The following is a 144179-nucleotide window of genomic DNA, read 5'->3' as shown; positions in this document are numbered from 1 at the left end:
TTTCACTTGATTTGATTTCCTAGCCAAGATAATGCAGGCATATATATATATTTATATATATACATATATATATATAGTGTACATCAAACTGGAGGCCTGTTGCTTTTCCAGTTATGGGTATTGTGGTCCCCTTTTACTCTGCAGTAACCTACAAAGAATTTGGAAAGGTGTTTCAAAATCCCTGTGCTGTGATTACCTTCCACAAGCAATGACACAGCCACCATGCTGACAATAATTCTTCTCAGAAACAGTGTAGAAGATGGATCAGCCCACGTGATGCATATTGAAATTTGTATACAGCAAAACCTTCTGAGCTCAGGATTATTCTGTACACTCCTCTAATATCCTTCTATTGCCCCTCCTGTAGAGAGCTGCCTCCTTCTCTTGGGATTGTTTCCTGGTTGATACACCTGTAGAAGCCTTTCTTGTTCTTCTTTGCACCCCTTTTCAAGTCCAGCTCCAGCTGACCACATTCTGCACAGCCTGGCAGCACCCCTTTACTACCTCCAGGACAGCTGTCCCTGCTTCCACTGCTTGTGCATTTCCTTCTTGCTCTCTGCTTAGCCCAGCAGGTCCCAGTTCAGCCATGCCTGACTCTGACCTTCCTTTCCTGACTTCCTGCACCTGGAGACGGAGAGCTCTTGTGCACTAAGGAAGGCTTCCTCAGACATCTGCCTGCCCTGCTCTGCTCCCTTGTCTTTGAGGGCAATTTCCCAGGTGGGTTTGTTGACTAGCTCCCCAAGGAGCTGGAAGTTGGCTTTCCTAAGCTTCAGTGTTCTCTTAGATCTTACAAAGATTTCACCCTCTGTCTGTCCCGTGTCTCTCAAGATGGAACTCCAGCATTACATGGAGTGTAGATGTCACTACAGCCCAGGCAGCCTCTATAACTACATAATCTGGGGAAGGAGGAGGACTTGGGCAGTTGAGGGTTGTTATTTCCCTTTGTATCCTGTCATTAGTGTGACTTTGCCTCCACAGAAGCCTTGTTTTTAAGACATTTTCAAGACTTTTAAGACACTCTAATGACACTTCTGATACAGTTTTAAAGTCGTATTAACTATAAGAAAAAAAAACAACAGCAACAAAAAACCCAACAACCAACACTGAATGTCAGAATATCATATCAGAATATCAAAGTAGCACAAAAAAGTGACAGAAGCAGGATACTAAGCAAACTAATGGAGAACAAACAGGTTTCTGAAGAAGCTGAAAAAAGTGTCTCTAGATTTTACAGAAATGCTCTTAAATTTCTTTACCACTTAACTGTCCTTTTTTATCCTGACATTCACCTGGGCTTTTAGTAGTATGAAATATCAGACTTGCAGACTGCTACTTACTCCAGCATGAAGGCAGCTTTTCACAAGGAAAAATCATTCATTTTCATATCAATTATGCTGAATCCCAAGGGGCAGTGATTTGCCTGAGGCTACAGTGCCTTTCTTCCTATCAGCTGTGAGTTATTGCTACTTCATAATAAGAAATCTGGAAACACTGGATTGCGGAACTTCCTGCATCTCTCCTTGACGTACACTGAAGGAGGGCTGGGAATAAATTGAAGTTCAATCTTTCTGATGTCTGTCACTTTTCAGTCCTCCCAGTGAGGCTGTTTAAGCGGACTTGAAACAGAAGTGGTTTAACTGTGCTGAAGGCAAGCCATATATGGTGTTCTGTAGAGTGAGAAGACAGTTTGATCCTTCTGAGCTATCACTGATTTAATGTTAAAATGAGTATTCCTTTTCTATTATTTAAGTAAAGTTAATGACATCATTAAACACTCTTAGAAAATTCAGGGAAATCCTTTGGTCTCATGCACTTGCCTTTCAAAAATGGAAGGAAAGACAGCCGCATTCTTTCGAACATTTTCATACAAATCAACGTTCATTGGTGCTACAAATTTCTACTGCACAGGTGTCAATGCAGTGTCTGTTTTCAGCCTTACTGACGCACACAAAAATGACATTCAAGATCTTCTTGGATCCTTTGCACTCCCCAAGATTCCTGACCAAACCAGAAGGTAACTCCAGCTGAGGTCACCTGGAATTCTGTCACCTTCTAGTGGGTGCCGTTACTTGGCCAGAAAACCCCTAACTTCCCCCAGAGCAGTGCTCTGCGTGTTTTTGTGCATCCTGTGACCAGAAGGCAGGCTATCGAGAGCCTTACTTTGGGACAAATATAGATTCACTTGCATTCGAGGGAAGAACTGTTACTGCTTCATCCCAACGAACAAAACAGCATTATTTATTATTTATCATCACTAAAAATTAAGATGATTATGCTCCTCTATGAGCCGACTGGAGCTGGCATCGATACAACACAGAGTCCCTAAAATAGCAGTAATAAAACACAGCACTGCCAGCATTACATGCAGAATATGTTTATTGCTTTCCAGCTATCAAAACATTTGAAAATATTAGCTGAATATGCTCCAGGTGAAGATATGGCACAAAGACACTGGGAATCATTCTCATTTTAAACATGTATCAAGAATAAGTGCAAAATGAATGGAATTAAAGAGGCACAGAGGCACAAATTACTGTATGCAAATCATTTAGTGTAATCTGTCATACAGCTCACAGGTGCTCTGATTCACCAGGGGAGAACAGCACACGAGCTTGACTGTGTTTGACTGACGCGGCAGTGGGTGAGAATGGAATGCAGCTATCAGCTGCACAGATGCTGGGCTCTTATTGCTTCTTCAGCACCCTGAGGACTGCAGCTCAGTCTTGAATCAGTCACGAGTTAACAAAAGGGGCAACTGATACCAAGCTGACATCAGAAAATGTCCTGTAAAAAATCGCGCAAAACGCACTCATCTTCACAGCCTTCGATATGGAGAGCAGTTAATTTTAAAACCGAACAAGAATTACGTCAATGACTGTGTAATTAACCATGTATGTCTGAATTCTTGCTGAACTGTGTAGCAGTGATTTACAGTATTGGAACCCTGTGCTCATACACAGCTGGATCCATGCTCACTCCATGCAACGAGGCGTGCTATCAACCTGAAAATCTGTGTTACTCGGGTCACTGAGATGAGTGACAAATTGCTTCAGTGTGACACATCAGATTTGATTACATGAATTGCAGTTCACACACATGTTCCTCCACACATGGAGGAAAGGTTAATTTGAAGGAAAAAAAAAAAAGTAACTGGTTTCAAAATGGGGGGAAATTTTAGTGCACCATTCCTATGGTGCTCCACAGTACTTTACGCCATAAGCATCTGCCAGGTTTTCCATGGGGAAATTGAGTCGGCCTTTCATCTGTGCACTACTATTATCTCTGTTGGTATCAATTTCTTCATCAAAACTTTCTGCAGTGTTTTGAAGCTCCTCCTCACAGCAGAAGAGTGGGGCACCCCACCAGAAAAAGACATCTGCAGGTTGGAAAAAGGCACAAGTCCTTGCTACCACAATCTTCACTGATGGGAATGCACAGAGGAATCTGCCCGTGTCTCTGTTTGTTTGCTTTTGTCTGCAGCTGCTGTGGAAAACGCTCATCCCATTTTCTATCCATATGCAACTGTTGAAACACCCGAAATTCTGAGCCACCTTCTTCAGAAATCTCTGCTGCTGGAAGGCAGAGGGTGGTAAAGAGGACAAGAGATCAAACATGCCATCAAAGTAAGATTGTTTTCTTCTGACAGCCAGCGTCCATCTCAGAATCAAATGGGAAAACCTAACTTCCTCGTTTCTCAGTCAGTAGGGTCAGGCTTCCTTTCATTAACAAGGGAATTAACTAGCTACTCACAGAAGGTCAGAACAGTACACAGGTGAGAAGGAAGAGTACATCATACACAGGACAAAGCTTTCATTAGGTCTTTTCGTTTCCTATTAGAAAGATGCTAATTTTATTAAGAAAGCTTCTCTGCTATCTCTCATTCAGTCTAGTTTAGCTGGCATTCATGGCACTGAGCTAAATTAGACCAGAGGGCATGGCCAAATGATTCTCCAACTTCCATCATTTCAAGTGTTAGAGGGAAATGCTGTTGAGTAAACTGTGAGGACGGATGCCTCTTTGGTGTTGTCCCTGTAGGTGGGAGTGGAATACTCCATCTTGCTAAACAGAAACAGGAAGGTCAAGGTTACTCAAAGGCAGAAATGACATTTGTGGAAAGTTTCACATTTGATTAAAGAAGAAAGACTGCGAGCTAAAGAAGCATGACTAGAAGCAATGGATGCTACATTATTTTGTATATAATGCTGTGATTCATAAACATGAATTAGCTGATGCTCAGGACAGTTGATCTATTGAGATTTAATGAGGAAAGTTCTGCCAATCGGTGTTAATAAAATTTCCCTGGCAAATATTTCTCTCATACGTGGAATACATCCATGTAAAGATGGCCAGGAGGACACGGACTACAAGAAGTAATTAACTGCAACCACTTCTGAATTCTCCCTTAATATAAGCCAAGACTTCCCACAGTTCTGACCTTTATTTTCAGGAAATGAATATTATATAGTGATGAAGATGGCTAAAAGCTTCAATGTTTTGGATGTGTTATACAGAGCCAAGACAAGAACCATTAAAACTCTGCACACATCGTAGTGGCAGAGCAACGAGGTACATTGTTTACGTCGCTTCTGTCAGTAACGGCACATTGTTTTTTGTCATATAATCCCCTACTACAAAGGAAGCAATTATAACATATTCCAATTCTTTTAAAATCTTCCTCAAGTTAAGAGTTATCTTAAGCAATTTCCATCCCTGAAAATGCTCAAGGCCAGGCTGGGTTGGCCTGGGTAATCTGCTCTAGAGGGAGGTATCCCTGCCCATCGCAGAGGGAAGATGCATGATCGATAAGGTCCCTTCCTACTCAAACTATGCTGTCATTCTGTGACTCTATGATTATTCATATATGCTTTCACCTGCATGAAGTTACTTGAAGTTTCACTGTTACATCATTTTTCGTACCACAGAATCACAGAATGGTTTGGGTTGGAAGGGACCCTTAAGATCACCCAGTTCCAACCCCCTGCTGTAGGCATGGACACCTCTCTGTAGACCGGGTTGTTCACAGCCCGATCCAGACTGGCCTTGAGTGCCTCCAGGTAGGGGGCATCTACAGCATCTCTGGGCAACCTGTGCCAATGTCCCACCACCCTCAAAATCCTGCGTTAGGTGTCATTTGATGGATGGGAACATCTAACAGAGGGGAGTTAGTACTCTTCTTCCCTGAGAAAATGAAGTAAAGTTTGGGGGGGAACGTCTAATAAAATATAAACCCCTAGTTGTATAGGCTGTGGCCAAAGGTTAGAATTACTGTAAAAATACCCAATCCCAGAGCAAAACTGGAATCTTTAAGTAACTTTATATCCAGTGCTGAGTATTCATGCCTCAATTCATTAATTTGCAAAATAATCCCGCATTTCATCGTGTTTGCTGCCAACATTTGAGCCGTTTGAGATTCCATTGGAGCTGATTTCTTCCTTTTCACTGAAGTTGGTTGTGTACAGTTTGACAGTTTGATCAGAGACCCGGGGTTTATTGTGTAGAAATGGTCTGTGTAAGTCCCAGTGGAGACATTAAACACAGCTTTCCATATTCAGCAATGTAAGGTTTAATGTCAAGAAAAGGGTGTTTCTGAAAGCAGTACCTGTAGCACATTCCCCCTCCTGGTTATTCACTCCATTCAGATACTTCTGTCATTGCTTCTGCAACACAAAGCCATGTATTGACAGCTGTATTCCATTTTCAAAGGCATAAAAGGGAAGAGTAAGAGCGTGAACCTAGGATCGGGTGGCATAAAGGTCGGGGTGTGAAAAGAATGGTAAAACTTAAAGTAGAGCAGGCTCCAAGGCTTGGAATGGAAACAGAGATTGGTAACTACACTGAAAAATCTGCAGTTACTGCAGAAAATCAAGTGCTCCTTTACTGATAACACAAAGACTCTCCAGCCACTGAAAGACACATGCTTGTCTGAAGCAGGTACTTAAAACTGCATCGCCGATTTTAAGCACTGGCCATTTCAAGCATTGTGCTGGAGGTGCAGCACAGGGATTGTCATGTCCAGGTCCAGGACTTGCAGCAGACACGTTACAGAACGTGCATCCAGCAGCAAAACGTAGATCAAGTCTGAGCTGCTATCTCAAGACATCATTATGCATTTGTTACAGGTACGAAACCTACTCCACCCCACCATCATGAAGCTTTTCTACTTTGACTCCATTCAATCTTCTGATTTCTGGATTTGGGAATGTTATTTTTCACTGGCTTCACTGACACTGAATTTGATGTGCAGTAGTGGAGTTACAGTTGAGTTAAACCAATGATTCGACATACTGACTGGCAATGTTAGTCTGATTTTACAGAAATCAGATTTTTTTTCTGTTTGCAGTCACTGTAACAACAACATGTAATGACTTGCTGTGACAGCATGAGCAAGGGGGGACAGCTGTGAAAAAAAATTGAGCCACTAAACATCTGTCTTAGCAACAAATGAAGTCTGAAGCAGCGTCATATTACTATTTTAGTCCATACATCTATCTTTTTCACACAGTTTTTCTGCCAGATTGTTAAAAATAACTTATTGCTGTCTGCAGGCTCTGTGATTCATAAGATTTTGCTCCAGTACTTTTAAGATCAGAGAATGCTGATGCAAAGTTCTCAGGCTAGTAAAGCCAGGATTTACAATTTGCCTTGGTTCTTTAAGGCAACACATTAATACCTGTAGTAACTACAGAAAGGTCCTGAAGGGACCATCAGTGACGTAGGTAGTTTAAATATGAATGCTGATTCAGTTATTCAATCAGCCAGGCATTATTTTATACAGCACATCTACCTCTCAGTGTTCATCTTTGGTCACTCTGGATGAGAATTAGAACTGTAAATAAAGCTTCTGCTCAGGAGGCAGAGTTCTAACAACAGGTGTAGTAGGTAATAAAGACACACAAGAGCAATTTATTCATAAGGTGACTAGTATTCAATCTGCTGCATTTTCAGTTGAGCCATGAACCAGATGCCAACCACATTCCTTAGAGGCTTGCTGCTAATTCCTTGGCAAGGCTACAATATAAGTAAGATTACTTCAAACAAGAGCTGTTTCTGCTCTATTCTTTAAATATCCCACAGTGCTGAAATTGGAATGAAAGGAGATAAGGAGCTCAGCAGCCATTTGCAATCCAATCACATGGATAAAACTGACCAGAGACAGGTTTTCCTGTACATGTTTTATCAAACTGAAGTTAAATACATCCAGTTTATTCTTCCTTTCATTCCCGTAAGTAGGTGTGCTGAATAATTTTGGCTGGGTGGCCACAAAGGGTTGCTGTAAATCGCTCTATGTCCAGGTGAAAGCCAGTGATGAATGACTGGTTCCATACTGGGATCCGTCCCGTTTAACGCCTTTATTAATGACACAGATGGTGGAACTGAGCGCACCCTCAGCAAGGTGGCTGATTATACTAAGCTGAGTGGTGCAACAGAAGGAAGGGATGCCAACAAAAGTGACCAGGACAAGCTTGGGAAGCGGACCCACTGCGTCCACTAATGGGATGTTCAACAATTCAACAGGGCTACTTCAGCTACCTTTAGAGATCTTTGGAAGACTCTGAAGTATTTTTAAAATGTTTTAACGATGTAGACATGGTGGTGCAGCAACGATTGAGAGGGAAATGTCCACTAAGTTATATAAGAAAAAGCATCTTTTGAATCCACCTTTAAGAAAAGTGGCACGGTTCAGCCAACAAAGGGCATGGCTTCAGGACGCCTGGGGGAGGCATCTTCTGTACTGCAGTGACAGCACTGTTTTCTTCCATCACTGCAGGTCTGTCACTTTGCTGTTGCTGAAGTTACAAAAGGGACACCTCAAGTCACCTTAACCAGCCCCATGGGAGAAAAGGCAGTGCCCTGTAAGATAGGTGGAGGCTTAATTTCAACGGTGATTAGTACTTACACTGCTATCCTGCTGCCCTCACGTGTTGGTATTTGGTATCGCTCAAGATACTGATAGGAATTCTGCAGGTCTCCCGTCAGAGCTCACACAGAATCAGATTTGAGTCTAACTATCAGTGTTTAAATCCCTTCTCCCCACCTCTGTCCCAGTCTTTGCTAAGAAAAACAGAAGTTGCTTCAGAGGAAAGCTAAACCTGTACACTTCAAAGCACTTAATCTTCAATGTCTCCGGAACCAAAATGACAGATTACTTTTCATGGTTCATCACAGACCTGCAGGAGTTGGAAAGGACCTCAAGAGGTCAGCAAATCCAGCCCCCAGTAACAGTGCAGCAATGTATAGATGTGGAAGAATTATGATCTTAAACACTTAACTCTGAAGGAAGAAGCACCTTGAACAATAAACTTAACTCAGAGTCCAAAAGTTACTTTCACTAGCTAGATCCTAGTCAGTGAGATCTCAAGTCCTCCTTTAACCACTTCATACAGCATTAAAACCAATAAACTTCTAAGCACTACTGCGTTGTGTCCTGGTCTCTATCCTTTATTGTGAAAGCTGTATGCACTGTACAGGAAGCAATTCAGTGCTACAATGAGTTCTTTCTTCTGGGCATTGTTTTTAACCCAGTAAATTTGTTCATGCAGCTGCTTCCAAACAGAAACATGGGAAGAATGGATGATTTACAATATGATAATACCTCCCTTTCAACAATATTAGGAATAAAGACTTTGAAGAAGACTGGCCTGTCAGATGATTTATTTTTTCATAGTTTGAACCAAAAGCTGTGTATTTCTTACCAAACAGTGCTGAAAACGATGACCACATCAACAGCTCTCAAGACGTTTCACAGAATGGCAGAGGTTAGAAGGAATCTCCTGAGGTCATCTTGCCCAAAGTCTCTGCTCAGGCAGAGCCTCCTACCTGCAGCAAGATGCCCAGCATCATGTTCATATGCTTTTTTGGATGCCACCAAGGATGGAGCACCCAGAACCCCTCAGGGCAACCTGTGAACGTGCGCAGTCACCCTCGGTGAGAAAGTGTTTCTTGATCTTCAGCCAGAACCTCCTGTGTTTCAATGTGTGCCCATTGCTTCCAGTCCTGCTGCTGCACTGACAGAAGCCTGCGTCCATCTTCTGTGCGCTGTCCCTTTGGGTATTTGTGCACACAGGTTGCTCAGCTGGCCCTAAGCCTTCCCTAAGCTGAACAGACCTGGCCTTTCTTTCTCTCAGGGATTCCACAACTAGAGATATTACTACGTCAGGTGCAGCCTCAGCAGTGCTGCTGTCATCAGTAGGCTGTTGCAGGTACAATGTAATCTCTGTCCACTCCTCCAGTCCTTTGATTTCTTTCAAAACTAATTGCACTGCACCCCACCCCAACAGAGCAGGAGCAAAGTGCACTGAAAATATAAGTAATAAGAGATTGCTCTGAAAGAATTTCTCTCCTGTTAATTGTTTTGGCAGTTGCTCCACATACAGTTAGGAATAAGAGTTAGTGCTATCACCTTGTTTATCTCCGAGTAAGAAGGTATTTGTTATCACTGTACATGGGTATGACTTCAGTGACCATATTACTATTACTGGGTGCTCACTGTCATAAACTTGCTGATGTACATCTTGGAAGTGTGGTAAATTATTTTCTTGAGGACACAAAGCAGGAGAGGGAATTAAATCAGCAGTATCATGCTGAGCTACAGAAGATCATTGGCATTGGACAGTTTTCGCTGTCATCCTGTCTCATGTTAACTGTCCAAAGAAACAAGTGAGAATTAATATACAACAGGATACGATTGGTGGGGTCCTGATCCAGTTAGGGACAACGAGAAAATAAGGCTGAAGCTTTCTTCTGTATCTTAGTACGTAGGATAACATGAAACAGCACACTGAACTCTTTGAAAATAAGTTTAATTTTATCCATTAGAAATATTATCCCCATAGGTCCACCTTTCCACAAAGGCTTAGATTTTAAAGGAAGAGAGTTCACATCTTCTTTTGAATTAATAAACAGCTAGATGATTAATTTCAGTATTAGATTCAGAATCTGGTCAGCTGAATAAGAAAGGAAGTCAATATCAGATAATCAGGAAGGAATAAAAATTAGATGTATGCCGTCAGTTAGTTTTTGGACCACTAAATATAACGCAGAACTGAACTTAGCAGTCAAAGGAAATGGACCAAATAGATAAAACCAGCATATGATCTTCAATATAGTTCCACAGATTCTGTCAGCGTTTTAATGACCTTTGCACCACGTTCTAAGGTAAGTCAAGCCAACTACAATTTTCAGTCGCCATTCAAAACTAATGAAAAGTTGTTTTCTTTAATGGGCAAAAGTGACAAGTTTCCTGATGCACAGAATCATTCAGCATGGTCAACAAGCCTTTCAAAAGGCTTGTTTAAAAGAACAAATCAAATCCAAGACGCCGCTGTTCACTGTACGGTTCGCTCTTCTCACTTCATTGTTACTGATTAGTTTTGCCGTGCTCACCAGAAGCAGGCCTGCGCCCAGCATTTTTGATTAAGACGCCATTTTACGAATCATGTAGTTCAGAATGCCTCCATTGTGGAAGTAAGTGAGCTCCACGTCCGTGTCAAACCTCATGATGGCATGAAAGGTTTTCCCAGTATCCAGCTGTTGAGGTTAAAGAGAGTCTCGTTCAAGCAGCAGGACTTACCACACGACAGTAAAATACAGGCTATTACGATAGTTTTCTAATCTGAATAGCTCAGATGAACAGCAAGTGGACACCAGTGCTTTTTTTTTAAGACAAGGGGCCACACCAGACCACAGCCAACATCTTCAGAGCAAGTTGGCTTGAAACAATATGGAGACTCCTTGCACTGCACTTACTGTCTCTAACTGATTTAAGGTCGACACAAGCCTAGTATGTAAGCTGCATGTAAGCTGACCACCCAATTAAGTGGTTACAATAACTGTCCATGTTTTTCTGTGCAGTCATTCTCCTGGCTTAGGTACAACAGTAACACTAATTGCATTAGCATTCACTGGAGCTCTGTATGGGAAGAAGAAAAGCAGAAAGACAGGAGCGGGAAGCGAATCAAATTACGTCAGTTTTGCTGAAAGCTGCTCTCATCAGTGACTTGACAATAAAGCGATGAATTCACTGGGATCTATGCTCTCCCAGTTTCAGGACATTAATTGGGCATACGTAGACAACATTTGTAGGCTACTCCACAATACAGGACTGCTTTGTGCTGAATTAAGCTGTTTGGGAATGCTGCTTTTATCTCCCATCACTGCTTTCAGAATTACTGCTTCCTCACAATAACAGAATGCCAGGGATTGGAAGGGACATCTAAAGATCATCTAGTCCAATCCCCTGCCCTCAATTCTTTTGCCTTCCTGAAAAAAGAGATTACTGGAAAAGACACATTTTGAAGAGACAGTTAATTCAAGAGAAACCGTGGCAGCCCTCAGGCATTTCATACCTTGATCTCGATATTCATCTGTGGTTTTAGACTTTCAGGAATTATAATCGTGTAACGTTCTCTTCCAGTGAGTCCTAAAGTCCTTGCATCCTCCCCAGGTAAATACTGCAGAGGAATCACTCCCATCCCCACAAGGTTGCTCCGATGAATCCTCTCATAGCTTTCAGCAAGCACAGCCTTGACGCCCTGAGAAGTACACAATGGGTGTGCTTATCCAGATGGCTCAGGATAGACCTTCTGCTCTCACAGGAATAGAATGGGATGTTTGAGGTGCCCACCCTTCATTTACTGACTGTTGCTGGTCAGTAGGTACTGCTAATCAGTGGATTGCCCACAATAACTTGATTATATGTCAACTTTTAAACATCTTAAGAAGAAAGATTGCCAAAAAACTGCACGCACTTTTCTGGGAATTCTGCGTAATTTTCCTGTGTGTTTTTTGTAGACTTCGTGTCACACGTAGAGTACCAGTAGTTATTTTTGTAATTTTTGCTACTTCAGTGTTCTCCTCCTACCCTGCATATTCCAGGGTGCAGTGTCATTGATCTTTACATGTCCATGTGCAAACACAGTTTACACAAACTTCGCCACTGCAATAGTAATTTTAAAAACTTAGGCAAACGTAATCCTAAACACTAACCCTCTTAATTCGTTGCTTAAAAATGCACACAACTGTTGCATTCAAGAACTGCATACCAAGAAAACTTGAATCACCTTGGCTGCCGAATAATGTAGGACAGCATACAGAATAAGACAGATGTTCCACTGTACCTGGATTTACACCACGATCCAATAACAATACTGATAGGACTTCCTGAAACCTGCATGGTGAAGCAATGCTAAATTTAAAGTTCACTAATACTTCACTTATTACACTTTATATCTTCTCTGATAAGCGAGCTGAAGAAAGCAGCCTGAAGCAGACCCAAGGTTTATTGGGCTGTATGATGCAAGATTAAAGAAAATGGCCTTTCTGGTGTATGCAAAGCTAGCTGAAGTTCTGTCATGTTTTCCTGCCTGAATGGGCTCTATGAATACTTGAATATATTTGCAAACGTATTGTGGATCTTGGGCTCAGCTTGTACTTCAGAATAGCTTCTGATATCCAGAGTGAGAATAAGCTACCTAAGATAATGCTGCAAGCTACTCTTCCTGAAAAAATGAACAAACTTGTAAGTATTATCCTCCTCCTACATTACTTGAGTTACTTACCAAGAGGAATGGCCCTTTGGCCGCCCAGTCTCTTGAGCTTCCTGCACCATATTCCTTCCCAGCCAGCACAATCAAAGGATGGCCAGCCTGCTTGTATCTTTCTGCAGCATCAAACACATCCAGCTGCAATGAAAATACGAAACACTTCATATACTATTGTGGGTGGAAATACACTTCTGTAGAAATAAGAAAATCGTGTTTTCACATTGAGAGCTGAGGCCCACACTTTATGCCACTTAACTCCACATTCAGTTACACGGCGCTTCGTGACTCCCAGCCTGAACGCATTTCTACCACAGCCCACACTTTCCACTCTCACCACAAAGTTCTGCTCTCCATTGCTGAGCCTCAGAGCACCACCTTATGCAGGTATGTGTGACCTGCTGCCCTGAGTCTACGAAATCTTCAGACTCCTCCTCAGCTTTACTTAAAAGGTGCTGAAATTAATGACGTAAGCTGTACGAAGCAAATCTAATGCTAATCCCACCTACTGCCAAGGAGCTCATTTTAAAGCGGCGTGTATACTTACTGTTTCTCCTGAAGGGAAATGGACAGTCTGAGGTCCCTGTTTATCAATAAATTTGTTCACCAGACGAATGTTTGCAAATGTTCCTCTGGCCATAACAGCATCATTCCCTCTGCGAGAACCGTAGGAATTGAACTCTCGAGGAGTCAAGCTATTAATGAAAAAGAAAAGCAGGGCTGTTGGTTTAAATGTAGTCACGAGCTAGTGTCCCTGAAGCAGCTATGGATCGCTCCCATCAGGGCAGCAGCACCCAGTTCTCTGGTGTTTCTACGGTTATTTAAAGAAGAAAAAAACAACAGAAAAATAAAAAAATAAAAAAAAAAGAAGAAAAAAGAACAGGCCTACTAAGCCTGGACACAGAAAGCAGCTGTACTGGTATTCTCATCCTGTGCCCTACAAAATGTATCTGACAGTAATGCAGAGATACTGCTATGTTGGGTCAGAAGAAGGAATACAATCCTTCCTTACGAATCATGAAGCAGCTTTTCTCAGCTTCACTCAATAGCTGGCTACTGAAATTTGTCATGGTTATTTGTATTACCACAGCATCTAAATGTAGAGACACCACTGTGATAAATACCTATAGGGCAAAGAGAGAATCTTTGCTGGAAGTGAGACCTGAGGGAGAAAAACTATGTTTAAAAATATGGATGTGGGAATTAAAGGAGACTCTACCCTGATCAGTAAAGGAAAAAAAAATCACAACAATATGACATAAAATTGAACTGTTTATATTGGACTACACTCAGAAGGGAGCTATTTATCATAGAATCATAGAATCACCAAGGTTGGAAAAGACCTCAAAGCTCATCCAGTCCAACCGTTCACCTATTCCCAACAGCTCCCACTAAACCATGTCCCTCAACACAACATCCAGCCTTTCCTTGAACACCCCCAGGCTCGGTGACTCCACCACCTCCCTGGGCATCCATTCCAGTGCCTGACCACCTTTTCTGAACAGTAATACTTCCCAATGTCCAATTTAGATTTCAAAGTGGGCCAAAGAAGCCAAAACAGTTAATCGTCAGTGGACTGCACAGTTTTAACCAATTTTCTCTCCAAATTTATTAAATCTAGTGAAAATACTTAATTTCTAAGCTGTCAGTACTGTTCCTCAAAGCTCCACAGAATTTGTAAGCAAAGCTAAACCAGTGAATAAACAACTTATCACATTACATTGAAGAGTGAATAGGGAGACTCAGCAAGGCCTGGTTTTGTCTTACGTTGAACCCACAGTACTGAACTGACAGGCTGTCCATAGCAAAGGAGCAGTTTACAACAGCTTCTAGGCTGAAGGCAATAGCTGTGCCAGTCATTGCAGCTGCACTGAAACCCACAACTCTGTAGTTCGTGATATCCTAGCTCTATGAAATTGCTGTACGTGCTATAAGAGAGTACAGAACCAGTTTTTGACCCCAAGGACTGTGACCATTCTGAACCATCATATTCCATACAAACATCTTCAGTTCTCAAGCTGAATACATCTGCACACCCTACACAAGCTTTTAGAACCAGTGCCAAACACTGAAACAACACAGGAATGCTTTCTCTTCTTCTTTTACGTATTCTCCAAGCATCATCCAAGGTACACAAGCGTCTGTGAACAGACAGCTGATGTGTGTCCATAACATGGCATAGTAACTGCGGCTCGTTTCCTCTTCCCAATCTGCAACAGGAACAAGAATGTACTACTTACCCTCTGCTGGTCAAATAACGGGCTGCAGGACTATTCCTTGCTATATTCCCAGCTGGAGATATGTGGTCCGTTGTCACAGAATCTCCAAAATTCAACAGGACATAAGCATCTTCTATAGTTTTGGGCGTCTGCAGAGCCAAAGTCTAAGCCACCACAAGTACAAAGAACATGATTTTAAAATGATACACAATTCCCTTACCTTTCTCAAAAAGACAAAATATGTAGAAGAAATCTGCAAAATAGAGCCTCCCTTTACATGTAAGTTAGGATAAAGAAAAAAATGGTATGAAAGATACAGTCATTCTTAAACCAAGTATGACGTCCTGGCTGTCTGTCAGCAAATTCGTGTATGTACAAAATAGATGAGGCAAAAAAGCTAGCTGAGGGCTTCAACAGCACATGCATGAACACAGAGGAAAATCCACGATTCCTGGACATCTGCATGCACTGAAACCTGCATTTTCCTTTAAACAGTGCTGAAACTGCATCTGAGTGCTGAACTAATTAGTGCAAAATGCAGGCAAGAATATATATGGGTCCCTTTCTTTTTCCTTCATTTGTTTGTTACTACTTAAAACTATCCCAGCTTAACAAGAAAGGGGAATTTTCAAAAATCTTGAAGCAGCAGAGAATCCTTGCAATTTTTAGACTGACTTGTGCCTGTGTATTAAAACGAATACAATGAGTGTGATGATAACAGCCCAGAAATGAAGTCTCAGCAGGCTACCATGGATGCTTCTGGGCGCCCTGATGCGCCCCTGCTTCACCCTCCAGGTTAGTCACGGTTGCTGTAGTGTTTGGCCTGATTCAAAGGGGGAGTGCACACTTACCAGACCATCAAAGAAAGGCGGAGACTTGATGTATGTTGACTTTGGATTCCAAGTATACAGCTTGTCGGAGGGAGCATCTAAGGCATTCCAAGATTCATTTACTGTCTGAAAAACACGTGAACATTCCATCTCTAAGTTTTCAGAAGCAACAGATTTGATTTCTGCAAAAGCCTTGTATTTTTTCAGGCTTTTGGGAAGTTCTTGTGCCACTCTATTCTTTTTTGCTTTGTTTTAATGACTCTACCTATTAGAAGAACAGGTAAGGAAATGCAAGCTCACTCCCTTCACTGCAGAAGAAGAGCTACTCACCCATTTTTCTAGCATTTATCTATGTTATGAAGGCAGACAACATTTCATAACTCCCAAAGAAACTTTTCTACCACTTAAACCCCAAGAACATTTTGTTTCAGTACCTGAGGAAGACTTACAGGAATACCTTACCAAGTACAAGTTTTTCTCTGCCATTAATGCTATCAAGTAATGCAGATGAATTTTATGTCATCTGAAGAAAAATATCTGTGAGGCTGGAACATCTCACTTTCTAATATCAGCCTAAAATAACTGTTTAAAGCCCATAATCTGCAATATTCAGGACACGACCAGCCATAAGAACTAATTACATAGCTAGGAGTCATTTGCAATAATAAATAAAACCTCACTTGAATATTGCCACAACCAGAGCAACAGAAACAGAAGGAAAAGGTTCTTTTCACTGTCTAAACCTATTCACTTAACATCTTCAGAATGGCACAGCACATAGATAAAACCACTTCCCAAAGCATTAACTTGCCTCTATTTTTTGGTAGACCTCCTTGAACATCCCAGGAATAACAAACTGACGCTCAACAGCCTGTATCTCATTTCGTGTTGGCCAGATGTCTTGCAGGAAAATCTTCTTCCCTGAAGCATTTATTCCTGTATAAATTGATAATGTTATATACATGTTATATACATGTTCCATTAAGAAAAATAAAAGTCTGCCTTCCAGCTGTGCGTTCCTTCCAACCCAACAAAAACTCACGAGAAACACCCTTTTTCAACTGCAAGGATCTGACAGATGATAGCCTCACGAACTTGATGCCTGTACATATGCCTACTTTTGTGATCTCTATTGGTCTTCCAGAATATTTGTACAATAATTTAGGTTAGAAAGGATTACAAAGTTTGTCAGGTTGAATTGCCTACTCAAATAAAGTCTATTAGATCGGGCTGCTCATGAAAAGCCACCACCCATATGTAATCAAAATGTCTCCCATGGAATTAGAACATAAGGCAAACATGGTTTTCCCCTTCCTCCAACACATAGACTCCATTTTTGCTCTCCTGCTTGACAACTGCGTGCTTAGTATCCCAGACGTACTCACACATTTGGAGTATCTCCTTGGGACAAACATCTCTTAAGAGCTCAATTCCAACTAGTTCCATTTATGAGGTATGAGAAGCACCCCATGTCTTACCCAAAGGCTCTTTCTCAAAGTCAATCCGGACAGTCCCTGCAATTGCGTAGGCTATGACCAGCAGTGGGGAGGCTAGGTAGTTAGCACGGGTGTTGGGATGCACACGCCCTTCAAAGTTCCTGTTGCCAGACAAAACACCCACTGCTACGAGGTCTCCCTGCAAGAGTTTGAGACAAGGAAGCTGGTGCAGCAGGTTTGCAGAGTTGCATCATGCTGCAACATCAGTAAGATGACAAAGAACTGTCTCCTTCCCAATGATCCCCAAGTACCTCCCAAAGAAAACTGCATTTACTTCGTACACACCTGACAAGGTTAAGCTCAATACTGCACAGAGAATAGCTTACCTATATAGAATGCACATGGAAATCTGACTGATGCATACCTGTACGATGGCTTCAACAACGGAGTCTGGCAGGGGTCCGCTATTGCCAATACAAGTCATACAGCCATAACCCACGACATCAAACCTAGACAGAGCATGGAAATCATCAAGGAATTAATAAACTATTTTGGAGTTAGGTGTTTAACTCCTTAGAAATTAACTCCTTAGCTTACTTTCAGAAGATGTACTGTTTTAACAAATCCGCTGCTGCTGAAAACAGCATTTTCCAGAATGACCACTTTTTATTACTGCAGTGACACTCCATGTATACAGAGCAAAGAGCTGGGAAACTGCTATCTAGCAAGATGAACAACAATATATTGCCATTTATGATATTTCAAAGCAATTATTCTTGAAAAAGAATCCATTCTCCTGCATAGGAAAATGAGTCTTCAAGAAGGCAGCAAGCCCTTTCTCTGCTTGGAACTAAGTCAGCCAGCACAACAGCAATGCACTAATTCAAGCAGGAGCATGTTGTAGAGCATCTCCCATATCTTTTAATCTGTGCAGACCAAGAGTTATTCCATTGCAACACTTGGCAGTGCTTACAGTTACACACTGGACAACAGCAAGAAAGGCTTACTTACCCCAGCTGAGAAAGGTAACTCATGACTCCACTCTCTCTCAGATAGTAAGTGACAACGCCACTTCCTGGGGACAGGCTAGTTTTGATGTAAGGCTTCACTGTCAAACCAGCTTCAACAGCTTTCTTGGCAAGCAATCCTGAAAAATGCAAAGGATAGTTGCAGTTTTTCCTGGACGTGGAATAGTTTGGTGGATCAACAGGTTAACAGCAGTGTCATTAAATAACTGGAGAGCCGAAAAGGACTACAGCACTGATTACAGAGTAACCGGCTAGAGTACAAACGCACTGTTGAACTGTAAACCCAGTCTGCAATTTCTGTTTCTCATGGGAAATTACATTCAACAAAAGGCACTCACACAGCAGTGGCATGCAGACATTCAGAACTCCAATGGTTAAACAAACAATAGCCGTAAGACAAACATCTCACCAAAAATGAAGGAATGTTACCTTCCCACCTCTGGCAGCTTAGTGCTGAAATAACGACCAACCTATTGGTGCACTCACACAAATTGCTTCCGAGTACAGCAGCTGTCATCATCACAATTCATTATTAGAGTGCTATTTTACCAGTCCTTATTTGCAATGTGCATGGAGATGATCTAATGGAATAGATATGTTGCCAGAAACGTATTGATTCTGACCTTCTTCTGCTTAAATGAGTAGCTCATGTGTGCCGGCAATGCCCAACAAGTAATTTCTACCTTTTTTCAATTGTAAATGGTAAGTTTTTTCCAAAACACACCTACTTGCATGGGAAAGTATACGTGAGCTCTGCTCTGATCCAGCAGGAGCTCCAGCAGAAAGATAATCATCACACTAATTTGCTTTTTGTCAGCTGTTCGGTACTATTAGACATGCCATGGAGAACTCCTCTTAGAGGACCTTGTGAGAAGGCCCAGACCATTAGACTTGGAGGCCTAGCAGTAGATTATATATCAAAAAGTAGCCCCATTCTTGAAATGGCTGAGGCCACCTAGCTGTCAGAGACAGCTGTTGTAAACTGGAGTTCCTGCATACTCGGTAACAACGAACATTTGTTCATCACACTAAGATCTGAGAGGCTGACAGCCCCTCTGAAAGCTTTGGCTTCTGCTTTCCTGCCAATATCAGCTCTGAAACACAAAATCAAGCTCTAAACCAGGCAAGGAAATGACAGAACTTCAGTTACTCAGAGAAATCTTAATCCAACTCTCACAAAATCAGATTAGGCTGTCAAGGCTACTACAGCATATGCACACTGCCCGCACAAACATACAGCCCCCCCATACCATTTAGAGCACAGAATATCCTTTTGTAGATTGAAAGAACTGTCCGTATTTTGCATTTCTTTTAGCACTGTATGTTTTATTTAATTTAAAACTCCACTTTGAATAAGAAATTATCACCTTTCCTGCGGATATCTCTGAGGGTTCTCAACAAGGTAGTGTATAAACAGTTAACAGAGAACGAGAGAATTATTCTTTCCCTGCTTGACAAGGCCAAAGAGCAAGGCAGCAAAGGTTACAGCTGCTACTGAATCTGAGTGAGTGTGCTGAGATCCTTGGCACTGCATTTTTCAGGCTGCTGTGTATTACGCTGTACTGAATGCATTCAGAGCACTAACTTGATAGCATCTGCAGAGACTTCTGTGCATCAAACTCAAATTTAAGCATCAAATTTAAGCTAGTAAGCTAATTAGGCCGAAAGACCAGAATCTCCATGCCACAGCAAAGAGAAGTAAAATGCATACCATTAGCCTGGAAGCCAAAGGTTTGAGGAAACTATGCTGCACTGGTGGAACAACTGAAGGATACCCCCAGCTAGAACTAAAGGAAAAAAACTGAGCAAAGATGGTCTGCCTGAAGGAAAACCACTTCTCAATCCTCAGAAGAAACACAGCTCAACAGTTGTGATCATTATCAGGACGGACCTGATACAGTTGTCCCGTTAAGGGCAAGTGAACTCGGAAACACTAACCTTCTTCCTCTCAAAGGTGCAGGACACAGAGACGGCTTGTGATGCTGCTGGAGCATTGAAGGTGGGAGAAAACAGATCACAAATTTTTACAGATGAAGAGGAAAACAAATGTTTACCTCATGTTTCTTCTGAGGAGAGCTGTGGCAAATGAAGTATCAGCCATCAGCTTTTCACAGAATCTCTGGCTACTGGTTGAAAGTGAGGAATTTAAGACCACTGGATAGCCTTACTTATTTACTATGCTGCAATCCTTGAATAAATGTCTAAGGTAGAAGTACTGGGTAGGAAAGGACCTTTGAGAGTTTTTCAGACTGAAACCAAGAAAAGCTCGATTCGTTGATTTAATCTGCACAGATTCACCAAAATAAAACGTGACTGCAAAAGGCATCCCTCACTTCCTGAATTTCCAGCAGAGGAAGAAGCACTTGCTGCTCATAGTAAGGTACATCAGTTGCTCCTAAATGAACCAACTCCCACAGTATTCTGGTGGGAGGGATGGCAGGTCCAATAACGTAAGTCTTGGCAACATAGTAGATGAGGACAACAGAACACATTCTGGTCTTTATTTCTTTCTGTCTGTTTTCAGGTATTTTAAGGTAGCTAGCATTGCTGAGTAGTAGAAACATGGATAAAATATATTTGAGTCGTATCAAATATATCAAAGATAGAAAAATCAGGATATGATTAGTCTGTTTATTCACATATATCTGCAACATATCTTGTTTTAGTCAGCCTAAGGTGTAGCATTAAACTGACCAACAGACATTCTAATACCAACGCCTGTCTTTAGAAATTTGTTTTAGTTCCCGTATCTTGCTGTCTGTCAACCTCAAAATGATAGCAGCTCTTCTACTTTGCATTTTTTAGCTACTCTTCCACTATAAGCCATGCTTCAAGAGAGATTATCCACAACTACTTGAACACCGCAAGCCAAGAGTCGCCCAGAAGAGAGATGCCCTGGCTGAGTCTGCCTTGCAGAGAGATCTGAACACAAGCCATCTGAGGAGCAGCACAGGTACCCACCCCACACGGGGAGCAGCAGCAGAGCACAAAAGGAGCCTGCTGGTGGCAGAAAAGGAAGAAGGCACACGGACAATGTGGTACACATTGGTCCCCCACCACTCAAGTGCTCCAAGAAAGCCACCACCTGAGCCCCATACAGCACCGCTCCAACCCTGCCAGACCCTGCTGCTGCAGCAGGGAGGGAGAAGTACCAGCCCCCTCCCTGCTGCCACCAAGCAGCAGCCAGACCTGGGCTGCTATTCCTGCTCCTCCACCTCACAGTGCTCTATCTTTCACGGCACACAGTTTTACAACTGGCCCATCACCGTTGGAGCTTCTCCAGCTCCCACAAGCACCACAGCTGCAGGCTCCCTGGGCCACCCTGTCTTTCCTTAATCAATCCTTTTGCAATGCGGGCAGCTGCCATTCTTATGCCACCTGCCTGGCAGCCCTGGGCAACCCAGCACTGCTCAACTTGCGCCTGCAGCTCCAACAGGGCAGACACAGGTAATGAGCCTGCACCTCAGTGAAAACAGTGGAGACAGCCACGCTATTACAAGTTCCTAAGTTACTAATTCATGGAAATAGTTCTGGAAATTAGATGTGTGAGTAATACACCTTCTCAGTCATCATGTCCTTTTAATTTATTTATTTAATGGTTCTGAAAGTGAAATAATGAAAGGGCTTCACCTGCCATGTCCTTTTAGTCACGCTTTCATTAATTTATTTGATGGTGAAATCTCAGGCTGAATTTGTGTTTTGCCTCTCAAGAGGAAGTAGAAGCAATGATTCTAACATCAACTGAATGGCTTTTTGTAAGAGTCAATTTCTAGATTCTTAGCAGTAGAGACATATAAATAAATAACAACAACAACCAAATACTATTGATTTCAAGAGATAGCTTCCCTTATGAACTCTTTTAAGTGATACTTTCTGATTCACACTGCTATCAACCATGAGTTATACTATGGCACTGCTGATCCCTACTGGTGGGAATCTTTCCCATACATTCAATCATTTCAATACTTCTCTTCAATACATCTGAAGATCACCTAAGAGAAACAGTACATTGCTGAAACACGAGCTGTATCTTACTGACAGACAAATGTATAAGGCAACTTGTTTGGTACAACTACCTTAGCTCAAATTTTATCTATTCATATTCACACCAACTGTATTATATGACAGTATTTCAATGGTGATAAGCAAGAGAGTGGGAGAAAAAAGTTCACCTAGGACCATTTCTTGGATACAGTTCAAGTGAAAATGACAAGGCTCTGGGGGACAGAAATTCCAGAGAGGACATTTTTCCTCATTTATGTGTCCTTACCTACTCTCAGACAATTGTTCAGACAGCTAAGCATATGCTTCATACTCCGCTGACAGATAAGAGCACCTCCAGATTTAAACCAACAGACCCTTCTTCACAGACCCTTTCCCTGCAGTGCTGACTTTCAGTAGTCCCTCCTCAGCTTCTATCACAGGTCTACAGAGCTGTTTTTGTGCATCTAATCAAGTGTCAGAGGTGCTGGTTAATTCAGCTCCAGTTTGACCTGGAGAGAAAACAGTGCAGGAAAAACTTCAACCCACATTTCCAGCTACTATGTCCAGAATTTCTTCCGCTACTCCTTAAGGACTACTCTCAATTCTAGTATGCCAAATGATGAAAATAGAGTTAGTGCTGTCTTTGTCTTCACAACACACAGCCAGAGCCATAGAAAGACTACCGCACATAAAACCAAGCAGATATACTTACCTGCTCCCAACATGACTGAGGGGTTACTGGTATTAGTACAGCTTGTAATGGCAGCAATCACTACTGAACCATGGGACAGCTCGAAGTCACAGCCCTCGAAGTTAAATTTGACTATGCTGTTGTGTCGATCTGGGGCAATCTGGAATCCCTTGAATCCTTGCTGTAAGAGGAAAAAGAAAGAATCAAAAAGGATGCCTCCAATGTTAATAATTTGACTGGAAATCAGCCGCAAACTTCCTGAATGAGAAGTGTGTGCAGTCACACCAGTGCCTGCACTGTGCTGGAGGTTTGCATCTTTGGTCAAAGTGATGGACAAAAATAATTTCCATTGCTCTATATTCCATTCTCTTTTTACTGGTAAAACAGCCTTCAAAGCAAAAGTGTGTGGGTTTTCTTCCTGCATGAATGTATTCCCCTTTAGTATGCTCAGGTGCTTCTGACCTACTTGCTCTGGATTCCTGATCACATACTGGAAAGCAAAGATTCCCCAAGCTAGTCTTGCTACACAGCCTAGTCTGAGATTTTAGGCATAATATGAACAACTTTTAAGCTGTAAAAATAAAAAAACACAAATATACGTGTTTAACACAAACACAAACCTATGTTACAAGATGATTTGAGACAGTTGATAAAAAGCAAGAAGACACTGTTTGCAGCATAAAGCAGTAATTTTAGAGATTTAGAATGATAAGGTCCTTTAGTTACTCTTCCACTGCAAATCACTGCAGTTAAAACTTCTTGATTTAAATCACTGAAGTGCTGCACTGCTATTTAGCAGGTAGAGTTATTCTATGAGGTTATCAGGGAGGGGTACCATATCAAGTAAAGATTCAAACTGATTTTGTAAGTTTACAAGTTTGGGCATAATATTTTGAACTAAAATCTTGCTTTTCTTTCAATGACATTTTTTCATTGGATGATGTAGAGAGAAGTCACAATATTCTCTAATTGTCTTTTATTCTGTCACTAACATCAATGCGAAAGAGTCATAGACAGAATTAGCTTTGAACTGCTGAACCTAACTTGAGTAGAGAATGCAAAAATACCTTGCAGATCTCAAGGCTTAACACACTTTGAAAGCCCTGATGTGGAGCTGGCCAGCCATCACACAGGTCAGTGCAGCAGCTACTTTGTCCAAACTACAACAATACCCAACGTAGGTTTTTTTTAGAGATCCCAATCACACAACAAACCTGCATTAGGCCTAAGACTGGTCTAAAATCAGAAGGAACTCTACTTCAGTAAGACAGCCAACAGTTCCAGGTGAAAGAACGTTCAGAAGGAACACTGACATCATTTTCTATTCTGCCTTCAAACACCAATCAAGCACTTTCATTCACTTCTCAACAGGAAAGCAAGGAACAAACTAGTCAATCCCAGAATGTAGTTCCTAAACTATTTTAGAAGCATACGGTAGTTTGTAGACACATATGTTCCCAGTCACCTTTGCTCCCAGACAAGTCTCAAAGTCCTTCTTCATATCTGACACAGCAACTTTGTCCTGGGGTCTTTTTGGTCCGCTGCAGCAAGGCACAACAGTATGAAGATCCAACTCAACAACCTATTCAGTAACAACAACAGAGAGGGATTCAGCACTTATGACAAGCTGAAGCCACTTAAGTCACATGTGAGCTTTGCTTCATTGCTGAATTAATGCTAAGCCTGCACATTGTTATGTTTGTAAGAATCATCAGAGATATATGAGAAGGGACAGATCAGAAGAGTAGGAACAGTTCTACACTAAGACCCTGCTCGCTCCCAGGTGTGGCTCCCAGAAGTGGCCCAATCATTGAAAGCTCAATGTGTGATGGAATCATCTGAACAATGTAGATGGTGTAGAGAATTACATCCTTTCACATACTAGTAACAGGATCCTTTTCAGAAAACAATGCTGAGGAGGAATTCTGATACTGGCATCAACCAGAACAGGCTACTTATGTGTACCCTAGGGAAAATATTCAGAGAACTATTAGGAAAACAAAAAAAACTATCATAGTTTCTTATTCCCGACCCACGTTTCAACTTTGTTTTTATAGTGTTTCTTTCTATTTTTTTTTTTTTTTTAAATAAGCATGCAAAACTGAACATAAGTTAAAAAATTGAACTAATCTTGAGTCGACTAGATATAGACTATGATCTTGATTTTGTTGCACAGAAAAAAGCTTGTTCGGTATCCAGTTAGCAAACAAAGCTTTGGAGTCTCCTTATCATGCAGTAAAGTAAGTTGCTGAACATGCAAGGAAAAACATGAGACAAGGCCTACAGAGAACACATCTGCATTATCTTCAAGAGCTCTGTTCATTTCTGGACCAGAGTTCTCAAAAATACATGGAACCAGTCATGCTATCTGCAGCAGCTAAAGTTCAGCTGACAGTTAGTCTATACTGATGACCAAATTTTCACATCTGGAGACTCAGCTAGCTGGCTCAATTCAGAACTCAGTGGAATAAGACAGCTGTACAGATAAAGTCAAAGGAACAGAAGGAGGAGTACTTTGATTAGTTTTAGTTACTTTAAAGAAGAGACAACAGTCACATTAAAATAGGGCAGGGCATAAAAAAAAGGAGCCAAAACACAGTAATTTCTAACCTGTGTGAAGTCTGGATCCTGAGAGGAGTTCTTGAAATCTCTCAGCATTCCCACAGCCTCAAGATACTTTTTGGTGCACAGAACTTTCTCTTTATCACGGCCTGTGGCAAAAGCCAGATACAGGAAAAAAAACAAAACCACAAGTGGACCTGAGGAACAACTACTTGACAGAAAGCAAAACAGGCTATTTCACACTGTTGTGAACACTATTCCACACTGCACTGTGCACAAAAGGACTCTTTCAACACATGTACTAGGGACTCCCTAGAAAGAGATTAATTGAGCAGACAGTGGCTTCTGCAGAACAAAAGCAGCTTAGGTTCCTGCTTCTGTAATCTGGACAGCCCATGTTCAAGGAGGGCTAAGCAGACAGTTACAAGACAACCTAAAATTCTGCTCTTCCTAAATATGGCTTCTAACACTAAAAGCAAGAAACAAGCTGAATAAGCAAATACATGATAAAAATACATGATAAAAGCTTCGAGCTAACAAGGCTTCACCTTATACACTTTGGGCTTCTATTCACTTCGGCCTTTGAATCCATGTCTCTTCCTGTAACTAACCTGTTTGCACCAGGTATCCAATGCTGATATCATCCACTGGGAAATAGGCAGCTGTTGCTCCATACTCTGGACACATATTGGCAATGGTGGCTCGGTCAGCAATTGACAGCTGGGCTACACCAGGACCAAAAAACTCCACAAATTTACCCACAACTCCAACTTGGCGAAGGTGCTGTTACAAAAATACAGTGACTACATCATCAATAGGTATCAGGAGACTTGAGTAAAAATTCTACACACGTTTTAAAGCAGGAAACTATATATAGTAAACTACATTAGGAAAAAAAAGGCAGAGAGCTGCAAATTCCCAAGAAGATAAAACACAGGCATGTGGTGCTCCTTCTGAAATACTCTGCCTCTCACTTAAATTAGTGTCTATCTTCGAATAACTGCATTTATCCTAACTTCTCTCTCTAAGGAGAAAACAGCGTGCTCTCCTTTGCCAGTGAACTCTTGCAGGCAGGGGAACAAGAATAGCTATCCCCACAAGAATCAAACTGCAAATGTTTGAAAACACAACATTTGGATGGACTTAAAAAAAAAAAAATTAACTTTCCCCAGCTGGAGGTTCTCTCTAGAGCCAGCAACCCATGATGAACGTATCTACCAGACTGCTGAGCTTCAACTCAACATTACGGCTGACTCAGTTAATAGTCTCAATTCAGTCACAAGCCATAGAGTGAATAAACATATTATGAGCATGTGAGCAAAATGCCCATAAATCAAAGACCTCAGACTGTAGAACTTAGTGTTTTCAGCTTCTACATTGCCTCATTCTAAGCGTGGCCTTCAAAAGAGAGCCATTCCGTTTATTTTGAGATGATAAAGAATTGAGAACTCTGTACAGTGCTGCTCCAAAATGGGCCTACATGTGAGGAATTAAACAGGCCTTTAGGCACCAGCACTCTGCTCTATTTTATCTACATTTTGGGAAACAGATCTGCATAACAAATTTGGGTAGTTGATTCCAATCCACAGAGCAATAAGTCTGAAGCATCAAAACAACTACATGGAAGTGTACACAGGGATCCTAAGTACACAGCACATTTTCAGCAGTAATGACCAAAAAAAACAGGCATGTTCATTACCTTGGTAATGGTGAGCACTATGTCAGTGGATGTTACCAGGGGCTGAGGGTTTCCTAGCAGCTTATAGCCAACCACTTCTGGAAGCACCATGCTGATCGGCTGGCCCAACATCACTGCTTCTGCTTCAATGCCACCAACACCTGGAAGCAACAGAACTAAACCATCAGACTATCCGAAAGACACGCAAGAGTCAAATAAACCTACGAGGTAAGCATTTTATGTTGACTTAAGTTGAGAGAAGGCACACAGTAAAACACGGCTGAGACCTCTGTGAACAGATGTTTGTCTTCAGTTTTTGCAAGGCTGTTTTTTTTTTTGCAAGGTTAAGCTTTAGTTCCATATTTCTAGCCTTGATCCTCAGCCATCAGATGGGATATTAGATAAATCTAAGTAACTCACTCAGGGCTTGGATTTCACAGTGAGCAAGCAAAAGTTTCATTTAAAGACTTAAACATGCCATGAATAAGCAAAGAACAAAACCCCTCACAGGGCACAGAACACTGGTGTGCTGTTTGTGAAATGTACAGTAACTACTGGTTATCAATCAAAAGCAGACAAGTCATTTTACAGGAAGGAAAGTTTACTCAAAGATGTAGGTTGTTCCCTGCCCACGGAATTGGGTAGGAACTAGCTTATCCTTAAGCTCCGTTCCTAGCCCAAACTATTCTATGATTCCATAATTTTGAAGCATACAGACTATTCTGCCAACAGACTATTCACTATGAGCTACTGCACATACCCCAGCCAAGTACTCCCAAGCCATCTACCATGGTGGTGTGTGAGTCAGTGCCCACCACGCTGTCGGGATAGTAGTAGCCATCCTGATCCATCACCACTCTTGCTAAGTATTCCAGGTTTACTTGGTGGATGATCCCGGAGCCTGGTGGAATAATCCTCATGTTTTTAAAAGCCTGAGAGCCCCACTGAAACAAAAAGTAGAGTCAAAAGTTTTTAACACACGTGAGCACTGGAAGAATTTACGTCTGTTCCATCTTTGGTCATGCAAATAAGATTAACTACTTCAGTACCTTTAAGAACTCAAACCTTTCTTTGTTCCTTTCAAATTCCAAATCCTGATTCTTTTGCAAGCTGTCTGATCTGCAAGTGAAAATAATCATCTGTCACAATCAAAAGGATCCACCTGATATGTGTGGTCAAATACGCCAAAATGGTGAAAGAAGAGTTATTAGTTAATTTTAATGCTGATCAATCTCAGCTTTTAATGTCATCACAGCAGCAAAACGAAGGTAATCAATACTGCTTGTAAGGTAAGCAACATTGCTTATTTAAGAAGTTTAGTTTAAATCTGAGCACTGGTCTGCATATCATACACATGGTTGGCTTGAATCTTGTATTTTGGGAAAACGTAGACTACATCTGCATCAGAGCAATGTGAAGTTTTCAAAGCCTTGATAAATACAAGGAAACCAGAAAAGCAGAAAGGCGAACTGGAACACAACTACCTTGCAGTTTAAATTAAGCAGTAGCTACCCCCGTGCTTTAAGACAGAAAGGGTTAACAAACTTTCCACTTATACCAGCTCCCTAACCTAGGGCTGAAGAGTTTGAAAGAACTAAAGCCCAGAACTGGCCAATATTCTCTCCACACCTACAAGGTCCTAGTAGAATCAGAACAACGCTGGGACAAAAAGTAACTATCAGCCAATAATTATCTCAGTAGAGTCCTGAATAGGACTGATAAAATGAAAGTTATTAACGTAGAGAGGAAAAGTGATCAAAACAGTGGGAAAGTGGGGGGGGGAAAAAAATTGTACTGTTTTCCAAAGATCTCATAAAACTGATGCAGATGTCACTTACAAGTTTTAAAATGTTAGGCTTCTAGTTTATTTAACCGCTGCTAAAACACCCACTAACTCACGGATAAGTCTCATTTTTAATTTTGTGACTGTTTCTAAATTCTTCAGTGTTAAGATTCACAATAACCTCTACAAAAATTTAAAGGCAGCTTATTTTTGACAGGAGTGTATGTCAAAATATTTTGCCTTTTTTCTCCCATCAGTTATGAAACTGAAGCAGTGAGCTTGTGCCTCTATAAGCCTTTAGCCAAAGCTATTAAAAAAAAAAAAAAAAAAAAGGAAGGAAGAAAATGGTTACATTTAAAACTTTCCATCAACATTCCGCTCTGAAATAAGTTCTATGTTACATCTCTGCTCAGAAGTTCATTATTTTTACTTAGCAGAGCCCCTGAAATATTGGCGCTGCTAAAACGTTCTTTGTGATCTTTTATTTCTGCTTTTTATTCTTTTTTTTTTTTTTCTGTAATTTAAGAGGCCTGCTTCAAAACTATCTCTTACAGAGGGCAATAAACACAGAGCATTTCTGCAGGCAAGGCAATTGCAGACCAACAAACTTCAGAAGTTTGGTACACAGAAGGAAACCACAAAGAAACACACACTGGCAAGATCTGTTCCAAAGAGTATTTTGGCAGACTCGTGTTTACATATCAAGGTAAAAGGAACCCTCTGTAAAGGTCTTAGATTTAACTGTGAGTCTATGAGCATTTGTCTGCCTGCAGCACATTCAGGATCGGCCTGCATTATGCTTCTTTCCTATACTTTTACCAGACATATTAATCAATATCTTGTGGTCTTCCCTGTGGAGGCAGAGAACCAGCAAACAGCTGGTCAGGGCAGCTCAGGTCTGCTGTTACACAAATAAGGAAGAAAGGAGACAATCTTGCCTATCCTTTCCACGAAGCCCCAAAGGTCAAAAAGTGCAAGTGGAAAAAAGCTATTTCTGAACAACTAATAATAATGCGGTATTATTATGGAAAACTGTGATCACCAGAGGTCTGGACTGAGCCTGTTTCTACTGACATTCAGTCCAGGCTTGTGTGGCTGAGAAAGGCATCACAGAAGGAATAACATTTCTATTTTGTTCACAGCAACTGATGCAACACTTTGACTTCAACATTTCTCAAGTTCTACAATGTTCAAATGCTTAGATTATCACCAATTGCATTACCAGCTTCCTAACATCAAGAAGTTAGAGATGTTTTGAGATTCTTACCGCCTGTTAAAATCAACCTGGATGGAGTGATCTATCACTAGATCAGCAGGACAGATAGGATTGATTTTTTCAGGGTCCCCACCAAGTTTCTTCACAGCATCACGCATCGCAGCAAAGTCAACAACAGCAGGTACCCCACTACAATAGAAGATAATTAGGCAATGTGAAAGGAGAAAAAAAAAGGCAAAACAAATTCAGCCAAAGTCCTGAAACTCAGAAGAGATACCTGAAGCCACACAGGAAGCAAACTATGGTCTCACCCTAAGTCTTGGGATCATTACTCTGCTTCAGAGACAGTATTCTCTGTACTGTGTCCAGTTTTGGGCCCCTCACTACAAGAAGGATATTGAGGCCCTGGAACGTGTTCAGAGAAGGGCAACAAAGCTGGTGAGGGGTCTGGAACACAGGGCTGATGAGGAGAGGCTGAAGGAGCTGGGAATGTTCAGCCTGGAGAAGAGGAGGCTCAGGGGAGACCTCATTGCTCTCTATAACTTCCTGAAGGGAGGTTGTAGTGAGCTGGGGGTCGGCCTCTTCTCTCGTGTCATCAGTGATAGGAGCAGAGGGAACGGCTTCAAGCTACAGCAGGGGAGATTCAGGCTGGACATGAGGAAGTATTACTTTTCAGAAAGGGTGGTCAGGCACTGGAATGGATGCCCAGGGAGGTGGTGGAGTCACCGAGCCTGGGGGTGTTCAAGGAAAGGCTGGATGTTGTGCTGAGGGACATGGTTTAGTGGGAGCTGTTGGGAATAGGTGAACGGTTGGACTGGATGAGCTTGAGGTCTTTTCCAACCTTGGTGATTCTATGATTCTATTCTTAGGCAGATGAATTCAGAAGAACAGGAGAGACTGAACTGTATCTGCATTCTGAGTGCTGTAACAATGAAAAACTAAAACCAAAATTCATCAAAGTTCATCAGGGAGATTAATATGGCTGGGACTCTAGAAAAAATAGTTCAATTCAGCATTCCTTTGGGTCCTTGAATTTGTTTCTCTTCTTTTGCTCTGTTCTGCTCTCCTTCCCAGTACGTTTTAAAGAAAAACAAAAACAAAACAAAAAATTTGGGGCAGGCAGAGCAAAAAAAACAACTGTGTCCTTCTTTCCATTCTCTGCTATGTTTATCAGCTGATTTCAGGGCAAAGGCCATCTCTTCCAAGGTTTGTAAAATGCATGAGAATCTTCTTCCTGATTGGAGGACTGAAGTCCCTGGGGGACTTCAATTATGCAGATGTTTGCTGGAAAAGCAATGTGGCCAGGCATATGCAGTCCAGACGGTTCCTGCAATGTGTTGAAGACAACTTCCTGATGCAGGTGGCGGAGGAATCGACGAGGAGAGGGGTACTGCTGGACCTTATTGTCACTAATAGAGAAGGGCTTGTCAGGGAAGTAAATGTCGGGGGCAGCTTGGGCTGTAGTGACCACGAGATGGTGGAGTTCAAGATCCTGAGTGGAAGAAGTAAAGCAAAAAGTAGGATTGCTATCCTGGACTTCAGGAGAGCCAACTTCAATCTCTTCCTGGACCTACTTGGAGCTATCCTGTGGGCTAGGGCGTTGGAAGGGAAGGGGGCCTGTGAGAGCTGGTCGGCATTTAAGCAGCTGTTCTTCCAAGCTCAGGATCGGTGCGTCCCTGTGAGGAAGAAATCGGGAAAGGGTGGCAGGAGACCTGTGTGGATGAGCAAGGAGCTCGTGCACAAACTCAAGGGAAAGAAGAAGGCCCATGAAATGTGGAAAAAAGGTCTGAGCACTTGGGAAGAATACAGGAATGTTGTCAGGGTCTGCAGGGATGCGACGAGGAAGGCTAAAGCCCGCCTGGAATTGAATCTGGCAAAGGGGATAAAGGATAATAAAAAAGGCTTGTTTAAGTATGTTAACAGTAAAAGGAAGAGTAGGGAGAACGTGGCTCCCCTGCTAAGCGACGGGGGTGTGCTGGTAACGGGGGATGCTGAGAAGGCGGAGATACTGAATGCCTTCTTTGCTTCTGTCTTCAGTGAAAAAGCTCCCCCTCGGGAATCCGAGACCCTGGAGGTGAGTGAGAGGGTCTGAGGAATGGAAGACCTCCCTTCTGTCAGGGAAGAGGTGGTCCGGGAGCGCCTAGGCAACACCAGTGTTCACCAATCCATGGCACCCGATGGGGTGCATCCACGGGAGCTGAGGGAGCTGGCAGAGGTGATTGCTGAACCGCTTTCTGTCATCTTTGAGAGGTCTTGGAGGACGGGGGAGGTGCCTGAAGACTGGAGGATAGCCAGTGTCACTGCGGTCTTCAAAAAGGGCAAGAGGGAAGATCCAAAAGGCCAATGGCATCCTGGGGTGCATTAAAAGAGCGTGGCCAGCAGGTCGAGGGAGGTGATCCTCCCCCTCTACTCTGCCCTGGTGAGGCCTCATCTGGAGCACTGCGTCCAGTTCTGGGCTCCCCAGTACAAAACAGACAGGGATCTCTTGGAAAGAGTCCAGCGGAGGGCCACCAAGATGGTGAGGGGCCTGGAGCATCTCTGCTATGGGGAAAGGCTGAGTGAACTGGGTCTGTTCAGCCTTGAGAAAAGAAGGCTGAGAGGGGACCTGACCCAGATCTATCAGCATCTGAGGTGTGGGGGGCAGAATGGGGAGGCCAGACTCTTTTCAGTGGTGAGTGGAGACAGGACAAGGGGAAACGGCTGGAAACTGCAGCATAGGAAGTTCTGCACCAATGTGCGAAGGAACTTCTGTACAGTGAGGTGACGGAGCACTGGAACAGGCTGCCCAGGGAGGTGGTGGAGTCTCCTGCTCTGGAGATGTTCAGGACCTGCCTGGATGCCGACCTGTGCGACCTGCTGTAGGGAACCTGCTTTGGCAGGGGGTTGGACTCGATGAGCTCTGGAGGTCCCTTCCAACCCCTACAATTCTGTCATTCTGTGATTCTGTGAAAAATGCCTTCCACGCCTCCGCTAGTTTTACTGGTAGAGCAAGGTATTCAAGACTTCCTAAAGAACAAAGGACCTGACTACAGAACACCTCTATTTTCAGAAGTGGATTTCATTTGGGAAACCCTCTTGCATATCAACATATCCTACCGTGCTACTTGCTGAGACAAAAACGTTGTCCGTGATGTGTCTGTAATGATTTAATACCATTCAGTATCTCATAAAGAACGAGCTTCTGCAAGAGTAGCCTGTGGTAACAAGAATTTGTTATGAACTCCTGACTATAAGAATGCTATTAAAATTTTAAAATATAGCAGAAGCACTGCAGGAAGAATCATGGTTGAGGTGTCAGGAACATCTGGGGGTCCTCTGGTCCAGCCACCCTTCCCAAGCAGGGCCATCTACAGCAGATTGCCCATGCTTATGCATATCTCCAAGGACAGAATCTCTGCAATGTCTCCTGGCAATCTGTGCCAATGCTTCTTCTCCCTCAAGAAAGTAAGAAAGCATTTCCTCACATTCAGAGGGGACCTCCTGTTTTTCAGTTTGAACCCATTGCTTTTTGTCTGTCTGTCTCTGGCACCACTGAAGGAGCCTCACTTCATTCTCTTTCCACCCTCCATGCAAGTACTTTCACAAACTGTTAAGAGCTGCCACTTCCCACGCCCTGCCCCGAGCCTTCTTTTCTCCATGCAAAAAAGGCTCCACATTATCTAGCATTCAGCACTACCAGCTGTTGATGTTCAGTAGCTTGAAGCAGGTTGTTTTTGTTTTTTTTTCCCCCAGAATATGCACACATTGTGGAAAGAAGCTGATGCCGCATTATGGATGGATCTGAGGGAGGGCAGGGGTGGAAGAAGGTGAGAGGAAGATTCATTTACCAATTTACAAACCTCATGCAATTGAAAAGAAACAGAGATAATACTCATCTATATACTCAGAGGAACTCAGCATACCTGCAGAACAGTGTAATCTAGTAAATTCAATAATCCTAATCCACGATCTATGGATGTAATTGTTACGTGGCTTCTGTAAGGCTACCAAAAGCTCCATTTTCTAAACGCTCCCACTCAGGAACATGTTTTTCAATACAGCTGCTCTGCAGACTTAAAGCAAAACTTTTACAACTCAGCTAGAAAGAAAGGAGTAAGAAAAGCAGTAACAAAGGGAACAAAGCTTGCTTATAAACTGCCTCCATACTCTTTTTTTTTTAAGGTTTGCAACAGCCAACAGACAAAAATGAGTATCTAGGAAAACAATACTTTTTTTTTTTTTCAATTGAAGCTCTGTTAGTTTTCCAAACATCTTCAAAAGTTGAGCTGTATTGGGCCCCCATCCAGTGGCCATCATATGGGGAAATGCAAACCAGGAGGTACAACAGGCAAGACACATTACACTCCTGAAGAATAAAATAAAGTGACAGCTTAGCAGCATGGGGCTTACCACAGAAGAACTGAAATCTCTGCTCTGTACAAAGGTACAGGACAAAAGTTCAAAGTAACGTGGACTTTCATGTCAAAAGCCCTATTAAAAACAGTTAGGAGTTACTGTTTCACCTGAAAATTTACTTTGCACATCTAACAGGGACTTACTAACATATGGGTATTACCACCACTGCAATAAATGGGCCCAGTCTCAGAGTCCATCCGGTAGGAATCTCAACTGACATTTTTGGGGAAAAGTAGACATTCATTTTTTCAGAAGTCTTTAAAAATATACACTTGGAATAATAGTGATTTAGAACAGAAAGCAATGGTGGGGCTAATAAATGAGGACTGAGAAGTGTACAATATTAAAAGCTAGAGCCTCTCCAAAAACAAGGAAAAAAAAAAAGAAACCAGCAAAATCTCTGATTTCAAATTTCTCCATTTGCACGCAAACACATCCATCTTACTTTCTCTCCTTTTTTGGGGAACTTCATGAAGATATTTATTTCTGCATCTCAGAGGTACTTCACCTACGCTTTTATTACCAGCATTTGCCTCCCCAAGAGCTGTCTGCATTCTAATATCCAGGAAAGCTGAACACAATCCCTCCCAGCATTTCACTCAGACTCACGTGAAATCTTGCAGAATAACTCGTGCAGGCTTAAATGGCACTTCAACATTCTTGTGTTGCACCACTTTCCAGTTGAGAATATTCTCAACATCTTGCTTCTTCACTAGGAACTCGTCACAGTTTCGGATTGCTGCTTCCAAGAGGACTCGAATAGAAAATGGAAGGCGTGCTGCATGGGCAGGAGGTAGTAAGAGGTTATAAACACAATGGAAAAATACAATTTTCTACCTTGAATGACTGAAAACATAGTTTAGATGATTTAACCGTTTTCTTGTCCTCAAGAGATGGAGAATGAAAGTGAACTGCAGTATTTGTGCATCTGCTAAACTTTTACTTCAAGACAGAAATAAGTAGGCCACTCCAAAAGTAATGCCTCCTAATTATTTCCACAGAAACTACAACAGATACAAAGAGAACAATAACACTGTTGCAGGAGAAAGCTGTTTTCTCTCTGGCCTGACTGTAGAAACTTGAGCCTTCAGCTTATTCAGCACCACAACGTGGACAGATTTGATGGTATGTCCAAGTTCCAAGAAATCCTGGAACCTTTCCTTTTCCAAAAGCCAGCACACATCACTTTACCTGCTGAGGGCTGCATCTTGAACTTTTTCTTCTAGAGGCCATTCACGCCACCCCTCTATGGACTGCCATTTTGACTATGGCTCATTAACCAGGACACAGTTACTTTCATCTTCACACTGGTTAAATAGGTCCTGACAGATCTGCTTACAGTGTTCTCTCCATTCCTGTCTGAGTAATCCTGGGACCTGCCTGTCACAAACCTGTGATATTCCAACACCGCCACCATTATCTCCGATGTATCAGTGAAGATATTCAGCTCTGTACACAGCTCCCTGGTTGCAATCCCCCCAGTTCACATGGATGACCTGATCGAGATGCTCTTCATTTCACGGTGTGACAGCCGTGCAAGGCCATTCAGAACATAGTTTGTCTTTCACTGCTGCAACTGCTGAAACACATCACTCACCACTCGCAGTGCTCATGTCCACCAATGTCCATAACCATTCAAAAAGCATCAATGAATGTCAATGGATGCAGTGTTTTCCACAGGGAGGAATTCAATGACACACCTCTGCTTCACCTGCACTTCCACGCCAGACACCATTCTGTCAGAACACCCCTCTGCTGCCATTCGTTGCATGACAACAAAACATAAGAGAAAACTGGAGGGAAGATTCAACCTCTACTGCCATATTACCAGCATCTTTCCCTGATATAATGAGTCAGCAATGTAGGAAGCATTACCTTTGGCTTAATCCTTGTACATGTGAGATGTTACCAAAGATCAGAATAGCCTTGACAGCCCTACCATAAGTAAAGGGTATGAAGAAAAGATAAAAGCTTACCTGCAATAATGGATGTTTGAGATCCTCTCTTTAAATATTTCAATTAAAAAAAAGACCTGAGAAGTCTGTTGTAATGTTCTATCCAGGGTCCCAGAGACACAGAAGTCATTTAATCACTTAGAATCACTTGCACTTGTGGTTTTTTTGTTGGTGGCAATTCACCACCACCGCCACAGTCAGTTGGTGCATTACTCCATCTCTCTGCTGGACTGTGAGAATTTCACCTTTTTTTTTTTTTTTTTTCCTTTACAGAACATGCAGCTTATTCCTCTTGGGATTTTGAAATAAGACAACTGCTAATAGCATACATGCATCTGCCTGTCTCTTAAGACTCATCTCTGCTTTCCAGAGACCAGGTCCACAGTTAGCTCATTCCTCATTTACACAGTATCTGAGCTTGCAATGCATTTAACATTCAAACAAAATGTTCCTTCTCTTCCAAGGTTGTTTCCTGAATTCTTCCTAATCACTTGTTTTCTCTTTGAAGGAAGAGGAACACTCTACACGGGCAGCTATAAGCTATAGATACTGGCTTTCTAGGTCAGTGGCATGGGTTGTAAGGTTTTTAACACTGACAAACAGAAGTTGCCTAAGAATATTCAGGAATTGTCAGTGAGAAAAAGCATCTTCAGAAACATTTCTCACCTCCATTCATTGTTCCTCTTATATTTGAACAATTTTTCTGGATGACTTAGCTATATCAGTCAGGTCGTTCCAGCCTTTCACAGCTGTGGAGTAAAAACTTGGATCTGGCTAGCCCTCCTTATTCATTTTGGAAAAACACAACTGCAACATGCAGTTTGCATGCACAACATGATGAGAAAAATAACACTATCAAACTGTTGGTACTTCTGTAATTCTAAGCTAATCAAACGATTCCCCTATGTTGTCAACGTACCATATCTCACGTCTTCCAATTTGCTCAGATTAAAGAACTTCTTCTGAGGCTGTGTAGCATCTAGTGGCTCCACAATCTGTACAAAAGGGTTGCTCATGGTTATTAAAGACACCTCGTGTCCCTAAAATACAAAAGAAAAAGAATTAGCACTATCTTCACAGCATGTGTCCCACGTGCAAAAGACACACTCCATAACCCCACAAAATGCCTGTTCCATATATGTGCAAAGCCCATGCAAGACAAAAAGGCACAGCAAAGCCTGTATTAGTAGTGCCCTTTCCCTGCAATCCGCTTGTAACATGTCCTCAGAGATAAAAGCTGTGCAGGAAGATAAGAGCATTGTAAAAATTTAAGAGGCATCACATGACTTACAAAACAAGTTTAATGTCTGCACTGACATTGCTTGCACTACTGTCTTCTTTGGGCTATTTCTGGACAGCCCCCTGAGCCCCTGTGATGCAGTAACTACAACAATGCAATCTTGTTGAAAGCTAAACAGAAAGTCATTCGCATTCAAAATTAAAAATTAACATAATTCAACCAAACACAAACATGATGATTTTATTCAAGCTAGAAAGAGTGACACAGTAAGATTACCAACCCTATCCGAATATTTGAGAATCAAGGAGTCGCCTTGCCATCAGCAATATCTCAGTCCCCACAAAAAGGAAATTAAGGCTGACTCTACTGTAAACATCTTGAGATGGTTTTTGTGGCTATCCTCGCAGTTCAATGGGCAGAATATTCCACTATATTTAACACTCACTTACACAAGTTAAAGTGTCTGCGAATATTTCCAACATCAAGGCACAAAATGGCCTGAATTCATACTGGAAACATCTCTCCATCTTCAGAAAAGTTTAGATGCATGTGAACTGCCTGCTGAAACAGTTTGTAGGACACTAACACCTGAATTCTATCCAAAGCACTTTTGGGAACACTTCAGGCTGACATATGCCTGGGAACAAGCCAACAATTTGAGAAAAAGAACACTGTTTTCATCCTTTGCCAGGCAACGTGATTATCTTTTTTTTTTAACCAAAAAAAAAAAAAAAAAAGAGAGAGATAAAACTCAGTTTTCAAGCATCACTGTTCCTGTCTTCTTTCAAGTAACATTATCTCCTTGTGTCTCAGTTTTTCAAACAAGCAAGAACAAAAAAACAGTATGAAATGCACCACTTTGACAAGCTTCCTTGACAGGCTGGTGCAAATGGCTGCACGAAGACCAGGACTTGTCAGTAGTAATGTGTTGTGTTACTGATTTGTGTTAACGTCAGGCCAAAGGCTGAATTAGTTTATTTCACCCATCGGACCTCATTGACTCTTCAGGAAATACAAATACACGGAGAATTATGGAATCATATGAGTTGAAAGGGACCTTTAAAGGCCATCTAGTCCAACTCCTCTGGATGAGCATGGACGCCTACAGCTCCATCAGCGCCTGGTCCAGCCTGACCCTGAGTGCCTCCAGGGATGGAGCAGTCATTAGATCTCTGGGCAACCAGTTCCAGTGCTTCACCACTCTTATCATAACAAACTTTTTCCTCATATCCAATGTCAATCTCCCCTCCTTTAGTTTGAAATCATTTCCCCTTGTCCTGCCACAGCAGACCCTGCTGAAGAGTCTGCCCCCTTCCTTCTTGCAGCCCCTCCACAGGCACTGAGCGGTCACTCAGTCTCCCCCCAGATCCCTGTCTTCTCCAGGCTCTCAGCCTGTCCTTGCAAGAGGTGTTCCATCTCTTGTGTAGGATTCTTAAAGCACTCCAGCACAAATCACATCTCACAAATTTTCAAGTTAACAACAGTTAGGGGTGACACAGATGGAAAGAGAGGGAAAACTGAAGATCTGAGGAATAAAGTATTGAGATAAAAAATATAAGAAAGGAAAACGCCCTGCATTCTACCACATAAAACAAGGGAAACTTCTAAACAATGTCCAAGCAAATTAGAAAGGTAAGAAAATTAACAGATTGCGACCATCAAAACAACTGAAGTTAAAATGAGGCACTGCTTACTAAAGACTACAAATCTGTGCTTGGAAATTCACAGAAGCTTCCCTGTTTCAGGGGGAAAAAAAAAAGAAAAAAAAGGAAAAAAAAAAAAAGCTTACTCTGTAGCATTCACTGACAACTTACCTTGATTTCTTTGCAACATTTTTTTTTTTGTCCTTGCATAAGGCCAAACACCACTTACTTTCTGCACTGTATTGCCCTAAAATTCCAGCTGCTACTGACGTCTCACCTCTCACATTCCCAACTACAAGTCATTTGCTGAGATTCCTTTTCCCAGCTTTGCAGATACCACTCCCTCACACAATCTCACCAAATTTTGGTCGTCCTCTTCTTTGGTAACCATGACTCACACAGGTATTCCCCTTCTAAAGCAACCTCAATGCTTCTCGGACTGAGCACGATTCAAACGAACTTCTTCCTTTCCCTGATTGCATGCTATGATCCTAATGAGTTTTATTTTCTGCCTTCCAAGACGAGAATTTTATTTTATAGAATACTCATTTCATTTCATGGAAAAGCCTGACAGATAAAGCAGGAGATCATTACTTCAGTATGACCATATGACTCCACCGTACTCAGCTGACACACTTTTATCTAAGTACAAACTGAACCAGGAACATTTCTCATTTAAGCCAATGTCTTGGCAACCCACAGAGGCAATTCAATCACACATTATTGACTTGCTACCATTTCTTTGCCATCATCAGTTAGCTAAACAAAGGTGCCAAACTGTGAGGTCGCCAAGGCTCGCGTGCATGTTCTCTTATCTTACCTGGTCAAAGTGACACAAACAAACCTTACAACCTTGTAAGCTCCACGGAGCCCCCAGCAAGAATTGAAGTATAGAGAATAAATACCAAATTCTTAACAACATTGCTGCAAATTTCACGGCACAAATCCACAAACAGTCTACTATTATTTCCAAATGAACTATAAACAAAATGGCCAAAGCACTGCACTCGAGTTGCTGACCTGCCTAAAAGTTGTGAGGAAGCAATACTCCACAGGTTAAATCCACTAAAAAAAGAAATCATACAATCACAGAATGAATCCTAGAATAGCTTGACTTGGAAGGGACCTTAAAGATCAAGTAGTTCCAACACCTCCTGTGGGAAGGGCTGCCACTCACTGGATCAAGCTGCCCAGGGCCCATCCATCCTGGTTTTGAATGCCTTCAGGGATGGGGCACCACAGCTTCTCTGGGCAACTGTGCCAGGGTCTCACCACCCTCTGAGCAAAGAGTTTCCTCCTAACATCTATTTCTAAACCTCCTTTTTCAGTTTATGGTTCCCTCTTGTGCTATCACTATCAGACCGTGTAAAAGAATCAGTCTCTTTCCTGCCTACAAGCTCCCTTTAACACTGGAAGGCCACAGCAAGGTCTCTCCAAAGCCTTCTCCAGGAAGAAAAAGCCCAGTTCCCCCAATCTTTCTTCATAGGTTCTGTCATAAGCAACTTGCTGATGTGGTACGCCATCACATTACCTAGGTCTCTGATGAAGATATCGAAAACCACTGGGACCAAGACAGAACGCTGGGGGACTCCACTCATCACCAACTGGACATACAGCCATTGACCACAGTCCTCTGCCTGCGACTATCCAACCAATTCCTGCTCCATCAAACAGCTCACCCATGAAATGCATACCCCTCCAATTTAGGGATAAGAATGTGGTGTGTGCCCATACTGAAGGCTTTGCGCAAGTCCAAGTAGGTGACGTCCTTTGTCCACTCATTCCATCACAGAAGGCCACCAGACTGTCTGAAGTAATCACTGCAGTGGATACCGATTAACTCGAGATTGCAACACAGAGTATTTATTCATTTCATGTAAATATGCAGTGAGGTTAGCCAGCGTCTGCCTGCCAAACACTGGCTCAGTATGCAGGGGTCACAACGCACGGTCACAGCAACAGCTGAACATGCAGACTGAAGCAAGCGCTGGATCTGCTGCCTGATGGCCTCCACACTGTTTGCACAGAGGTCACTTCTGAAATGGGGATCTGCATGCACACCCTCGGGAAGGCAGAAGTGCAAATGAAGAGCTTTCTCATGCTAACAGCCACAAGTCACCCACACAAGCCACACTCCTCCTGGCTCCGGAGGACAGCATTCACTGCTGCCTACACTCAGGTCTCTGACTAGCCAGACTCTAGACGCCCATTCCCCCACCTCTACACAATTCTGGATGCTCTCCTATGATTTCAGTGGCTTCACACCATTGATCTATCTGAGAAAATGGGTCAGAAGGGAAGCAAATTAAGTTTCCCTTCAGCCTGCTTTGCAGAGCAAAAGAAAACTATTTTAAACTCGATTTAGCATCTTTAAGGCTACATAAATGTACAGTGCATCAGAAAGCAAAGAAAACAGATGACTCTACAGAAACAGATTTCAGAGCACAAGCATGTTAAGACTGGGGGGCAGATTTTCCGTAAAAGTTACAGCAAAAATAATTTCAGGTAAACACAGAGAAAAAGAGAAAACTAGCAAGAGAAGTTTTGGAGTAGAGAAAAAAGACAGAAGTTAACAGAAAGTATCATGATAGAGAAGACCACCACAAACCCAATGACTTGCGTAAAAACTGATAGGCCTTCAAAAAGCTTCCTCCTGTCTCACAAAATCCATGCCTTTGTGACTACATACTTGAAGTTGAATCTGGAATAAGGATGTTTAGCTTTTAAGCATTACCTATATAGATCTGCCTTTTTGCAGTATGGTAAATTTCACTTTCTTCAATCGTAATCCACTAAAGCAGCAACATTCCTTCCTTTGTACAGTCCCTTTCAAATATCATCTGCCAGGACACAAATCCTCATTACTTTAGCCTTTTCAAAGGTTGTATGATTTCTATAAAGTGAACAAGATGAACTACAATTTTACTTCACTGTTTCCTGTGCCAACTAACACAGATTGGCAAACACTGGTCTTGTTTATATTAACGCTGAACATCTTTAAATCTCAACTCCTTCACTATTAATAGTTACCCATTCAGAGTGCTATGCCAATGCAGTTGCTCAGCACTCTGTCACTCACCTTCACATCCCATTGGAGTGCATTTTGAATTTTCACACAGACTGCACATCAGCTCCTCACAAGAAGTATTTTCAGTCTTTCTTGTATCCCAGCTCTAGAACTCTCTCCCTCACAGAAGCAAAAGTGCAGAAAGATTCTAAGCATAGGCATGGAAACCATGAATACCAAGAGGGGAAGATTTATTTGGACTGGGCCATAACTTTCCAAATATATAACAAGGAAGCTGTTTTTCATGCACGTAACACTTGCCCTTCCAAGCAGAGAATGAACTCTTAGCTAGAACAGCTGCTCCTTAAACAACCATTGGAAATGATACAGGAGGGTTCATATCTCTCCAGCAACAAAACTTTGTATTGTGATGCTCTACCAAAGCATCCACACTAGCAAAATATGTGTACATCATCCTCCTTCTATCTGTATTGAGTCGATCAGTAAACTCTATTCACCATGATAGATCAGACATGTCCTTGCAACAACAGACTAGCAGGAGAATGGGCTGTGACGTACATGCAGATCTCTGTGGTAGACCACAGCACTGGATGACCATCTCAGCAATACACTGGTTTCAGCAGGACTAGGGTTACTTTTCTTCACAGTGGTTGGTATGATGCTGTGCTTTGGATTTAGGAGAAAAACAACATTGATACCATACTGGTGTTTTAGTTGTTGCTGAGTGGTTTTTGCACTGAATGAACCTTTTCTGCTTCTCATGCTGCCTTGCCAGCGAGGAGCTGGGGCTGCATAAGGAGCTGGGAGGACAACAGAATCAGTCCAGCTGATCCAAAGAGGTCAAAGGCACGTTCCACACCATATGAATTCATGATGAACCATAAAAAAAACGTGGGGAATTGGCTGAAGAGGCAGCCATTTTGCAGGACTGAGCAGGCATTGGTCAGTAGGTGGTGAGAACTTGCATTGTGCATTACTTCTTCTATATGTATATAGCTATTATTACTATTACTTTCCCTTCCTTTTCTGTTTTATCAAATTGCCTTTATCTCAGCCAAAGAGTTATTGTCCCCTCGATTTTCTCTCCCATCCCAGTGCAAGGAAGTGAGAGAACAGCTTGCTGGTGCTCGGCTGCCTGCTGGGGTAAAGCCACAACAAACCACTGTCTCTTTCATTTCATCTTTGATATCTCAGTTATTGCACTGTATAGCCAATAACTTTGGCCAGCAAGCCAATGTGATTGCCAAACAACTCTCCATCAAATTCAAAAAGTCATGCACGTCAGGTGAAGTTCTCAGTGTCTGGAAACAGGAAAAAGTCCCTTGCAGTTTTAAGAGAGAAAGGAAGGCCTGGGGAACTACAGGCTGGTAAGCCTCACCACTGTGCTTGGGAAAATCATGGAAAACATCCTCCTGGAAACTACAATAAGGCAACACAGGGATGTGATCTGAGACAACCAGCATGGCTTCACCGAGGTAAGATTGAGTCTCATCTACCTGGAGGCCTCCAATGACGGAGCCACAGCATCAGTGGACAAAGGAAGAGCAACTGATGTCATCTGTCCAGACTTGTGCAAAGCCTTCAATACCATCCCACACCACATTCTTATCTCTAAATTAGAGACTTGGATAGTTATTCAATGGGTAAAGAATTGGTTGGATACTCGCTGCCAGAGGGTTGTGGTCGATGGCTCTATGTCCAGGTAGATACAGGTGATGAGTGGTACCCCAGTTCAACTTCTTAATCAATGGTACAGACAGTGGGATCAAGTGTACCCTCAGCAAGTTTTCTGATGACAACAGATGGAAGGAATGCCATCCAAAGGGACCTAGACAAGGTTGGATCCACAGGATCTTACTGAGATCCAATAGGGCAACATGAGAGGTGCTGCACTTGGGTCTGGGCAATCCCAAGTATGTGTACAGGTCAGGAGAAGAACTCACAGAGTAACCCTGGGAAAAATGACCTGGGGGTTCTGATGGAAGAATTTTATGGTCAGACTGGATGAGCTTGTAGGTTTTTTCCAACCTTGGTGTTTCTGTGATTCTGTGAAAAGCTTTAAAAGAGCCAACAGTTCACGCTTGTAGCCCAAAAGGCCCACTGTATCATGGGCTGCATCAAAACAAGAGTGTCCAAAAGAGCAAGGGAGGTGACTGTCTCTGCTCTGCCCTTGTGAGGCCTTACCTGGAGTAATGTATCCAAACCCAGGACCCGCAACACAAGAAAAGGCATGGATCTCTTGGAATAGGTCCAGAGGAGGGCCACAAACATAACAGGAAGGATAGAGCACCTGTCATCTAAGAAAGGTTGAGGGAGCTGTGTTTGTTCTGCCCGGAGAAGGCTTTGACAAGACCTGGCTGTGGCCTTCCAGTACATCTTATAACCTGGAGGGAGAACAAATTTTTACATGGTCTGACAGAGATTGGACAAGGTAGAACAGTTTTGAACTGAAGGAGGGGAGATTCTGATTAGATATTAGGAGGAAATTCTTCATCCAGAGGGTGGTGAGGTCCAGAACAGGTTGATCACAGAAGCTGTGGATGCCCCAAACCTGGAGATGTTCAAAGCCAGGCTGGATGGGACCCTGGGCAACCTGATCTGGTGGTTGGCAACCCTGCTGACAGGAGGGTGTTGGAACTACATGATCTAAGCTCCTTTCGGAGCTATGCTATCTCAGGATTCTCAGATTTTAAACATCAACTCATAAAACTAAACACCTAATGGTTTGACTGACTAAAGTAGACATCAATTAGTAAAAGTTATTTTCCCTTGGCAGCTTGTAAATTGACTGTTACCAGTGGGAGGAATGAGTTAGCATAGAATCACCAATTGGGCAGTTTAAAATGAGCACCATATAGGACACGAGAGTGGTTAATTCCACCAAATGTAATGGTGGAAGACTTAGACCTGCAAGGATTATGGGAATCCATGAAGAAACTTCCAACTGAAAACTGGGGAAAGGAGAGGTTAGTTGGCAGGACTGCTCTGGGGAAAAGGCAGAAGACATATGGATCACTCACAGCTGCAGCAGCACATACCACCCATGCTCAACCTGATCACATCTGTACCAACACTGCGATGACTGTTCCCTCTCCAACAGCACAAGTTATTTACCTTAGTTTTGCCTACTCAACTGGTTGACATTTGTGTGCATATGTGGATGTAAAAATCTGAGAGGAGCTGCTACAGAACAGCAGATTACTGAGTTGTAAATCCATCAAGACAATACTGAGCATGCCACTTGTGACATTAGTAAGAATCACGTCTGGCTGAAGAGCACTTCTTAAACCTAGGTTTACTGCTCTCCTCCTTAACTATTATATATTATATATATATTATTGTATTATATATGTATTATTATATATTATATATGTAAATTGTGTCTGCAATTTACACAGCTCTACATATAGTTTCACATTCTGCTCACCTATGGCCCTAATTGAAGGCACTGACAACTCAACTTTCAGTTTACCTAAGTTACAGATTTCTTACCCATGAATCAAGATCTGGAAAGTGGAAGAGCAAGGAAAGCATTCTTGCCCGTGTTAGAACTGGATGATCTTCAAGGTCTCTTAATCCCACACCACCTTGTGGTTCTGTGATCCCTTAGCAGGTCAAGTAGGCAAGAAACTTCAGTCATGTTGGAATTGCAACATGTTCTATATGTACCTATCCTGCTTGAAAGAACGTTTTAAGCATGCTGGCAGAAGTCTCCATGCTTGATATGGAAGGACAGCTTCTTCAGCATGAGTCAGGGATCCGCAGTAGTAACACTGGTAAGTAAATCCATTCACAATTCAAGTCAGTTTGAGGAGTGAAGGGGGAACACAGATAATTGTGTGATAGAAAAGAATCAGCTGAAAAATCCAAGTTGCTTAAGAAAAATGTTTTTGTTATCCTGGCATCTATTAAAAAAAAACCAGAACAGAAAAAAAAAAAAAAAAAAAAAATAGCCCAGCATTTGGATAAAGTTCAACACCACCAGAAGAACAAGCAGAGTCTTGTTTTGTACTGTATCTAGCTATTATAATTACATTTGTAGTTCTGTATGCACACAGAACAGATGAGTACAACTACAGCTGCAATAAACACACAGGTTTCTTGTTCTGATTAAAAAAGCTCTTACTGTTTAATACTTGCTCTACCTGTGACGGATAAGGCCACTGTATAAGAACCATGCAGTGCTGCCCTGCTGTGAACTACCAGCAGTGACACTTGAGAACTATTAGAGCCTTCAGAAAGAATATGCTTCTCCATTGCACAGTGAAGCCCATAGCTACACAGATCCTTAAAGAGAAGTCCACTAACTTTTTGACAGCTGAGAAACTATTCCACTGGTATAAACCATGGCATCATTGTGCATTGGAAGAAAACACAGCAATCTGTAATGGAGTTTATTTAAAACACTCCGCACAACATTTCAGGGAGCCCATTTCAACTCAAAGATCAAAAGGAACTTTGTCCTGGAACACAAGTGAGACCCTGAACTGCTGACTTTATTGCTTCCTCCTAATATCTAAAACTTTGACTGCAACATGAAAGCGCACACGTTTTCAAAGCACAATGAGCAACACTTCAAGCACAGTGGGAAGCGTGCGTTCGTATAAATGATATATTTCACTGGCTATCATAAACACTCCGAGGATTTCACTTTGTTAGCAGTGCAGTAGTACCGTGTAGAGACCGTGTTTGTGAAATCAAGCCTTCGCCTTTTTACAGAAACTCCAGCTCCAAGCAGGCTGGAAGCTCAGATACGTCCAGTTTCAAGACAGTAAACTCCCTCAAGTCATCCCTCTGGAAAGCGACCTTCTCCTCCCTCACCTAACAAAGCATGCTTTTTGCTCGAGGGATCATTGAAACACTTCCCGTGCACACATCTCACCAGTTTTTGATGATCCAGGTAAGTACGCATTATCCAGTATCTTCAAACAGCCTCTGGAACACAATCTAACCATGTACTTAACAAAATCCAGACCCTAATTAAGCAGGCAAGAGTGTTAAGGGAATGCTGTGTCAGCAGACTCATCAGTGAGTGCCCTAGTTAAAACCAGACTTTTTTTTTCCTGCAGAAAAACAAGCAACATTACACTTAAGAATAAAGGAAAGCTTACCTGAGGTTATAGTACACTGAAAATTGAAGCTTTCAATATTTTTTTTCCCCTTAAAGAACAACTTTAACCTTTTTCCTACTTTTGTACAAACTTCCTACTCCCCCCATCTTGGCAGTCCTAGACTACTCATTAATAAAAATGCAGCATGGACTAGTTTTAACAAAGAATTAGCTTTCAGTGTTAGGACAAAAAATATACATATACCCAGGGGCACATGCAGAAGCATGTTCCCAACAATAAGTGAACATGGGAGCACTGCAAGAGAGCTGGGAACACAGATCTCAGTAAGCACCTGGAAAAGTTTAGCCTGAAATTCAGTTTCAGAATGGGGGATTAAAAAAGACATTTAGTTATGGGGGACTGAAAAAACATTTTGTTACTGGTTTTGTTTCGAAAGCCTCATGTGAAGGTTGGCAAGACGGCAGCAGAAGAGCATGAGGAAGGAAAACAAATTGGGGATACTGTCAATTAGCCCTCTCCTCATTACAGAACCACCATTTGAGTTCTGTGAAGTTCTGCTCCTGCACCCATTGGAGTCCCTCTGTGTGAACTGCCATTGCTTCAGAACAATCACAAATGCGTAGGTGGAAGGATGAAGAACTGAAGAAAGAATTATTAATGTTGTGAAACAAATCTGGCGCCATCAGGAAGAAGTCCTAATTTTTCAGGTCACGGCAAATTGCACTCTGGAAGTATAGCAAGAGATTTCTCATTAATACATCTCCAACTTAGAATTTCAGCAACTATTTGACCATTCATACAGACAAATCCAACTTTTAAACCCACTGGTTTCAGTTTGCAAGCAGAGCAACTGAGTATCTGATAGCATTTCATCAATTCCAGCCAGCCATTACAAGCGCTTACTAGCCACAATCCCTGAGGAACCAACTGAAGTGTCAACAAAACATTTCTAATCAGCTTTTCCAGAGTTTTCCACAAAAAGACCAGAAAGAAAAAAAAAAAAAAAAAAAAAAAGAAAAAAGTAGATAGTATTTTGCAAGTTCCTGGAGTCCTTGCCCTAAAATTATTCTGTATCCTGATGCCTATGACAGCGTCCCAAATATCTGGAGGAAATGTTCCTACCTACAGCACTGTGGAGTTGTTGCCACTCCACAGGCAACACTGAAGGCAATAACCATGAAAAATTCTTATCTTCTATTCACGCAAACAGGGGAACCTGGAGAAAAAGCCTCATCTTTACCTTCTCACTGTTTCTCTGAGGGAAACAGATCACCCTTCAATTCTAAGCCTTTCAGGAATTTCACACATCATAACTGTGTCACGGAGAAAATTTCCAGCTAATTACACATTAAAATCCCACAGTGAGAATACGTGTTAAAGAACACTAGCAAAATAAATTTCCCACTGTATTTACTACTTAAATATCAATAATATTTCTTCCATGGCTTTCTGCAATTATTGCATAAGCTCTTGCATAATTACCAGAAACACTTTATTGGAAATATCGAAGTGGGAGTGCATCATTCATGGCTGACACTCAATTCAAAGGAACCAGAGGGAGGCAGGGGTCCAATTAAAACGTCGTATGACTCGAAGTTCGAAAGACCTCAAGCCTTTAGTTCTGCATTCTCTGCAAGAGAGCGTCCAAACTCCTCCACACACTGAAAAGCTCTACAACGGGAATCCTGTCTGCCTTACAAAGCCCAGGATAAAAATACTGACAAGTTTTCGAGTAATTCCTCATACACATCAAAAACCCAGAGGGCATAAGAGTCAGCCGCACTTCCTACTGTGTGTGCATTAAATTCTCCCTCTGCCCTTTGAAGAACCAACAATCCCCAGAAGTCTATTAGGACATTCTGACCAAGCACAATTGCTTTCAAGCCAAGCATTACAAAATAAACATCCCAGTGTTAATATTTGTCCCTAGGGTGGTCTTCCTCTACTACCGGTAACGAGCCAGTCTGAACAATGGCAGCAGCACCGCGGACACGGAACCCAAAAGCCGGAGCGGATCCGCCCGCAGCCCCCGTTCCCGCTGCCGAGCGCGGGCAGCTCCGCCCGTAGGCAGCCTGAGCGCAGCCTTCCCCCGGCCCCCTCTCCTCCCAGCCAGCAGACGAGGCCGAACCCCCGCCGCCGTTAAGGGCCGCGCCGCAGCGGCGTGCCGCCCTCAGCGCGGCCTGGGCCGCAGGATGGCCGCTCCGCGCCCGCCAGGGCGGATCCGCGCCGCCACCGACCGCAACCAGCAGAGCCCGGCGCCGCACGGAGGAAGGGCGGGCGGCTCGTGGCGCCCCCCCGGCTAAGCGGGAGGGTGACGGGCGGGCACGGCGGCCCCACCGACCGCCGCACTCACCGGGGAGCTCGCAGGAACGCAGCACCGCCGCTTCCCCGCCGCTGCCGACGGCCTCGGGAGGGATGGGGCGGGGGCAGGCCGGCTCCGCCCGCAGCCTGAAAGGCTTCCCGCCTACCCCCCGCCCTCGCCGGGGCGGCCGGTCGGTGAGGCGGGTCTGGCTTTCTGCTGTCGCTCGGCGTTTTTCGCCCGCTGCCCCTCGGCGCCGCGCTCTCGGGATCGCCGTTTGCACAGAGCGCAGCCCTCGGCACGAGGGGAGGAGCTCGCTGTCCCGGCTGTCGGTACTGACAGCGTCTGTCAAGCTGACCGCGATGGTGACGGCAGCCCTGAAGGAGATGCAGGAGTGCAGCGTCCTTCAGCTGTCCGATGTGGGGCCCTTCTAAGTGTACAGCGCGCCTGTGATACAACGGGTGCGTTTGGGGCTTGTATAAAGCGTATTAAAATGCATCTAATTATAATGAAAGCATTAGATAAAGAGGAAAGAGGGAAATAAAGGTCTGTAGGGGTTGCACTGTCGTGTCCTTCTAGCAAGGAGGGTGTCTGACTTCGATTCACAAATCCACTTGGTGTGGGTTAAGGTGAAATAACGCTCTGGGTCCGTAGATATGTGTAGAATCATGGAACTGCTTGGGTCTGAAGAGTCCTTAAAGCCCACCCAGTTCCAACCTCGTGCGGTGGGTAGGGCTGCCCCCCACCACCTCGGGCTGCACATCCACTCTGGCCTTGAGTACCTTCAGGGATGGGGCAACACAGCTGCTCTGGGCAGCTGTGCCAGGGACTCACCGCCCTGAGCTTTATCATGATTTCCTAACAGTATCTTGTCTAAATCTCCATTTTGTCCACGCCCCTCCTTACCAGCCTCAGTGTCTGGATTTATGGAACCTCCTCTCACTTCAGTTCCAGGATTGGTTGAGTGACACTAGACCCCGCTGGGTGTTTCTCAGGCATCATTCTGAATCCTTGTCTTGCGTCAGTTCCTGGAGTAGCTGAGACACGAACTAAATCCAAGTTCTAAATCTAAATCCAAGAGCTAAAGAACTCCAAGAGCTAAAAACCAGGCTATTCCCCATGGTTTAACTGTATCTTGGAGCACTGCACAGGCTCACTGTTCAGTCACATGGGACTTGTGCCTTACACAGATAAAAAGAGCTTAGATGGACTCATCACTTACATGTGTGAAGAGAGCTTGGATGTCTTACCTGTCTCTGGAGAGCATCTTGGAGAGTAGCGACAAGGAGACTTGCTGCCTAAGCACCAGGAGAAACAGATGGCCAGCAGTGTTTTGTTGTTCTTGTTGCTTTGTTTTATTTTTCCCTGCAAAAAGTTTGTGAAGAACGAAGAGGACTACTTGCTGACGCTGCAGGAGAGAAGCAGATCTAAGGTGCATGATGTGACGCAAGGAGTAAAAACAAGCACCGTTCTCTGCTGGGAAGGGTTGCTGGCACCTTGTGCAAGGCTAGAGATGGCTCTTCTGATTGTTTATGGGATAGTTTCCTGCGTACTGACCTGCACTGGCAGATCCTCCTGCCTACAGACTGTCAGGTTGGAACATGTAGACCAGGGAAAATAAATATCAGGATCTCAGGGTCTAGCAAAGAAGATACGCTGATTCTTGTTTTTAACCAAATACTACAGTCCTGGCTCTGGCACACTTGATATTGATTTCAGTGGTGCACTCATGTTTCTTAGGGTCTCTCTGTATTTAAATTTGCTGTTGTATTTATACCTCTAGATGTCCCGTCATCTACAAAACATAGTACTTTTGAGTTATCTCTCAAAATCTTTTACAGGCTGACTTGCTTTGTGTTTGGCATAAGTATCTCGTGGAATAATGTACATCCTCCCTCTTCTCTTTTATAATGCAAAGACTTTTGAGAATATTTGATTGGCTTGGACATGGAGATGGACATTTATTCATAATCTTCTTTTGCTGGAGAGACAGACTAAACTGAGTTTTTCAGAATGAATAGTTCATAGTTGTAATTTGACAGTAGAAAGAGAAAGACAATGTTTTTCTCAGGACACTACAAAATAGTGATGATTTTGGTAGTAGGAGAAGCTGGAGAACTTTTGAAACCTCATACTGCCTTCCTCAGGATTTTGGACCGTGCATTAATTGTTAGCATTCTTGATTTTTGTACATTTCAATTATATTAATGATATAATTTCCTTTTGTTGTGATAAACTCTGGAAATAACCCTTCAGCCACTTCCTTTCAAAGAAAAGGCTGTGACGGGATTGAAGGATAGGCTGTTCCTTCAAGGGTTCCAACAAAACAGAATTATAAGATCTATGCTTGGCACCAAATTTTGAATGATTGATGAAATCCTTCATGCCTAGAATGCCAGAGCAATTGCTGCAAAATCTAATTGACCTAAGATATCTCGGGGGGGAAACAAAGTGTGGTAAAATAGCAGGTCAGCAACAAAAATGAGTAATCTGTTTGTCAGCTCTAACTTCCCTCAGTCAAAATCTGCAAGGTTTGTAATTTCTGTTCCATGTGGAGGAGGCCCCAAGACGTGCAGTGGGAGGGAAGCCTTCTTAGCACAGGCAGAGGCAGCACCTCTGCAACACTGCTGGTTGTGTGCAATGACACAGAGGCTGTGACGGGATTGAAGGATAGGCTGTTCCTTCAAGGGTTTATAGTAATGCTCTCTGAAGGTTACTGTAGGTTGGCTTTTGCAGTAAGGAGTGTTTGAGGCTGTTATTCCTCTTAGCAGAGTTGAATTGGTGGTGATGTGGTTCAGTTTAATGACTGTGGTTTTGTCTCTCTCCAAAGATTGCTAGGAAGTTGAGTAGGTTAACCCCATTGTTTGTATGGAAGATATTTACTGAAATAGATTCTTGGTTTTGTGAGCAGATTGCAAGGACCTCCAGCAGTTTTCTTGCGCAGTTGTGCATTGTACTGAATCTGGGTTAAAGTTAAAAAAAAAAGTAAAAATAAAATAAAAAAGCAACTTCGTTCAGTTCTTGCACCCAACCTGGACACAAATAGGAGTGTCATGCTTTTCATACTGCAATCCTGGGAGTCCCAGTGCTCGTGACTTCCTGTTTTTCAGAGTTTTTCATGAAATAATTTCCTAACATGAGGAACTGTGTGTGAGTACTTCGTCCTTCTCTCATAGTTGGGCAAATCAATTTACAAGAGGCTGTTCTAACTTCAAATTGCTTCTAGAAGAACGTTCTCTGAAGATATTCACCAAGTGATGTACTAGGAGCTCACGGAGTGTATCATATCAGTTCAATTTCAAGCTGATTTGGTGGATTGGTGGACAAAAACCTATGAGCTAGTAGTACGCATTGCAGCCTAGGAAGCCAGTACACTGTGCTACATTGAAGGATGAGGGGTTGGTTGGGCAAGGTAGGAGATTCTTCCCCTATACTCCATCCTCATGAGACCCAACATATAGTCTAACACTGCGTTCAGCTCTGGGGCCTACATCACAAGACAGTCATGGACCTATTAGGGCAGGTCCAAAGGAGGAACACAAGGATGATCAGAGGGCTGAAGCCCCACTCCTGTAAGCGTAGGCTGAAAGAGTTGTGGCTGTGCAGCCTAGGGAAGAGAAGGCTTTGGGCAGACATCATTGATGCCTTCCAGTATGGGCCTAGAGGAAAGATGGGGACTCATTATCAGGGAATGTAGTGAAAGGACTATAATATATAATGACTTTAAATTAAAAGAGGATAGATTTAGATTAGGACATTAGGAAGACCAGGTTGGATGGGGCGTTGAGCAAGCTGTTCTAGTCGGTGGTGGAACTGTAGGATCCTTTTTTAACATCTCTTTCAACCCAAATCATTGTATGGTCCTATGGCTTCACTGTCACACCTGTAAACTTATCTCATTTGTTCTTATCCTGTCAAGAAGTTACAAATAAGTGGGGTTCTCCCGGGGGAGCTTTCAGCTCATTACGGCTTGAAAGCCTTTGCATAAAGCATTTGGCAGATTTGTGTGGTACACAGATTCCACCCACAGCTTCAGCTGATCACTGAGGTTGCATCAATCCTCTGACTGCTGCCACCTGTTTCAAACTAGGCTAAGAGTGGGATAAGGGAGACAGTAATTTAGAGCTTGTCAGCCTGGAGGATCCAGAAGTGTTGGCCTTTCAATGTAGTCATTTGAAAAAAGTGTCCATCAGTAGCACTATATGGGTGCATCCTCCAGCTTGTCTCAGCTTTCTGAAATGAACCAAATTGGTTTGTTCCAGAGTGCTGTGTTTCTCCTAGGCAGCATCTAAGGGTTTATCACATTACATACTACATTCTGTGAGTTCTGAGTTGATACTGATATGAGTTAATATTTTCGAATATATCCAGCTCTCACTAGTACCCCAAAAACCCAGAGCTTGAGAGCAGCTGAGGTGGAAGTTTGCAGGTTATGGAGAATAGGATTTTTATAGCTGCTTATGAAGGAAATCGCACTCATATTTATGTAAAACATCATTTTAAGCTGTCTGAATTGTTGCTGTGCAATGCTAGTACAACTCTGAAAAGTGAGAACCTAGAGTCTCTCAGAAATCCTGCTAGAAACACCAAAGTGAGTTCTGGGAATTCAAGCAAGTGATGGCCTGCCAGCTGCTTCTCTATCGTCACTCAGATGATTGTGCATCTTCTAAAGGAAACTGTGTGGCCAGCATATTTTAATAAATGCGTTATAATTTGTTTCTGATCGTGGCAGTGATTTTCTTAAGTGTTTTACTTTAAATGATTCTTCATTGAGCTGTGGTCGACGCTTATTGAACATCACTTTAGCTTCAGTATCGAAACAAAGATTTAACTTATGCCATCTGTTGGTTAAACGGGGTTTAGCAGGGGCTTTGTATCTCGCTGACAATGGGGGCAATAACAGAGTTCAGATGGTGATTTTACTTCCCAGCTAAAGTTCACAGGTGGAATGTCAAAGAACTCCCTCAGCACTTTTGTGGAATACAAGCACTTGTTCGATCCTGACACTGGAACTGAAGAAAAAGGAGGTGAGAAAGGGACAACCTGACTGCCAACATTATGCTGCTAAAACTAGACTCTGTGTATTACTTTTGCAGAATTCCTTCAGAAACGGATGATGAAAACCTCTGATGAGATTGCAGTCACTGTACTGAGCATCAGAAAGAAAATCTCTGTACATTATGTAAGCACAAGTCCTGTCTCTACTAAGAGCAACAATACAACTTGCAGTAAATGCAGAAGTATTTGCTGAGAGAAAGTGTGTTTCTCTGCTTTCACCTGGACTAGATTCTTGAGCATGCTCACTCTAAAACAAGCCCCTCTCAAAGCATTTATTATTTAAATTGTTAGTGTACATGCAGAGCACACGGGCTGTGTCTGTGCTGGTATTAATTTGTATTGCAGTTGCACTGAAGTTACCTTGCTGAGGGACACTAGTGAGAGATGTTATTTACCTGAAAAACTGAAAGGGGGTGAAGGAAGACTAGAATGAAAGTAACGCACAAAGTTGGTAAGGAAACTCTGGAGCACAGGCCCCTGTGCCACACATTAAGAGTCCAGTCTCAGCTGTTTTCAATTCACACAGGGCCTATACAACATGTAAAATGTTGATATTCCTGGTTATTTGCAGTTAGCTCAGTATGAGTTTAATCTCTGACATCACATATTCTGGTGAAGTTCAGCACTTTGTGCAGGTCTTGTGAGGATGGGCTTTACTTCAGATGCTTAGCTTTGGGATGTGTAAGCAGGGGGAATGATGCATGCCACATTAGTCTTACCTCCATCCATCAAAATATTAGATGCAGATTTTTTCAGAGATATTTTTAAAAAACTTGTATATTGTTTGTAAAATGCCTTGCATTTGTGTAGAAACAACAATGTAGTCTTTTAAAACAGTGGGAAAATTATTCTGCCCAATGCCTGGAAAATAACTGAGTTTACCAGTGAGTGAGTAGAACTCTACTTATGAAAAGGGAAGACTGCCTGAGACTCCACAGGAAGTGTAAAGCCTATCTATTCTGGATAAATATTAACGAATTTGTAATAGCTTCTCTGTATCCAAAACGGATTTCCCCAGGAAGGGCTCCAGCAATCCAGAGTTCTGGACAGAGGTAACAGCCTCACCCCAAATCTGAGAATAACTTCTGCTTTGCAGAGAAACATTAGTATAGAATATAATCTTGTTGGATTACTGCTGCATTGCTCTGCTCAGCTGGCATGGAAACTCTGGTAGAAATTATGGAAAATTAGTTTGATACAAAGTGTGAAAATTTTCTGTAGAACACAAGGGTGATTTCAGAATCATCTGCAATTGAATTAAGGTAATTGTGAAGTCAATAGCTCTCAGATTGTATAAAAACTAAGCATCTTGAAATGGTCTTCCAAATGTAGAGTGTGAGAGCAAGTCATGAGAGAATGCTTTGAGAAAAAAACATGTTAGAAAAGAAGGGAACCTAAGTCAAAAAGAAAATGTGCTGAAATTCATGATGGTCACTGGTAGAAAAATGGGCCAGAAGCCATTCATAAATAAATCACAGTGTTATCAAAGAAAGAAGAACAAACTTCCAGATAGATTCTGCAAGCGTTAATATACTAGGAATAAATGCTGTAAAATATTCAGAGTAATTAATTCCACAAACACTGAAGTAGTTTTTCACTGACTGGGAACTTGCAGTCTAGGGTTGAGCCTGATCGGATCCGCAGGGCTGCAAATGCACAGCTGTAAGTGGGGCTGTTGCCATTTCAGCTAGCTGAGGCACGCTGTCACTTTCCACTTTTACAGACTGTTCAAATGACACTTCTCCCCTGCAGTGAGAGACTCGCTTTGTGGAGTTATGTGCAAAATTTGGGAAGTGAAGAGCACCTGAGGAACAAATGAAGAGGAAAAGAGCTGTCTTTCCCAGTATCTTGGCACAGCAGCACCACTGAAACAACTCAAGACTTTGGTGATGGACAGGACAGTGCTCTTCTTTGTGTATCCATGGTTGCTAATTTCGAGGGTGAAGAAAAAGAAAAAAAAACATCTGCACATGTCTTTTAACCTTAGTAAAGGCTCTGCGTTAACATTTGTTCTTTGGGCTCACTGTGGATAATATTAAATGGAGTATTTGCAGTCTTATTTTGATAACAAGTAAGAGCTACTACATTATTGATGAAAGATACAAAGACAGCAGCAGAAAGCAAGTATTTCATTTTCCTTAAGTGTCACTAATCTACATGCATATTTAGTCCACCAGCAGTCATTAATTTCAGTGCTCGTACAGCCCTTCTTTACAAAGTATAATCTTTACTATCAGACCAATTACTCAGTCACAGCCGAAGGTACCAGAGGTTTTCTTCCAGAACAGGCAGAAGTAAAGCCATGAAATGCTAGGATCTTGCTTTTATCTTCTGCAGACAGAAGAGGAGGAGGAAAAGGGAGCATCCGGAAATAAATCTCACTTATCTCTCTGAAGGATGGAGGGTGATAGAAAAACAGATTTTCATCCTCTTTCTTAGTGCAACATCTAGGTGCCACCAGAGTGAATAATCCTCTGCTACTGCTCTGTGAACCTCCATTGTTGTTTGCTTGTTCAGTGAACAGATTGCCTCATTTTCCACAGCTGTGGTCGTGCAGAAAACAAACAACTCAGTGGAACTTACTATGAAATGTTAATTTGAACGCTACCAAGCTCTGAAGGCTTAATTTCAAACAGTGAAATCCCATTCTCCTTGATTTTTCTGGTGCAATATCTTCATTGACAAAACCATTGAAAATCTACTGTATTCTGATCACATTTCCTGTGCACAACCAGCTGTAATTCCTTGGTGCTGTCAATATTTATCAAGGCTGATCCTCTCTTAAACGCCCGCTTCCTGAAAGCAGTTCATACTGGAGAGTTTGTAAATGTGTTATTGAAGAATAATGACTCAACCAGGCTATCCCAGACTAGAGTCCCATCTGCTGATACTGCTCCACCCTAAAATCACACTGGCAATATTCAGCTTGGTGCATTTGCAAAAGAGCTCCTTTGAGCTGCAGACCCTTAGTTCTGGATTAAGCATTCAGATGGAACCGAACAAAGGAGTGTTTGCTACGCCTTAATGTAACACCCTCATTTCAGATTCTTTCTCCTCTGGGTACACTCACAAACCAGCCACCCAAAAATCTCACTCTGAAGTCTGCCTTCTCAACCTAAACATAATGCTAACACAATGAAAAGAGATGTTGAAGGCTGTTGTTTGTTTTTTTTTTTCATATGAAGCTAATTTGGAAATTGCCTAATTTCAGCAACTACTCAGTGCGTATTTGATCTTTAAAGCACTTAGGATCATAGAATCACAGAATATCCCAAGTTGAAAGAGACTTACAAAGATCACTGAATCCAAACCCTGGCTTCACACAGGACCACCCAGAATCCAAGCCCTGTGTCTGTCTGACAGCATTGCCCAAATGCTTCTTGAATTCAAGCAGCTTGGGGCTGTGCCCACTACACTGGGAGCCTGTTGATGCCTCTCTGGTGAGAGCTCTCCTATCCTAAATTAGTCAGTGGAATGATTTTCTTGCTAATAGTCTATGTATGCATCTTACTCTAAATCAAGTCTGGACTGCACTGTGCAGAACTCATTTTAGTGAGATTCACTGAGGAACCCAGCAGAAGATATGCAAAAAGAACAAAAAAAAAGGGGGGGAGAGGAGGGAAGAGGGAGGGAAGAGAGCTTTGATCTGCTAAAAAATGTTCTGTTTCAGTTATTGAGTTTGTGACTCTTTGATTGAGAACTTCTAAGTTAAAGTAAGAAGTTATTTTACCAGCCAGCACAATGCTCAGGTTGGTCAATCTAGAGAGTGTTACAATTTAAGAAAGAAAGATCATTATCAGCTACACAGATTCCTCACGGTTCATCTCAGAAGAACCACGTTCAAAACAAAACATCTTTATTTTCCAGTTCTGGTTGGATTCTCAAGTCTTACCAAGCAGAAATAGTAAGCTGCTGTTCCACGTGGGTATTTCTGCATACTTGGCAGTTCAAAATGCACAGTTAGCTATTCCATTCATAAGAATTACTTATGTTCCCTAGGTCCAGGGACAAAACATATTTAAATAAATTCAGTTAGCAATCCCTCACAGTAAATATTTTAAATGCTAGGTTGTTCAGTTATTTTGGTTGGTTGGTTGTTGCTGTAGTTGTTTTGCCCTCTCAGCTCCGTCAGGAAGTTGTTCATTTTAGCACGTATTCCAAACAGAGCAGGAAATAAGATCTTAAATGTTAAAATTAGTCAATCTGCAGCACAAATGCCTTGCTTGTTCATCATCACATTGGCTAGAAGACTGGGAATAAAACTTTAACCTCCTGACTTCTCCATGCTGTTGCATGCTTTTTTCTGTGATGTATCTTATCCTTTAGCAGTAGCCATTTTGTAAGAAGAACCGGAGATGTTCCTGAAAAAGCAAGAAATGTAAATGTTAAAATATGGCATGAGTTCTGCAGTTCTGTCTGCCTGTGATTTGTGCCCCTATGTTTTTGGTAGACTCTGTAATCAGACTGATCATAATGATTTATTTTCTTTTTTAATTAAGCTGAATTATGTAATCTTGGTAGGTTTTTCCCCACAGAAGGTGGGTGTGCATCAGCTGAAGCAAATAACACTTCCTTCTGATTTAAGTCACTATATGTGGAGTGTTATATATGCAGTATACACGTGAGAAATTAATTCTGTGGTGTACAAGAGGACAGACAAAATGTTTATTTTAACATATACCTGAAAAGCTGCGATCTCTTAACTTGGCTTTGTTAAGAATACAGTAAAAAAAAATGGATAGCAACTGTCTTACCAGCATAAACTGAAACTGTGCCCAAAATTACCACATCTGTGCTTTTGCTTCTCCTGCTCATGGACAATTATTTTATTTCTAGTGTGGTTAGTGTAATTGCCTTGAAAGCTTTCTTGTCTGGAAGAAAGCTACTAGAAGCTACTACAAATCAAAAAGAGAACTAATTAGATACTAGCTATGTACTGGTAATCCTTTCTAGTGTAGATCTGAGAGCTGTGTTTCCATTTTGCTTGCCATTGCAATCAGTGGAGTGCATGAAGGAATGTTTTCCTGATCTCTCCAGTTGTGAGGTGTTGTGCTTTTTTTTGCACACACTTGATGCTTGTGAAAAGTATGGGGATAGAAAATGTCAGTGTCCTCAACCAGTATTAAATTTGCTATCTCATTTAAGTGACCAGGACTTGCTTTTGTTTCAGACACCGCCAGCTGAGAGTATGGAGAGGTGAAGAAGCCACAGATCTGAAACTTCTCCTGCCTAGAAATCACAGAACAATTGGAGCTGGAAAGGACCCTGAAAAGTCACCCAGTCCACCTCCCTGCAATGAACAGGGACACCCACAGCTCCATCAGGTGCTCAGAGCCTTGTCCAGCCTGACCCTGTGTGCCTCCAGGAATGAGGCATCCACCACCTTTCTGGGCAGCCTGTGCCAGTGTCTAACCTCCCTTATAAAAAGCTCCAGTCTTAATCTCACTTATAGTTTGAAATCATTTCCCCTTGTCCTGTCACAACAGACTCTGCTAAAGAGTCTGCCTTCTTTCTTACATTCTCCTCTCAGATACTGAAAGGCTGCTCTCAGATCTCTGCAGAGACAGAACTTCCTATGTTTCAGTTTGTGCCTACTGACTCTCGTCCTATCACTGGACAATTCAGAAAAGAGTTTGTTTGTTTTCTTTGCACCCTCCCCCCAAGCAGCTCATACATGAGTGGTTATTACTGAATTATTCCTCAAATTCCAAATGTTGACGTGCTTATTAATGTAAAGCAAAGCAAATCAGACCAAACTTAAAACCCCATAGCTCTTCCTTCCTCCTGGCTTGCCGGAGGAGAATTGATTTAAAGCTCTGTATTTAAAAGTCTTTATCTGACAAAACATTACTGCTCCACCTGCACAGATACTTCATGTTATGCATTTCAGTGGTTGGGAAAGAAATTCAGACGACAAAACTCTCAAAACTCTGCAATACTTTTAAATCCAGCTAAGCTCACGTGTCAGACCACCCAGCTATCAACAATCCTTTTGGTGATTGTTGATGGTTATGTGCACCCTTCTGTTCCCTCCCCTAGCCCTCATGAACGAGTGGCATCTCTTCTTCATGGAGCCCCAGAGGAGAGGGGAGGTCCAGGTTGGGTATTTGGAAAAGATTCTTGCCCAAGAAGGTGGCCAGGCACTGGAACAGGCTCCCCAGGGAAGTGGTTGTGGCACCCAGCCTGTCCAAGTTAGAGAATGCTCTCAGAGTTTGGACAGTGCTCTCAGCCATAGGGTTTCAATACTGCGTGGTCCTGCGTGGGGCCAGGACTTGATGACACTTGTGCGTCCCTTCCAACTCAGGCTGTTCTGTGATTCTACGACTAAGCTTAGAAGGACTTTTGCTCGCAAGTCCTCTGTGAGGCAGATGCACCATTGGACACCACACCTCACCAATACGTAAAGAAAACTTCACAGAGAAATAGAAATTTGATAAGCACACCCGACATTTGGGATGCTTGCAGTCCCTACCTCTGTTCTGCGAGTGGAGGAAGCTGTTTGGATCTCTCCCGGTAAACAGTGAAATGGCAAAGCCAAGAGAATTCATGTTCTTTCAAGAAGATCCTTCTACCTATTTTAGGTTGCTGCATTTGGTCCTGCTCCTTCATCAGAAGTTATAATCACAAGGACTGGCAATCTTGACTCTTTGCTGTCAAATGCATTTATGCGATCTTCCCTCGTTATTTGTTGTCAGTTCTTTGAAGCTTGCTTACAGTTTTGCTTCATAAAATGTGAACTTGCTTCATAAAAGAGTTTGGTAACTGGATTTCATTGTTCTGCCTGTCAAGAAAGCACAGATACAGTTTACTCTATTATTTAAAGAATAAAAATACGATTTCATGTACATGAACATCAGATTTATCTAATCCTAATCCATAAATGTAGGGAGTAATGTACCAGAACCTGCAATTCTGAGTTGTATTTAAAGGTCTTCTACCAGTTGAAATGCTTCCTCTCACTAGATATGAAGAGTTGAATGAGCTTACAGGAGATTCAGGACATCTAGCTGCAAAGCTGGAATGAGTTACAGAATACACCTCTACCAAGCCAAGAGCCTTAGAAAAATGAAGGATTTTTTTCTTGACCAGACCTAGAATTTTATCACTGGAGTTTTTTGGCATTATAGAATGCTAAGTACTGCAAAATGCTTTCCTGAGTATTAAAGTAAGTGCAAGATATTTGCAGGAGAATTACATTTTGATCTTTTTTGCTGATCTTGTCAAAACACGGAAGATCGGCACTTTGAGAACGTTGCTTCTCTTCATTTGTGTGTGGCACTTCTTTAATTAAAAAAAGTACAGCAGCTGCCGCTCCGAAAGTAATACCTCCTGTTCTGGTGGCCCGTGACATCAGAAGATGATGTTGGAGACGAGGCAGCAGAGGCTGGACCTTCCCACCAATATCCCATTTCATGCTGTTGCTCTGTGACAGGTGGCAGCAAAGGGGCAGTCGGACAGAATGGTGTCTGGCACGGAAGTGTGGACAGGGCAAAGCTGTGTCATTGCATTCCTTCATGCAGAAAAAATGGCACCCACTGACATTCATCAATGCTTGCTGAACACTGATGGAGCCCAAACAGAAAATGTGAGCACAGCGAGGGGCTGGGCGGTGTGTTTCAGCAGTGGTGACAGCAATGTGAAATACAAGCCGTGTTCCAGCCACGTACAGCTGTCATACCACAAAACAAAGTGTCCTGAGCAGTTCCTCCACGTGATTCAGCTAATGTAGAAAAGCAGTTTTCTTTGTAGCTGAGAATTTGCTCGTATTATTGTGCTCTTTGTATCTGTTGTTGTTTCCATGGAAATATATATAGATATGAAATGCACTGCTGCTGAAACCGGTGATAGTTTCGTTCTAGCAGAACTGCAGGAGAGGAGCAGCACCACAACTGAAATTACAAGTGTGACTTTGACTGATAGCATCCGTTTTCCATGCTTTGCTATGATCCAGCGACCTCAGACAAATCGTTTCTGGCTAAGTTTTTGCTCTGACACTTCTGAAGCAAGCGACTGCCTTCATTCTTTTAGCTGCATAGATCCCCACAGTCATCCAACCGTGGACACTTGACACAGCTGCACAACTCCATCTTCTCTGGCTCAGGAAAACTGCAGTTTCTTCTTCTAAAAGAATGTGGATACCAGTTTTTGTTTATTTACTTATCTATTTATTTATTTAAAAAAGATCAGCATATGCCTTGCTTATAAAGGACACCCTGATAGCAAATTAAAAAAAAAAAAAAGCTGTAATTGCTTCCATCTACTTCATTATTCTCTTTTTGGACGAGGACCCTAAGTGCAAATACAAAGGTGATAGAAATTTTGCAGTTAAGCATTGCAGTTCAGAGGATCAAGCTCTGAGTCAGGAGCTGGTAACAGATCCCTCTAGAGGGCTATCATATTCATCAGTGTGACAGCTCTGGTAATAATCCCTTACCTTGCTCTTCTCAGCTGTTGAGGACTGTGTCCTCGTTGTACATGTGAAAGGGAAAGAATGGCTGTTCTTCAAATGCTGCCAGGTTCCATGGCTGCTGGCAGCAGAGGTAGAAACAGACGTGGCTGAAGACAATTAAATGCTTTAGGCTGTTTTGACTGGTCAGGCTGCCTTCTCAGGAAACAGAATGGAAGTTTAAACACAACAAATGTAAGCCATAAATACCTACATGTTGCAGCATTTAAATAAGCATCTGAGGAGTTTGACATGGAAAAAACACCCAGAATCTTACTTGATCGTTTAAACATTCAGAGAAAAACTAGCATTCCACAGGTGGCTTCTAGCACAGAAACTGAAAATCCTGCAATGGTAACATATTTGAATTGCTGTTCCCTAAATGGATTTCCACATTTCTATAAAAAGATGTATTAATTACCTCCCCAAGCTTTTGAGTCGGGGCCAAGTTCTGATGCAGCTCAGTGTTATTTCCCTGATCACAGGAAAGAGTTGTTCACAGGAGCTTCAGCTTCCCAATTCTTGAGTCTCTGTCCTTTGATCAGTACAAAAGACTGTCCAAGTGCAAAATCCATGGGAAAGAGAAAGGCAGGACAGGCTGATGGAGTGGGAGAGGCGGGATGCTTTGTAGACAAGTCCTTGAAAAGAAAAAAAAAAGAGGTCTCTGTACGTAGGTGGGAGTGTGATGACGTGGGTTGAACAAATAGGGAAGGGGCTTCGCTTCCTGGATGAGGAACAAAGTCCCAAAGAACAAAACTGGCAAACTGCACATCTAAATTCCACCTAAAAAAATACTAATGCTACTTCTAATCTAAATGCAACTTTTTTTCTTTTTTTTTAAATCCATGTTGGAATTGCTGTCAAAGGTTAACATTCTGATACAGTCAAACTCAGCTTGTTTGAAAGCACAGAAATACAGCAAGATGGAGTCGAGGCATGCAGATGTCAGGCTGCACAGACTCTGCTAGTCTTGGTTCCCCTTCTCCATGTTCAGCTGGAATTTAATCACATCTGTAGTTTCTCTGAATTCAAGTGAATGCCTGGTATATGCAGAGGTAAAACCTGAGGAACTACAGAAGCTGATAGCAAATGACTACATAGCCATAAACCTAAGAGATAATGCTTGCTTGTGTACTGAGCTCCATTCAGATTTCAAATGGCTGAGTGCAACATTCTGAAAAACAGGATCCCAGGATCATCCGAGCTCTCTCCTACTCTAATTCGTGACCTTGCAAATGAGGTCAAACCAGTTTGCCCATGGCTTGACCAGTCATGTCTTGAAAAGTTCCAAAAACAGGGCATAAGCTCTGCAAATAGCCCGCTCCTCTGCTGGAATGTCTTCAAAGCGCGAAAGTTTGTCCTTGTATTCAGATTGAGGGCCTCTTGTTTGAAATTAGCCCTATTTTCTCTTGTCCTCCCAGCACGCATCACTGTAAAGAGCCTTGCTAAATCTCCTCAGAAGCCTCACTATAGATAGGGAACTGCCATGAGCACCCCTCGAAGGATGAGCAGTCCCTGTTCCTTCACCTTTCCTGCCAGGATAAGTGCTCCAGCCCCAACCATCCTGGTAGTTCTCCACTGAGCTTACTCCGCTTTGTCAGTGCTCTTCCCCTTCTCCATGCTGCACAGCCCCGTCTCTCAGCCTGTCCTCGCAGGGGAGCTGTTCCATTCTGTGGACCGTTTCTGCTGCCCTCCTTTGGACACGCTCCAACAGCCCCATGTCTCTCCTGCTCTGAGGACTCCCCGTGCAGTGCTCCCGATGAGCTCTCACCAACGCAGAGCAGATGGGCTCTCCTCCCTCGCCCTGCTGGCCACACTTCTTGCAATGCAGCCCAAGGTACGGTTGGCTTTCTGGGTTGACGAGGCACGCTGCTGGCTCATGTGCGGCTGCCATCCACCAGTAACCCGAGGACTTTTTTGGCAGGGCTGAGCTCCATCCTTACATCCCCTGGCCAATATCGGTAGCGGGGATTGTCATTCCCAGTTCCAACAACACCTCTTTCTTGGATATTTTTCACCTCACGAGCTACTCCGGAGCCCGCTCGAACCCGCTGTTTAACAGCAATATAAAAAAGAAACTTTCCAGATGCAGGGAAGGAGAGCAACGCGCGGATAAACCCTGCCGCGCGGCTCATCCAGTTTCCCGGCAGGTCCCGTTGCAGGGCTGCCTGGCGGCCGGCAGGGGGCAGCACAGCTCCTCTCCGCGAGGCCCCGCGAGGCGCCGCCTCCGCCCTCCACCCTCCGCCCCCCCCCCCCCCCGCAGCCGCCGCCGCCGCTCCGGGCGGAAGCGAGCCGAGCGGCGGCTGTTGCCGCGGCCGCTGCCGTGCCTTCAGGAGCGGGCATGGCGGACGGGGCTCGCTCGCTGCTTGGCGGCAGCCCGGCCCCTAGCCCGGTGCTGGGCGGGCGGGGCCGCGTCTCGTCTTCGTCGTCGTCCTCCTCGTCGTCCGCCATCCCGCCGGGTCACAGCTTCCGCAGGGTGACCCTCACCAAGCCCACCTTCTGCCACTACTGCACCGATTTCATCTGGGGGCTGGCCGGTTACCAGTGCGAGGGTAAGTGCGGGCGGGGCGGCCCTTCAAGAGGTCGGTTGGACGCGGAGGGGCATCGGCTGCGAGCCGCCGGCGGTGCCACGCGTGCCGGCACGGGGTGAGCGGGGCTCCGCGCCGCCGCTCCGCGTCCATCGCCACCCACCCGTTGTCCTTGCCCCCCCCTCTCCCCCCCCCCCCCCCGTGTGTGTGTGTTTGTGCCTTAAAAATCCCCCGAATTCTTCTCGCTCTGGCTGCGATTTGGGGTGTTTTCCTAGTTGGGAAAGCGCACCCAGCCGCTGGAAGCACCCCCGGCTCCGCGCAGGGCCGCCCGCAATCAAGCGCTGCTTCCCGATGCTCTCCGATGCTTCCCTTCTCTCTCGCGGGGCTCTGAGCGCTGCCCCGGACGGCCAAGCCTGCACCTGACCTCGCTCTGCCTCTCTGCCGGCCGTGCCGATCAGCCCTCCCTTCTTTCCTTTCGCTATTTTCAGACTTCTGCGTCTGCTTCTGTGCTTTTCTGATAACGATTCCAACAACATGACAAACCTCGCAGCATCCCGATGGGTTGTTTGCTCACGCTGGCTGCGTTTTACAGCCGTGCGCCCGCCTTGGTGGCAGCTCGTGAGCTGTGAGCCGGTTACTGATGCGTTTTCCTGGGTGATATTAAAGAGAACTTGTTTACAGTGTTTATCTCCTTGCCGCATTTGCAGCGGCTGGTGGAATTTGATCACAGTTCTTGGGAAAGTAATAAAAGGGTGACCTCTAGGAGTGCCACGTTGGTTAAAAAAATAACCCACCCTGCTTTTATGGAAGGAACTGCTTTCAGCAGCTTGAACAAAGTGGTGGGTTATAGCTATCTGCTCTTTCTTCTCTGCGGAGGAACAGGGCTTACAGGTGTAATTGCAGCTGAGCTGATCTCTGCTTTATTTGGACTCCTTTTTGGAACTGTGTGAATGGCCGTTCTGCAGGTAAGCTGGCTGCAGCTTCCGGATCCTACACCTCCAAGTGCTCAGCCTGATGGGCTTCTACGTGATGCCCGTTATGTGGAATCACCCCCTTCTTTCACTGCTCATCACTGCTGCGGCTCTTCCCTGCTGGAGTGTCCTGGCCTTGGGCACGCTCCCATCACTCAACAACAACCAAAGCATCGGTGTGCTCTTGATGCTGCCTCAGAGCTGAAACCGAGACAGTGAATTACCTGGTCTGGGGAGTTTTTCAGTAAGCCTGCCAATTACTGAGCACTGACTGGCATGTGCTGACGTGGGTTATGTGGCTATTTAGCAACGTGCAGGAAAGTGTAATGAATTCTTAACGTGTTCACAGCTGTGCAGGCCACAATGGGTGGTTCTCTCCTTTTTTTTTTTATTGCACTGCCTGAAAAATACATACGAGAGATGCTCTGATACGTTTCATATGTTACAGAATCACTAAGGTTGGAGAAGACCTTTAAGATCATGAAGTCCAAGAGTTAGCTCATCAGAATCACAGATCGTAGGGTTGAAAAGGACCACAGTTGGCCTGGGTTGAAAAGGACCACAGTGATCATCTGGTTTCAATCCCCTGTCATGTGCAGGGTTGCCAACCAGCAGACCAGGCTGCCCAGAGCCACATCTCAGTTTAAAACCAGTCCCACTTGTCCTGTAAACAGCTATTCCCTCTCCTGTTTTTACACTCCCTTCAAACGTTGGAAGGACTAGCACTGTGCCCACTCACAGATTGATAAGAGTCACTAAAGTTGCAGAAGACCTCTAACACCATCAAGTCCAACCACGAAACCATTACCACCATGCCCACTAAGCCACTTCTGTGGCTGCCCTGGAGCATCCTGCACCTAATGCCTCTGTTTTAGAGGAAAGCTCATTTCTGCAGTGAGGAGCCTGTTGGGCTATTGCCAGAGCTATACATGTGAAAGGAGGCAATCCTGCAGAGAACTGCAGCCCTTTTGCTAGGACAGCGCAAGCATTTCTTTAGATGGTGTTTCAGTTTGAAGATTCTCACATGGACCATGCCCATTTGGGTCTGAAAATGTCACTGTATTATGCTTTTATGCACAGATTTATTGTAGTCTCAGTCAACTGGAGTTTTTAAATTTTTTTCTCCAGATTTGTTTTCCATAAGCCCTTTCTAAATGACTCTTTATTTTTCTTGCCACTTTACTCTCTGTAGCTGTCACTTCCTTTGATAAATGTGCGTATGTGAAAGAATAAGTGATGTAACGTGATAAGTGGATTGTAATGTGAACAATGACTCTCTTATATTGCTCTCTCTTATACTGCTTTTGCTTTCCAGAGCCTGGTTATTTCACTTTTGAGTAGGTTTTAAATTTCCTCGGGCTCAGCAAGGAAGAACAGTGTGCCTGGGTTTCTACGCATGTGTGTGTGCACCCTGTAAGTTCCATGCATACGTGTGTTCAGTGCATAAATCATAGAATCATAGAATCACTCAGGTTGGAAAAGACCTTAAAGATCATCGAGTCCAACCACAACCCAACCATGCTACCTAAACTCTGACAGCCCTCTGCTAAATCCTGTCCCTGAGCACCACATGCAAACGGTTTTTAAACACACCCAGGGATGGTGACTCAACCACCTCCCTGGGCAGCCCATTGCAGTGCTCAACAACCCTTGCTGTAAAGAAGTGTTTCCTGATATCCAACCTAAACTTACCCTGGTGCAACTTGAGGCCATTTCCCGTCGTCCTGTCAGCTGTCAGCAGTGAGCAGAGACCAGCCCTGCTCTGCTGTGAGCACCTTTCAGATATTGGCAGGGAGCAATCAGGTCTCCCGTCAGCCTCCTCTTCCCCAGACCAAACATCCCCAGTTCCTTCAGTCTCTCCTCGTAGGGCTCATTCTCCAAGCCCTTCACAGCCTTGTTGCCCTTCTTTGGACCTGCTGCAGCACCTCAGTGTCCTTTCCGTACTGAGGTGCCCAAAACTGAACCCAGCACTCGAGGTGAAGCCACACCAATGTCAAGTACAGGGCAGGATGAGTTCCCCAGTCCTGCTCACAGCTCCATTCCTGATCCAAGGCAGGATGCCATTGGCCTTCTTGGCCACCTGGTCTCACTGCTGGCTCATATGCGGCCCATCAGCACACCAAGCTCCCTTTCCATCAGGCAGCTTTCCAGCCACTCCTCCCCAAGCCTGTAATGTTGATTGTTGTGACCAAAAAGCAGGACCCGACACTTGGCCCTATTGAAATCAGTTTGCCTTGGCCCATCAGTCCAGTCCATCCAGGTCCCTCTGTAGTGCCTTTCTCCCCTCACACAGATCAGTTTTCCCTCCCAAACTGTTATCATCTACAAACTTACTGAGGGTGCACCCAGTCCCCTCATCAAGATCGTTAATAAAGATGTTAAATACAGGCAGCCCCAGTACTGAGCCCTGGGGAACACCGCTCGTGACCAGCAGCCAGCCGGATTCAGCTCCATTGGCCACAACTCTTTGGGCCCAGCCATCCAGCCAGCAGAGCATACGGCCATCCAAACTGTGGGCAGCCAGCTTCCCCACGAGGATGCTGAGGGGGACGTGTCAAGGGCTTTACTGAAGCCCAGATAGAGCACATCGACAGCCTTAGCTTCATCCACTAAGCGGGCCTCCTTGTCATAGAACAAAATCAGGGCTGTCAAGCAGGATCTACCATTCATAAACCTGTGCTGAGCCCCTGGCTGACCTTTAATTGGTCCTTGATGACTCCTGAGATTATCTGTTCCATAACCTTCCCTGGCACTGAGGTGATGCTGATAGGTGTGTACTTACCAGGATCATTTTTCTGGCCCTTTTTGAAGATGGGCGTCACGTTTGCCAGTCTCCAGTCCCCTGGGACATCCCCAGTTAGCCAGGACTGCTGAAGAATGATGGAGAGTGGCTTGGCAACCACATCCACCAACTCCCTCAGTGCTCTGGGGTGCAATCCATCCGGCCCCATGGACTTGTGAGCATCCAGTTTTTGGAGCAGGTCCAAAGCCATCTCATCGTGGATAATGCATGGCCTATTCTGTTCTTCATCCCTATCTACCAGTGCAAGGGACTGTGTACCCAGGGAGTAACAAGTGTGACCATTAAAGACTAAGGCAAAGAAGGCATTGAGTACCTCAGTCTTATCCCGATCTTTGGTCACCAAGTTGCCCTCAGCATCCAACAAGGATGAAGATTCTCCCTAGCCTTCCTCTTACTGTTGATGTATTTATAGAAATATTCTGTTTTCCTTTACTTTAGTGTCCAAGTTCAGTTCTAGCTGGGCTTTGGCTTTTCTAATTTTCTCCCTGCATAGCTTCACTGCATACCTGTAATCATCGTAAGTAGCTTGCCCACTATTCCAGAGACCACAAACTTTCCTTTTGTTCTTGAGTTCCAGCCAGATGTCTCTGTTCAGCCAGTCCAGCCTCGTCCATTGGCTCAGATTCCGTGATTTGAGGATGTTCAGCTCCTACACCTTTAAAATAACTTCCTTAAAGTATTCCCAGCCTTTCGGGGCTCCCACACCCTTTGAAACCACTTCACAAGGGACCCTCTCAGCCACGATCCTAGAGAGGTTAAAGACTGCCTTCCAGAAGTCCAAGCTGGCAGTTCTGCTGACTCCCCTCCATGGTTCAACAAGGATCAAGCCACCCAGCATCTCGTGATCACTGTGCCCCAAACTTTACATGCCCCATAAGACTTTGTCTGTTAACAAACAGCCGGTCCAGGATTGTGCTTCCTGGTGACTCCGTCACCAGCTGTGTGAGGAAGTTATCACCCACACACTTTAGGAACCTCCAGGACTGTTCCCTATCTGCTGTACTATAATTCCAGCAGATGTCTGGGTAGTTGAAGTCCCCCACAAGAACAAGGTTTATCATAAGTAAAGTTTGGAACAAAGAGCTGTGCTCTTGCAAGCAGTGCCTAGTGGAACAAATGTCACACATTTGAGAAGAGTTGCTGAGACTCTTTTGAGGAAAAATTAGGTTTGGAGCTTTGGAATGGTTTTCATCCACCTGTAAATAACTTCATAGTGGTTTTTCTTCCACTATAGAAAAGCTTTTTTAAAAATGTATGTAGGTAGAATTGTGAATGTGTACATTTTGGACACTACAAATACTTCCAGTGCTAGGAATCTCTCTAATGTGAAACTACTTTGTTTTACTTTGCCTAAAGGTAACATGGAAGGGGTTTAAGTTGGTTGGCAAGTGAAATGTGAGAATAACTTCAAAATGGATAAATAATTCTGTGCTCATCAGAGCATGTAAGGGAGATTACTGCCAGGGTCTTTTGTGTACATTTTGTGCCTATTTCTACTGGGAAAATGTCGGTTGATGAGACAAGGTTGCTTTTCTGGATGTAAAGGCATGAAGTCAGATATTATTTCAGGAAGAGGCATCCTTGATTTCTGTTTGTTCGGGTCTTCTTTTGTGTTTTGTGTTCTAAGCAGAATGTCCATGCTTACTCCAAGGAGCAGAAATCCCTGTTTCTCCTATGCTGTTCCTGATGTTGGGTGATAACACTTCAGCTTCAGCAGAATAAAATGGGAGTGGTGAATTGAGATTATGGCATAAAAACTCACTTAAAACCAGTAAAGGACTCTTGCAGGCAAAGCTGCTGTCCTTTGGGTATGCTGTGTCCCAGCTGTGGCCAAACCAGGCTGTGTTTTACTGCTGTTGGAGGACGTGAGAGTGTTCAGACTGCAACTCCTCGTCCTGCTGAAGATGCACACTCTGGATGTCTTTTGAATGCAGTCTCCTGCACTTAAAGGCTGCTGCAAGTAATTGCAGTCAGAGAGGCTTGGGTGTGTAAGGACTGCGATCCTGGTTCAGCCTGAGGCTGGGAGTTCCATCTGCAGGGAATTTCCTTCCTTGGGTACATGGAAGGAGTAGCGTGGCAAAGAAGAGGTCCCCTTGAGCTCTCATCCCTTCTGGTTAGTTCTGTTGTCCTAATGGGAAGCTGGAACATCCTCGGTACTGCTGGTTTAGTTCAGCTCCATTTTGAGGGAAGTGAAAAGATGAGATTTCCCAGAAAGTCGTAATGCTTGCAGTTCAAGAGGAGAACAAATTATTCTGTCCTTCGATGTGCTTGGATTACTTTTGGAGCTTCTTAAAATAAAAATAAAAGCTGCATGGAGGTAAAACCACAGTAAAATCAGTCTGAATTTTCAGAGCTTGCTTTCTTATTCTGCAGTGTATTCCTTTGTCAGTGGCAAGGCCTTTCAGAGCAACAGTAGATGTGTTTGATGCAGAGTTTGTTGCTGAGATTGGCTGAGTGGATGCGTCTCTGCTGTGTTTAAAACTTCATTTGAGTCACGTAAGGCTGAATCCATCTGAGGAACAAACACAAATCATGTCCAAACAGATAAAGACTTAGTTCTGCTCTTGTCAAGGTAAGACAGGTGTTGGGGAAAAGGGTTTGCGACAGTGACCAGCATGCTGAAAAGTGCAAATTATTTACTGTCTGGATTTGAGACTCAGTAGAATTTGTGCTTTTCCACCACGTTCCCTGACTGTGATTCACAGAAAAACCTCAAAGTCCCCATCTGGTGCAAAGGAGCGCATAGGGATCTCTCTGAGGATATGCAGTTTGTGTACTTGGAAGCCGTGTTTTGTGTTGAGTCCCATGTCTGAGTCCAAAAGCTAAATTAGGGAGGAAATAATTGGCTGCAGAAGGTGTCAAAGCCAGTGATGCAATACTAGGCTTTGCACAGCACTTTCGTATCTCATCTCTGTTAGTGCCTTGGTCTGGCTTGGTGATAAGGCAGCCGAAGGTGCTCAGCAATCCATCATGCTGTGAAGCAGATGAGGGCTGCAGCTTGCTCTCCACAGGCTTCCTTTCCAGACCTCTTTCCTGTTCAGGTGCTCCTTGATCATCTTCTAGGCTTACACCCTCTGGTTCCTTTATGCTTGCAAGAAAATTTTTCAGCCTTCCTCTGCTGAGTTCCCAAGTTCTGAGTGAAGGCTATGAAAAGCCCTTCGTTCTTGCAGGTATGTAGGAGGTGAATGCTTGGCTGGTTTTTGTTGTGCTCTTTTTTTTTTTTTAATTCGTGATGAACAGAACACACTGAACTCTGAGGTTTTCTCTGCAAAGCCTTTCGCAAGCACTGCACCTGGGTGCTTTAACAGCATGAAAAAAAAAAAAAAAAGGAAAGCCACTTGGATAGGCTGAAGCAGAAGCAGGGTCAGTGCTTCCTGACTACAAAAGCACCCTCTGCTCCTGCTCTGTGTGATGCTTATCAGCTGTGTACTGCATCCAAGGTCAGGTCTGGATTGTTTGCATTCTGCTAACAGCCTCCCTCTCACTGCAGATGTGCATTCTCTGTTCTGGGATGTAGGAGTTTGTATTGGAGTGCAGCACTTCTCCCCCAGTGACACAGGTCTCTCTGTGCTCCTTTGGGTTTAGTCATCCACTTGTTCTTTCAGCAGTGCTTTTACCTTTATTACAATGTTTCCCAAAATAAGCTGTGGTAGCATTGGGCATAGTGTCCCAGGGTTTCCTTTGTGAGACAGCCTCATGAAGCAACCATTTGCGTTGGCAGTTGCCTTATTGCAAGGCATTTGCTGTCAGCAGTAGGCTTCTGCTACCTGACGACAGATGCTGCCCTAAAGCTCTCCTTCCCATAGAAGAAGACATGCAAACGCTTTAGTTTTCATTCTCCTCTCCTTGATTTGTAATCAGTGTTTCTGGTGTAGCTTTTTTCCCTCCAACACTGTTCTTGCTTGTTCTGAATTCCAGGCCAAGGACAAGGAGTTCACCTGCATTATTTTCAGTGGACAGGCTTGTGTCATATCTGTTTCCTCCTCTTCGATTACATACACTTTATAACTCATCCACAATGTTGTTTTTATGCTTACCATCCCATCAGAAACCTCTCTCTTATTTTGTAGCTCTTTGCTCGGATGACAGCTTTTTTCCTGGCTTGGCTCTGGCTCACGTTGAACCCGATGACCTTTCTTTTCCTTATGCTACTCGTCTCCCAATGCTGTTTCTGATGCTGCATTTTATTCCTTCACTTTGTCATCCCTCTGGACCACTTGTTGCCCAGGGGCTCTGTCCTGCACTGCCTCAAAGTCCCTGTTTGCTTATGGAAATCCCTTTGGAGAAACTGCATTTGCAACTCCTGTTAAAACCAGATGCATAAGTTACCATAACGTATTTACTTCAACTTAGCAGCAGTGAGTAAGCAGGATGTACATCTAGCATATAGATCTTCCTGAATGATAAAATAATGTTTTTTGATCACCTCTCCTTTATTTTTTTCCTCCAGACTTTCTGCTTAATGGCACCTTCCAGTTGCTGTAAAGAAGCACACGCAAGCAAAGAGCAGAACCTAATCTTTGCCTATCACAACATGATAAGGAACTCACTGGAAGCCCGCTTCTTTTTGTTAAATAGCCCCAAGTATTCTTCCCTTAAAACTGTACTTCAGCCCACTTGTGGAAGTCCCACTGAGTTACTCACTGCAGCAGTCAGCCTCCAATTTCATTTCCTGTTTTAAGTAATTTTATTGTCTTGAATCCCAAAGAATGTGGGTGCCTGTTTGCATGTGTGCACTCATACATATATATTCACATATGTATATTCACCTGTATATACGTGTTTATATGAATGCACGCTTAAAAGAACTTGTGTTTATATTTTTGTATATGTTTTTATTCCTTCTTCCATGTTTGAGGCTGAGGGATCTGCTTGGAGGCAGGGTTAGGATTATAAACATGGTGTGCTGGTGTGGTTTGCCTGCTTGGCTTCTTGTTGAATGATATACAGGTCATGCCTCTTGCTATACAAAAATAATATCATTTGAGATTTTAAAGCCACTGAAAATGAGGAAAAAGGTATGACTGCAGCAGACCATAATTTAATCCCTGCAGGTTTTACATACAGAAGAATGCTGGAGGCATTCTGAATACTTTGCTAAACAGCTTTGCTTGGGAGAAGCTGGATGATTTGAGCTTCTGGAGTTACACTAGGAGCAGTGTGTTCTTCCGTGGGATGGTTCTAGATTACACTGATAAGGAGATAGGACTTCCACTTTAAGTGCAGCAACTGATAGCAAAATAATCTCTTTTCCTCACTGCGTTTTTACCTTGGCAGAATGTTTATTTCATGATGTAATTCGGGAAATGAGCGTTCCCTTTTCACAGTGCGTTCTCTGTAGTGCCTGGAGATAAGAACTGGTACATCATGGTAAAGGCTGACTGTAGTTGTACCCTATTGACCGGTTCCTTTATGGTTTTTAAGGGGAATGCTGCCCTGTGCTGAAGTCATTGCATGGTTGGAAGCTTCAAAAGAAGGCAGAAGAATACAAGGAAATTGCTAAGATTCCTCTGAGTATGAAGAGGGCATGAGGGAAGGATCTGAAGGATGGAGCTGAAAATACTACTCCTGTCTGCACCCATAGGGGATCTCTCAGGTTAAAAAAGAGTGCCTTTTCTCAGTGAAAGATTTTCTTTGGAGCTTCCTGAAGGTGCCACAGTAAGTCTAAGTCACCACAAATACCAGTTTGCAGGGGAAACTGGTTAGGGCAGGAAGTCTTGCGCTGTTATCTGCTACAAAAAATAGCCTTCGGTGCGAAACAAAGGTGCGTGTAGAGCAGTGTGCCCTAGGAAACACAGCTTTCTCAGGTTTACCTCTTCTTGAAACAGTATCAATATGGAGGATTGGAAATGGGGATTTCAGTCACCGTGGATGTTCACAAATATTTAGGGAATTTAAAAATAAATCACAGTGCTCTTGCAAGTTAATGCAGAAGTTTTTGATGGCCACAGAGGCCCATTGCATGGACTGACGACGTGGTGCTGTGCTGGGCCAGTTGTGCCGGGTTGTATGCACACGAGTTGGGTGCAGCACGTCTGATTTGCAGCTGGAGAGCTGCCACGGTGCCAATGACAGCCCTTTGGAAAAATAATTGCAACAGTTTAATGAAAAATGACTTCAGCAGCCCCCCTAGACGAGCTTGGGATTACAGCATGAGGAACATGCCGGATCGTGCGCTTGATGTCTGGATGGCAGGGAGACTGAATTGTGCAAAAAATAGGTCCTGTTTCTGTGCTGTTGACTGACGTAGCTGCAGTTTCTCTTTTTGGTGGTGATGAAAATAAATTAACCCATGCCTCTTTTTCCCAGTGGCAGCTGAACCACTCGGACCTCCCCAGCCTAATCCTTGGCTAGAGCAGGCTAGAAAGTAGGAGGTAAAGTACTGTAATGTTAAAAATGCCCTTCAGAACATTGTCAGAACAGAACAGTGAGGTGTACTGGTGTCTGTGCTAGTTGGGACCTGCCTTATTCTAATCCTTTTAACTTCTCCTTGTTCCAGAATAATTCCTCTTTCAGTGAGTGCCTTCAGATTTCTTGAAAGTGCTGTGCTTTTCATCCAAGCACCGTTGTTCAGGAGGAGCAAGAAGATTATTTAAAAAGTAAATCCTCCTCCTCTTCCTTCCCTTGGTCTTGAAAGATAACAGCAGTACTTATTCTTTGCTTTTTCAGTTATACTTGTTCGATAATTTTGCTTTTTTTTTTTAATACACCGCATACTTTATTTTTTTTTAATACATTAAGCATTGTGGGTAGCAGCAAAAATCTTTCGATATATTTTGGTAATATATGTGTAGAAATTAATCACTGATCATGTTACATAATAAAGTAAGAGCTGGTGCCAAAGTGTGCTCAAGAGCACGTCCTGCAAGGTCTGATTCAGTGAGAAGTGAACACAACAAGGCAGAAACAACAACAACAAAAACAGAATAAACAGAATCTTGAGATTACTTGGCCGCTCTTTGAGAATGATTTTAATTTCCAAGGGGTAGATTTCTGGTATTTTTTCTCTTTGTGAACTGAGCCGTGGCACTCTGAAAGCTATGATGCGCTTCTGCGTGGTGTATGTGACATTTTGACACGGCAGCTTTCTGTTTGCCACTTAGACGGCAACGTTCTGTGCCTTCCACGAATTACATATGAACTTACGCGTGTGAAGGAGACTGTTCCTTAAATTCGAGGTAAGCGTAGTCCCAGGGCTCATCAGTGATTCAAGAAGAAATGAAATGCACACTCTCTTTCTTAACAGGAATCCTTTTAAAATACCTGAGATTTATAATAACGTTAGGGATGGCAGTTCAAAAAACGTGGCATTGGGTTTGGGAGTTTTTCTATAAATTGTGCCTTGTGAATGTTTTATTTTCCCTCTCTGGTCTGGCCTTACACGAATGAATCTATTTTCTAGCCCTTATCAATAAACACATTAAAGAAAGTATTGAGTGTATTTACCCAGCTGGCACTGGAACCTGTTTCTTTGCATATATACATAAAAATTGTTTCTAGCTCCATTTTTTTGCTTGTATCTCATAGTTCTGTACACTTCTGTCTGTGATGCACTTTGGAAATAGAGCCCTATAGGAATGAGAGATGGGGTTGCCGTGGCAACTGCTCTTCTTCTTTCCTCTCTTTGCATTGTAAATTGTTGGGATGTGCTAGGTAGTACTGAAATTACCCACATTAGAAGAGTAAGAGCACTCATGTTGGGTTACAAATAATAATAACCTGCATTTAAGATGTGATTGTTGCTACTGCTAATATTAAAAGTGTGCAATGGAGGTAGATGGGTGCTGTTGAAGTTAAGATTACCAGTGGTTTTTATCCTACTCTTTTCATGTTGCTTTGTGGGGATTTTTTAATTGCATCTTCATGTTCTGTGTTTGCTTTCTGAGGCACGGTTAACTGCACCTCCTCTGCACCACAGCCTTCCTGCATTCTGGCTGTATTGCTGAGTGGATGAGGCTTATTTCATGTGATTGTTTTTCTTTTCTTGCTTCTTTCAAAGACTTCAGTGTGTTGTGGAAGGGAATCTTGCTTTTTTTCCGCTGAGAAAAACTCATTTTGGATTGTTGTGCACGTGATGCGCATGCACAGAGCATCAGTGCCCCTTGTGATGTGCCTTGTGGCTGCAGGGCTGTGCCCCTGCATATTTCTGCACATTGCAGTGTTCAAAACATCTCCACATCTTGGTGATTTGTGAGGGATCCCAGGCATTTGTTTTTCAATACCATAGTTTACTTCCAAGATGACACCGTGGCAAACGCAGCCCCACCATGCCTTAAATCCAGTTACTTTCAGCTCTGCTTGACTCAAATTCTTCTTTTTAAAACCTGCTCATGTGATTCTGTTTTTTTTCCCATTCCTAGTAGGGAGATGTTTTGGCTTGAATTATGCAAAAAATAGCAGAGCATGAACAGGACCATTCTTTCTCAGCGTTGTCTACCTGAGTTTTCATCAGGTAGTTACTGGAGTGTGACACTGACACTGTGGAGTGCGAAAATGATGCAGAGAACCATGCACTCTATACGTATATGAATGCTGGAAACTAACAGTGTTTACACCGGTTCTGTAAGTGTGATGGAGATTAGGTTAAAAGGATGCTCACAGTATATGTCAGATTGTTGCAGTGGAGTTTCCTTAAAACTGAGAGCTGGGGTACAACTGCCTTGTGTTTCCTATTGTGTTGTTTTCCTCAATTCTCAATGCTATAGCTCTTTGTTTTGACCAGTAACTGCGAGTCAGCTGGAGAAGGATGTTAAACAATTGACAGAGTTTCTCTTTGTAAAGCATTACCCTAAAATCCAAGAAGTTGTTGCAGATAACTGCTGCAGAGTGCCAAGTGCTACGCTCCCAGTGCTTGTGACTCTGGTGTGCGCATCATGCAGACTGGCTGACTCTTCCTCATCACTCTCCTGCTCTTAACCATTGCTGTGTTTCTCTCCTCCTGACTTTCCACTTTGGTTACAGGTACTGCAGAGCTGCCACTTCCCTTCTTATTTCACCTTTGTCTATAGCTCAGTTGATAGCCCATGCAGTCTGCGGCAGAAGACAGAAAAGGCTAAAATTTCAAAGTCAGAGGAAAATGCTTGTGATGAAGTGCTTGTCTAAACTGGCAGGTACTACTTGATTTTCTTCTTACCCCTATGACACCTTGCTGAAATATGGACCTGAGTGCCATTGGAAGATTTCTGCATTCCGAAGGCGTTAGGAGCTACAGCAATTCCCTGCTGGTATGGGCCTGCTGGGGTTCCTGGTAGATGGTGATCTGTTGGACCAGGACGTGCTCTCTCAGTGTTAAGTTTGTTGTCCTCTCCACCAGACTGGAGCTCAAGACCTTTGCAGCTTTAAGCTGGGAAGGCTGAGAGGGAATAGCCATGCTGTTTTTGGAAAACTGTGCTGTGGTTCTCAGAGGAGGTACTGCCACTGCATTTGGATGATGAACAGTTTAGACTGAGTTGGATTGATCTCGTTGGTGCAACCAAGGGGTGTGGTCTTCCATCATCTTATTGCTATAACTAGTGAGATGAATACTGTTTGGTTGCAGGTGTCATGTGCTTGTCTGCCAGGTGCCAAAATAAATTGAACCTTTCTAGGTGCATAAAGGCTGCAGTCTGGAAGAGGTGGTGAAAAGCCAGGGCTCAGTGGCACAGGCTGACATCAGTTGATTTGGGCAGGCTTCATCCTTCAGCCTGTATGAAAGAGCTACTGGAATGGTTGTTGTTTGTCCTCAGATAGGCAGATTTCTGTGGTTCACAGCTGCTTTTTGAGTGTGACTTCGGGAGACTGTGATTCCTCTTTGTTAGTCTACGAGTCACATTTACCCCAGTGGCCTTGCCGTGCGCTGGTGCACGGAGTGAAATCACATCCCTGCTGGCTCCCTGTGCAATTCCACGTTGTGAGCAGGGCGCCTCTTCCTCTGGAGCATGTTCTTCGGAAACTGTCAGGAGGTAAGTTGCCAAGTTCTCTTCCAGTCCTCTTGGAAATTTCTGGTTTCCCAGCAGTGAGGCAGGATCTCATCCTGGGATGCACTGGACCTGTCTTTGGCCTGATGCTCAAGAGGCCGAGGCATTGGTGCATTCTGCCTGTGAGTTAAGCACTAGCCATCATCTGTCTGCCTGCAAAATCTCATAATGCCAGGGACTTGCTCTGTGCTGGAACCACGTGCCTTTGAAGTTTAGCACCTTGATTTCAGAGATGTGTTGTCTGACCCGGCTTTCTGCTGAGAGGACAAAATAAAGTCTGCAGAACTCACCTTTCTTATTTCCTTGAAGCCAGCACTCAACCAGCTTGTGTGGTTACCGTACACATCTTAATGTGTGAAATGAGAAAGGACTTCAGTGTGCTAGCTGTAGAGGAAAAACCTTTCTTATCAAGTGTCAACGAGTGCAGCTGGTGGCATTTCTGCTGACTGTGTTTATGACTTGTGAAAGTCTCTTGACCAGGCGGAATTGCCACTTTTGCCACCAGTGTAGCTTGCCTGTGCTGGTGTTTTTTCCTGTCCAGAGCACGCAGCTCTGGTGGAACAGAGCACGCAGTACCAGTGTCTCTGTTACCTCTGCAGCTGTTACCTCTGGCTCTGCCTGCACAGCGGGATGTTGGAGGCCTGCTTTGGTTGAAGTCGGAAAATGGAGATTGGTGAGGATGAAGGATGCTTAGCTGGCAGGTGGAGGCCTTTCAGTTCATCTGTCAGTTCAGGCTTACTGTACCAGACAAGATGGAGAAACAGAGTAGGGTTTGTTGTTAGATCCTGGAGTGTTTGCAGCTGACTGATGAGAGCCAGAGAAAGGTCCCTGGTGTAGCACAGGGGCTTCGTGAGGCTGCCACAGTGCAAGCAAGCCTGCTGTAACCAAATCAGTGTTGTTGTGACTGACAACTCAGGTATATCATTGAATTCATTTAACTGAAGCTTTGTTATGCAGTGGCTTGTCTTGTTTTCACTTGACTTGTTGCTGCGTTATTTCCTAACAGCAAATCTGACATACAGATGAATAGGAATTCAAAAGTGCTGCCTTGAAATTGCAGAGCTTAGATGTTACAAAAACATTTCTTTTGTATCTGTACCTATTTAAAGAGCTAGCTGTCATGTAGACAGTTTTGGAAACGTAAAATACCACAAGATTCCCTCTGTGCAGGCAGAAAATGCATTAGATCAGATAGGTCATATGCTTGTTTTAAACATAAGCTCTGTTTAAAGCAGAGTCAGGCGTGACTGATTAGTTAGTAAGATAAAGAGAATCTTGGAAAGGATGTGGCATGTATGAGTGATGTGTAAGATGCTCATTAAAAGCCGAGAAAACCCAAAGAGGGGTCTTGTTTTCTTGTAGGTTTTCAGAGGAACAGAATCCATGATGTGGCTAATGGAGCTGTGAAACAAGCAAGGTCCCATAGCTCCTCATGCTGTGGGAGAAGGGGATGCTTTTAAAGCCCGACTTCTTAAAGCTTTCAGAGATTTCTCTGTTCCTGCCTTGCCATTATCTGAAGTGTCTGGGCTGGCCATAGCCTCTAGTTAGACAGCTTCTCTGGTGGCATTAACAAGCATCGCACAACAGACTTCTAAACTTATCCTAGGCTGTGTTTTGCCTAAGAGAGTGCACCAGTATTGCATACAGGTCTTTACATGTTCCTGCTGAAATGAGAAATAAGCTGACAAGGCCAATGGTTGCATCCAGCATTCCTTTCAGTGAATAGTCACAGTATTCAGATTGGCCTGTGGTCACAGTCCTGAACAAAAAATCTCAATGTGTCTGTGTGGGCAAGCTGTTACAATGAAAAAGGAGCTCATAGTTGTATAACAAATATAAAATTTAATCCTGCTAACTTCCTCTGAAAAAGGAATGATGCTTTCAAGTTCAGAACAGCCTCTCGTCCAGGAGCATGAGCTCTCGTTTGTACAAGCTGTCTGATACCAATGTGTTTTACTTTTTAAAGAATGTAAAATAAGATAGTTATACATCATTATTTTTTAATGACTTAAAAAAAAAAAAAAAAAAGTGTTTTTCTCCAGTCTAGAACTACCTAGCTTCTGGGCATTTCCCCAGAGCAACTGTCTTCTTCTTATCAGTGGGTCTCTGGATCCTGCTGAGCAAAACAGCCACTTTGCAGGATCCAGGACCACCCAAGGGGTGAGTGGAAAAGCCCCTAGATGACCTGTGGTTTTGGCCTGTGTCATGCCAGCAACAAAATCTGGAAGAGTCAAGAGAGAGGAGGAAACGGCCTACCTGATTTTGACCAAAATAAAACTTTGTTTTGATTGAGTTAGAGTGGCTTGGCCTCAATTGTGTTGGTCCTCACATGTCCTTTAGGTCTCACCAATTCATTTTTTGGAAGACAGAGACTGTTTGAGTTGGCTTGCATAACAGCTCTATAGCTCTAGTTTGCTCCGTGGCTTTGCTAAATTTCTGGTTTGTCTTGTTCTGTCCATCTATAGGCAGTTGCCCTTCTTTCTTCCATCCTTTAGGTACACTGCAGCAGCTACACCTTCTGCACAGCACATAGTGTGCATATGTACTTCTATTTAACTGACTTGAGCTAGCTGACTTCCATCTACAGCTACTCTGGATTTGCCTTTCTTCCCCACCTGCTCCTCAACAGCCTCTTTATGAGCTACTGCTACTGTGCTGAGACCTGCAGCCCCGCAGAGCTGGATTGGCATCTACACAGTCCTTACAAGCACACATAAATTGGTAGTTTTGGAAAAACCTTTCTAGGTCCTGAATTGAAGGTTTGTTTTCTTTTATTCTAGCAGTGGTTGTAAGTGCTCTTAAAAACAGCATTTTTACACTTGCTGAGCAGTCATTTCCTTTGAAAGGAGAGGGGTAAGAATAACCATCTGAAAGACCGGGTAGGATTTCCCACTTTGTGTTTTCTGCTGTGCCTGCTGTCAGAATGTGCCCAACGTGGGCCCCCTGGAAATGCGGAAATAACCACCATCTAGCCTCACTGACACACCTGCTGCTGTTCAAAAGCCAGGTAAGGAGAATAAGCGGTTCTTCAGGGCTTCGGTGTACAGAAGAAGTGCTGCACAGGTATTGTAATAGGGAGATTGAACACCGGGCTCCTAGCAGCAGCATTTTGGAGGACGTGGAGCGAGCTGTGCACACAGGCTGTGTACAATCTCTCCTAGGTGCACTTTTGTAGCAGGTTTTGCTGAGACTTGTTAGGAATGAAACATGGGCTGAGCCCCCGAGGTCACCCGCCTCATTTTTCTGTGAAAAATTAATGTGTTACCTCCATTATTTCATTACTGTTAGCATACTGAGGTTCATGCCAGAAATCGTACATACTTTGACAGAAGTGATTCTGACAGTGTCATCAGGTGGTACAGATGTAAACTCAGTCCCCCTGAGTTTAACAAACCCTAATCTGTGATTGAAATCACTGAGGCAGACATGTTACAGCTCTTCTTTCTACAAAGCTGGCATCAGTTTGCAGCTCTGAGAACTTGAATCCTAAAGCTTCCATCATTGATTGGGTTCAGGGATGTCTTCATCTCTTCCCTCCTGGGTGGACATCATCTCAGCAGTAAATAATGCCAGAACTCTCAACTGCCACAGTGATTTGTTCTGATAAATGCCAGTTTTTTTTCTGTTCATAAGTAGCATTCTCAGGCTGGAGTTGGAGAATGTTTTATAATTCTGAAGGACTCTTAATAATTGCCTGCAGTTAGAGAATAGTTGCAGTGTTGGCTTGAGGTAGAATAGGCCACTTCAAGTACTCACTCTTGTTTCAGATTGTTGGTGCCTTTTTTAAGTTGCTGCTGTCCAGAACAAAGGTTTGTAATAATGGTGTCTATTCAAAGGAAATATTTGTGTTGTTGGACACCTCTCCAGTTTGTCCACTAGTGCAGGCTGCCTTCAAAGTGGCCCTGTGGTGTCTTTTTTCAGACAACATCAAGTGCCTCTGAAGGTAGCTGAAGGGATCTGCTCAGGTGGGGAAAGAAAACTTAGAGTAGAGACGAGTTTTGTCTGGTATGTAGTGTGCAATGATGACCTTAAGGAAGGAGGAGGAAGAATCTTGGGTTGTGCTGCAGTAGGATAAATGTGGAAGGTGTACAACCTACATCTAATGCAGGTGTATATTTCTACATGTGCTGAGCTTTTAAAACGAGTGCATCAGAACTCAAGTCTAAAACGTGAAAGCAACACATTCCAGTTCCAGAGTAGAAAGAGTAAACTTGCACTTGAGTTAATGGCTGAGGACTTCCCCCATTTTTCCCCATCTACTGTTTCATCCTTTGCAGGAGGACGTGTGTTTAGGTGGGTATCACCTGTAACACCTGCTGTTGGACAAAAACTGCAATTGCAGTTCTGTTGTTGCAATTCTACAATTGAAACTAGTAGAAGCATCTTTTTTTTTTCGTCCTGCACATTTTCCATACGTTCCAGAAAATGTAGGTGATGATTCTCAGTCTGCCCAAAGGCGGTGGTATCCTCACACAGGTGGAACTGTAGGACCAGGCAAAGAGTGCTGTAATGCCAGAGTCAGTTTGCTGTAAGCACAATCTTTTCTTTGTCTCGCTTATCTGAACATCTGACCAGAAGACAGAGATGGATATAACCAGGATACTACAGATGGGAAGGACCTCTCTAGAGCTGAAAGTTGGCACTGGGGATGTGTGAGATGCTGAAATAAAGCAACATGAACTACAGGCCTGCTTTTGGGTGGTAAAGGCAAACAGTGAACTTGATCAGAGTAGTTTCCTGACACTAACCAGTGCTGCTCAAGTTTCCCACCAGCACCAGTACAAGGACAGTGGTGAGCTGAGTTTAAAATGGACACTAATTGCTGAGTGTTGCAGGAGACCTTTTGAGTGAGTTAATTTTAATCTAAATTTTATTCCCAGCCGTTGACAACCGTGGAGCACATGAAGGGGGAAGAATGTTCTTACGAGTGGGAGAGCCTCGAGCAAACCCAACAGTACAGACCAGGCGATAAATGAAGTTAAAGCTGTAGTAACAAGCCTGGGGAAACGAGCTCAGTGTGTAGTTGTCCAAAAAAAGCCTAAGTGAAAGCAAGAAGTTGTGAGGAAGGGCCAGCTCCGTGCCACTGCAGCAGCTCAGTTCATGTGCACCGTCTGTGTGCAGCAGCTGGGTGCTGGCAGGTTGCTAACAGCTTCATGCAACACCAAATTTTTAAGAAGGGCTTAGCCTCGCACACCCTGAGCACACCTGCCTTATGGAGCAGGTTTTATTTCACACAAAAGTTATCTGTGCGACTCTTTTTTTTGCAGAGGAATGCAGAGTTTCCATTTGTGCTGCACTCTTACAGCTGTCAGGCAATACAGTGCTGTAAACCCTCTGAAACAGATTTCTTCCAAGGCCTAAATTTAACAGGATGCCCCACAGAATTATCTCTTTTCATTTAGTTTTATTTATAATCACAGTAATGAGTTGAGTATGGGCTTTAATGCTTTGCACTTAAATTTTTCTGGAAATGAAAAGCTTGTGTGCTGATAGCTAAGAAAACAGTCCTGAGTTTCTAGTCCATTTGTGGCTAAGCTATTGTTTGTTTTAAGGACAAGAATAAGCCATTGAGTCAATCATCTGTAAGCGTTGCTAAAAGTTCGGAAGAAGCTTTGGTGTAGGGCTGTGACTTGCTCAGGTAAGCATAATGCAAGCTAGTGAGCTATGGCACTTGTGCAGAAGGAAAGGAAATGATTTCCTGAGCCACCCAGCCAGCACTGAGGAGTTGTGTTGCCACTTCACGATGGGAAATGAACCCTCCCCATGCTGTCCCTGTGACAGACAGCTGGCCAAGGCATCGTGGTGTTTTTCAGGAATTACTGGCACTTGCTGTGGGTGCCTTTTGCGTTCAGGGCAGCGTTGAGAGAGCTCCCTGCAGCAGGAAGGTGCTGCTGCCTTCACATGCACGAGGTCTCTCTGTTGGTGCTCAGCCTGACCTGCTACGTGCAGCAGGAAGGCCGATGGCTCCTAGGGGACCATGTGCTGCAAAACCCATGGCTCAAACCAGGCAGGAGCGCACAGCGAGAGGGAGCTGCTGAAAAGGAAGAGATCGTTTCCAATTACTGCTGCTTGTGACGTGAATGTGGGACACGAGTGTGCAGGGGCAGACTGCCTGGATGGGTCCAAACTGCAGTCTAGGAACTGTTAGGGTAAGCCCTGCTTCAAGAAAGCACTGGAGGGTGTGCTTGGTGGGGGAATTGAAATTTGCTTTGGTTGTGCTTTTATGAAGTGTGTGCCTGCTGAAATGAGAGGAATGCTCTTGGTACAAACACACGTGTGAGCAGGTCCAGGGAGCCTTGTGTTAGATGTATAACACTTCCAGGAGAGGAGCCAGTCCACTTGGGCCTTTATATTGACTTTCCTTGATCCTCTTTGGGGGAGCACTTTGGAATCCTTACTTTTAGAGCTGTAAGTGCTAAACATTTTCACATTTAGCAAATGCAAAATCAGATACTTATAAATAATACTGTTAAAGTTAAGAAGTGAAAGACTATTAAGTTCGTAATTTATACATTCTATTTTAAAAAGATCACAGGACTTTGAGTTATGTTAAACATCTCAAAGAAGAAACAAAAGTACTTTTCAAAACCTTCTGGGATTCTGCTCCGGACTGTGTTCAGAGGTGGGTGAAGGTAGGTTGTGGAATTTGGCATTTTGTATGATTCTCACCTGACCTTCACTTGCATCTGGCACACTGATACGTTGCTGGAGTCTGTGCAAGACAAAATAGACCTCTTTCCTCATCCCAGTTTTGAAACCTGCTCTGAATTCTGACTGAAGGACAGGGAGGGGAAAAAAGGCTGTGTGACAAAGTGCAGCATGTTAGAGGTTTCAGCCGCCTTTGCTAAACTGCAGTGCTCAGCTCCTGTCTCCTGCTATGCAAGGCAGGGAAGAAATGTTTTGTTTCCTTGCAAGTGTTTGCTGCAAAGCTGCACGTCCCAGCTCGTTGCCATACGCTGCCCTTTTCCATGGTGCCCACTGGCCACCTGGCTTCTTGCTGTGTGTTGCAAACATGCAATTTCTCATGTGGTTGAAGTCACCAATTTCTGGGCAGAAGAGACTAAAGCAACAAGGACAAGCTGTCAAATAGCTGCTGTACGCCTGGGTGTAGTTAGGTGCCCAGAGCTCAAACACACGAAGGAATCCTCTTCCTATAGAACAGACTACTTCTTCCTTTCCTTTTAAATGGTTGTTGGTTTTTTGGTTTTTCCCTCAAAGTTTTATGTCTTCTAGCTGATTTCCCTTACTAGCCTTTCATTTTTCAGCTTCCCTAAGATCACCTCTTCACTGATTCTTTCTGCTCCTTATCTGTACCACTGAGTCAGGAGTACCATCAACCGTAAAAGTAGATGTGATGCTTCATAGCAGCCAACAGCAGGTTTTATCTCCTTGCTTTCCACTCCCTTTTCATTGCTGCATAGGTCACAATCTTGAGCTACCGATAGTGAATGTCTGAGCGCAGCAGTGCCTTGCAGAGCCCTTTTTTTTTTCCTGACTTGCAGACAAGTGAAAAGCAAATATCAGCCTGCTGAGCACATTGGAACATGAAAAGGGTCGTTCAGGTTTTTGTGCCGTCAAAAGGAAAGGTTATTTGCACGGACTGGCAGTAAGCCACATAAATAAGTGAACCTGCATTAAGATTACTATCTTGGCATGTGAGAAAAAGTGAAATCAGAAGGAAATGAGCTGCAGAAGGGAGAGGAGAAGGAAGTGGTCTGCTTTTGATGGCAAGAGCACATGCTGCAAGGAACAGCAGTGTAAGTACAACACATGGGGCTGCAGAAGAGTTGGTCTTTTGCAGTAACTCATGGAACGTGAAGTGGTGTGGCACGCTTCTGAAAAGCGGGGACATGAGAAAACTTCCTGTGGATGGTGGCTTTTGCTGCTCAGAAGTGATCTTCTTTCAGAAGTCACGGGAAGGTGCTTCCTCCTGAGCTGCGTATATTCCTGCTTGGATTGGAAGAGCCAGTCTGAGAGGTGGAGGGCTCTAAAGCCATCGCTGCTTGACAAGACATTTAGTAAAGCTCCGATGAAATTCTAGACCTGTTGCTGCACAAGTAGTAATAGTAGTGGTAGCAGTAATAATTAATAAGAAGAAACTCTCGACTTTCAAAGCTGTACAAAAAACTGGTGACTTTTGTCTCTTTCATCCATTGCATTCCGTGTGTGCCAGTGCTGTGTTTCCTTCCATTTATTCCTGACACATGCACTTAATTTCAGTGGAGTTTGCTTTCAAGCATGTCCATCTACTTTGGCTACTTCAAAGAGCTGTTTCGGACTGTCAGCTGCTTAAAATCTCACCTGAAATTTAAGAAGTAATTTTGGTGGTTATGGAGAGGAGAGGGTGGGCGAGAAGGGGCTGCTGCTGGCATGTAATGAATTTGTGTAAGCTCTCTTGCTTTCTATCACCAGCATTTTTGGTAACAAAACTGGTTGAAGTTCATGTGCTGCAAGAGATACGACAGTTGTGTAAGTACTCGTAGCTGGAGGAGAGCAAATGCGATGGAAATGATATGTTCCCAGTTGTGTTTCACCACACGTGATTTTTTTTGTTTGATTTCCTGTTTGTTTGTGTCTCACCACGAATGTCCCTTCCTCGTGGGAGGCTCACCCGCTGTTCTTTGATCTCCACAGTTTGCAACTTCATGTCCCACGAGAAGTGCCTCAAGAATGTCAACATACCTTGTTCATGTATTGCTCCCAGCCTTGTAAGGGTGAGTAAGCACACACTGTTATGTCTCTTTGTTGTCATAATGGCACAAATTTATCACTAAGTAATCTGTGTAGTACGGCTGTGGCTTGCTGATGTTGTAATGCTTAAATCAATTGTGTTAGTCATCACTGAAGCTTTCGCTGCTGTTCAGAGGCAAAGTCTGACATTTCCTTGAAAACTTCCCTGCTGCAGGAGGCTGTAGACAGTCTGTCTTTGAAGAGCAATTATTTGCATTCTTCTACTATTACTAGACATTTTAAGTTGTGTCATTACCTGGAAATCTCACAGCAATGGAATGAGGGTGCCTGATGGATATCAGTGCTCTCAGGAAACCATGGCATATCAAACTTAAAGAACTCTGTATAACTCACTTTTTTTCAACAGTAATTACATCTCACTGGGAAAATGCTAAGTTTCCCTGCCTAGTGAAGGGGCTGTGTTTGGCTTCTGTTGATTACCGATGTTAAGAACTTGCTTGCTTACTGTGCCTAAAGAATAAAGTCCTTGCATTAAAAGCACAACATTTTAAAGTCAAATCAGGGCTTCACTAAATGGTAAAAATTCACATGGATTTATTTTGGCTAATAATACAGTCTTGGCTTTTTAGATGCCCTGTGAGTTTTTCTCCCACACAACTTTGTAATAATTGCTCTTGAAAAACGGTTTGAAAGATAGACTAATTTTGAAGATGATAATATGCAACTGTAGTATTAAGAGTCTAAAATGAGGAGAAAATAGTGTTTTCTCCACTTGGGAAGGGGTGACAGAAAGGGTAGAAGGGGAGGAAGCAGGCGAGAACCTTCTTATACAAGGGGAAAAACATTACAAAGTATTATAAGGAGCAGATGTCAGTTGCAGTGTTGTAAAATCAGAATGCATAAACTGTGGACATTACAGACCTCCCTGACTGAAAACAGTTGTGAGATATTCACTGCGTAGATCTGTGAACTTGTGAAGGGAAGCTGCATTCCCTTCTTTGTACACAAAAAAAAGCATTACAGGTTTCTTTGCATTGTGGAAACCTGGTTAGGGGGTGGGAGGTTTAAAACAGCACATCACTAGAGTTGCAGGAAGTTAGCCAGTCATTGTTATTTAATGTGCTTTGCCCTAGACGTTAATGCAGTTCAGCCTTTGCTGCACACTTCATCTTCCCCACACGCTTTCGTCTTGGGAAATGTAATTTAGATTGGCCAAAAAAAAAAAAAAGAAGTCTGACCCACAGCATTGCCAGTGGAATAATGAGAAATATTGCTGTTAGTCTTAGAATCCACAGCAAATGCTGTGGAAATGCTATTACTAAGAATGAGCATCCCTTGCTGTTTCAGAATGCTGGCAGTCAGTCATTGTAGCATGGGAAAGGGAGTGATGACTCAGGCTGTGCAGAGATCTTTGGAGGAGTGGTACATAGCCAGCTGAGAAGCATTCATCTTTTTTCATAGGCGTTTAAACCACCTTGTTGTGATTGTTTCTTTTGTGAATTACTGTAGATTTTAGTTGTTCAAAATAATATTTCTTGCTTTGCTTTCGCATGGTGAAAATCCTACATTTAAACACTGCGTCAGTCGTGGACATCAGCTTATGATTTTTTCCCTTGCCAATCCCCGCTTTCTACCTGTCCTAACATAGATTGTATTTAGTTGTGTGTATTTTACAGGTAAAATCCAGGCGTTCTTGCTGCAGAAGTAGAACATCTGAGTGCTGGTGTCTGTCCTGGGAGCTGCTGGCAGTTTATCACTGCTGTATTTAGCTGTGAAAAGTCTTGTGCTGAAATCTGTGTTGAGTTGTACTGATTATGCCTGAAAAGCACCAGACTGTCCAGACAGAATAGCACAGACTTGTCCTCCTCGAGGTGCTCATCCAGGTTGCATTGGTCCTGGTCTCTTGTGTGAGTGAAGCCTGCCCCGTGGGAGGTGCTGTTACACATGTGGGCTCTGCTGAAGCAAATTTTAGCTCTGCACTTGCTTCAAAAACGTAACGAAGCAAAAAACAAACGATGATTGTTTATCGAATGTCTGGGGAGTTTGTTTTCTTCCATCAGATAACTCGAATCTGTCTTTTTATGGAAGCATCTGATGTAGAAGGAAGCACGGATGGGATTTTTTTCCCTGATGCTTTCCTCTAGCATGTTATTATTCTGTGTACCCCAAGACGAAGATATATTGTTTTTAATCTCAGATTTCATCCAGAGAAAGGGGCAACTGTTGAAGCTCACTGTGCTGTGTGTCATTCCTTAATGCCAAACTGTGAGAGAATAGTTTTTCAGCAGGCAGGCCATGGAAACTTTTAATTCCTGAGACCAGGGCTTCCTTCCTGGGGTCGGGTGAGTGCCCTCAGAGACAGAAACGCGTCAGGGCTGCATCCAGCCTCGGATCATTCTTGATGAGTTCACTCTCCAGGCTGCCCTGAGGCTGCTTTTTTTCTGTGCCGTTGTTGATCTTTCTCACCTGCACATGCTGTTCCAGATTGGATCATGGTGTTTTGAAATGGAACGTCACGGATCACAGGCTTCTGAACCCACCTGTGTTTTTATGATTTCTGAGGGATGGATGTGGTTTGCTCCACTCTCTGAGATCTCTGCAACTCCTCCAAGTTCAGACTCTTCTCCTCATGTCCTCGCAGGTATTTGCCTACTTTGAGGCACTGGAAAAGAAAAATCTGAACAAAGGACAAAATGACAAAATGAAAACAAAAGCTGAGTGGGTGTCCAATGTTAAGTTTCCTTCGTTAGGTTGGAATGAGTTACAAGTTTGTTGCCTCTTAAATTTACCATGTGAATGTGTGGGGTGTTTTTTATATAACTATACTTTAAAATTAAATGGAAATGATAGTATAATAAAAGTAGCTGTAGTGAAATGAGGCATTTGTGATGGTTGTTTTTCCTGCAGTCCTGGCTGCATTGATGCATTGCTGTAGTTGTTTCTAAACACTTCCACTTCAGGAAGGGCAGGTAGACTTCAGGAAACTTCCTTCAGTGCTTTTCTTCTTAAGGCCAGGTTGCCTGGAGTGGAAACATTGTGATTTAGGTCATCAACTTCTTGTGAAGATTGTAATGCTAAAAATGAGATGTGGCTTGTGGTTCAGAGCTTGGGTAGCAGCTGCGTTCTCAAGTTGTGGTTCTGAACGAGAAGATTTTGGAGCTCACAGAGGTTTGTGCTGGAAGAGCAGGCTTGCTGACCTGAGCCTTTCCCTCTGGGTGCTATGTCCTGCAATTGGCTGTGTGGGTCAGTTCCTTTGTTTCTCATAATCTGCTAGAAAAGTTGAAAATCGCAGAGAATAAAGATTATTCTGGTTAGGGTAATGGCAGCCAACAGTGTAAGCTGTTCTGAATCAGGCACTTCGTGCTTAGTAGTCACACAACAGCAGCATCCATTTCTTCTGCAGCTCAGGGGCTTTCATTCTGGGATGCAGCCTCCCTTTCTCCAGTTTCTTTGTCTCCTTTTTGGAATAGAGTTTTTGCCCCACTCATCTTGTTGTACGTAAGTGCTTTTGGAAGAAGGAGGGAAGGAGTTAGATCTGCAACGGGAAATTAAAGGCAAAAAAATGAATGCTTAATATTTTTCTTACATTTTATGAAAAATAGTTGCATGGGGGAATTTTGTTTCTCTCTTTATTCTTCCCCTTTTGTTTCGCTGTAGTGGAAAGGCTTTGTTAGTTATGTGTGTGCTTTTTCACCTGTGTGGTCTGTTGTAGGAGAGCTGCTTTATTTAGCAGGTGGATGGGACTCAATGATCTCTACTGTTGGTCTGTGGCTCTGGGTTTCCGTGTCTGCCATAGCAATGGTTGGACTCCAGACTGATCTGATTTTGCCGGGGAGCTTCTTGAACGGCCCGGCTACTTTCTGCAAACAGGTCTGACCCCCAGCTCTTCAACACTTGGCCCATAGCTGCATTGTGATTCAAATGCAATTGCCTGGAGCATGCCAGCCACATGCCACAGTTCAGCAGCACGTGTAAAACTGTTTATTGGTAATCCTTACCTTGCCCTAAGTTTTCCGCTTTCTCTTCCCCAAGTGATAGCCAGACACTGGGGTAAAAGGGGAGGGCTGGCACTGTAGTTCATGAACTCCAGGTCCGCTCGCTGCAGTGTGCAGTGCTGGTGCAAGCTGCCTGGTAGCTTAAACACTTCCAGAATAGCCCCATGGCTGCACCAGTGACCCTTCAGATTCAGAAGGGATATGGAACGTCCCTGAGTTTGTTTCTGCTAATTCCCAGTGCTGATCTCGATAAAAGTTAGTTTCCACTGTAGCAATAAAAGTAAGGAGTGATGGTGCTTTGCACATCAGCTTCTCTTTCCAGCATGAGAAGAGCTAACGGAAGCAACTCTTAATTACAGTGCAAAGGTCTTACACAGATCTTCCTTCCATAGAAGTACAACAGAAGCACAACAGATTCCTGATTAGAAATGGTGTTTAGTTTGCTGTGCAGTTCCCATCCTTGAGAGTCTTTCAGAGCTACTTTGCAGATGAGTAGCTGAGGTCTAATGTTCTGTTATGGACATCTGTAGCGTGAAGAAATGGTTTCTGGATATACTGAGGTTACATGTGGATGTGTGCCTCATTAGCAGCAATTAATGTTTTGGTGTTTAAATTACTTTTCTCTCCTGATCTACAGTAAGTTATTGTTTCAGTTGATATTCTTACTCACTTTCAAAACTTCCATATGGAATTTGCACTTGAAGGAGCTTTGTAGCAGCAGCTGAGGCAGTTGAGTACAAAGGAAGAACCTCATTTTGAACACAAAGAGTAATTTACGTTCTTTGTATCTAAAAGGAAGAAGCAGAAATACAGTGCAGAGTGCTGAGTATGTTGCAGAAATAAAGCTATTTCACTGCTAAGGCAGGGAGACTTCAAGTGAGTGAAATAGCTGTCTGTGGATACTGAGCAATAAGTAATTAGCTGAAAAGATTCTAACGCTGGAGAAAGCTGAGTCGCAAAGTTAGCTTCTCTCAGAGAGAGCCTGGTCTTATGTGGCTACTGGAGGAGGACATGGGTTCCAGTCGGATCTGATCACCGCCGTGGAGCAAAGGTGAGGGTATCAGCATGAGCCCTGAGAGCTTTGGATAGGGAAACATCAGCATGTGTAGTTGTGTTGTTTGAGAAACACCTCCACGTCTGGCTTGTTACTGACAGTGTTTCTGGCACTCTGTAGCAGTCCAGTGTTTTGACTCTGTAGAACAGTCCTCTGTAACTAGCCTTGAGAGCAAATTTTGAAGTAATTTGCTTCCAAGCTAATTTTGCCTATCGTAAAAATGAGCTGAAAACTGATGACTTCAAGTTAAATTCTCTTTGCCCAGCCTTTGGAGGCACTCGTGAAAGTGTTTGTGTCTTTGACTCTGTCCGTGAGCCATACGTTGTAGGTGGCAGCTGGGCTGCTCTCTATGCAGGGATTGCATTTCAGTGGAATAAAGTGTTAAGCTGACAACTTGGTGTTGCCCCATGCATTTCAAGATGAGGAGCAGATTAAAAAAAAAATCCTTTCCTGTGCTTTTATTCTAAAGTTTGCAGTAGCTTGTTGCTGGAGATGCATTTGTTGCTGTTCTTTATGTATGATGCAGTTGCATGGTTTTGTGCTCTGCCCTTGCACAAATTGCGCTGAAGGGATAGGAATCAAGCTTTAGATTTCTGTAGAATCAAATTTCATTGCTGGCTGATACAAACTGCTATAGAAATGCATAGCAGAAATGCTCTGGATTTCTTACCAGGAGGCAGCAAACAAAATCAGGCCTAGGAAGATCCTGTGCGTCAGTACAAGGTCATTTTGGAGATTATGCTGGAGTGTTGGTATTATATTTTCTCTTGATGGATTTCTGATCAATAGTGTGAGGGCACCTAGATGTCACTTAGTGACTTCACTGGTCAAAATTTTCTGTATCTATCTCAGGAAATTGATCTTAGTGGTTTGCATAAAGTAATTGAAGGAGCTGAATTGAAAAAGAAGTTTCGATTCTCATCAATTATTCACTTCCCTTCTGTGAGCCTCCGTCTGTGTCTGTCGTTTGCTGCACTCGTACAGGTGAATGTAAATCAGTGAATCACAGACAACATTTCATGTGCTGACATGGAGCCTCGCTGGCTTTCCCTGTCTTAAGAGTTTGGTATTGTTTAGGTATCGGATGCTTGGAACTTCTTCAACAATAAAAGTAATGTAGTGAGCTGCTAGGAAAAGCAGCGTGTGATTGATCAGCTGGCTCCTTGTGTTGTACTGGCTGCTTTCCATGGTGGTTTTTTCATCATCCCTCTCCTCCTGCAGGCTGTACAGTCTTCTTTGTACATACAGTTTCTAGAGCAAGTTAGAAGGAGCAGTGCTAATAATAAAAAAAAGCTTGTTTCTCTTGTTTCTGAAAGCAAGAAGTTGAAGGAAACAATTCTTTTTTTCTTTTTTCCACGTTCCAATCAGTGTTTCTTTTCTTTTTGGGCACTGACGCAAGTCTTTAGAAGGTCATCACCAGGGCTGGAATAGAACTTAGACTGCAGAATGTAGGCTTGTCTTCTTCCCTTTAGCCTTCTAGGTAAGAGTGCCCAGGCCCTGGAGAAGTTTGTCCCTTGTCAAAGTACAATCTTGCAGTCTTTTCCAAAATAAACACTGCTTTGCACAAAACTGTTTTGATGTATGGAGTGTCCTTCTTCTTCAGATAACTTTTCTTCCTTATTAAACACTGTGGCAGGAATTAAAAGTCTGCCTTTCTGTGCCAACTGTAAGATAAAATAGCCAGACTCAAGGCTGGGAAAGCGAAGATTTAGATTTCAAACGCTGGTTGTTGAAAGGATTGCAAGTACATGCCGGGTGTCCAAAGCACATTATTGAGCTAACAAAGGTCTCTTTTGATTTACCTCTTGATTAAACTTCCAGCAGTATTCTTTCCCTCTCAGGTTACACCTGGCAGTTTTATCTTGCTCATTTCACTGTTGGTGCTCAGAGTACAGGGTTGTTTAGCATAACTGTGCCTATGCTTTCAGGGGCAGAAATACAAGACGGAACCAGGCCTCCATCAGTGGACGGGACATTTTAGGTCTCCAAACTCTGTTTCAGGATGTGGCAGATTTATTGCTAGTTTTTCACAGGAAAACTCCGCAAGGGAAATACTCAAATCCTTCTCAAAACTTTGTTTGCTTGTGCATCGTGTAGGAAAAGGTGTCTGTGGCTATGTGCACCTTAAGTCACTATTTCTTACGCTTTTTCTGGGAATGACTGATGACGATTCATGCTTAAAGAAGCCACTTGTTAGCTCTCACAATTTATTTTTTTTTTTCTTTTTGTGATGCAGGAGCAATAAGATAGACCAGATATGTTTGTTAGGAAGGGCTTGAGGGTTGCAAAATGCAAGTTTGAAAACCTGAAAAGTTACTAAGTTATTTGAGTTCTGACGCCTTAGAGATGCAGTTACGCTTCTCTGTTGTAATGCAAATGGCAAAGGTACGCATCTTGTAGGAATAGTGATCTCTGGAACAAGCATAAAGCTCAGCTGTATTCCTTCATAGAATCACAGAATGTTTTGTGGCCACATTCACCCTTTACAAAGTGTCTTGAATATGTCTTTGGAATATTTTGTCTAAGGAGATGTATGTAAGCAGTTGTAATTGTTTCACAGTTACAATTCACAGTCATCAATTCTATGATTCAGTTTGGATTGGAAGGGACCTTAAAGATCATCTAGTTCCAATCCCAGTGTCATGAGCAGGGATGCTGTGTTAGTATTCATTTTTCTTCTTTTTTTCACAGTCCTGCCTCCACCCGGTTCTGTAGCTTTCAGTCTTTGATATGGACTGTGGCAGTATTGAGCTTTTGTAAACTGTCTTGAATGTGTCTTTAGGGCATTTTGTCTGGGAGTGCCTATGTGCAGCTATTACTGTTTAATGGTCTTTGATTCAATTAAGAATACTTTAGAGGTCGGCTGAGGTTTCAGGTAAGTTGTTTGAGCTCAGAGGAAGTCTTAGCATTCGTGGCGCTGTGAATCATCAGGACTGGCACCTAAAGCTATTGTCATTTATTTATATATTTAAGTGCAGATTTATGTAGATACAGATATTAACGTATAATATTGGTTCTCAGGCTTACTTGAGCATACTTTATATATACTGCCCTGCTTTGCACGACAGAGCAGCTTCTGTCAGCCATGAATACTGTTCTGAAAGCTGCAGCTGACGATGTTCCATGTGTTCTTCTTCCACAGATTCCAGTTGCACACTGTTTTGGGCCTCCGGGGCATTACAAAAGAAAGTTCTGCACGGTGTGCAGGAAGTCACTGGAGTCACCTGCCTTTCGATGCGAAGGTAATTTAAAATGCTCCATCTGTGTAGCTAGTAGTGTGTATGTCATCCAGGGATGAGTGCTTTGCATGCCCTGCTTGTGTGTATGCACATCCACGTGTATCCACATGCACATGCGTACGTACGTACGTGTGTACCATAGTGCCCTCACTGTGTTTTTGAGATTCTGTTATCCATTCATTGGCAATGGAAATGTGTGCATAAAATGTAAGGCACCTCAGATCTGTGGTATTGATGATGTGCTGTAAGTCCATGTGAGAGAGGCATGCAAAGAATGAGAAATTATTATGGCTAAGTAAAGACTTCCTCTGTTGAAATAATTTCTTTTTTGTTGCATGGAACTTCAGGTTTTTGTGTTTCTGAAACCTTCCTCTTTCTACAGAAGAATGGAATATAACTGTGTGTTACTTGTCTTGGATGTCTGCTGCTTTCAAGGGGAATGAAGTGCCTTTTGTGGGAAGAAACCTGATTATTTATCAAAGTAGAACTACTCTTTGTGTTCTGCCATATATTCTCTTAAAAAAATAATTTAAGAGATCACCTAAGCACCATGATTTCATAATCCATTGATTTGAAACATATGTTTGCACAGGTACTTCACTGATTTTGATGGGATTCTCCCCTGACACTCTTGTCACAAACTTCTGTTGATCTTCGTTAGGTCGATGTTCTGAGGTTCAATAGAATGTAGTGTTTTAAATGAATGCTAGCTGTGAACTGTTCTTTTTCCTGGCTTTGTTTTGTTGTTTGTTTTATCTTTTAAAAGCCTCCTGAGATAGATTTGGGATGCTTTCAGGATGGGTCTTGTGCTGCAGATAATGTCTTACTTGATGCAGTCACTTAGGTGCACGTGTAGGGAAAATGTTTCCCTTTGATCAGAGAATGTAGACTTTAAATTATGCCATGTTTGTTGTTTTTGGTGGGGGTTTTTTTGTGCTTCTGCTTTTATCTGGTGAGCTGCATAACAAATCTAAGATTTGTTCTACTGACGAATTGGAATCTGTCACTCAGAATAGATCGCGTGTGAGCTGGCTGCTGTTGTGCGATGGTCAAGGAGCTACAGATAGCACAGAGTCTTTTCCCGTGACCTGTTGTTAATGGCTTTCAAAACTGGCATGACATGGAATAAACCAAGTATTTGGAAAGAAAACTTTCTCTAGCTGTGTCTTCTGAACTCTTAGAAAGAGCTTTAGCATAGTGATCTGTCTTACTTCAGGCTTTATACATTTTGCCTTCATCAACCCCCGCCTTCTTACAATCTTAATTATACTGTATTACTTTTGTACCTGTTGCAAGTGAGTGTTTTTTTCAGAGGCTTCCAAGAAACATGTGAAATCACCTGAACTACAGTTAGGCAATACAAATGTGAGGCATTTTTTTCTCATTCGTTGAGGATTCTGAATTATGTTCCGTGGATTCAACAGATTGTTTTTGTTTTGCATGGTGTGACTTTGCTGTTCCATGTTCTGAATACCAATTGCTCTACAACTTTTATTTCTTTGCCTTTTCAAAAATGTAGCTCTATTGAGATTAATAACATCTATGGGAAAGAAATAATCCTTTCTTTCCTCTCCAAAAGTGATTCTAGAATTTGTTTTAGAAATCAGCTTTCAAATGTAGATGTTAGACTTGCTTCCTTTCTTGCTGATTTGTGGTGACTGTGCTTAATGCTACAAGTCTGCTGTTGGCTATGATGTTCTCCTTTGATGTTGAGGTTTGAAGAATTATTCTTGGAAAACTTGGTGAAACTAAAGCAGAAAGTGCTGCTAACATGAAGTTACTTTTTCTAAGCAAAAGGCTGACATGGCTGGATGCACTTTTAAAACAATTGGCAAAGGGTGCTTTAGGCTCTCTGTGCCTTGCAATGTCTTCTTTTGGTTTTGTGTTCTTTTTAAAGGAAAGTTATCAGGCAAACACTGTGTTTGTGTGATAAGGCATCTGTTTTCAGAAACTAGCATCTATGCATCTTAACTCTTGATAAGACTGGATACCAAATTTTTATTTTTTTTATTTTTTTTTGCCTGTGAAGCACATGAACCAATCTCTGCTGACGGTTATTAACTGCTTTAATAGCAGTTCTTGCTGTAGCGTTCACTAAAAACTCTTCAACCTGGACTCAGGATGCTGATGTCCCATTTCCTTTCCAAAAAGGAATGGAAATAAAAGAGGAAATAGGAGGCCAACACAAACGTTTGTTAATATTGGTTGCTTTGTAATAGTTTCTTTTCAAGCATCATTCAGGAACAGTAAGTTGTGAACTTTTACTTAGTGAGTGTGTTTTGTTTATCTTTTTGAGGAGCCTGGGTAGTTTTTTAAAGGTTGTCCTATCAAGTTGATATTTCTGAAATACATTCACAGCGCTTCCATGATAAAGCTGAACGGAAAACCTTCCACTATGACTTAGAGAGCTGTGTAGATTATGGAGGTGCTGCTAAAGATGGTACTGGTAGGCATGCAGATTGGAATGGCTCTTTACACGTGAACAACCTTGTCTTTCTCATCAGTGGGATTGCTGCCTTAAGGGCTTACTCCCGTGACACTCCTGCCCTTCGCACGCGCACATTTTCTTTCTAATTGTGAGTGGAGGTTGGTGTCAGTAGCACCAGGGGAGAAAATAATTTTAAAGCCTTCTGTATTCTTACCTACGATTGCAGAGGGCAGTGTGTGGTTGTGTTAGCAGAGTTAATGATACAGAAAAGGTTTTCATTAATTCCTTGAAGCCATAATCTGATTGACAGAAGCCTTTGCCATTAGCGAAGCTGTGACTCAAAGCACCTAGTTTTCCTAGTGGCTGAATTTATTGAGCAGTAAAATACGCCTGTTCTGTCTATAAGCACGGTTTAGGGGGGGGGAGCATGAGCTGAGGAGGAGCTGTGTCACAGCTCAGGTAAGATTGCTGAGCTCAGGAGAGTCCCCAGGAAGAGAACTGCCCGTGAACATTGAGATGGCTGTGCTGCAGTGTGGTGGCTTTCTTCAGGGCTGGAGTAACGCAGTGTTGGTGCAACCACCTTTTCCAGAGCTCTTGCAAAATGAGGTATTACACATCAGGAGATGGAATACTGTTTTCAGGGTGCTTTCTGGTAGCATAGACAACATTCGCAGTTCTGCCTTTCAGTCTTCAGGTTGCGCTCTTCAGACTGTTGCAACATGCTTGGATCAATCACCAATGGATCAATTTACAGTGAAAAAAGTTACACTTAGAGAATCTTGACTCTTTCCTCTTACTTTTGTGTACTTAACCAAGAAGTTGAATGCCTTCCCAGAGCGCTCGTGTAGACAAGCTGCTTTAAAAAGCAGCTAGAAATATTTCTTTTTCATACATCCATGTGTCTTCCTTAGAGAACTGGCCTAGCCTTTGCGATAGAATAGATATTCTTTGCAACAGAAGCTAGATATTGCAGTCTTTTAGCTGTTTTTTTGTGTTTGGGTTTTTTTTAGCTATTTTAACTTTTTTCTTCCTATGCATTCTTTTTTTTCACATCTGATATATCAAGCTAGATTTTAAGAAATAAAGAAACCTACCCAACACACTCAGGCTTGACTAAATCTTTTGGCCAAAGTATCTCAGGTATTTTGGAAGGCGGTGTGAAGCCTACTTAACAGAAAGCTGTGAGAAAAAGTGTCATTTTCCTTTTCCTGACAACAAAACTGTGATTTGCAATGTGCTGTCATAGCTTAGACAGATTTCCAGGATGAATGTACCTGTTTCTTCTGGATGAGTTTAAAATTCAGTGCTCATCCAGTAATGAAGAGGATTTATTTCCTGAGCAAATGAAGCATTGAGGGCGCTGCACTCTGCCCTTCACCTGCTGGGGATCCATTGGGTTTGGAAAGGGTTTGGAGCTTGCTTTCAGGAAGATCGTTTACATTAGGCTCAATACTTGATGTTCAGATGCAGAACTTTCTGTTCCTGCTTCTAACATGGAGTTTTTTGGATTTGATTAAATCAGGGTAGACTTCAGGAGAGATAAAACTACAGCAGGCAGCTCTTCCCATGAGAAGGTGATACAAAGCTGTAATAAGCCAAACAGTTGCAACAAATTCAGCTTGCTGTATGAAAAGGCAAGTAGTAATTGCAAGCAAAGTTAGCTCAGCCTTTCCTCACATTTGCTGCATTAATGTAACACAAAGGAAACGGAGCTACACTCAGGGTAGTGCTGGTAATCTTTTATTGCCTAACTTTGCTGAACAGAAGAGAGCATGAAAGGATGAAAATATGTTGCGGAAAGGTACTGGAGATGATATAGGAGAGAGGGAGGAAGGAAGAGAGGAGCTGCAGGAGCAGAGAGACTCTGATTGTGTTGTTTTCATCATTTCAGTCTGTGAGCTGCATGTCCACACAGATTGCATCCTGTTTGCTTGCAGTGACTGCCGGCAGTGTCACCAGGATGGGCACCAGGACCACGTAAGTGTCAGTTTGTCTGCTGCAGAAAGTGCTCACGCATTTCCACTGCAAAAATAAGGGCTAGAGGCGTGGGAGACAAGAGTCCTGAACGTTTTGTTTTTTGTTTTCTGGGTGTTTGTTTTTTTTTAATTTGCACAGGCTGACAGTTAACAAAGCTGTTTTGCAGCTGGTGGCTATGGAATGTGTTACAGATAGTGAGTTGAACTTGAGGTTTGCAGAACTCGTGCTGAAAAGTCTGCGCAGTGTATACAGTGTCCTAATTAAAAGCCGAAACCAATATGTGGCATCTTTCTAAATACTTACATTGCAGAAGTTGGTATGAAATTATGTTTTTCCTGTAGAGTAAGCTGTTCCCTGGTGAACATTATGACATTTCTGTCTTCCTGCAGTCTGTCAGAGATGAGACTTCCTGACTTCCCACTGCCCAACACACGTGCAGCACTGCTCTTCCAGGACTTACTTTTCAATCTTTAAGAATGTTTAGTTCTGGTGGACTGCAGAGACAAAGCAGTGTGTAATAAATGTTTGGGTAGTTTGATAAGTTCTTTCTGTGAAATACAAGATTGTTGAGGGTCTTACTTTTAGTGAAAAAATAACACTCCAGATCTGCTTTCTTAGAGGTTTCTGAGTTACTCATTTAAAATTAGGTTGAAGGTGTTTCTGTAGCTGTTGTCAGGTGTAATCCTGCTAAGCTGTGATGTTTCCTACCAGGACGCTTACCATCACCACTGGAGGGAGGGAAACCTTCCTTCAGGAGCTCGTTGTGAAGTTTGCAAAAAAACCTGTGGCTCTTCTGAGGTGCTGTCTGGCATGAGATGTGAATGGTGTGGCATCCTGGTACGTTGTTGGGTATATTTGTGGGAACCAGGTATATTTTTATATACGGAAAATGTATGCATATGTGAAATACTTACGTGCGTGCGTGTCTATATCAGTTGGTGCCATGCCTGCCCGTAGAAGGGGAACTTAGGCTAGATAATCCTTAAGTTTCTTTCCAGCCTATTTATGAAATAGGAAGAAAATGTTTTGTTTTTTTTGTTTCCCCTTAGGCACTAACATGAGCAGTTTGCAAAATCACAGTTAATGTATGAACAATAGAATTAAAATTAAATGGAGGCTAACTTATGCTTAAAGATTTCAGCTTGTAAGCACGCAGTTAATTTTGATGCAAAAATCTGAAGCTCTTTTAGTTCACACGTGTTCCAAAAGGTCAAAGAGTTACATTCCAATATGCATATTCCTCTGCCAGTACCGAATAGCCCTAACCTGGAATTTCATTTTCAGTAGCAAACGCCAGCTTCTGTCTTTTTTTTCCTTCCACACCACTGATGCTTGATTCCTCTGCAGTGTGACTGTGTCCTTCAGTAGCCTTCATGAATGCCAAGCTGCTGTGCAGATCAGAATTAGTCCCTCAACTGAATACTACCTTTTGTTGAAAGATGATTGCGGTGTAAATTAGCACCACATGCAGGTGGGAACCGAGATGTGCATCTGGTGAACTAAGTCAGTTTGCCATATAATGCAGGGTGAGGCACACGATGTGTCAATCATTTGAAATGGAAGCCTGACGCTGTGCAATATTTCAGATATCGTTTGAATCATTTATCTATCTATTTTAAAAGTAGCGTTTTTCGTATTTGGAATCTGATTCATGATTTCTGAGGTGGCAGGAGCTCTCTGCAAACAGCCTCACCAACGTGATGTGCAGCATGGCCACAGTTACAGGGCATGCGTGGTCAACAGTAGTGGAGCACCTAGGACAATGAAAAAGACAGAAGCAGGCCAGTTGTGTCTTGCAATAGAACTTCAAACATATCTTACCCCAGAATTTTGCAAGCTAGTACTTGCCAGCAAGTTGCCTATATGCTTACACTAAAATCAGGTTACTGCTATTTAAAAGTTCTTCAGTTTAAGCTGTCTGCCTTTCTCATGTACCTCAGGAAGCATCCGTGTAGGACAGAAGATCACGGCCTGAAATCAGAATTCTAATTTTTCCAGATATCTGTCTGAAAATTTACTAGGTTGCAACAGAGCAGATTTGTCATACTTGTAGCTTCTTCACTTGTTGAAACTTTCCTCCGTTCCTCGTTTAACAACTCGATGGAACAGAATTAAAACCTAGTGTGAAACAATGGCTGATGTCAAGAAAGTGACTTACAGAAGGTCTGTAAACATCCTCGCCAGGTTTTTGCCATTGCAGAACATATTTTGTTACATACACATTCGCTTTCTTGGTGTTTCAGATGATGTCTAACTGATGCTCCTGTTCACAGGCTCATGCTGCTTGCTACGTAGTTGTCTCACCAGAGTGTACCTTTGGACGATTAAGGAACATGATTCTTCCTCCGAGCTGCGTGCAGTTATTTTCTCGCAACTTCAGCAAGCTGCACTGCTTTCGAATATCAGAAAACCTGCAAACAGAATCAGGTAAAAGCTTCTGAAGCTGCGTGCAGCTAACTGATGTGTGTGTTTAACCTGGTGCTTTAGTCCTCCGGAGCCCACGATGGCTGATTTTTGCTGATTCTGTGGCAGTGCTATAGCTTTTTGCTGATGTGGTGGGCAGGGTAGGGGTTGTAAATGCATGGTGTGCAAACTGCTGAAACTTCTGTTTGCTGCCACAGGGCAATGGGAAAGCTGCTCCTTCAGTAGTGAGCATACAGAAAGTAAAAATCTAAACTCCAGAAATTTTCTTAGCAGATTATTGTTTGCATAAACACTTGCTGATATACCTGCTTTTTACTTAGCTTGTCATGTGTAAGAATATTGTTATTTGCCTCTCTTCAAGTGCTTCTGTGCTGAAAGTCATGTATTTAGCAGGGTAATGTTCTGCTGCCATCTAGAGTGTATGTTTGTTTAACAGCTCTTTAGGATCAAGGGAATTCTTTTGAACCACTGAAGTATTTTTTGATTGATATTTTGATTCTGTTTCTGAATACAATACACAAGGTAGGTAAAATACAGGTCTTGAAAGCCAGATGTTTGCAGCTGCTCTTTTCTCAGTCTGACAGGTTGCTCTTGAGCTTTCTGCTTCGAACTCCGTTCTGGGGTTGCATTTAGTGTGCTTGTTGGCAGTTATGTGCTGTAGGAACGGTGTGCTGCTGTACTCAGAAGGTATAGCAGCAGTGATGCTCCTGCAGGACGACACTAAGCCTACGCAGTGTGCATACACTGAAATGAGCTGTGAGACTGTGCAGGGCCAGGGGGAGTCTTATTTGGCTTGTTTCTTGCTGGGCCTGATTTTTCTCAGTGAATTATTGTTCTTTTTAATGAATTTGCCTCCTCACCAGGGGAAGTACGGTACGTACTTGGAAGCGATGCAGTCTTTAATTCTTCCAGTTTAATACCAAAAATAAATAATCCAGATGAGCTTGTTTATACTAGGAAAGTCCTTACGAATCTTGATTTGTGTGTTGTTTGGTATTTGACAAGTCTCCCAAAAGCTTTAGTGAAGGAACGTTTGTTATTATCAACAAAAGTTCATCAAGAGCCTTTTAAACAGCCTGTTTTGGTCTGGTGTCTGTGATGCTAAACAAGTTTATCTTTGAAACAGCGGTGTACTCTTTTAGTTTGTCGGACTTCAGCTCTTTTTTTTAATTTGTAAATCACTCCTAAATGAAACTTGAATACAGACCATCATGATGGGAAGCATCCAAGGCTACAACGGTGCTTTCTAGTTTCTCCTTCATTATTTTAAGTGATGAAAGGGAAAGATTTTCACTTCAGTGTAGAGGGCACTTGTTAACGTACGGGTTTTATTATTCACATTCGAGGTATTGTAGTAATAATGTTGTTTGCATTCCTTTAATTAAAATGTACATCTAGTACTTTGAATCAGAAGAATGCTGCGTAGATCAGCCCTTAGCAGGTCAGGGGCAGAGTGGAGGGGAAGGAGAAGTGCCCTGGTGCTGTTGTACAGTAATGCTGTGTGGATGGATTGGTCAGTTGTCAGTATGCCCTCAGAGGCCCTTCTCATCCCAAGCCTAATGCTGAATCAAGTGATGCGAGATCGCTGGTCTCTGTTAGCCTGGATGCATCCATGCTGCTTTCCTGCATTCCTTCTCACACACACAGCAGCTCAGAGGAGATGATGGGCTTTATGGAGGAGGAGAAAAAAGCCTGATACCATAATGGTAACTCACCGTGGGATGAGAGGGGAAAGGCCATGTAATCTGATGTTAGATGCCATTTGAGACTGAAGTTTCATGCCTTACACAAGTGCCTGCCCCACAAGTCTCCTGCCTTAGTGTATTTCAGAAGTGTTCAGAGAACTTTATTACAACAGTTTCACGTTGCTGTTTGTGTAGATTTCCCTGCTATCCTGACTGAGAAAGAAATCATAAAAGGAAGATACCAGTTCTTTTCCACCTAACCTGAGAAAAATAAGAGAGTAGGAAGCGGTCAGGAATTATTTTCATTTATTTTCTCATTCACTTTTTTTGAAGTTTGATTTTGCTTGCAGTGAAATTGTATAAAGCATTCCAGTTTGAAACTTCATGCGTAGATCACTGAAAACAAGGAAAGTATTTCAGTTACTTTCATATTAAAGAAAAAAGTACGTAAAAAACCCAACTCAAATGCTTTGCTGTCGGCTGTTCCCAGCATCTGTTGAAGCATTAGCCAAGTGTTCTGTGGGTTGCTTGGTCTCCAGGGCTCCTGCTGAGTACTGTTTTTCACGTGTTGTAATTCTGCTTCTTGGAAGGATTTCCTCTATTAAGATTCTCATCTCCCTCACACCTTTATTGGTCTGAAGTTCTAGCTTAATTCTTCTGTGTTTTTGTTTTTCATGTTTTGGTGTTTGGTTTTGTGTTTTTTTTTCCCCATTATTTTGTTCCTCAATTTCCTGCTTTCGGCCCCTAGGCCTATGTTTTTTTATAAAGTTATTGCCTGGCTTGTAGCCCGATCAAGACAGGCTGAGAATTTGGACAGGCGGGAGAATGAAAAACATGATACCATCAGCACTTGGGTTGGCTTTTGTTCCTACAGTTCCTGTTCCTACAGAACTACAATTCCTGCACTGATTTGTCAAGATTTGAAACTGACTGATGGAATTGCTGTATGTAATTTGGTCATAGGCAAATGTCACGTCAGAAGAAGGGGTGGAACACTGCAGTATGAGAGCTAACAGTGGGAAGACTTCACGTATGCTTTCACTGTAGCTACACAGCAATGCAATGGGTCGTGTTTTATTAACACTTTGCATGGTATGGATTGTTATTCTGAAATAGCCAGAAGGAAATGAGCTGCTTTCTTCTGACTGGATTCTTTTGTGTTAATCTTCTGTGGAAACCTTAAGCAGCTTTTATTTACCTGGTTCAGATAAGAAGGAGTCCTCCCTTACAATCTTCCTTTTTTCACAGATGAAGGGGATGATATTGATGGGTCCACACAGGGGCCAGCAAAAGATGTCCAAATTTCAACAGATTCAAGTAAGTAGAGTTACAGTAAGTGGTAAATTTTCACCTGTTCTGGTCTTTAACTCATTTAATCTTAATTGATTTTACTTTATGAAAAATATTAAACAGTGGTTCTTGTAGTGCCAGGTATCAGCTCGAGGTCCAGCACACATCCAGGGCTCCTGCCATCTCATCTCTCATCTCTGCTTTCCACTGGCAGATTACCAGAAGTGACAATCTGTTCATTACCCTGTCAAATCAGCCACAAAATTTAGTTCCCCTAAATTTCCTTTCTGCTCTTCTGTACTTCAGCACTAAGTTACTTCTGAAAAGGAATAAATCCCAGCTAGCCATCTCACTCAACGTGGTAACCAACTAAGGAAGGAATAGTGTTAAAAATCCAGACAAAGGAAAATAATTTGAAGGCCGGACATTGTAACTTTTCAAAACTTCTTCCTTGAAGGTAGCTGGATCTGAATCTTACTGAAGATACCAGGTGAACTTATAGCTTTGATCAGGCATGGTGTACCAGAAATGAAGGTATTCCCCTGCAGCAGGATTGAGCCAGGCTGGCACCTTTCAATGCATTTTGTAAATGCATTAATTCTGATATTTTCTGGGCTTAGTATTAGTCAAAACTTTACTTTTCAGATGCTGAAGCCAGCCGTGATTTAAGGGGCAGCCCAGTCCCAATATTATTAGCAGCAAACAGAAAAGCATGATACTTGTTACCTGGTGTAGCTTCCTGGGTTGCTGTAGAAATTCAAAATCAACAAACAGGGTTGTATCCTCTTTTTTTTTTTTTCGTTTATTTGTTTGTTTAAAGCTCTTTCACAGGTAATGTGCTACATTTGGAAGTGTTGTTTGGATTAAAAAAAAATTAAGTTAACTCAGTTATGGCTCAGTGATCTCAAGTATGCTTTTATTTCAGTGTTTGAAGCTGCAATCTCTTAATGACTAATAAGTAAGAGAGCATGGTTGGCCTTCAGCATTGCATTGGTTTAACCCTGATGTCCAGCTGAACTGGATATAACCTTGATTCAATGCTTTTGATTCAAGTATCCTCTATGGACTGGAGAATGCAGCAACAGATGGTACATTTGCCTTGAAAATGTTAAGAATCATTCCTTATGTTTAAATATGATAGTTCTCTTAAAGGAAACCACTTCTAAATTCGTTTTCATAATAAAGACGCCAGTATAGATCCTAATCTCTTTGCTGGGATTTAGAAAGTAGAATCATTCCATCCCTGTTGAGCTATCTCCTTAAAGAATTTGGGAATAAAAGATGAAATGTTTGAAAGCTTCCATTCAGTTGTGCTAGAGGCCTCCAAATCTGATGCCCCCACAGAGTTGAGGCTGCTGCAGCTTCATGTTTCCAGGTTTCTCAGTGGTTCCCCAAGATACACCGCCAAGTTCTCTAGTAGTTGGCCTGGACCCTCTTCAGTGGTTGTCATCTCCAGGTGCCTTATCTACTGACACTTGAACACGTGCTTCCCAGGCTGCTCACTCTGCAGGCAGTAGGTCCTGCTTGATGCTTGGAGGTGGTTTGCAGACCCATTCTCGGGTTTTGGGTACTGTGGACATGTGGGTGACAGTGACCTGCAGACCCACTCAGTTGCTGTTTTCAAAAACATGTATGAACGCATGCGTACAGAAGAGCATAACACCTAGCTCCATAACACCAGAAGTGAGAAAGGGCCTTTAATGAGAAGACAGGACAGAACGTGCTGATCCAGGTGCAGGCTATGAAGAGCACCCATCTGCAGCTTCTTGATGTGTGACCAGCACCTTTTATCTCCTTATCCCTCTAGTTTCCCATGCTTGTTCCTCCCCACATCACTTTGGTCCCTCTTTTCTCCTCAAGGGTTCCATCCCCTGAGTGTTTCTTATACAGCCCCATAGTGCTCTTCCCGTGCATCCAGTTGGAGACCTCCATACCCATAGGCAGTGATCTCAACTGGTGAGGTGTGGGGCTGACGCCTTTGCGTCAGGGTGTAGGGACTGCCTTCTCTGTTAACTTCTCTGACAAAATTGTTGGCGTTTGCCTGCCTGCCATTGTGTATGCGAGGAGTCAAAGCCAATCAGCTGAAATACCAAACGGCCATGGTCATTGTGTGCTGGGCCTTCTCTGCTTGTTCCCAGACAACACACAACAAAAACTGTGCGATATGAATCTGGAGTGAGGCATCCATTAGTTTCTGTGTGTCGACACAGTGTGTTTTGCAGGTTTAGGAATGTTACCATGCTGTCTTCCAGGAGTGTCTGAACTGATTATGTTCTGCCAAATGGTTGCTTTTCTTAATTCCAGCTTTCCATGTTCTGCAGATAGCTATTTTTCAAAAGCACTGAAAATAGGATTGTATTGATAGTACTGGCCTGCAAAGGCATGCTCTTTCCGTAGAAAAGAAACCAGTGGGAAAAGGTGCAAAGTCTTTATATTAATACTAGAAGAAAATTTGAATTAGTGGCTTGCTATCTGCTTTGTTTCTTAGCTCTCGTAGTAGGATAATTGATAATATTTTAAGTCAATCATGAAACTTAGATGCTGAAACCAAAAGCATACCAAGGTTTCAACCTCAGATGTGTCCTGTCAGGCTCAAGAAGGCTGAGGAAAGCTTTAAGCTCATTCACCTTATTTCATGGTAATATGAAGACATAGTGAGGGAAAATATAATAATGTAATAATAATAATAATAATAATAATAATAATAAAAAACAGCAGTGGCTTGTTGTATACATGCAACAAATTGAACCCAGAGGAGCCACCTCAGAAGTTCCTGAAATGAAAAATGAGTTGTTACAGGCTCTTAGGTTTGTGTCAATGTGCAGGGATCTGGCAATGTGGAAAGACATCAGATTCTGCCCTGGTTGCTTCCCAGAATCAATAAAACACTGAGGACACTTGAATTCCATATAGTAAGGCCTCAACAGCTTTTGTTTACTTTAAAGCTTTGCCACTATAGGTACTGCATGATTGATGATGTTTTTCCATCTCCTCTGTGTTTGATGGTACTTCAGGAGGTATTAACTTACAAGTTGAAATGCTGTACATGATGTCACGGTGAAAACTTTTCTTTCTCAAGTTAGTTTTCCTTAATCTGCATTTGAAGATTTTCTGAAGTACTGGCTTGAATGCTGGAAAAGGTTGTGTGTGTTGATTTCTTTGGCTGAATTGCCTGTAACTGCTTGGAAAAGAAAAACAAGTCTTCTGAAAAATCATGTGCTACGTTTGTTTTGTTTCACTTTTCCACGACAGTGCTTATCTTTCTTTCTTCTTCTTCCCTCAGCCCTCTTTGTCTGCCTTTTCTGAGACTTCTGAGTGTTGTATTTTCTTTTGGTAAGCTGTCTGTCACTAGCATCTCCCAGTTCCCCTCCCTCCCCAGTAACAACATTTGCTCCCCAGCTTTGCTGCCTGTTTGGTTTGGTTCTCTCTCAGTCACCCTGTCCCTCTCTTGCTCAATGTGTTTTCCTCTCACCATTGATGTCTCTTACTGACTGGTGGTCAAAACATTTACTACTGTAGATACTTTTTTTAGGGAGGTCAAGCATTTTTTTTCTAAACACACTTCCTGAAAATTTAAAGAGGTTTTCTGGCAAGTATCTTCAAGAGGGAATATTGTAGAATCTCCGTGTCATCATTACCAGAAGGGTATGGAGAGAATACTAGCTGATGTTACTACCTGTCTTAAGGGACCTTATGACAAGGCTTGTCTGAAGATCTTACTGCTGTTTCTCCCTCTTTTTGTCTTTCTTTTTTTCTTTTTTTTTTTTTGTGTCAGTCATTTGATGGTGTTCCAAAGTGGGATGCAATGTTCTGTTATTGGTTTTAGCCAAGACACTGACTTACTCCTCGTTAATGTCTTCTCCCAAACCTACTGACAGAGCAGAGGAAGCCTTTGCTGTAGTTCTCATGCAGGAATACGCTGTTTTCAGCAGTGACCAAGGGCAGCACATGTGGGTGTTCAAAGATTTTTCCTCTCAAGATGCTTAGCAAAATGTGCAGCTGCCATAAAAAAGGCCATTTGGCTCTGCTAAAACAACTTCCAGATAACTGTATCTGTCCCATGTTCTGCTGACATCCACTTTAAATGCGCTGGGAGCCCTAAAGCAGTGGAAGAGGAAGACAAGTGAAACCAGCAGAAGTGTTGATATGTACAGCTGTGATTGGAGAAGTTCTAAAAACCTTCTTGGAGGAAACGGGTAAGCAGTTGGCTGCGGACATGAAAGAGTGTCTGTCACACAGCTCTGCGATCCAGATCTGCTGTGAAACTGTCTGAGCTGATCATGAAAACTGGCTCAGGGAAGCGGCAAGCCTGTTGGTGGCTTTCTTGGAAAAGCATCCAGAAAAAGAAAGAATCAGTGAAAGACTCTTCTGTAGTATCTTGTGAAGCCAAATAAAATGAAAAATAATAATAATAAACAAAAACAGGTCTCATACCTGTTTTACTGCTGCCTCAAAGGCTCCGAGTGGAAATAATGAAACAGCCCAACATTCACATGTGATGGGTGTTGCATGAGAGCAGAAGGCATGCAGACAGCACATGCTTTGTTTGGAGGGATGGATCTTGATAAGCTAGAATTTCTCTCTTTTCGGATTAAGTTCCACCGATATGTTTGATATAAGCCTTTATTTTTCTTGAAGGGCAAAAACTCTGCCATCTTCTGCTCTCTGCCATGAGCCACACATCAGTCTTTTCAGAGGCTGTCCCCTCTGTGGGGACTTTTTTAAGTCACGGGATACGAGTCATGAAATGCTATTTATCTTTTTTCCAGTACCTCGGCCTTATAAAACTAGTTTCATGATTTGGGAAGTTATGCCTGGAGTTGACCTTGTAGTTGTCTTCCCCTTGAGAAGGCTAATCACACGAAGAGCAGTCTTTTCTTTTCAGCTGAGAGTTCTGGCTGAGTTGAAGATGATGCTCTGTTTTCCACAGTGAGCAAACCTGTGGAACACGGCTGCTTACTGGGGCTAGTCCATAAGAATAATAGGTAATAATAAATAATATGTTTTTCAGAGAAGAGACATTGTATTGTTAGTTTAGTGCATTTGGAAAAACATGAAAGTTCTAAAGCAAAAGTATTTTTCAGTGAAATATTAATAAGTTAGGCAGTAACTCCTTGAAATTATAACATTTCAATGCATTTGTTCATTATTAGCAATATTAGCATTAGCAATAATTTTTTAGTACTAAAAGGTGAGACATGCACCTCACTTACATAATTTTATCATTCTCTTTAACTTCACATTTGGAGCAGGAGAGTGAAAGAGCGTTATTTAATGATAGCAGTGATTATAGTTGGTCTTCTTGTCCAGGGTTAGTTTGATGTATACAGACTCACAGAAGACACTCCAGTAACAGTCACGACATGGATTTGCACTTGAATTAGTAGAGAAATGTTTTTCCAGGTGACTGTGGTCAAATAAGAAGCTGTTCAGCTTTTTGTTTGTCCCCAGAAGCCCATCTAGAAGAAAGCCAGCTTTCCTCAGTTTGTAGTAAAAGTGACCCCAGTGAGGAGGACAGTGAAAAAGAAGTTAGAGGTGGTTTTTTTGTCCTCATAAATAGAAGTTGTTCTATATGATAAGTAACTGTATTGTAGGAAAGCAGGGTTGAGCATACTGCAGAGCTGCAGTGAGGGGAACATACTTGAGATCCAAATTCTTCCTTGCAAGTCAGTTTGAGTCAAGACAGCCCTGTGCAATGTTTATCTGATCTGATGAAGTGGAAAGCTCATAAAAACCTCCAGATAAAATTACTGAGGATTCTGTCAGGACGTATCTTACAAGGAGACTACAAAGGCAGATTGAATGAAAACAAGTACGAAAACTTGGATGTCTGTTTTTATTCTCAGATGGTTGTCTACCATCTGGACTGCTAAAGAAAACAGTAGAGATCTTGATGGTGTTATGAAAGGTCATGCTCAGAACATTGGTTGTGCTTCAGTAACATGTTTGTTGTGTTTTCTCAAGTCGTGTTAACCCGAGATCAGGTCACCCGGGACACAGTGTCTTCTGGTTACAATCTGTCCATGCTGCAGTAACCATGCAGATCACTGTGGCAGATATCTGTTTCTAAAATAAAATCACTCTTTCTGACATTAATCCAGCAGCTTTAAAACGAGTAGGTCGTTTTTTTTGCTATTAAGAAGTTGTGAACATCTGTTCCCATGTCAGCGCAGTGGCAGTAGACTTACAAGGATGGTTCAGAAGTGAGAGTCAATAGTGCTTACATGTGCCCATGCTGTGACTGGAAAACAAAGAATGATGTCCAGTGTCCAGTTGGGTTTTGAATATCCTCAAGAGCAGGGACACACAGCCTCCCCAGGCAACGTGTTCCAGTGTTCTACCAATCTCACAGTGCATTTCAGCCTAAGAAAAAATGTTTGCAGTTTCTGTCTATTGCCTCTTCTCTGTTCACACCGACACTGTTGTGTTACAAACTTGAACGTGTGGATAAGACTCCCTGAGCATTCATTCTCCACTGAGGACACGCACAGCCTCTCCTTGTATGAGAGATACTTTTGTTCCTCTGCCCCTTCATCATTTGTATGAGTCATTCTTGCTCTTGGTACAGTACATGTCCTTCTTGTCCTGAAGACCACAGGACTGGAATGAAGTCCTCCAGATGAGGTTTTGACAAGGCTAAGCAAAGGCAGACTGACCTGTGTCATTCTGATAACCATCTTTGTCAGTGGGATTTTTCTTTCAGGGTGAGAATCTTGTTTAAAACATGCTGTTATCAAACATAAAGTTGGAAGAACCTTTTGTTCTCAGTGTTTGCTTTCGATGGGAGTCACAGAGTACACATGGAAACATCCTGCAACCTTTGTTTGATGTCCTGTGAGTCAGGATGTTCCAACATGTCTATTAGACACAGTGTATGTGAATGCTATCAGGGCATCAGTGAAGCATTCTGGCAAAGCACTAATTTGCTGCAGTCTTTACTAAGAGGCCCTCACTGCAGCACAGAGAAACACAACAGTGGATTTCTGCCCGGGATTCTTGCTTGCTTCTTCCAGCCACCACCTAGCAGTGAGCTGTTGTTATTTTGCTTAACTTGCTCCTCCAGGTCCAGCTCTCCTTTTTCACCATTAAACATAGTTCAACAGTGTAGCTCTTCACACCTGCACGCCAGTACTAATTCAGAACATGAGGTTTTCAGTACCATGAAACATCCTAAGCTGAAAGTGAAAGATGAAGCTGCACTCCACGTCAGCACAACTCCATCACAGCGCGCATTAACAGGCTGCACGACGACCCAGCCGTGTGGCTTTGTGTCCAGCCTCTGAGCGTTTCAGATCTGCAAGTCATCAGCTCCTACCAGCTGTACTGCTTTATGGTGACCGCAGCGCAGCTCCATTACGAGATCGGCTCTGCCACGCTACTGCACACAGAGGGACTTCTGTCACCAGCTCTGCTGTGAACTCTCAGGCTCGCTCGCTTTCCGAGCTGCTCAGGAGCTGCCTGTTCTCTTACAACTTGACCACGCTTTACTGCTGCTTCCAAAAGACTCGCTGAAGTAAGACAAAAATCTGGTGCTACGGTGGACTTTGGCAGAGCAGGGCCTACCTCAGCTTTGTGGGAAGATCAGTCTGCACCCCTTAATGCTTCACCCCTTCAGAGGCATCTGCTGACAGCCTGCGCCCCGTGCTCTGAGCAGGGCCTTCGTAAGGCTGCCGTGACACGCAGCACAGCCAAGTGCTCTAGTGCTCCAGTTGCTTCAGCTTTCTTCTCATTTTCGTGCTGTTCCTCTGCATTCTCATGTCACCTGGACCAGCTATTTCAGTCTTCCTTCAGAGAGATGCTGTCTGATGTGGCAGTGCTGTGGGAGCTGTTTGGAAGGTGATGGTTTGGTGTTGTTTTTCACACTGTTGAGCTGGTCAATAACAAAGGCAGTCATGAATGGTAAGAATGAAAACGCCATGAGATAACCATTGTGGTCTCTTAACCAAAACCCAGATACATTTTCTGTTACTTAAAATACTCTTCTGTATTTTGTCCATAAGTGTACACCTGTTCTGAATGCGCGTCGACGGAACAAAGAAGTTCAGGCTCGTAACTTGTGATGAAAAAGCAATTAACTGGGTTAAAAGCTGGTTTTGAATAGTTCTGTTGTATGATTCCTGTGCAGGTAGCTTTGTGATTTGAGGGGTGCCTTATTGAAATACAATAATTGTTTTCATTCAGGTAAACAAACGTTAAAGATATTTGATGGGAGTGATGCAGTGAAACGCAATCAATTTCGACTGATTTCAGTTCCAAGGATTGCAAAAAATGAAGAAGTTGTGGTAAGATACCCAGTGAAGGTCTATACTGCAGTGCCGTGAAGGAGCAAATAACTTATATATTGCAATATTCAAAGGCATAATATTGTACAAATGTAACTCAACAGCAAAATCTCTAAGTGGTCTAGAATGTTTTTAATTAATTTCGTTTCTTCATGTAATTATTGTAAAACATCTGCAGATATTGTCTAGATGGCTGTTGCATAATGAGTCCTACAGCATACGCAGCAGAAAATCACTTGTTAAGCAGTCTTTCTCCTTCCTATTACAAAGTCTGATTTTACTAATGTGAGCTGGATGTATTTGGGATATATGTACAGTGTACGAGATAATCAGCTCCTTAGATCTCATTCCTCTTCCGTAGTTTGGAAGTCACTAGTTGTTTGAAGTTGATGCTGCATAGCCACCACCATTGCACTTTCAACACTGACATCTGTTGCTTGATGGTGAAAGTAGTGAATTACTGATGGCATAATGACCACTGTGCAGCTGTTTCAGTGTTCTTTATTGGGTGGAAAGATGACTCTGCTCAGCCACGTGTTCTTGATTTATAGCTAAGCACAGATCCCATGCTGTGCAGAGCCCAGGGGGTGTATGGGGAGTTGCAACATTGAAGGATGAGGACTCCCAGGTCATAAAGCAATTGTCGTGGGAGTCTGTGGAATGCATTGCCCCAGAATTACTGAAGGTTAAAGCTCATTGGAATTGTTATCTTGATAGTGTGCTTAAAGTGAGTGGGAGTTTTGAAAATCGCTTTTAACATTCTACATCAATAGTCTCCTCAGAAATTTTCACAGCAGGCTGGAAGCACTTTTATTTAGGATTGCTACTTTTAAGCACATTTTGTCAGGCTGCTGCATATAATTCTAGATTAGATTACTGCCAGTTTTCCTAAAAGACTTACTGGGCTGTGTTCACTGCAGAGTGTGTGTGCAAAATGCAGTGTAACTTACCATCTTCCTTGTGGAGTAAATTTTGCCTGCACTGCACCTGCTTATTGGTGCTGAATTTTGCTTTTAAGCATGGAGTTTAAGTGACTGCCACTTGAGAAAAGTACTGTGCTCAGGTCGGTGCTTTCCACTGATTCCTTCCCTCTGGTAACTCAGTTTTTCTTTTGATTTCTCCCACGGAAATTTGCTTTCAAAACTTTGTTGTTGTTTTTCCCTGTTGTTCAGTGCTTAAAACATGTAATTCTGCAAGCAGGGTATTCATGAACATCAGTGGCTGTATGAGTATTACTGTGCCATTTCATGGATACGATAATTTATCTTTCTGTGCTGTAGGAAGCTGCTTTGAGAGCATACTATATAAATGATGACCAGCGGGAGTATGAGCTGCAGACCTTTACGCAGCAGGCACTGCTGTCTGATGACATTATCAACAGGAATGATGCTGCAGAAGACAGCAACTTGGGCTTAGTATTCCGAGAATCTGTTCCCGAAGCCTGGATTATTAGAGCCAAACCAAAGGATGAGGAGGTGATCAGAATTTATCCTGCCTGGCTGTGGTGAGTGCTTATTACTCTGAAGTTGCCTTCCTTAGCTACGTTTGTCCTCTGTAGTTGCACAGCAAGTTTCAGTCATTGAGATCTCATTAGTGTAACAGACAGTGTCGTTTTTTCTTTTGTACCGAAGGATTCTCTTGCTTACTTTTCTGAAAAAGAAGTATACACAGTATTCATTTCAGTGCATGAAAACCTGCTCGTGGGTTCTTTTAGATGCACAGAACACATTATGTTCAGTTCTGTTGCTGTGCATTTCACCAAGGCGATGGAACTTTACCTTAAGTGCGTCTGCAAACAAATGAGGACAGATACACAGTGTTTGACAGCTTGATGTTCTTGTGTAAGAAGTGTTAATTACAAAGAATTTAGTGCAACTTCTTCTGTTCCATTTACCTCTGACACTACATTTTAAGCATTTTTAGCAGCGAAGACTAGCTGATAACCTATTTATTAAAAGCAGTGAAATAAAATGTAAACATTTGCTCATTTTAATACTGCAACTACATTGCCAAACTTCACCTGGGACCTTCATTTAGTTCTGTGTATAGGAACAGATTCATTTGCAGTGCTACAATTTTAAAGACTGGTTAAAGTGTGTGCATGTCTAATGTGGCTGATCCTGAATTTGACTAAAGAACATTTTCATTTGAAACAAATCTCTTTCTAAACTCGCAGTAAATTTGCCATTTAGTTAAAAGAAGGGTGTGCAATTAGGTGAAATTGTTGTCCTGAGAAGTTTAAGTATTGCTTTTTTCTTTCCAGGGAGGGAATGGCATACATTTCTCTTCGAGTAAATAAGAATAGCACTACACAGACTGTGATCAAAGAAGCTCTGCCATTACTTGGAAGGCAGGTAAATACGAGATAATAAACACGTCTCTGTGTCACCTGGGTGACCTTCAGGTGGGCTGTACATGTTTTCCTCAGAGAAGGATTCTTATTGCTCCATTTGCTGTTAATGTTGATATTGTTAGTGCTTTCTAGGCAATCCTCTGTGGATCTTTCAGTCTTTCAGAGGTGGACCTAGTTGCTCTATGCTGAAAGTCAATGTCAATCTTCCCCAGTCAAACAAATCTACCCGTAACACAAGTTTTGATGTATGCAGTGCACTTTCTCTGACTGCATATGTCTTTAAATACTTAAAATACAGGTCTATATAAATACATTGCTTATCTTGCTGGGGAATTTCAGCAATCATTGCGAAGACAGTCGTGTTTGTCTCTGACTCTGCAAAGAATCACCTCAAGGCTGAATGGCCACAAGGCTTACCATCCGTGTTTCTTCCAGCCTCGATGCAAAATGGTTGCGTGCATCTTGTATCCCTTCAAGGCACACGTTGTCCACACAATATGATCTCTTTTCAGCCTTCCTGTTTTACGCTTGGTGCCGAGACAGTACAGCTTTAGTGAAACATGTTGGTAGAACTTGTAAGTGTGCCAAAGCACTGTCAGTCTGAATCAAACACACAGCTGTGGAGACACGAATCTGTAGTGTGTGCATTTCATTCAGCAGTTTGTGAGCTCAGCGGCCATCAGCACGCTTCCTCTGCTGCAGGGAACAGCTGTGCTCACAGGGGGCAACCATCATCTTCTGCATTCAGTTCCTTACAGGGCTCTTTGAGGCATGCATATGGCTGGCTGTTGGGAGCTGGTGGTATAGTGGTAGACCTCTGTCTTTGTGTACATGCTGTGAAGTACGTGGCAGCACTTGTTTTGCATCACAGGATGATCCTAGGATTTGTTTGTAGTGGTTTTCTTCAGGTGTTGCAGACCCTCTAACAGAACTTGGAAATTCTTGTCTGAAACCTCTGGACAAAAGCATTAGTTGAACGAGATGGAATCAGAATCATAGAATGGCCTGGGTTGAAAAGGACCACAATGATCATTCAGTTTCAGCCCCTCTGCTGTGTGCAGGCCAGGCTTCCCAGAGCCACATCCAGCCTGGCCTTGAATGGATGTGATAGATAGGCTTGGAAAATGTCTCCAGATTTCTATATTTGGGAAGCTAGTTTGCAGTTGTGAGAGACTTAGTTCTCTGGAGCACTTGCAGTTTTCTCTGATGCTGTTGGTTCTCTGTTGTCTATGTGAAAGTACATACAGGGAAACACTTTTTAATATCCAGAATTTGCATGCACTGAAGATCCTCTCCAAAGAGCTGTCATCAAATTTCAGGCAAATCAGGAGTAATAGGTGAGACTTTTAATATCTTAGTCCATGGCATGCAAGCTAAGTTCATTAATCCTCTGAGCCTCCAATACTAAAATGGAGATTTGCTCAGTCCTGAGTGTCGTGCGTTTGCAGGGCACAATAACCCTAGCAAATGATTGAACTTCTGGCCTTTGTTCTGTAACTGTGAGGCAGTCAGGTGTTCCCTGCAGTGCTGGCAGTACAGTTTGGAGGAGACACATGTCACGTAAGAAGAGATTCTTTCCATCAGTGCCGATGGAGTGCTGCAAGAGATGAAGGCTGAGGAGCCTGCTTTTGCCAAGCCTGGTGCCTGGCTGATCTTCTCAAAGAGCAGGTTCATTCCTTGTCCTGCACGCTTGCTCTGGACATACACTGTGGATATAGCCTAGCAGGGCTGCTGGTCGCTGAGCCAGTAGTGTTAGCAGTGCCTTGTGGGTGTTCTTTCTCTATAGGGCTGTTAGAATGCCCATGTAGTCAAGAACACAGTGGCTTGACAGCGTGTGCGAGAGGCTGCTGAATCAGAAGGACTATCTTAGGGATGGTTTTAATTGAGATTGATCTTAAAATGTTTAATTTTCCATTCTTTTTGTGCGCTGTGGATAACATAATGTGTAAGTACCAAGCAAAACTGTATCGTGTTTGGAAACTGTTTCTGTATTTTTTGTGTGCTCCATCTTTTGGCAGACGGGGTGCCTCCAGAATTTCAAGCTGGTTGAAGTGCTGATGGGCAGTAAGCAAGGTAAGTGAAGGAGCACTGACCAAAGGCACATCTGTAAGTGATCTTGAAGCACTTATTTTAACACAGTCACAGTTAGTTAATTTTTTTAAATACCTGCTGTCATAAATGAAACTTCACCATCACGTTGGAATGTTTGTTTGGAAGTGACGGTGATTATTTTCAGTCATGCATGTCCTGTGGGCATACAGTTCCCTTCTGTTTCTCCATCATCACACAGAGATTAATTACTGGCTTCTGATGGATGTTAATATTTTGAACTTTGTCTTGGGAAGCTAACTTTAACTGACATAAATGTCCTAACTGCAGTTATATAGGAAAGATTATGTGTAACGTTTATTTTGCTCCCTTCCTTCTCTTTTGTCTTGGCACTTGCCCTCAGATGAGACCAAATTCAAGTCCTAAGTAGTTCAAAGGACACTTTTTTTTTGAGGTTCTTTTGGTCAGTCCAAGGAGTATCTGTGTGCCTTATGAAATACTGAAATGCAGTATAAGCATTGCTCAACAAGCCTGTGAGCCTGCAGATATTATGCAGATTTGCACCTGTTTGTGCTGCATTCCTTTATTTGTAAGGTGTCACGGAGAGAGATATAAAGCCAATGAAGTGTATAAAGAAGTAACTAAATAATAAAGCAATGACGTGCCAATGAAGAGTCCAGCAGTGTGCCCTCACAGCCCAGAAAGCCAGCCATACCCTGGGTTGCATCAAAAGAAGTGTGGCAAGCAGGGCGAGGGAGGAGATCCTGACCCTCTGCTTTGCATTGGTGAGAGCTCACCTGGAGCATTGCATGGGGAGTCCTCAGAACAGGGGAGATACAAACCTGCTGGAGCACATCCAGAGGAGGGCCACAAAAACGACCCACGGAATGGAACAGCTCCTCTCTGAGGGCAGACTGAGAGCTGGGGCTGTGCAGCATGCAGAAATAAAGGCTGTGAGGTGACCCGAGAGCAGCCCGTCAGTATCTAAAGGGGAGCTACAGGAAAGAAGGGAACAGACTCTTTAGAAGGGTCTGCGGTGATAGGACAGGGGGAAATGGTTTCAAGCTAAAGGAGATTTACCTTGGGTATAAGGAAGAAGCTTTTTCCAGTAAGGGTGGTGAAGCACTGGCACAGGTTGCCCAGAGGTGTAGTGAATGCCCATAACTGGAGACATTCAAAGTCAGGCTGGATGGGGCTCTGAGCACCTGATTGAGCTGTGGATGTATGCTGCAGGGGAGTTGGACGGGGGGACCTTTAAAAGTCTTCTTCAACTCTAAGGATTCTGTGATTGTAAGTGGTGTAAAGATATTCTGCCTGTTCCCGAATAAATATCACTGTGATTCAAGTACTGAACTACAGCTTCACCTTCTTTTTTTTTTTAGCTTTTTCAGTTAATTCAGTTCTATAAAGTTATTGTAGCCTTGTGAATCTTGGTTAGTTTCCGGTGCTCTGTTTTAAATCATCGTATCATCATCAGCAGCTTATCTGAGGATCACCTATGATTCGGTGATACAGCTTTGCTTCAGTTGGAAGTTGTTGAAATTGTTCTAATGTTTCAGTAGAGTATGGAAGTTGGTTGTTCTCAGGAATTGTTGGCTAGTTGTCAGGAAATGTAGTTTTAAAGTCTTCCAGTGTCTAGCAGTTGGCTTCGTAACAGAGGATCGCTTGTCTTTTGCATGTCTTCAGAGACAAAGGTGTCTAAGAGCTGTGAACAAATTCAATACCTTCATGGTTTGTCTCTGGACAAGAGTGGCTCAGGTCTGCATATTCCTTGATGTTAGGTGTACGCCGTGTTCTGAATGTTCCCTCAAATTTTGGTGATGTATTTGTGTGTTTAAATTGAGCCTGATGTTAACATACGCTGCTCGCAGACATTGACCAGTGTTCTTTCTGTCTCTAGTTCAGCGCATGGTGTTGGACAACCAGGAGCTGATTCTACACAGACTCGAAGACATAAGAAAGGTATATCTCACAGAGAAAAAAGATCCCTCTTTTATAGCAACTGGGGTGTCCCCTTTCTTACAGAAGAAAAATAGTGCTGAGTTACTGTCCCACATGGCTCATCTGTAGAGAAGCCAAACGCTTGGACTAAAGTTTGTTGCTGTTTATCATGGAATCATAGAATCACCAAGGTTGGAAAAGACCTAAAAGCTCACCCAGTCCAACCGTTCACCTATTCCCAACAGCTCCCACTAAACCATGTCCCTCAACACAACATCCAGCCTTTCCTTGAACACCCCCAGGCTCGGTGACTCCACCACCTCCCTGGGCATCCATTCCAGTGCCTGACCACCCTTTCTGAAAAGTAATACTTCCTCATGTCCAGCCTGAATCTCCCCTGCCGTAGCTTGAAGCCATTCCCTCTGGTCCTATCAGTAATGACACGAGAGAAGAGGCCGACCCCCAGCTCACTACAGCCTCCCTTCAGGAAGTTATAGAGAGCAATGATGTCTCCCCTGAGCCTCCTCTTCTCCAGGCTGAACATTCCCAGCTCCTTCAGCCTCTCCTCATCAGCCCTGTGTTCCAGACCCCTCACCAGCTTTGTTGCCCTCCTTTGAACACGTTCCAGGGCCTCAATATCTTTCTTGCAGTGAGGGGCCCAAAACTGGACACAGTACTCGAGGTGCGGCCTGACGAGTGCTGAATATAGGGGAACAATCACCTCTCTTGCAACGCTGTTTCTGATGCAAGCCAGGATGCCATTGGCCTTCTTGGCCACCTGGGCACACTGTCGGCTCATGTTCAGCCGAGCATCAATCAATACCCCCAGGTCCATTTCCTCTACGCCGTCCTCCAGCCACACCGCCCCAAGCCTGCAGCGTCGCCTGGGGTTGTTGCATCGAAAGTGCAGGACCTGGCATTTGGCCTTGTTGAACTTCATCCCATTGGCTTCAGCCCAGCTCTCCAGCCTGTCCAGATCCCTCTGTAGGGCCTCGCTACCCCCAGGCAGATCCACGCTTCCAGCCAATTTGGTGCCATCTGCGAATTTACTGAGGGTGCAGTCGATGCCCACGTCGAGGTCATCAATAAAGATATTGAAGAGGACGTAGAGGCTGTGTCACTAAGCACAGAAGAATCTGGAATTTTGTTGCCTGCTCACAAAATTTCATGTCATTCGTATGTATATATTTTTTACTTTTGCAGATTTCAGTACGCCAGATGAATCAAACAAGGTTTTACATAGTGGAGAACAGTAAAGCCACTGTACAAGTAAATATGTTTCTTGGTGGGCTCCCACCTCTGCTTTCCCCTGAAGAGTACATGAATATTCTCAAGGATGAATTAGCTATCAAAAGTAAGTAAACAGCTGTGATCTGAGATCTGTTCCCCGTTATACACAAAGCTTTTTTGTAAAGTAGTGTCTGTTGCTCCTTACTGTTTTTCTTTGTACCTTGTGATTCTGTTACAGAAAATCTGTCTGCCAGCTACCCTGAAGGGAGCTTTTTACTTATATTAGCATGCTGATGGCTGCACAAAAGATCTGACAGCTCATTATTCAAAGGATGATTGCTACATTACTTGAGTTATATGTGACTGTACCGGTTTTTTTTTTAGTGAAAATACCATTTTTTAGAAGTTGACCAAATACACCTTACACTTTGCAAATCATAGCGGCGCAGTTTAATTCTTCATGCGTAAATGTTCCTTAGCAGTATTGACTGATTTTTTTGCATGAGCTGTCCTCCATATTCTCCATGCCCTTTGTCCCTGGTGACAGAGAAACGTGAGCTCTGTGTGTGCTCGTACAGGCGAGCACTCAGTGAAAAGAATCTGTTTTCCCTTTTCAAAGCAGTGCAATTAATTTTGCTCTGTCAACCATGCATTCTGTAAACAGTATCAGGAAAATATCAAGCTTCTTGTTTCAGGAAAAGAAGCGTTTTTCCCAATTTTTTATGCTTCAGGAGGAATTAAACTAAATGCCTGAGATAATACATACCCATCTTTTATGAAAATCAGTTTAGCTTTTCTAAGTAGCAAAGTAAACTTAGCAAAGGGAAAGTGTTAGCTGGAGATTCCCTACGTATTTGTATAACTTTTAGTATTTATTTATATTGTATTTGTGTAACTTTTAAAAATATTTTAAATATTTACTCTAAATGTACCCGAGGTTTTATGTGTTTATATTTTGCCCTTTGCAGCAAACGTAGTATCTCTGAGTCATGTTTATCAAGCACAAGGTAAGCATTAAGATTTTAAGTATTGCAAACAAAGTCTGTTTTCAAAACTGCAGCCTTACAGTAGAGGTTTCAAGCTCCGAGTACTTTACTCATGCTTCATAAGCAAAAAGCCCTACAGATAAAATCTAACACATTATATTTATGAAAAGCAGGGGATGAGTGTTACCTTATTAATAAAAGGTTAGCTTCATGCCACCTGCACCAGAAAGCGGTAATAATCTCTCATAACAATGGGGTTGGAGGTCCCACTTGAGCTGAGCAGTGCTCCTAAAGCACTTCTGAGTGCTTTCTCCCCGTTCTGTCTTTGCAGCGCTAAAATTGGTGCTGCTCTTTAGCTTGGTGGGTCAGTTTGACACAGATCACAGCTCAGCATAATACTGAACTGGGATCCAGTGGCTGGAAATCTGAAGAGAATCAGCAGTTCTTCCTTGGAGCAGGCTTCTCTGAGCTGCTGCTTTGCTTTTGCTGCACGGATGTTACCTGGCTGAGGAGTGGCAGGGCTGCTGAGAGCTGCTGAAGCGCTGCTGAAGCGCAGCATTACTGCAGCAGTCAGCTGTGGGTCAGCATCTGGGGCAGCTCACAAAGAAAAGCGTGCAGTTTCTTTCCTGAGCTTTCAGGCCTTGGTGTCCGTGTGCTCTGGGAGGCTTACCTTCCAAATAACTGCTCACTGGATCTTCCTGTAGCGTGGTTTTGAAGGCTGGCTTCTGCTTCCTTTGCTATCTCCACGTAGTTAGTAAATACTGACTTCTCATTAGGAAGAGCATAAAGCTTTCATCTGTGTCTTCTCTTCATATCTGTGAATAGAGAATATCTTTATCTGTAATAGAGCCCATCTCACTGCTCCATTTAGCCAAGTCTACCTGCCTGCATGTGTTTTTCTTTCTGATGTTACTGCCAGTGTGTATTCTATTGCTGTAAAAATGGTGAGTTTTTTTCACTTTCTGAATATTTTTGTTTCTGATGCTTTCTAACTCTCATTTTTTGGTTGTCCTAGCAGCCAATTTTGTTGCTAGCTTGCATTTCGTATGCAGCCCATTATGTCTTTGATTTTGTCCTGCCATGTCTTTAAAGCCCGACCCCCTCACTGAGTATCTTTCTTTGAAATAACTTCCCAGCATTTTATTTTCATTCGCTTCTCTTTGCCCAGTGGAAGTTCTAACTTTAAAGCCTCAAAATGATTCTCAGATAAGATCTTGGCTTCTGATAATTCCTGCTGATGTCTTGTCAGTGAATGGTACTGCCATATTTTTAAAAAAGGACAGAAAAGGAAATCTGATGGTTTTGTCACTTCCACAGCTTGAAAGCAGGCTGTTAGGTAATGCAGTGTATGGAAATGGGTGCTACTTTTAAATCCCAGGGGAGGTCTTCAAATGTGTATCAGTTCTGTGTTGAAATTCTTCATGTCCTCAAACTGCTGCTTGTTAAAAATCTGGCATGTGTTTGGAGATAGGAAGGAAAGCTTCAAAAACAAAACAGAAAGCCCATCTCAATGGTAATAACAACCAGAAATGTTATAGAGTAACTTGTACTGAAAAATATCCTGGCTAAACATTTGCTGTGATTCAACACTGTTGATTTTCTAATAATAAGAAATACAAAAAAACCAAACGTGTCTTTACAGGAGCTGTTGTACTCGAAATTTCATGTTTTTCTGAAGCTGAAAGAATATATATGCTAGTTAAGGATACAACTGTCAATGACAAGCCTCTGAATGCTGTGGTGATTCCAGAAGTTACGGTAAGAGATGTCAGAACTTACAACTCGTGTCTCAAACTAAAAATGCTGCCTTCACAATTCCTTTCTCAGGAAGTGAGCAAAAGTGTTTGCTTTTCAGGGGAGGACCTGAGTTAAGTAGTGGGATGTGGAATAATACTGAGCGTTTGCACTTCGTGCATCTGATGCGTTCGTTACTTAAGTCACTTGTCCTGCTACTGAACTGTGAAGAACTGTGAGCACAAGTACAGAAACTGTAAAGAAAAACAGAATTTTCATTTTTCTCGTATTTATTTCTAAGATCAAAAAGGCTGGAATAGTTTTAGCTTAATTCTGTAGCAGTTTAAAAAAAAAAACCCTCTTTCTAAAAGAAAATTTGCACCTCATGCAGAGATTAGACTTTGTGCAGGAGTCCTTCCATAGATTCACATTTGATTTCCATATGTTTCTGTGTTTACGGCCCACTTTCCTGTGAGTCCCGTGGTTTCCTAATAGGCTTTGTATTAATGAAGCAGATTCAGGATAGAGAGAGGGAAATGGTTCACTGAGCAAAGTCATTTTGAACTCAGGTAACATAGGTTCTGTCCAGAAGTCAGTGTAGCCCTAATTGCTTTCTGCTGAGCATCTTGCAGTTACTGTCTTTCTGGAGTTGTACTATGGCAAAAGAACTGAAAGTCTTATTTTGACTTGTTTAAAACTTCACGGAAGGATGAAAACTTCACAGCAGTGGGAACTGACATAGCTTCAGGTGGGAGGATCTCAAGTGCAATAGCAATAGCAAGGCTGGTAGCTGCATACTTACATGCCTACTATGTTACGACTCCTGTGCTTGTCAGAGTTTTCTGGTGGCTAGTGTTTTTATTTAAGTAAATGCTAGTGGCAGTGCTTACATTTAGCTGGCAATATGACGTACTACCCCTCCTCCAAAAGAAGAGAGATAATGTGGGTGATTATGTGGGTGTTATGTTTTGTGACATAGATAGAAACAAATCTTACTTCTAAGTAGGTTTCAACTCTTCTTGTTACCGGGAGCAGAACAAAAAGAGCAAAGCACAGAGACGAGCCTAGATGCAGTGTACAGTGTGTGAAGTTTGAATTTATCTACTCTGTTGATTTTGTGTCTGGACTTCTGACATCAGATATGTCGAACTGAAAACATGGATTATGCTATCATTTACCTGATACAAGTTATTTCTAAGAAAATCTGTTTGAGGGGACTGAGTGGATGAATTTCTGATATGAAAGGAGAGAAGGGCTGTATGTGTACACGTACATTTTCTTTCTATTTGAGCACATCCTGTTTATGCATACCTCACTCCTAAAGTAATGCCTGCTATTTATTTTCATGGCTTCTACAACTAGATACAAAGAGCACATCAACACTATTTGATAGAGAAAATTCTCAGACACAAAACACTGTTTTTCATCATAGTCACCATCATTAGCTGTTCATTTTTGCCAGTGATGAACCGGAGCCTGAATGCTGTGCTCATAAAAATCTGCACCAGTGGAGCTGACCCTCCCTTCTTCAATCCCATAGCTGCTGTGACAGTGTTCTTGCGGGGAAGATGTTGCCCATGCAAACCATATTTGCATCAGCCCAAACAGATGGAAGTCAGAAGTTGCCAAATCCAGACGATGCAGTGGGTGTAGAAGGACAGTCCCACCATGGTTGGCAATGTACCTCACACTGCTGTGGGGCCTGGTATTAGACTGTTGCAAGAGGAAAACTGTATTTTTCTGCAGCTTGACTCTGGAAGTTCAACCCTTCATCTCAGTCAGATCAGCCCTTTGCTATCCCAAACACATCACACTTCACTTTACCTGCTGAGGGCTCCAGCTAAAGCTTTCTCTCTGATGGGGCATTCATGTGTCACCACTCTGTGGACTGCTGTTTTGGCTCTGGCTCTTGTAGGTGACACCAGTTGTTGTCACTGATAAAGGAGCGATCTAGGAAAATGTCACTTTCAACTTGCATTCATTCAATAAGTTGTGACAGACTTGCATACGATGTTCCTTCTGTTCCTCTGTGAGCACTGTGGGACTCACCTGCCAAAAACTCTGGGATACTACTCATGCTGCCACACTGTTGCTCAGCTTTTTGCACAGTTCCATGGTCGTAAACCACCAGGTTGCTTGGATGAGCTAATTGAGTTGCTATTCATTTCATGGGATGAATTGTGCATAGCTGTCCAGAATATGGCTTGTTTTCCACATCACTGTTCCCTTCTGCTGATATCTGTCACGATAACAAAATTTAGAGTGAATGTGTAACCTCTGGTGCCATACCACTAACATCTGCCTCTGTCGTGGGCCAAACTAATAAAATCGGAAGCATTACTTTTGGAGCAGCACTCATGCTTTGTCATCTCATGAGCCAAGAGTAAAGATGATTAACATTTCAAGTGCCATCCGTTTGTGCTTAGGCCACGCAGCTGTTGCTGTTTGCTAATTAGCCAGGGTAAACTGAAGAGTGATTGTCGATCCTACTGTGATAGCAGTTGGACTGGATGAGCAGCTGAGGTCCTTTCCAGCTTACTATTCTGTAACACTGCCAGGCCCTGTTTGTATTGTATGTATGCAATCATTTAAATGCAGCAACAGGAAATACCTTCACGAGAATTGGGTAATAGGATGTATGCTCTGTCGTTCATCTTGTGAATGAGGTACCAAGAAACTGGGGATGAAGTTCTGATCTGGAGTCTGAGAAGGAGAATTGGTAATAAATGAAAGGCCACGGTGTTTTCGTTACTCAGTGATTTTTCCAAATTACAACTTCAGATGAAACAGAAGAAGCCATCTTAAAATTCAGTGAAAACACAAAAGTAAAGGAGCATTTGAGCATCTGCTCTGTGCTTTGCTGATCTGTGATATCCCCAGTGCACGCTGTACTCGCACTGGTTTTGGTGCATCTAGTAAAGAGCCAGCCCAGATCTTCCATGGTATTGTCACATCTGCCAGCAGCTGTTGATCACAGCTGGCCACAGCCTTGCAAGGAGTTACTTCCCACCTTCTGGTTTCCTCCAAGATAAGGAGCAGCTGCTGGAGGTGCTGCAGTGCGGCACAGCTGCTGCCCTGATGGCACCGACACCTTGCTTAGGGCTGTAGGTTCAAGCCCTCCTTCCTGGAGGAACGGAAGCAGCAGTCCTTGCGTGTGGGGGGTGCTGCAGGCAGTCTTATTGCAGAAGTTTGGTTTTTGCATTGCTGAGTGACCTCCGTAGCTCCTGGAAGCAGCCTGGAAGATAGGCCTTGAGCTGGCTGGCCTGGGGTGCAGAACGCCTTGTTCCCTGCTGTGGTTGATAGGACTGCACGGTGTGTGCAGCACAGAGGGGATTAGCACGACTAGTAGGTATCTTGCTGAGCCCGGAGCTGCGCTGTGCAGATCCTGGCAAGTCGAGCAGTGTGCAGTGCCTTGCAGAGTGCCTCAGTCACACGCCGTCTGCTGGCGGCCTCTGAGAAACACGCGGTGAATTCCCTGCTGAGTGCCTGCCCGCACACAGCTCCTCTGCAGGCGCTGCTCCTCCAGCACAGCGAGGAAGGAGCTCCTCAGCATCAGTCACACGTCCCAGCTCGGAGCATCCCGCACCGCTTTGCGCGGAGCGGAGCGCAGCTCTCCTTGTGACCTGTGCCTTTCAGGCGTTGCTGCGGCGGCTCTGATCTTCTGTGCAAGCCTGGAATTTGTTCTGGGGCTCTTAACCTACAGAAAGGCTGTTTTCTTACAAGTCGGTCCTTCAGAGGGATTTAGCAGCTCCTCTTAGCCCTTCAACCGCAAGCAGTGGTGAGAAGCGAGTTAAACGTAAGGGTGACGCTCGAGAAGGCTTCTGCCCTTCCTAGGATACTTTGTTCAGTCTGCATCGCCGCTTTCAGCCCGGAATGGTTGTAACTGGGGATTTACGCTGGAAGATACTGGAAGGAGGCTGTGTTTGTGTGGCAGGACTCTTCAGTGTATGCTGTGTGCAGACACCCTGTTTGCTCCAGGCGCTCTTTGCTGCTGCTTGTGACTTTCAGCAGCAGTCGGCATAGATGTTGCCCTTTGTTTGTTCTTGTACAGTACTGACACTTGGAAAATATGGAATTTAGATGGCAGTTTTGTGGAAACTGTAAATACATATTTGCAATGTTATGGGGCTTGAGTAAGGTCTCGTATGACTTTCCAAAACGCAGCTGTGCTTTTGGATGTGTTGGGATTCACCACGTCTCAGAAATCAGCACAGTTCCCCGAGGTTCTTTGTGAGTGGTTGTAGGTGCTTGCTTTTAGACCCAGTGTGTGGATTCTGTCTGTAAAAGCAAGCAGTACAAGACATGTGCTTACGGTATCTCTTCTAAATGTCCACAACCAGGATTTTTAAAAGTCACTTTCTTGAGAAAGAGAAGGTAATCAAGTGCTCTTATCCATCTTCTAGCAAGGTGTTGGGTGTAAGTTTTGGGCTGGTTTCTGTTCTCTGATTCTTTCACTGTAAAAGTTTTTGTTTACTTTGCAGCTGAGTATTATTTCATTTTTTCCTTCTTCTTCCTCCCACCCATCCATTTGTTACACGCCACGAGTGTCTGGATCATGGACCACAGCAGAGGCTCCAGACAGCCTGTTCAGCAAGCTGAAAAGACTGGAGGTGAAATTTTCAAATTTAGGAAGTAAAAAAGGTTTGAAGAGAGAAAAACAACTTTTCCATTCAGCAGCACTCTGCCTTTCCTTGCTGGCAGAATTCAGGGGAGCCTTCACAGTGGAACGTGGCCATGAAAAGGGCTTGACTGAAAAGCCAACCTCTGCTTACTGTTTGTATAATACCTGTGGTGGCTTGAGGGGAGGAAATCCACCCCTCTCCTTGGATGTGAGCATCCTTGAGCTGCTGACCTTGCCATGCAAGAAGTGCTTCCTTTTTTCAGCAGTGGCACATGGTGTTTTGTTTAGATTTCCTTTACTGGCTACAAGGGTCCTTTCCGTATACTTAGCAGGCGTAAATGTATTACAGTTTTTGTTCACTGGGCTTTGGTGAGTGCCTTTCCTTTCCAGTGGAGCCTGAACACGGAGGTGAGTCCCATTTGGACTCATTCTTCACAGTACGGGTGAGGGTGGTTGTCTCACCACTCTTGTTCCACCAGCAGCTCAAAAATGTTCTGGGCTCTCCTGACTCTCTGCCCCCACAGAATAGTTATGTCTGAGAGCAAGAATGTCTCTTTTTGGCCAAAAGTAAAGCAAGGGGAAGGAGGGGGGAAGAGAAGAAAGGTGTTTCACCTCTGTCAGCCTTCTCACTTGCTTGGCATTACACTTCTGCTGTGTTTTCTCTTTGTTCCTAGCAGTCACAGTTGATGGCAGAGGATGCTTCTCATGCAAGCAAGCATGCAGAGGAGACAGATTTTTATGCAGCTTCAATATCTTAATGCATCTGGCAGAGGGTTAGTGCCTGGCTCCTCCACAAAAGCACCATTTGAGGAAATTTCTTAAGTCAATATTCAAACCCCAGAATACTGTTTGCTTTCCAGTGTCTGAGCTGGCTCACATGCAGCAGTAACATGGCTATTTCAGCAGCGGATGCCAGTTTCCTTCCCCACCTTTACTTGGTAAAGTGGACTCATTTCTGCAGCTTGAGGTTCAGTTCACAGTCCTGGTAGTTAGCATGGACAGTTAGCACACTGTCTATGTGCTCTCCCCTCCCTCTGTTGCTGTTCATATCTCTTCACATGTCTGCAAGCTGTCATCATGCTGCTTCTTCATTGCCCCCTGAATCATTCATGTCTAAATTGAGTTCTCTTTATCGTTGTTGTTTTTTCCTGGGACCGTCCTGTCAGCTGTGTGCCAAATTAGTGTTCCCTGAATGCTATCCAGTTTGTAAATACAAATTACCACCGCTCAGGGACTGTGGCAGACATTTCTGTTTCAGAGCACACTTGCTGAAACGCCTAATGGACTTTTAATGTATACCCACCTCATCGTTTATACCCACCACTGTGACAGGTTGAATAAAAGATGCCTTCATGCTTCCTGGTGTTTCTAGAGTTATTTGTAAGTCATGGATGATGGAATGTTTGAAGACCAGTCGAGAGGGGATATTTCTCCCCATCATCCCCATGCAGTGGATTGGCTGTCTCATCAGATCCCCACCTGCTGCTTGCAGGCACTGAGCTCAGTGTGGCTCCTAGAAGGGCATCAGGATGCCCACAGCAGTTCTGTTCCTGCAGAGCCCTCCAGCAGACAGCCACAGTGGTGTAAGGATGGCACCACAGAATGCTATGGACCTCCTGAGATCATCTAGTCCAACCCCACTGCTGAAGCAGGTTTCCTACAGTAGTTTGCACAGGAAAGCATTCAGGTGGGTTTTTGGATATCTTTGGAGAAGAAGACTGCCCAGTCTCTCTAGGCAGCCTGTTCCAGTGCTCTGTTATCTTCGTAGTAATAAAGAAGTTTTCCCTCGTGTTCACATGGAACTGCTTGTGTTCTGCTTTGTGCCTTGGCCTGTCAATAAGCACCGCTAGAAATGACCTTATCCTTCACACTATACTTTCTCATGTACTTTTTACTGAAGATACGGAAGAAAGGCGTTGGTGATACCTTCATTTTAACATTAGGCCAAACTAATTGAGCATAGTTGGAGTGGATCAATAAAAGCTTTTCCAGAAAGATAAAATCAGTAGCTAGCCTTGTTAATTGTCTAGGTGTTGAGTCTTTTTTTTTTTTTTAATTGAATCTGGATTTTTTTTTTCCATAAGCATCAAGGAATTATCAGTAAAGACTTTAGAGATGCAGTAGTAATCTTCCTTCCTGGTTGTGGTTTTGGCTAATCCTTTCTTTCCTTCATCCAGGCTTCCAAGATCCCGCAGAACTGCTGGCCACTGCTCGTATTTGTGAATCCAAAAAGCGGTGGTCTGAAAGGCCGGGATCTGTTGTACTGCTTTAGAAAGCTGCTGAATCCACATCAGGTCTTTGAGCTTACCAATGGTGGTCCTTTGCCTGGGTATGTTGTACTGTTTTTTCTGGTTATTGATGTGACTTTGTTAGGTGTTTTGTGATGGCTTTTCTTCAGGCAAGATCAGATTCTGTTCTTGTAAGGATATTAATTGTGTCTGTTCTTTGCCTGGACAGCAGAGTAGAGAATCAGACTGGTTTTACTGGTATTTAAACAGACTTTCCTTTTCTGTGCAGAGAACAGATTAGTTCCCGACGTATGTACATTTATCAAGTCTAACAGATCCCACGCCTAGGAAACTCACGTGTCCTTTACAATTAATGCAGATACACTTATGACTGAAAACAATAGTCTTTTGTAAATAAGTGGATACCAAAAGAAAAATGTCATGTTGCCTTACGAAAATGCTCATTTTTGCTTTCATTTCTTCAAACATGCCGTGGAAACGAACAGGGAAGTATAATAAAGTTTTCTATTTTGACTCTTGAAAGTTGGCCACAGTTGCAGAATTAACGGGGCCTGCCCAGTCACAGCTGCAGCGTTTCTCACCCTGAGATACAGAACGTAGTGTGATTGCAGGGAGGCACTAAGTGATTACTAGATTTAATCAGCACCATTTTGTTAACACTTCATAAAACTGAAGGCAATGATTGCAGCCTACCTGGAGTAGCCTCGTTATGCACTGCATTTTTAACAAAGAACTCTTGTGACTCAACCTTCGAAACAAATGCTTTCAAGAGAGAAATGTAGCCTATGCAGGAAGCAAGTTAAACAAGTTGCACAAACTTTTTGGTCTGAGTTTTGTAATTTTGTTGTGTTTCTAACATAGTTGAGACTGCAGCTGTGGTAGTTAGTTCATTTTGCTTTCTCCATGAAGTATTTCTGTAGATGTACAGCAGAATGCTTCTCCTTGCTTACTGCTTGTTGTGAGATGTGAGTAGAAATTATTTTGCAGTGCTGTTGTGTAGGATGAAAGGCCAAAAAGAGTGAGAACAAACAAAATAGTACTATGAACAAAAAGTCCTATCAACATTCCACACTTAGCAGCTCAGGAATGACTAAGTAAAAAAAAATTCAAAACCTCTGCAAAGATTTAAGATGTTCATTTGGAAACTATGAACAATTTGACCTATTTGGTGAGGAAACAAGTGATTAACAATTGGTCTCCAGCTGCAAGAAGTCATAGGAGAGTGTGGTTTTCACTCTTTTTTAAGAATTCAGCTATAATGTGTTACGTTAAATAACATAAGTAGGGACTGCTTTTTTTGCACTGCGTTGTAACGCTTCTTTTCCCCTTTGCTTTGTTTCTAAATGGAGGTTTCATACGTTCTCCAAAGTCCCCTCTTTCCGAGTGCTGGTGTGCGGAGGTGATGGCACCGTGGGTTGGGTTCTTGGTGCACTGGAGGAGATCAGGCACAAGCTGGTGTGCTCAGAGCCTTCTGTTGCCATCCTGCCTCTGGGAACAGGTGAGAACTGGGACAAGCGCTAGGTTGAGGACTGCTCAGTGCGTGCTGAAGACCTTGCCTTCATTCTCCGTGGACTTTCTGTGTTGTGTTTGGGAGCACTAATTGCTGGGAGGAGGGACTGTCATGGGCATAAGCTCTAAGTAATGAACATGGGAACATGGGCTTGGAGGCAGACAGCAGGAACATCTTCCCACGTGGCTCAGGGTTCTATTAGCTTGTGTTCCGCAGGTATTGACCCACATTCTTTTAAAGCTTGTTTTCTAGTATAGTGTGGATCTGATCTCTCCTACCCAGTCTGAAGGTGTGCCTGCCGCAAAGTTAAATGCATGTAGTCTTCAGTAAATGTTCCCTTTGTTTTGTCCCTGGAGAAGTTATCCAGCTGGGATGTGGTTCAGAGAGAGGCATTCAGTGGCCCAGCACGTCGCTGCTGACCGGTCTGCGTGCAGCTTCTGCACTGGTCCAGCAGCTGGAAATCCAGATGGATCCCTTCCTGAGGCCTTGGGCCTGCTCATCCTCCAGAAGGTTTGCCTTCATTTATCCACCTGACAAACCACTGCTGAGGAATGCCAGGACTCGGTAGCCAGCTGTGGATAGCATGCACAGGGATCTGCTTGCCAGCTGGTCGTGCTTCCTGAGTGAGAAGGAGCTACGGTATTGCTGTGGCCGTGTCCGAGTGGATAGCACTTGGAGAGGCCAAAATATTCTCCCCGTGACAACCAGTGCTGCACTGCGGGGCTGTGAATTCAGCTGTGTGCTGACTTGGTAACAGTTTCTTCCTTTGCGTTTTTCACAATTTTTCAAATGAAGCAGAATATCTGTGTGTGACACAAAGCACAACAGGCAGCCGTAATGCTGGGGTATGTTTTATGGTTGACTGAGTTTTCAGTCCAGTTGTGCTGCTTTCATGACTTATTCGAGCACTTTACAGTTATTTATAGAGCAGAGCTGACGGAGTTGTTGGTGCTTTACAGCTAACTTAAAAATGCCGTCACATTTTGGGGCTTTTTGTTGGTGCCCAGGTAATGACTTAGGACGAGTTTTGCGCTGGGGAGCTGGCTACAGTGGGGAGGACCCCTACTCCATCTTGGTTTCTGTGGATGAAGCAGACGACGTTCTGATGGACCGCTGGACTATTCTGTTGGATGCTGAAGAGCCCGCTGAAGGTGCAGAGAATGGCATGGCAGAACCTGAGCCCCCCAAGGTGAGATGAGGTTTGGCTTGGGTTTGACTCGCAGAAACACTCGTTCTCTTGAAGTCAGAAGAAATGCGGTTATTGGCGTGGTTGATCTCTTGCTGCTCACTTACCTGTGCTTGGGCCTTAGTATTTCTTAGTGAAGATAGTGCTGTGCCTGGATCCAGCTCTTCAGTTCTGGTGGGATGGTTGGTCGCAGAACACCTTTCTTTATTGCTTGGCAAAAAGTATCTGATAGCACATTAACGTAAAGATTTACATGTCAATGGCATGCCTATTTGTTTTGCATTTACATTTGAGAAGTGCATTTCTCAAGTAATGGAAGCCAAACACTTCCCATAAGACTAGTGAAACTTGAGCAAAAAACTGCGTATTAGACTAGTGTGGTCTTTCTTGTTACAGCTCAAAAAATAACTGTAAGTTACAGAAATACAGAGGAGGTAAATCCTCCTGTCATCACACTGCCTTCGTGCTGCTGTATATGCAGCGTCTGTTTTATATTCTTGGAGGAAAAGGCCCTGAACTTTGGTTTGCATTTCTTGTTTCTGTTGAGGAAAATAAAGGCGTTGATTGTGAATGGTGATTTCAGAGCTTTTGTGGATACTGGTTCTGTTTATTTTCTGACAGAATCAAGAAACTGGGTAGAAGAAGGGGGAGCGAAAAGAAAAAAGAAAGCTGTAATAGTGGTAGTCCTTGTCTAACATTTTTGTGTAGTTGCTGGAAAGTCACAGGCATTGTGTGGGTCAGAGAACTTAAGCTGCTGATGTTCTGGGTATTTTTATTTAGATCTGCCCTGAGTGTTCCTGATCTGCTTCTTAGAGACTGAAGGTGTGGGAATCAAGGGCTGGCGTAGAAAAGCTGTGGAGTGAGCTGGCATACAAAGGAAGGATCAATAGGAAAAATAGTAGGGATCTGCAGAACCTTGAGGTTGTTATATAGGGAGCTATTAAAAATGCAGCTGAGTAGGTGAAGTCAAGTTCTGAACTCGTGGCATGGGGTTGCTGCCAAAAATAATAGTGGTGTCAGTGTTTAGTAATTTATATGTAGCTGTTGCATAGAACTTCTTCGCTTTGAGAAGCTGGGTTGGCTTTATTTCTGCATTTATTTTTGTCTGCCTTATTATACTCATTTCTTGAAATAAGATTAAGTGTTGAAATTCGTAATAACTTGGGAATAATGACAGTACATATAAACAACTGCTTTATTTTTAGTGCTGTTTTTCTGGAAAACGTTCCTGAATTTGTCAAGATGCAAATAACTTGGAAGAATAATCTATGGGTCTTCCTTTTGTTGAAGAGTTTTGGAACCTCTGCATTTAGGAATGTAAGCCTTGAGGAAATAATACAAATAATTCTTCTCCTTTTTATTTATTTGTTTTTTTTTTTTTGACAGATTGTACAGATGAACAATTACTGTGGTCTTGGCATTGATGCAGAGTTGAGCTTGGACTTTCATCATGCTAGAGAAGAAGAACCAGGGAAATTTAATAGCAGGTAATCCTGGGGAAAACAGAAAAGGGGAGGTGGAAGTTATGTAGTATCCCAGAGCTTCCAATTTATGCTGTGGCTGATAATCTTGCTACAAGTGTTCACAAATAATGTTGCTTGAGGCAAAACTGGAACAGGCAGGAGTTAAAAAAGCCATGAACTCTTAGGTGTACAATTTGTTTGGCTTTTTGTTTTTCCTTTTTTTTTCCTTTGTGTTCCAAGAGAGAACATAAGATAAGTTTTTTGGAAGCCCTGTTATTATTATTCACTGTACTTACTTGCCAATGAATTCAATGTCAAATTCAGTAAAATTTCAAGTTAGTGGAAATATCCTATTGAAAGCCTTCAGCAGGAGAGAAGGCAATGCTGCTGCACACTGTTTGTTTGCCACCCTCATGCAGTGCTGTGGCAGTATCTGCATGCATGCTGGTCATTGCCGTTTTTAAAATATCTCTGAGTCACAAGCGAGGCAGTGCAGTAAGGTTTTGTACTTGGGTCAGAGCGATCCCAGTTATGCATGCAAACTGGGAGAAGAAGTCCTTGGGAGGTGCCCTGATGAGAAGGGCTTAGGAATGAAAACTAACCATGAGCCAGCAGCGTGCCCTTGCAGCTCGGAAGGCAAATGGCGTCCTGGGCTCCATCAGCAGAGGGGCAGCCAGCAGGGACAGGGAGGTGATCGTCCCCCTCTACTCTGCTCTTGTGAGGCCCCATCTGCAGCACTGCGTCCAGGGCTGGAGCCCTCAGTACAAGGACAGAGCTGTTGGAGAGGGTCCAGAGGAGCCACAGAGATGAGCAGGGGCTGCAGCACCTCTCCTATGAGGAAAAGTTTAGGGAACTGGGCTTGTTCAGTCTGAAGAAGGAGGAACCTCACTGCAGCCTTCCAGTATTTAAAGGTAGATTATGAACAGGAGGGAAATCAAATTTCTACATGGGTAGATTTTGATGGGACAAGATAGTTTTAAAACCAAAGGAGTTTTAAACTAAAGGAGGGGGCATTTAGATGTCAGGGGGAAGGTTTTTTTCTGATAGGGTGTGAGGTGCTGGGGCAGGTTGCTCTGAGAGGTTGTGGATGCCCCATCCCTGGAGGTGTTCAAGGCCAGGTTGGATGGGGCTCTGGGCAACCTGATCCAGCAGTTGATCTGAGGGTTGGCTAGTGAAACTTGGAACTTGGTGATACTTGGGGTTCCTTCCAGCCCAAGCCCTTCTTTGATGAAAAGCATGCAGATGAATCAATATCAGCACTTGTTTTTGTTCTTGTAATTATTGAACCCGATGAGAGAAAAAAATCACATTTGTGTAATTAATCAGTAACCCTTCATAGGAGTTGTTCTTGACTGCTCTTTACTCCATATCTTCGCAAGCTAATATCCTCTCAGTTGCCAGAACAAACTATTACAGCTGCATAGTGTTCCAGTCTCATCTATTAAGAATATTCTCTGATCTCACCATTCTTGCATGTTTTATCAATGCAGATGTTGCTCATGTATTTCCTAGTGTTGAGTAAGATACTGATGTTCTCCTTACTGACAGAATATTTAGGAGTTATCCTTTGATCTTTATTTCCCTGTGTGCTTTTAATCTGTCTCATCTTTAGCATCACGTGGTGTGCAGCATCTGCAGTGCAGTGAGCAGTGACTTGATATCCCTCTTGCAGACCTTCAACATGCCTATTTGGACATGGTGCAAGAATATCTTGGAGAGCGTGTGGGAAAAACAGCGCTTTGGTGGTTTGGGGTTTTTTTTGCAAATCTAAAAGACTGTATGGTTCTGTGATTCGGGCTCTGAGAAAGAAGTATGAATTACCAATTGATGCTGAAGTATTGTTTCATAGGGACGAGCAGCTTCTGCAGACTAATGCTGCTGGCACAATTGCTGCCTTTCAGCGTCTGTAATGATAACTGTTAAAACTGCTGCTTTCCCCTTTCCCAGCATATGCAAATGCACACACTCTTGCCAGACAGATGAGCTCACCCTTCTTTTTTTCAGTGAATTAACTGAAAAGCATGGTGATTGAACACCAAACGCAGCAGTAGCTGTCACACAAGCAGTGCTGCATGCAAGATGGGGATGTTGGGTGGTGCAGTCAGAGTCTGCATGGAAGAAAATGTGCATGTGTGCTCTCTCTGATTCGATATCTTAGGTTGGTCAGTGTTGTGAGAACTCTGAGCTCCCTGGCGCCATGCTGTGCGGTGTCTTTGCAGACTCCAGACTCCATTCCTGGGTCTGGTAGCTCACAGTGCAATGGTGATCAGTTGCAAACACAGCACAGTGTTTTGGCAGTGGTGATTTCTGTGTGTTGGGTGTCAGGTTTTATGAGAGTGTTCCCATGGTGTAAAACTGAGGATCAGGGCATCTGCCTTCATTCCTAGTATTCATATTTGAATGCTGGCTGTTTCTGTAGTGCAATGCTTGCAGAAAAACAAACCAAAGGGCCATTCCTGGGCTGAATAGGCCAAGTCTCCACGCTGATCAGAGCAGTGGGATGTTACCTCAGTATCTGTACTCCAGAACGTTCCAAATAATTCTGGGGTGACATAATGGTGCAGTGTTGCAGCCGAGGTTACGCAGAGAGTCGCGGCTCCATGGGGACAACCCTGCAGAGGATGCTCTCCCCCCTCATCCCCAGTGCCATTCACAGCAGTGTGAGACTTACGTTGCAGTACAGACCTTGAAGCCAGTGAGCACAAATAAAGTGCTTCGAAGATGACTAGTCTTCCCTATATTGCCAATTAAATGTGGTTCAGCTACTATCTGCACGCTATATTTGGGTTTACTTTAGGAGATGATGCTTCTTTCTGCCAAATGGGCGAGTTAGTTTGTTGTTCAGCAGAGCTAGCAACAGACTGATGACTTTGGTTGGCACTCCTTCCACCAAATCATGCCCTACATGAGGATACTCAAAAAAGAGCAGTCTGTCTAGTTGGGTGTGCAAGGTTCACCCTCCCAAGCCTGGCTAACTTTTAATCATAAAGTCTGCCCCCTTCAAAGCCACAAGGTAGATTTTGGCATGGTAATGATACAGAAGTCTAATTTTCTCTCCTTTTTTTTTTTTTTTCCCTCTGTGTCCTGACACAGTTCCTAGCTGAAATGGAATGCATGTAGAAGAACGTAGTGATAGGCTTTTGTCTTTGGCAGTTTTTGCTCTTTGCTGTGTGCCAGCGTGTCCCGTGGACTCTGAGGTCTATAGTGCTTTCTTTGCAGTCACGCAGTTGAGAACTGTGTCTGCAGTTACAGCTCTCTGTCGTATTCTTTTTGTTTCCTCAGGTTCTCTCTTGATGTAACTGAAGTTCTGATTTCTTGGTGATACTTAAAGTGTTTTGTTTCTCAGCTGTATTATTTTTCAATTGTAGTTAATACATTCAAATTAGACAAAGCCTGTTTTAGCACAGATGCATCTCTTGGCCTTGTCTGGAGTGGAGGCAGATGCCCAATGGTCTTACATCAGATATCTTTATCTCAGAACTTTTTAAAACTGTTAACATGTACAGTGAATCATTCCCAGTGTAATAATTTGAAAGAACTGAACAGTCTCTGCCTGGAGAGTGGACTTGGAGCCACGTGCTGAACTGGCTGTCGTCACCACATGAACATAACTCAGACATGATGTTAGGGATGTTCTGTGGGTTGGATTCCAGCGACAGCGCTGTGCTCGCAGGGTCAAATAATGGAAATTGATGCTTTTTATTTCAGGGCTCTTTAAGGTTGCTGCGTATCTCAGTGTTTCCATTATAGAAGAAAAGACCAGTGTTTGTTTACATAACTTAAAATATTTTGACGTCTCTAGGGATGCTGTAAAATCTTCCTCATCTTTTTTTACTCCAAAATTAGACACCATAGAGTTCTGTCACTGATTAACACTACAAAGCATATTTTCAGTTTCCACAGCTGAGCCTGGCTTAACTGAACGAGCAATACATAAAGTCCAAACTCAGAAGTGTTTGTGCCTTGACTTTGTGCTTTGATTATTTTGTCAGCGCATGATGAAACAGTTCAGAATGTTCCATGAGGACTCCAAGGTCCTAACCAGCATTACAGTTTTTCAGCCCAAAAGTTTAAACTTGTCAAAGAGGCATTGCCTCTCTGCATCTCTGTATCTCCACGGGCCTTCACAGCACAGTTCCTCTCTTAAATAAAAGATGTATTAGGTAGCACTTTGTGGCTTAGCTTTCTTTCTGTAATAAAGCTGTAAGAATTCATAGAGGTTTTTAGTCAGAGAACTCTTCAAGTATACCTGCTGAGAACAGTGCTAGTGTGTGCTGACATGATGCTTGTCTGCTCCTAGGTTTCACAACAAAGGAGTTTATGTGAAAGTTGGGCTGCAGAAGATAAGCCATACCAGAAACCTTCATAAGGACATAAAGCTTCAGGTTGACCAGCGAGAGGTGGAGCTACCAAACATAGAAGGACTCATTTTTATTAACATACCCAGGTAAAAATGAGAGAAAGTAACCTTTGTGGAGACGTACCTGCCTATACATGTGGCAGTGGTGCGTTCTCTTTGAGCATCTCCACAGTGTGGACTGGCAGATCATTGTTGAAGTATAATTTTGGTTATTGCCAAGCTCTGGGCTTGCAGTGATGCCTGTGGAGTCTCTCAACACCATTCTAACAGTGTTTTTTTCTGACCCTTTTAAAGTCACAATCGTGCTCCAATAAAAGGTGTTACTACCTTGTTTTCCCAGTGCAAACCCCAGTACAGCTGCTACTTCTCCCATGTCCTAACAGTAATTAGTAACTGTATCATCACTGGAGACAGATGTGTATGGAGTTGGTGATGCTGTTTTCTGGATAGCTGTGGAAAGCCCACACCTCTGAAAATGCTGGCATTGTTGCAGACACTGCACAGACACCAGCAGGGAGCTGGAGGGAAAGCTGTAGGAAATGTGACTTCCTTAAATTTGCTGGTGATAAGAGTGATGTTTTTTAATTTGTGTAATAACAGCAATGCATTAGTGCAGCTATACTGTTTTTTTTCAAATATGCTCTAGCCTTAAACCTCTCTGTATTTCAGTGTGTTTCTGTGATTTCAGTCTGCTTTGAATGTGTTTCATCTTTTCATTCATATGCCAGGAGTTGGATATGGTGATCCCTGTGGGTCCCATCCAGTGTGGGATAATTCTGTGGTTCGCTTGTATTTATATACACACACAGACATGTGCACACTCATGCATATGTTGCATACGAGAGCTGTGGAGAAGATCAGGGCTAGCACTGGGCAGGCAGTGCACCTAAAGAATAAGCAAGTTATAAGAATGAAGAAGGTCAGTACTGCACAAAATGCAGAACTTTCTTTCGTTCCCCACGAACCTCGACAGAATGCTTCCAAATTCTAGGAGAGCATTTCTTGCTCTTAGTGCAGGAAAGCTCGACTTCTCCCTCCCTCTGGTGATGAGCAGAGTGCTGAGCTTTTGAATCCTGACAGAGCAGAGGTCCCAGGTGGGCTGGTCACTGTGTGTGTTCTCTGTGCAGCTGGGGGTCTGGAGCTGATCTCTGGGGCACTGACAGTGATGACCGCTTTGAGAAACCACGCATTGATGATGGCCTGCTGGAAGTTGTTGGTGTCACTGGCGTTGTTCACATGGTAGGTTGTCGCTCTGCTGCAAATAGAGGAAATACATTTCAGTGAGCCTCTCTGGTAAATATACTCTTCTCAGATTGATTTATTTTCATAATGAACTGCATCTGAAAGGTGAACAGTCCTAGCAGGTATGCATCAGTGCTAGAATTATTATAGAATTATTTGTTCAGGTTCTTGTTATGTAGTACAGAAATGGTTATAGACCATAAACAGAGCTCACGGCAGCATCAGCTGTCTGCAAAGAGATGTTCAGGAGTTAGCTGTAGTTGCTGTGCCCATTCCTGGCTGCAGGGCCTGGTAGCCTGTGTGTTAGCCTCCTTGGAAGACCCATATTTAGATATAAGACGACAGCAGACGGAATGGAAAGTGAAGAAACTCGTGGCTGCATGAAAAGAGTGAGAATTATGAAGAGCATGTTAAAAGAGTGTGGTTCAGAGGCTACGTGCGTATGTAGGCATGGAACACAAATACACATGGATGTTATGGAATGCATTACTTTTGTGTTAAGGTTTTGGCCTTCATGTTTGGTATCTGTACACATTCACCAGGACAAATTTTGGAAGCAAAGTTGACTTCTGTGGTTAACGCTGATCCAGTAGTTGAAGACGAATATGGAGTTGAGTATGGCAAAGCTCCTCTGTGTTTTATGATAATGTACCTTCAGATTTTGGAATTCTGCACCACAGTCTGTGCTTAGTTAGATGTTTTAAATTAATTTACTACTTTATGGAGGAGGGAAGTAAAAGCAAACAGGATTTTTCTGAGTGTGTGCTCCTTTGCCAACAGGAAAGTCCAAAGTAACTGTGTAAAGTTATTTGGCCTCTGGCAGCAGGCAGGCACTGAGTTCTTGTCCATAAAGTAACTTAAATAATTAATTTTGCATCCTTAAAGGCATCCTATGCCTACTTTGCTTAAGCAGTTCTTGTACTTGAAACTTAAAATATCAGTAAGAATAAAATTGTATTCACCCAGTTCATGTGCAGCTAATACTTGTGCTTCTTGTTTATCGGGGTGGTTGATAACCTTGGCTTTTACTTCTTAACAGGGTCAAGTCCAGAGTGGTTTTCGTTCAGGCATCCGCATAGCCCAGGGCTCATATTTTCGTGTAACGCTCCTAAAGCCAATTCCAGTTCAAGTTGATGGAGAGCCCTGGATTCAAGCCCCAGGACAGATTATTATTTCTGCTGCGGGACCAAAGGTAATGGCTCTAAGTTTGTCTCAAAAAACTGACCTTGTTCCTTCAGTGATATTGTTCTGTTATGTTGCTCATCAGTTGTGTTCTTAGCTTCAGAAGAGCTAGTCAACACCATGTGGTAGTTGCTGGGTAAGTGAACAGCCGTTTCTACAGAGAGTTGTTTGACAGCCTTCTCCAGTGGCCCAGATGAGGATTGTGTTCAAGAAGGTAGAAACTGAGCTCCAGCCAAATGACTCCATTTTTTTCCCTTACTGAGATGTGCAGGTGGTGTTGCTCGCCCTGAAGCTGATGGTAGTTATGAGGGCTGTGGTAGGACTCCAGTGAGTGAGGACAGAAGAGTCTGCTGGCTGTGCTGGTGGGGAAAGATATGTCCGAAAGCAACAAAGGAGAAAACTGAATAGTGGAGGAGGAGAGTCTTGAGAAAAAGAGGCTTTTGAGTTCATTAGTGTCTGCTTATTCCTAGTGTCTCAGTGTGTATATACAGAAGAAAAATAGCATCGACTACCTAAGCATTAACTTTCATTTTCGTATTGAAATTGTGAAATCAACATTTTGTCTGTAACCTTAAGGAAGCCTTTTTAATTCACAGAAATTTGTTGCCATGGGCAGTCTTAGAGACCACATAGCCCCATTAGGAGAGCTGCCAAAAAAATGGCACTTGCAGGCAAGAAATGGGTTAAAAAGAGGATCATAACTTCAGTGTTTGGGAATATGTTAAGCCTGAGGGCTGGGACTGGGGAGGGAGAGATGCAAACTTAAATTGGCTTTCCAGTGAGAAATATTTCTGTCCTTAAGGCTGGTGACTGTCAAAGTTACCTGTATGCGTGTGTATTTCTATGCTTGTCCATTGACAGATAGGCACATACGCACTTCTGTACACACTATGTACATACACCTACATGGGCCTATTTATTTATGTAAAAAGCATTAAATCCTAGCACTTTGTAAGGGTGGGTGTTTCACTCAGCTATGTATTTTAATTTTTTTTTTTTGCAGTTCAACTCTTTACTCGTGTATTAGTTGACTTAGACCTGCTAGCAGGTCTGAGATATTTAAACACTTAGATATGAACACGTATTTGAACTCCAGATATTTGAACACTCCTTCATTTTCTTTAAAAACTTTGCGTTTTAGGTTCGTATGTTGAAAAAATCCAAGCAGAAAAAAAAAAAACTGGAAGCCTGAGAGAGATGAGAGTGGATAGCATGTGAGTATGTGGAGGAGGACCTGAACAGAGACCTGTGCTCAGAATGGATGCAGCACAACTGAAGATAGCTCGGTAAAAGCGAGCTGACAACTGGTGAAGAAGCGTTGTTTATGAGTGTGCCTTCATTACATTTTGATAGTACTGGGTTCTACTTAGTCTTTCAGAGATAGTGCCTCGTTGTTACAAGTAACTGTTATGTACCACTTGCCTCATTTGAGATGTTTTCTTTGAGTTGCTCTTCCATAAACCGTTGCCCATTTTTTTTCATCAATTATGAGATGCCAAGCTTCCTGCTTCTGCTCTCACAAAGACTCTTCCTGTCCTCCCTGCTTTTTCTTTTAGAAAATTATTCCATAGAAAAACTTGGTGCATCCTTCCATAAGTTAAACTGTGTTGTTTTAAGTTAATACCTACAGTAACCTCTGTACAAAAGG

General features: G+C 43.0%; 2 protein-coding genes across 2 annotated transcripts; one reads left to right on the top strand and one right to left on the bottom strand.

Moving 5' to 3' along the window:
• Positions 1–10413: 10413 nt before the first annotated feature.
• Positions 10414–37332, bottom strand: ACO1 (aconitase 1; the record flags this gene model as incomplete). The annotated part of the gene is made up of 20 exons (XM_079548177.1): positions 10414–10527; positions 11346–11531; positions 12558–12680; positions 13087–13234; positions 14780–14922; positions 15610–15714; positions 16400–16524; positions 17067–17223; positions 17449–17533; positions 18036–18171; positions 22749–22908; positions 24193–24309; positions 25338–25438; positions 25901–26072; positions 26989–27128; positions 27728–27911; positions 28017–28086; positions 30018–30155; positions 34971–35139; positions 37236–37332. 20 exons carry the CDS (start codon positions 37330–37332, stop codon positions 10414–10416), a joined length of 2670 nt encoding a protein of 889 aa, XP_079404303.1.
• Positions 37333–65443: 28111 nt separating this feature from the next.
• DGKQ (diacylglycerol kinase theta) lies at positions 65444–143723 on the top strand (the record flags this gene model as incomplete). Its single annotated transcript, XM_079548205.1, has 23 exons — positions 65444–65654; positions 87995–88074; positions 96243–96342; positions 100659–100744; positions 101456–101581; positions 103018–103171; positions 106102–106170; positions 114325–114425; positions 115706–115929; positions 116689–116779; positions 118797–118851; positions 120728–120789; positions 121972–122122; positions 122967–123005; positions 124627–124742; positions 131517–131668; positions 132938–133086; positions 134106–134287; positions 135671–135771; positions 140048–140194; positions 141235–141346; positions 142389–142541; positions 143673–143723. The coding sequence occupies 23 exons, from the start codon at positions 65444–65446 to the stop codon at positions 143721–143723; spliced, it is 2712 nt and encodes a 903-aa protein (XP_079404331.1).
• Between the last annotated feature and the right edge of the window lie 456 nt (positions 143724–144179).

Source organism: Tetrao urogallus, assembly GCF_951394365.1.
Source record: "Tetrao urogallus genome assembly, chromosome: Z".
NCBI lineage: Eukaryota > Metazoa > Chordata > Aves > Galliformes > Phasianidae > Tetrao > Tetrao urogallus.
This window is presented reverse-complemented; position numbering and strand designations above follow the sequence as displayed.